Source organism: Macaca nemestrina, chromosome 4 (assembly GCF_043159975.1).
Source record: "Macaca nemestrina isolate mMacNem1 chromosome 4, mMacNem.hap1, whole genome shotgun sequence".
Lineage (NCBI taxonomy): Eukaryota > Metazoa > Chordata > Mammalia > Primates > Cercopithecidae > Macaca > Macaca nemestrina.
In genome coordinates this window covers 128,040,988-128,185,166 of record NC_092128.1, presented here as the reverse complement: position 1 = coordinate 128,185,166, position 144,179 = coordinate 128,040,988, and the positions used below count along the sequence as shown (strand labels likewise).

Genomic DNA, 144,179 nt, shown 5'->3' with positions numbered 1-144,179 from the left:
ATACCCTTTATTTATTTTTCTTGCCTGATTGCCCTGGCTAGAACTTCCAACAGTATGTTGAATAGGAGTGGTGAGAGGGCATCCCTGTCTTGTGCTAGTTTTCAAAGGGAATGCTTCCAGTTTTTGCCCATTCAGTATGATACTCGCTGTGGGTTTGTCATAAATAGCTCTTATTATTTTGAGATATGTTCCATCAATACCTAGTTTATTGAGAGTTTTTAGCATGAAGCGCTGTTGAATTTTGTCGAAAACCTTTTCTGCATCTATTGAGATAATGACGTGGTTTTGTCTTTGGTTCTGTTTATGTGATGCATTAAGTTTTTTTGTGTGTGTATGTTGAACCAGCCTTGCATCCCAGGGATGAAGCCCACTTGATCATGGTGAATAAGCTTTTTGATGTGCTGCTGGATTCGGTTTGCCAGTATTTTATTGAGGATTTTTGCATGGATGTTCAGGGATATTGGTCTAAAATTCTTTTTTGTTGTATCTCTGCCAGGCTTTGGTATCAGGATGATGTTGGCCTCATAAAATGAGTTAGGGTGGATTCCCTCTTTTTCTATTGATTGGAATAGTTTCAGAAGGAATGGTACCAGCTCCTCTTTATACCTCTGGTAGAATTCAGCTGTGAAACTGTCTGGTCCTGGACTTTTATTGGTTGGTAGGCTTTTAATTATAGCCTCAATTTCAGAGTCTGTTATTGGTCTATTTAGGGATTCAACTTCTTACTGGTTTAGTCTTGGGAAGGTGTATGTGTCCAGGAATTTATCCATTTCTTCTATATTTTCTAGTTTATTTGTGTAGAGGTGTTTATAGTATTCTCTGATGGCAGTTTGTATTTCTGTGGGGTCGGTGGTGATATCCCCTTTATCATTTTTCATTCTGTCTATTTGATTCTTCTCTCTTTTCTTCTTTATTAGTCTTTCTAGTGGTCTATCAATTTTGGTGATCTTTTCAAAAAATCAGCTTCTGGATTCATTGATTTTTTGAACCCTTTTTTTGTATCTCTATCTCCTTCAGTTCTGCTTTGATCTTAGCTATTTCTTGCCTTCTGCTAGCTTTTAAATTTGTCTTCTCTTGCTTCCTAGTTCTTTTCATTGTGATGTTAGGGTGTCGATTTTAGATCTTTCCTGCTTCCTCTTGTGAGCATTTAGTGCTACAAATTTCCCTCTACACACTGCTTTAAACGTGTCCCAGAGATTCTGGTACATTGTGTCTTTGTACTCATTGGTTTCAAACAACATATTTATTTCTGCCTTCATTTCATTATGTACCCAGTAGTCATTCAGGAGCAGGTTGTTCAGTTTCCATGTACTTGTGTAGTTTTGAGTGAGTTTCTTAATCCTGAGTTCTAATTTGATTGCACTGTGGTCTGAGAGACAGTTTGTTGTGATTTCTGTTCTTTTACATTTGCTGAGGAGTGCTTTACTTCCAACTGTGTGGTCAATTTTGGAATAAGTGTGATGTGATGCTAAGAAGAATGTCTATTCTATTGATTTGGCTTGGAGAGTTCTGTAGATGTCTATTAGGTCTGCTTGGTGCAGAGCTGAGTTCAATTCCTGGATATCCTTGTTAACCTTCTGTCTTGTTGATCTGTCTAATGTTGACAGTGGGGTGTTAAAGTCTCCCAATATTATTGTGTGGGAGTCTAAGTCTCTTTGTAGGTCTCTAAGGACTTGCTTTATGAATCTGGGTGCTCCTGTTTTGGGTGCATATATATTTAGGATAGTTAGCTCTTCTTATTGCATTGATCCCTTTACCATTATGTAATGGCCTTCTTTGTCTCTTTTGATCTTTGTTGGTTCAAAGTCTGCTTTATCAGACACTAGGATTGCAACCCCTGCTTTTTTTTGCTTTGCATTTGCTTGGTAGATCTTCCTCCATCCCTTTATTTTGAGCCTATGTGCGTCTCCGCATGTGAAATGGGTCTCCTGAATACAGCACACTGATGGGTCTTGACTCTTTATCCAATTTGCCAGTCTGTGTCTTTTAATTGGGGCATTTAGCTAATTTACATTTAAGGTTAATATTGTTAGGTGTGATTTTGATTCTGTCATTATGATGTTAGCTGGTTATTTTGCCTGTTAGTTGATGCAGTTTCTTCCTAGCATCAATGATCTTTACAATTTCACATGTTTTTGCAGTGGCTGGTACCGGTTGTTCCCTTCCATGTTTAGTGCTTCCTTCAGGAGCGCTTGTAAGGCAGGCCTGGTGGTGACAAAATCTCTCAGCATTTGCTTGTCTGTAAAGGATTTTATTTCTTCTTCACTTATGAAGCTTAGTTTGGCTGGATATGAGATTCTGGTTTGAAAATTATTCTCTTTAAGAATGTTGACTATTGGCCCCCACTCTCTCCTGGCTTGTAGAGTTTCTGCCAAGAGATCTGCTGTTAGTCTGACAGGCTTCCCTTTGTGGGTAACCTGACTTTTCTCTCTGGCTGCCCTTAACATTTTTTTCCTTCATTTCAACCTTGGTGAATCTGACAATTATGTGTCTTGGGGTTGCTCTTCTTGAGGAGTATCTTTGTGGCATTCTCTGTATTTCCTGAATTTGAATGTTGGCCTGCCTTACTAGGTTGGGGAAGTTCTCCTGAAGAATATCCTGAAGTGTGTTTTCCAGCTTGGTTCCATTCTCCCCATCACTTTCAGGTATACCAATCAAACGTAGATTTGGTCTTTTCACATAGTCCCATATTTCTTGGAGGCTTTGTTTGTTTCTTTTTACTCTTTTTTTTTTTTGTCTTAACTTCTCTTCTCGCTTCATTTCATTAATTTGATCTTCAGTCACTGATACCCTTTCTTTCACTTGATCAAATCAGCTACTGAAGCTTGTGCATGCGTCACGTAGTACTTGTTCCATGGTTTTCAGCTCCATCAGGTCATTTAAGGTCTTTTCTACACTGTTTATTCTAGTTAGCCATTCATCTAATCTTTTTTCAAGGTTTTTAGCTTCTTTGGGATGGGTTCAAACATCCTCCTTTAGCTCAGAGAAGTTTGTTATTATTGATCTTCTGAAGCCTACTTCTGTCAACTCATCAAAGTCGTTCTCTGTCCAGCTTTGTTCTGTTGCTGGCAAGGATCTGTGTTCCTTCAGAGGAGAAGGGGTGCTCTGGTTTTTAGAATTTTCAGCTTTTCTGCTCTGGTTTCTCCCCATCTTTGTGGTTTTATCTACCTTTGGTCTTTGATGATGGTGACCTACAGATGGGGTTTTGGTATGGTTGTCCTTTTTGTTGATGTGGATGCTATTCCTTTCTGTTTGTTAATTTTCCTTCCAACAGTTAAGTCCCTCAGCTGCAGGTCTGTTGGAGTTTGCTGGAGGTCCACTCCAGACCCTGTTTGCCTGGGTATCATCAGCAGAGACTGCGGAACAGCAAATAATGCAGAACAACAAATATTGCTGCCTAATCCTTCCTCTGGAATCTTCATCTCAGAGGAGCACCTGCTGTATGATGTGTCAATTGGCCCTTACTGGGAGTCGTCTCCCAGTTAGGCTACACAGGGGTCAGGGACCCACTTGAGGAGGCAGTCTGTCCGTTCTCAGAACTCAAACACCATGCTGGAAGAACCACTGCTCTTTGCGGAGCTGTCAGACAGGGATGTTTAAGTGTGCAGAAGTTTCTGCTGCCTTTTGTTCAGCTGTACCCTACCCCCAGAGGTGGAGTCTACAAAGGCAGGCAGGCTTTGTTGAGCTGCAGTGGGCTCTACCCAGTTCGAGCTTCTTGGCCGCTTTGTTTACCTACTCAAACCTTAGCAATGGTGGATGCCCCTCCCACAGCCAGGCTGCCACCTCGCAGTTTGATCTTGGACTACTGCGCTAGCAGTGAGCAAGGCTCCATGGGTGTGGGACCTACTGAGCCAGGCACGGGATATAAACTCTTGGTGTGCCATTTGCTAAGACCATTAGAAAAGCCCAGTATTTAGGTGGCAGTGTCCCGACTTTCCTGATGCAGTCTGTCACGGCTTCCCTTGGCTAGGAAAGAGAATTCCCCCGATGCCTTGCTCTTCCCAGGTGAGGCGATGCCCCACCCTGCTTTGGCTCACCCTCTGTGGGCTGCACCCACTGTCTAACCAGTCCCATTGAGATAAACCAGGCACCTTAGTTGGAAATGCAGAAAGCACCCATCTTCTGCATCAGTCACACTGGGAGCTGCAGACTGGAGCTGTTCCTTTTTGGCCATCTTGGAACTGGGTGTATATCTGTTTTATTAAAGTTTAGTTTAATCATTTGTCCATTTCTTTTCTTTTTCTTTTCTTTTCTTTCTTTTTTGTTTTTGAGATGGAGTTTCGCTCTTGTTAGCCAGGCTGCAGTGCAATGGCACAGTTTTGGCTCATGGCAATCTCTGCCTTCCAGATTCAAACAATTCTTCTGCTTCAGCCTCCTGAGTAGCTGGGATTAGGGATGTGCCACCATGCCCAGCTAATTTTGCATTTTTAGTAGAGATGGGTTTCACCATGTTGGTCAGGCTGGTCTCAAATTCCTGACCTCAGGTGATCTGCCCACTTCAGCCTCTCAGAGTTCTGGGATTACGTGTGAGCCTCTGCACCAGGCTCATTTGTTCATTTCTAAATCAAGTAATTATTAGATTATTAAATCATCAGTTATTGTTGTCTAGTTCTAGGAGTTGTTTATATATTCTCAATATTAAGTCATCACATGTGATTTTCAAATATTGTCACCCATTTCTTGGGTGACACTGTCACTCTATTAAATGTTTTATTTGACTGCAGAAATTTTGAAGTTTAGTCCAGTTAAAGTTTTCTGTTCTCCTATTCGTGGCTCATACATTTGATGGCATGTCTAAGAAAATGGTGCCAAGACCAATGTCATGTCTTTCCACTGTATTTTTTTCTAAGAGTTTCATTAGTTTTTTTTTTTATTAGTCTAAGTATTTTGTTTAAAATATCTTTTGTATATGATGCAATTAAAGTATTCAACTTCATTTTTTCAATGTAGATATCCAGTTTTCAACATTATCTGTTGAAGGGATGATATTTTCTCCATTGTCTGCTCATGGCAACCTTGTGGCAGATTATTTGGTCATGCACAGAAGAGTTCATTGCTGGTCTCCCTATTTTATCATGTCTTTATCTGTCTTTTTGTGAATACCACATACTGTTATTGCAGCTTTTTATTGTGTTTTGAAATTATGGAGCATAATGCCTCTGTGTTTTTCATGTGCGTTTCTCTAGATATAGTTCATAATAAAATTTAAAAATTTTAAACAATATTTCAGGAATAAATATACTTTTGGAATTTTGATACAGATTATATTAAATTTGTTCACCACTATGGGTTATACTGACTTCTTAACAAATTAAGTTGTCACTTAAATATGTTGACCCTTGAGCAAAAATATTAAATTAAATTAAATTATATGACCTTGTGCAAGAATATATTGAAGAATGTGTTTATTTCCACATATTTTTGATTTGCCAGTTTTACTTTTTTCCTTTTCATTTTTATTTAGTTTTGATTAGAAAACATACACTGTATGATTTTGCTTTTCTTAAATTTTTTTTGACACAGCATTTCTCACTCTGTTGCCCAGACTGTAGTGCAGTAACACAATCTTGTCTCACTGCAGCCTCAACCTCTTGGACTCAAGTAATCCTTCCACCATGGCCTCCTGAGTGGCTGGCACTACAGGCCTACCCTACCAAGCCCAGCTAATTTTTTTTTTTTGAAATGGAGTCTTGCTCTGTTCCCCAGGCTGGAGTGCAGTGGTGCAATCTTTGCTCACTGCATCCTCCGCCTCCCAGATTCAAGTGATTTTCCTGCCTCAGCCTCCTGAATAGCTGGGACTACAGGGGCCCACTAACACACCTGGCTTTTTTTTTTTTTTTTTAATTTTTTTTTTTTTTAGTAGAGATGGGGTTTCACCATGTTGGCCAGGATGGTCTCGATCTCTTGACCTTGTGATCCACATGCCTTGGCCTTCCAAAGTGCTGGGATTACAGGCGTGAGCCACCGTGCCCGGCCATGCCCAGCTAATTTTTAATTATTTGTAGAGACAGGGTCTCACCATGTTCCCAAGGCTAGTATCAAACCTCTTGCCCCAAGTGATCCTTCCACCTTGGCCTCCCAAAGTTCTGGGATTACACCTGTGAGCCACTGCACCTGGCTGATCTTTTTAAATTTACTAAGACTCGTGTGTTCTAACAGAATGCACCAGGTGCAAATAAGAATATTGTGTATCCACTTGCTTTTGACTGGAGAGTTCTGTACATGTCTGTTTAGCCTATTTGGTTTGTGATATGGTATAGATGCCCTCCAAATCTCATATTGAAATGTAATCTCCAATGGTGGATGTGGGGCCTAATGAGAGCTGTTTGCATCATGGAGACAAATCCCTCATGAATGACTTGGCACAATCCCCTTGGTAATCATAGAGTTCTCAGTCTGTTAATTCACATGAGAGCTGGTTGCTTAAAGGAACCTGATTACTCCACCTCACACGTGCATCATCTTTCACCATGTGACATGTTTGGTTCTTTTTTGCCTTCCACTATAATTGTGAGCTTTTTCATATCCTCACCAGAAGCAAATACTGGCATATACTTCTTGTACAGTCTACTGAACTGTGAACCAAAGAAATCTTTTTCTTTATAAATTACCCAGTCTCCGGATCACGAGGTCGGGAGATCAAGACCATCGTGGCTAACACGGTGAAACTCCGTCTCTACTAAAAATACAAAAAAATTAGCCGAGCGTGGTGGTAGGCGCCTGTAGTCCCAGCTACTCAGGAGGCTGAGGCAGGAGAATGGTGTGAACCTGGGAGACGGGGCTTGCAGTGAGCCAAGATTGCACCACTGCACTCCAGCCTCGGCGACAGAACAAGACTCTGTCTCAAAAAGATAATAAAAATAAAAATAAAAAAAAAGTTACCCAGTCTAAGGTTATTTTCTATAGCATTGCAAAATGAATTCATACACAATATAATGTTCCTCAGGTTTTCTGTTTTTTAATTGATTTTTTTATTTAAATTTTTAATTTATTATTGAAAGTGAGGTCTTAATGTTTATAATTTTATGTTGCTATTTGATTTCTTGCTTCATTTTTGTAAATATTTGCTTTATACATTTTGAAGCCCTGATGTTATATATGCATATACATATAGATAGACATAATAGTTATAGATTCCTAGTAAATGGACTCATTTTACCATTATATAATATCAGTCTTTGTCTCATGCTAGTAATCAGTCTTTGTCTCATATTAGTAACTAGTAACGTCTCATGCTAGTAATAGCATTTAAGATAATATGGATTATCTTAAATTTTATAAATTAATATATACATTTCTTTTGTGTGTCTATAAAGATTTTTTCTTTGTGCTACATTAGAGATTTTATAAAACCTGTTAATGCTACAACAGTATATTTTAACCTGGTTTAAAAAAATGACTTCAGTTGCATAGAAAAATTTGTCCTCATTATATCTACCCTATGCTTCTATTGATGTTGCTAATTGTATCATTTTATGTTTTATGATTTTTTTATGCTTATATCTTTCAAATTTTAAAGAATAACTAAAAATGTTTTCTGCAGCATCACAATAATACCACGGATTTGTTTTGTGTGTGTATATGCATGTTTCTCAAAAACATGTATTTTATATGATTATATATTTTTTTCGTCTATTATTTTAAGTTGAAAGACCTCTTTTCAGCATTTTATTTAGGGCACATGCGGTGCTTATATGTTTTTCCAGCATTTGTTTATTCTGGAAGATCTTTATTTTTTATTTATTTTATAGTACATTTTTTGCTGGTTACATTATTCTCACAATGAAGATTTTTTCTTCAGCCTTTGACCATTTAACACAGTTCTTTTCTGACCTGCAAGGTTTCTGTTGACAAATTCACTGGTTGTCTCAGAGGACTAGGCTTGTAAATAATACCTCACTTTTATCTTGCAGCTCCCAAGATTATATTCTGGTTTGTGACTTTTGAAACTTTGCTTAAATATGTGTTATGGATCTTTTTATATGTATATATCCTAGTTTGTTTGTTTAGTTTCTTCATTTTTTACATTACTTTTTTCATACTTTAAATTTATTTCAGTTATTCTTTTTTACCTTCACAATTGTCTATTTTTATTATTCCAAGCCTTTTGTTGATATTCTCACTTATCTGATGTCTGGTTTTCCAGTTTTCTCATTGAGCAAAATATGGATTATCTTAAATTTTATAAATTAATATATACATCTTTATTTTTATAGTTGCTTTTGAAAATTTTGTTTTTTTTGATTGGACCATGTTGCCCAAATACTTCGTATACATTATAATCTTTGGTTAAGATTTAGACATTAACATAAAACTGCCTTTCACAATCTTTATAATGCAGCTCTTTTCTGGTATAGCCTGAAACCAATTGTCTTAGGTAGAGGTTTTGGGAGTCTCCCAAATATGTTCTCATGATGTGTCTTGTCTGCAATTTTGTATTTATTTTTCAGTTAGAAGACTTCTTCACATTACTTGTCAATAACTACTTTCTACACCTATTTTCCATCCATGGTACTGCAGTCTTTCTGCTGTTGTAACATTCACTTTTGATCTCAAGACTTAAAGCTGTCATTAAAGGCACCATGTTCTATTGGGGATGAGGAAGGGCTGTGTTGGGTAAATGTAGCTGACTTTTCTTTTCTCTATATATGGCTTTTGACATTGTGCTCACATCGGGCACACACTTACTCTATAAATTTCCACCAAAGGTATTTTGATTACTATGATGTTGTTACATTTATACATCTATGAAGGAATTGTGGCCTGTAGTATTTTGATATGCCATTTTGCTAATGTGCCTTGTATAATTTTATATATTCGATTTGTAAAGTATATTTATCTGAGTCTAGTAAGTGCTGTAACTTGTGATTTTTATGTCTTTCAGTTACATGTTCTCATTTCACCCAAGAACTTCATCCAGAGCAGGGCATAAAAGATTCACTCCAAACAGTAATACCGAGAACATATGGAAAATGTGGACATGAGAATTTACAATTTAAAAAATGCTGTAAAAGTGTGGGTGAGTGTGAGGTGCACAAAGGAGGTTATAATGAAGTTAACCGATGTTTGTCAAATACCCAAAACAAAATATTTCAGACTCATAAATGTGTCAAAGTCTTTGGTAAATTTTCAAATTGCAATAGACATGAAACAAGATGCACTGGAAAGAAACATTTGAAATGTAAAAAATATGGCAAATCATTTTGCATGTTTTCACACCTAAATCAACATCAGATAATTCATACCAGGGAGAAGTCCTACAAATGTGATGAATGTAGCAAATCCTTTAACCCCTCCTCAAACCTTACTGCACATAAAAGAATTCATACTGGAGAGGAACCCTACAGATGTGAGGAATGTGGCAAAGCCTTTAGGTGGCCCTCAAACCTTACTAGACACAAGAGAATTCACACCGGAGAGAAACCCTACACATGTGAAGAATGTGGCCAAGCCTTTAGGTGCTCCTCAACACTTACTAATCACAAGAGAATTCATACTGGAGAAAGACCCTACAAATGTGAAGAATGTGGCAAACAAAGCCTTTAGCTTATCCTCATCCCTCACTGAACACAAGAGAATTCATACTGGAGAGAGACCCTACAAATGTGAAGAATGTGGCAAAGCCTTTAGCGTATCCTCAGCCCTCACTGAACACAAGAGAATTCATACTGGAGAGAAACCCTACACATGTGAAGAATGTGGCAAAGCATTTAGCTGCTCCTCAACCCTTAAGACACATAAGAGAATTCATACTGGAGAGAAACCCTACAAATGTGAACAGTGTGACAAAGCTTTTAAGAGGCATTCAAGTCTTGCTAAACATAAGATAATTCATACTGGAGAGAAACCCTACAAATGTAAATAATGTGGCAAAGTCCAGCCCTCAGGTCTTATAATACAGAAAATAATTTATACTGGAATAAAACATTACAAGTGTAGAGAATATGAGAATATGGACAAGCCTTTAACAAGTTCCAAACCTTAATAGAAAATTAGAGAATTCATATTGGACAAAAATTTTAAATGTGAAAAAATGTAACAAAGCCTTTGACCAACCCTCAAACCTTAATGAACCCAAGAGAATTTATTTTAAAAAAATGTATTTTTTTGAGATGGCATCTCCCTTTGTCACCCAGGCTGGAGTGCAGTGGCACGAAGTCAGCTCACTGCAACCTCTGCCTTCCAGGTTCAAGTGATTCTCCTCCCTCACCCTCATGAGTAGCTGGGATTACAGGCATCTGCCACCACTCTGGCTGATTTTTGTATTTTTAGTAGAGATGGGGTTTCACCATGTTGACCAGGCTAGTCTTGAACTCCTGACCTCAGGTGATCCACCTGCCTCAGCCTCCCAAAACGTAAGAGAATTTATATTGGAGAGACCCTAGAAAGGTTAAAAAAAAAAAAAAAAAGCGACAAAACCTTTAAGCACATCTTAGGCCTTACACAATATCTGTTCATTTGTTCTAGAGAGAAACCCTATAAAAGCAAAGAATGTGGTAACGCTTTTAACTAGTCTTGAACCTTCATTATACATAAGAGAATTAATATTAAAGAGAAACCCTACAATAAGGAATATGGCAATTTCTTTAAAAAGTCCTCAAACCTGAATAACTGTAAGATAATTGATATTGGAGAGAACCCCTGCAATTGTAGAAAAAAATGTGGCAAAGCCTTTAACTGGTTCTCCATCCTTATTTATTAAAAAATTTTATACTGGAGAGAAACTCTACAGATATAAAAATGTGACAGAGCATTTAACCTTATCTCAAACTTTTCTAAAAAATAGAAATCATACTGGTGAGAAACTAGAAATGTGTTAAATGTGGCAAGGCCTCTAAATGGTAGTCACACGTTATGGTAGGTAAGATAATTTATACTGAAGAAAAACTACAAATATGAAATGAACAATGTGGCAAAACTTTTAATAAATTCTGACACCTTATGGCACAAGAAAGCATTTATACTAGAGACAAATTGTAGAAATACAAAGAATGTGAAAAGCCATTAATATCAGCTCACATTTTACTCAATATCAGAAAGTTTATACTTAATAAAAGCATTATAGGTTGTGCGTGTTGGCTCATGCTTGAAACTCCAGCACTTTGAGAGGCCAAGGTCAGTGGATAATGAGTTCAGGAGTTCAAGACCAGTCTGGCCAATATTGTGAAAGCCCATCTCTACTAAAAATACAAAAATTAGCTGGGGGTGGTGGCATGTGCCTGTAATCCCAGCTACTCTGGAGGCTGAGGCAGGAGAATTGCTTGAACCCGGGAGGTGGAGGTTGCAGTGAGCCAAGATAGAGCTGCTACACTGCAACCTGGGTGACAGAGCAAGACTCCATTTCAAAAAAACAAAAAAAAAATTATAAATATGATTACTGTAAAAATACCTTCTTGAAAATATAGCCCTTTAAAGTAAAGACTATTTATTCTGAAGACAAACATATGAACAGAAAGAGGATTGTTGTGTCTTTACTTGCATTACAGATATTGTATGCATTCTATATTAAAGGAAAACCCTGAAGCAGATGCTCAAACTTTGTTGAACATCAGAGAATTTATATTGCAGAGAAAGCCTAAACATGTAATGAATGCGAAAAAACATTTGTTCAAAAACTACAGCTTAGAAAACATCAGTTTATACTAAATATTTTTGCAGATCCAGTAAATGGGGAAAATATATTTAACCAAAAAGTACGTCTATATAAACATTTGAGGATTAACAGTAGAAAGAATGAAGGCACTGAAACTAGACATTATACTAAATCAGAGTGTTGAGTGTAAAAGAGATCCAAAGATAACACTATGTACATTTTAAAGAAGTAGATTTTTTTGGAGATTTATAATTATATTCGAGGTATGCTTTTTCTGTAAAAAAAAAAAAAAAAATACAGATTTTCTGAGAAGCAAATAATATTGTAACTCAAGTCTCAGATTACTTCATGTTGATTCTTTCATCCCATTGTTTGTGAAAGTATTTGATCAATTGTTGCATCAGAGATATAAGAGATTGTTTATCAATTGTACCTTTATGTAATAAAATGCAATAAATTTAAAAAATTTTTAAAGATTATGTGTGAACTTAATTTTTCATTTAACAAAGTTGTTTTTAATGTGTTAAAACTGTTGTGCTTTCAATGAAGTGTTAATTTGCCATAAACATGAATGTGTCTCATCTTAAGGTTCTAAGTAAATGATGGGAACAATATACTATTTGTTAATGTAGGGGAGTAACATCTCTAGTAATCTCTTTTTTGCCAGTGTTTTTTGTTTGCTTGTTTGTTTTGAGACGGAGTCTTGCTCTGTTGCCCAGGCTGGAGTGCAGTGGTGCAATCTCAGCTCACTGCAACCTCCGCTTCCTGGGTCCAAGCAATTCTCCTGTCTCAGCCGGCCAAGTAGCTGGGACTACAGGCATGTGCCACCACACCTGGCTAATTTTTGTATTTTTAGTAGAGATGAGGTTTCACCATGTTGGCCAGGCTGGTCTTGAACTCCTGACCTCAGGTGATCCACCTGCCTCGGCACCCCAAAATGCTGGGATTACGAATGTGAGCTACCATGCCTGGCCCTCCAGTGGTTTTAAACTGGAAAGAAGTTGAAGAATTTTGTTCTCATAGGTGAAATTTGTATTCTTTTGTACCTTATTTAGATTTTTAAAAATTTTTTGTGGGTAGGTAGTGTGCATACACACTTATGGCATATATGAGGTATGTTAACACAGGCATACATTATTTAATTATCACGGCAGAGTATATGAAGTATTCATCACCTCAAGCATGTATTTATACTTTGTATTACAAACACTTCCATTATACAGTTTTAGTTATTTCAGTATGTGCAACTGAATTATTATTAACCATAGGGTCGTTTTATGATCATAAAAATTACATGAATATAATTAATATCCACACATTTCTGAGTCTTGATTAAATATTTTTAAAAATTGGTTTTATATATTTTTTGTACATGTGGCCTCTCTGCTGACCAACAAAGACAGACTTTTCGTTTTTATTTATATAGAGTTACATATACAAATATATTACTCTAAAGATGTACCAGCCAGGTGCAGTGGCTTATGCCTGTAATCTCAGCACTTTGGGAGGCAGAAGTGGGCAGATAATTTGAGGTCAGGAGTTCAAGACCAGCCTGGCCAACATGATGAAACCCCATCGCTACTAAAAATACAAAAGATGATCTGGGCATGATGATGTGTGCCTGTATTCCCAGCTACTAGGAAGGCTTAGGCAGGAGAATTGCTTGAACCTGGGAGGCAGAGGTTGCAGTGAGCCAAAGTGGCACCACTGTACTCCAGCCTGGATGACAGAGTGAGACACCATAAAAAAAAAAAAAAGATATACCTTAAGTATAAAAAAAGTTATATAGCAAGTGAGAGTGTTTGTGTGCAACTTTGTATATGCATTTTCAGAACAGAAAAACAATATTGAAACAAAAAAGATTATTAAGGTGGATAATTAATGAGAAACCTGGAAACCTTAGAGATTCTCAAAATAAATCTATATTCTGTGCCTTACATTGAATTCATTACTGTAAAATCTTATCCCACCCAAATCTTATCTCAAATGATAATCCCCACGTGTCAGTGGAGGTACTTGGTGGGAGGTGATTGGAACAGGGGGGTGATTTCCCCCCATGCTGTTCTCATGATAGTGAGTTCTGAAAAGATCTGATGGTTTTATAAGTGGTGGTTTTTCCTGCTTTCCCTCTCTCCTGCTGCCCAGTGAACAAGGTACTTGCTTCTCCTTTGCCTTCCACCATAATTGTAGGTTTCCTGAGACCTCCCCAGCCATACAGAATTATGAGTAAATTAAACCTCCTTTCTGAATAAATTACCCATTCTCTGGTAGTGTCTTTGAAGTAGTGTGAAAACAGACTAATACAGAAAATTAACACTGGGAGTTTGGGGCACTACTATAAAGATAATTGAAAATGTGGAAGTGACTTTGGAACTGGGTGATAGGCAGAGGTTGAAACAGTTTAGAGAGCTCAGAAAAAGAAAGATGTGGGAAAGTTTGGAACTTCCTAGACACTTGAATGCTTTTGACCAAAATACTAATAGTGATATGGATGATAAAGTCCAGGCTGAGGTGGTCTCAGATGGAGATGAGAAACTTATGTTTAAAATGGAAGCAGAACATAAAAGTTTGGAAAATTTGCAGCCTGACCATTAGGTAGAAAATAAAACCCCATTTTTTGAAAAGAAATTCAAGCCACTGCAGAAATTTGCAACAGTAAAGAGGAGCTGAATGTTAATAGACAAGACAATGGGGAAAATGTCTTTAGATCATGTCAAAGATCTGAGACAGGTCCTTCCATCACAGGCCAGGAGCCCTAGGAGGCAGCAATGATTTCATAGTCGAGGCCCCACTGCTCTATGAAGGCCCCACTGCTCTATGAAGTCTTGGAACTTAGTGCCCTGCATCCCAGCTGCTCCAGATCCAGCTGTGGCTAAAAGGGGCCAAGGTACAGCTTGGGTTATTTCTTCAAAATGGCAGTCCTCAAGCCTTGGTGGCTTCCATGTGTGTTGGGCATGTGAGTGAACATAAGACAAAAGTTGAGTTCTAGGAACCTCTGCCTAGATTTCAGAGGACGTACAAAAATGCCTGGATGTTCAGGCAGAAGTCTTCTACAGGGGCAGAGCCCTCATGGAGAACCTGTAATAGGGCAATGCAGAAGGGAAATGTGGGGTTGGAGCCCTCATGCAGAGTCCCCACTGAAGCTGCCTACTGGAGTTGTGAGAAGTCCACTATACTCCAGACCCCAGAATGACAGATCCACCATGAGCTTGCACTGTGCACCTGGAAAAGCCACAGGTATGCAATTCCAGTCCATGAAGGAGCTGCCCAAGGCCATGAGGGCTTACCCCTTTATCAGCATGGCCCAGATGTGGGACATGGAGTCAAATGAGATCATCTGAGACCTTTCAGATTTAATGACTGCCCCAGTGGAATTCAAGCTTGCATGGGGCCTGTACTTCCTTGGTTTTGGCCAGTTTCCCCATTTGAAAGAGTTTGTCTGATTCCTGTACCCCCACTATATCTTGGAAGTTACTAACTTGCTTTTGATTTACAAGTTCATAGGCAGCAGACACTTGCCTTTTCTCAGGTGAGACTTTGGAGTTAGACTCTTGGATTAATGCTAAAATGAGTTAAGACTTTGGGGGACTGTTGGGAAAGCATGTTTGGTTTTGAAATATAAACAGGGCATGAGATTTGGAAGGGGCCAGGAGCAGAATGACACTCATGGTGTTCTTGTGATACTGAGAGAGTTCTCATGAGATCGGAAGAAGTGGTCATTTTTCCTGCTCTCCTTCACCTAGTGAAAAAGATATCTGCTTCTTCTTCACATTCTGCCATTCTTGTAAGATACCTGCTTCTCCTTCACCTTCTGCCATTCTTGAGGCCTCCCCAGTCATGCTGATCTGTGAGTCAAATTAGCCTCTTTTCTTTATAATTTACCTAATCTTGGGTGTGTCTTTATAGCAGTGTGAGAATGGACTAATAGACACAGTAACTTAATAACAAAGGTATTATTATCCTCAATTTACAAAGAAAGAAACAGAGCCAGAGAGAGAAATAATTTGCTCACAATAGCAGAGCCAAAGTTGCTTTTGTGAGCAGAGCTCACAAAAACATGAGCAACTTTGACTCCAGGGATAATACTCTTGAATACAACAATAAAAGCCCTTTCAAACAGAAAAGAAGTTACCTTTAACATCCATTCTTAAAAATTTAACAAAAATGAAAATGGATACATTTGTATTGTTATATATGTATATATGTGAATGTATATTATAAATAAGAAATACTTCATATAAGACAGAAAAAAATAATTATTTTAATGAATAAAATTGAAAAGCAGGTCAATTAATTATTGTTTGCAGATAATATATGTGTTTACTTAGACAACAAAGGCAACTGAAAGGCTATTTTACAAATCTATTCAGGTGGGTAGGCAAAATTCTCAGATGACCCTCAGGTTCCCACTTCAGTGCACACCTGCTGTGTATCCTTCTCTCTGGAGTGTGAGAAAATGTGTGTGACTGTGGTGGAACATTATTCATGTAATTAGGTTACTAAGGTATTGGCTTCCTGTTTATCATAAGAGAGATTATCTTTATTACACTAAACTTAATCAGACACGTTTTTAAGAAAAAGGATACATCATAGAAAAACACCCCTGTTTCCCTGAAATTAATCAAACTTCTAGGTAAGCCAGGATGTAACCTGCTTATGGTGGGCACATGGCAAGGGATATATTTGTATATTGTCTCTATTTTTGCCTTCAACATGTTGCTTCCAGAAGGAAGAATAGGAGGATCCTACAGCAGAGGAAAAAGAAGGGATCTCATTTATGCAAGAAATAATCACACCTTAAGTGAGACAGCTTAAGAAAAACAGAGACTGGGGGGTTGGGGGTGGGCACCCAAGATGGCCAAATAGGAACAGCTCCAGCCTCCAGCTCCCAGCATAAGCGATGCAGAAGATGGCTGATTTCTGCATTTTCAACTGAGGTACTGGGTTCATCTCACTGGCGTGTGTCGGACAGTCGGTGCTGGTCAGTGGGTGCAGCCCAACCAGCGAGAGCTAAAGCAGGGTGAAACTTTGCCTCACCGGGGAAGTGCAAGGGGGAAGGGAATTCCTTTCTCTAGTCAAGGGAAACTGAGACACACAACACCTGGAAAATTGGGTAACTCCCACCATAATACTGCACTTTACCAAGGGTCTTAGCAAATGGCACACCAGGAGATTATATCCCATGCCTGGCCCGGAGGGTCCCACGCCCACAAAGCCTCCACATTGTTAGCACAGCAGTCTGAGATCTAACTGCAAGGCAGCAGCAAGGCTGGGGGAGGGGCTCCCACCACTGCTGAGGCTTAAGTAGGTAAACAAAGCTTCCAGGAAGTTCCAACTGGGTGGAGCCCATGGCAGTTCAAGGAGGCTGGCCTGCCTCTGTAGACTCCTCCTCTGGGGACAGGGCATAACTAAACAAAAAGCAGCAGAAACCTCATAGGTAAATGTCCCTGTCTGACAGCTTTGAAGAGGGCAGTGGTTCTCCCAGCATGGAGGTTGAGATCTGAGAACAGACAGACTGCCTGCTCAAGTGGGTCTCTGACCCCTAAGTAGCCTAACTGGGAGACATCCCCCACTAGGTGCAGACTGACACCTCACGCCTCACATGGCTGGGTACACCTCTGAGACAAGCCTTCCAGAGCAAGAATCAGACAGTAACATTGCAGTTCAGCAATATTCTATCTTCTGCAGCCTCCCCTGCTGTTACCCAGGCAAACAGGGTCTGGAGTGGACCTCAAGCAAACTCCAACAGACCTACAGCTGACGGTCCTGACTGTTAGAAGGAAAACTAACAAACAGAAGGGACACCCACACCAAAACCCCATCAGTACATCACCATCATTAAAGACCAAAGGCAGATAAAACCACAAAGATGGGGAAAAAGCAGTGCAGAAAAGCTGGAAAGTCAAAAAATCAGAGCTCATCTCCCCCTCCAAAGGAATGCAGCTCATCGCCAACAATGGAACAAAGCTGGATGGAGAATGACTTTCACGAGTTGAGAGAAGAAGACTTCAGTCAATCAAACTTCTCAGAGCTAAAGGAGGAACTACGTACCCAGTGCAAAGAAACTAAAAACCTTGAAAAAAGAATGGATGAATGGATAACTAGAATAATCAATGCAGAGAAGACCATAAAAGAACTGATAGAGATGAAAAGCATGACATGAGAACTACATGACAAATGCACAAGCTTCAGTAACTGACTCGATCGACTGGAAGAAAGAGTATCAGTGATTGAAGATCAAATGAATGAAATGAAGTGAGAAGAGAAGTGTAGAGAAAAAGGAGTAAAAAGAAATGAAAAAAGCCTCCAAGAAATATGGGATTATGTGAAAAGACCAAATCTACGTCTGATTGGTGTGCCCGAAAGTGATGGGGAGATGGAACCAAGTTGGAAAAAACTTGGCAGGATATTCTTCAGGAGAACTTCCCCAACCTAGGAAGGCCGGCCAACATTCAAATTCAGGAAATACAGAGAATGCCACAAAGATACTCCTCGAGAAGAGCAACTCCAAGACACATAATTGTCAGATTCATCAAAGTTGAAATGAAGGAGGAAAAAATGTTAAGTGCAACCAGAGAGAAAGGTAGGGTTACCCACAAAGGGAAGCCCATCAGACTAACAGCAGATCTCTCGGCAGAAACTCTACAAGCCAGAAGAGAGTGGGGGCCAATAGTCAACATTCTTAAAGAAAAGAATTTTCAACCTAGAATCTCATATTCAGCCAAACTAAGTTTCGTAAGTGAAGGAGAAATAAAATCCTTTAAAGACAAGCAAATGCTTAGAAATTTTGTCACCACCAGGCCTGCCCTACAAGAGCTCCTGAAGGAAGCATGAAACATGGAAAGGCACAACCAGTACCAGTCATTAGGAAAACATGTCAAAATGTAAAGACCATCGATGCTAGGAAGAAACTGCATCAACTAACGAGCAAAATAACCAGCTAATATCATAATGACAGGATCAAGTTCACACATAAAAATATTAACCTTAAATGTAAATGGACTAAATGGTTCAATTAAAAGACACAGACTGGCAAATTGGATAAAGAGTCAAGACCCATCAGTTTTCTGTATTCAGGAGACCCATGTCACATGCAGAGACACACATAGGCTCAAAATAAAGGGATGGAGGAAGATCTACCAAGCAAATGCAAAGCAAAAAAAAGCAGGGGTTGCAGTTCTAGTCTCTGATAAAGCAGACTTTGAACCAACAAAGATCAAAAGAGACAAAGAAGGCCATTACATAATGGTAAAGGGATCAATTCAACAAGAAGAGATAACTATCCTAAATATATATGCACCCAATACAGGAGCACCTAGATTCATAAAGCAAGTCCTTAGAGACTTACAAAGAGACTTAGACTCCCACGCAATAGTGATAGGAGACTTTAACACCCCACTGTCAACATTAGACAGATCAACGAGACAGAAAGTTAACAAGCATATCCAGGAATTGAACTCAGCTCTGCACCAAGCAGACCTAATAGACATCTACAGTACTCTCCACCCCAAATCAACAGAATATACATTCCTCTTAGCACCACATCGCACTTATTCCAAAATTGACCACATAGTTGGAAGTAAAGCACTCCTCAGCAAATGTAAAAGAACAGAAATTATAACAAACTGTCTCTCAGATCACAGTGCAATCAAACTAGACCTCAGGACTAAGAAACTCAATCAAAACCGCTCAACTACATGGAAACTGAACAACCTGCTCCTGAATGACTACTGGGTACATAACGAAATGAAGGCAGAAATAAAGATGGTTTCTCTTTGAAACCAATGAGAACAAAGATACGACATACCAGAATCTCTGGGACACATTTAAAGCAGTGTGTAGAGGGAAATGTATAGCACTAAATGCCTATAAGCGAAAGCAGGAAATATCTAAAATTGACACACTAACATCACAATTAAAAGAACTAGAGAAACAATAACAAATACATTCAAAAGCTAGCAGAAGGCACGAAATAACTAAGATCAGAGCAGAACTGAAGGAGATAGAGACACAAAAAAGCCTTCAAAAAAATCAATCAATCCAGGAGCTGGTTTTTTGAAAAGATCAACAAAATTGATAGACCGCTAGCAAGACTAATAAAGAAGAAAAGAGAGAAGAATCAAATAGATGCAATAAAAAATGATAAAGGGGATATCACCACCGACCCCACAGAAATACAAACTGCCATCAGAGAATGCTATAAACACGTCTATGCAAATAAACTAGAAAACCTAGAAGAAATGGATAATTTCCTGGACACTCACACTCTCCCAAGACTAAACCAGGAAGAAGTTGAATCCCTGAATAGACCAATAGCTGACTCTGAAATTGAGGCAATAATTAATAGCCTACCAACCAAAAAAAGTCCAGGACCAGATGGATTCACAGCCAAATTCTACCAGAGGTACAAGGAGGAGCTGGTACCATTCCTTCTGAAACTATTCCAATTCCAATCAATAGAAAAAGAGGGAATCCTCCCTAACTCTATTTACGAGGCCAACATCATCCTGATACCAAAGCCTGACAGAGATACAACAAAAAAGAGAATTTTAGACCAATATCCCTGATGAACATCAATGCAAAATCCTCAATAAAATGCTGGCAAACCAAATCCAGCAGCACATCAAAACGCTTATCCACCATGATCAAGTGGGCTTCATCCCCGGGATGCAAAGCTGGTTCAACATACGCAAATCAATAAATGTAATCCAGCATATAAACAGAACCAAAGACAAAAACCACATGATTATCTCAATAGATGCAGAAAAGGCCTTTGTCAAAATTCAACAGCCCTTCATGCTAAAAACTCTCAATAAATTCGGTATTGATGGAACGTATCTCAAAATCATAAGAGCTATTTATGACAAACCCACAGCCAATATCATACTGGATGGGCAAAAACTGGAAAAATTCCCTTTGAAAACTGGCAAAAGACAGGGATGCCCTCTCTCACCACTCCTATTCAACATAGTGTTGGAAGTTCTGGCTAGGGCAATCAGGCAAGAGAAAGAAATCAAGGGTATTCAGTTAGGAAAAGAAGAAGTCAAATTGTCCCTGTTTGCAGATGACATGATTGTATATTTAGAAAACCCCATTGTCTCAGCCCATAATCTCCTTAAGCTGGTAAGCAACTTCAGCAAAGTCTCAGGATACAAAATCAATGTGCAAAAATCACAAGCATTCTTATACACCAGTAACAGACAGAGAGCCAAATCATGAATGCACTCCCTTTCACAATTGCTTCAAAGAGAATAAAATACCAAGGAATCTAACTTATGAGGGATGTGAAGGACCTCTTCAAGGAGAACTACAAACCACTGCTCAGTGAAATAAAAGAGGACCCAAACACATGGAAGAACACACCATGCTCATGGATAGAAAGAATCAGTATCGTGAAAATGGCCATACTGCCCAAGGTAATTTATAGATTCAATGCCATCCCCATTAAGCTACCAATGACTTTCTTCACAGAATTGGAAAAAACTGCTTTAGAGTTCATATGGAACCAAAAAAGAGCCTGCATTGCCAAGACAATCCTAAGCCAAAAGAACAAAGCTGGAGGCATCACGCTACCTGACTTCAAACTATACTACAAGGCTACAGTAACCAAAACAGCATGGTACTGGTACCAAAACAGAGATATAGACCAATGGAACAGGACAGAACCCTCAGAAATAATACCACACATCTACAGCAATCTGATCTTTGAGAAACCTGACAAAAACAAGAAATGGGGAAAGGATTCCCTATTTAATAAATGGTACTGAGAAAATTGGCTAGCCATAAGTAGAAAGCTGAAACTGGATCCTTTCCTTACTCCTCATATGAAAATTAATTCAAGATGGAGTAGAGACTTAAATGTTAGACCTAAAACCATAAAACCCCTAGAAGAAAACCTAGACAATACCATTCTGGACGTAGGCATGGGCAAGGACTTCATGACTAAAACACCAAAAGCAATGGCAACAAAAGCCAAAATTGACAAATGGGATCTAATTAAACTAAAGAGCTTCTGCACAGCAAAAGAAACTACCATCAGAGTGAACAGGCAACCTACAGAATGGGAGAAAATTTCTGCAATGTACTCATCTGACAAAGGGCTAATATCCAGAACCTACAAAGAACTCAAACAAGTTTACAAGAAAAAAAACAAACAACCCCATCAACAAGTGGGCAAAGGATATGAACAGACACTTCTCAAAAGAAGACATTCATACAGCCAACAGACACATGAAAAAATGCTCATCATCATTCGCCATCAGAGAAATGCAATTCAAAACCACAATGAGATACCATCTCACACCAGTTAGAATGGCAATCATTAAAATGTCAGGAAACAACAGATGCTGGAGAGGATGTGGAGAAATAGGAACACTTTTACACTATTGTTGGGACTGTAAAGTAGTTCAACCATTTTGGAAAACAGTGTGGCGATTCCTCAAGGATCTAGAACTAGAAATATCATTTGACCCAGTCATCCCATTACTGGGGATATACCCAAAGATTATAAGTCATGCTGCTATAAAGACACATGCACACTTATGTTTATTTTGGCACTATCCACAAAAGCAGACTTGGAATCAATCCAAATGTCCATCAGTGACAGACTGGATTAAGAAAATGTGTCACATATACACCATGGAATACTATGCAGCCACAAAAAGGGAGGAGTTCGTGTCCTTTGTAGGGACATGGATGCAGCTGGAAACCTTCATTCTCAGGAAACTATTGCAAGAAGAGAAATCCAAACCCCGCATGTTCTCACTCATAGGTGGGAACTGAACAACGAGATCACTTGGACACAGGAAGGGGAACATCACACACCGAGGCCTATTGTGGGGAGGGGGGATGGGGAAGGGATAGCATTTGGAGATATACCTAATGTAAATGACGAGTTAATGGGTGCAGCACACCAACGTGGCACATGTATATGTATGTAACAAGCCTGCACGTTGTGCACATGTACCCTAGAACTTAAAGTATAATAATAATAAAAAAATGTTGTTGCGTTCATATTCCTGGTGTTTTTTCAAATATTTTTACATCTGTGTTCGTGAGAGATATTGGTCCGTACTTTTACTTTCTGTTGTGATTTTGGTATCTTGGTAATACTGGCCTTGTAGAATGAGTTTGCAGTAATTTCCTCTTCTTTCATATTTTGTAAAGATTTAAGAAGTATTGGTATTAATTCTTCTTTAAATGTTTTCAGATGTTAACAGTAAAGCCATTAGTCCCTGTGCTTCTCTTTGAGAGGAGAGTCTTTATTTCCAGTTTGATCTTGTTAGTAATTATTTGTCTTTTTATGTTTGCTATTTTTTCATGATTTAATCTTGGTAGGTTGCATGTTTCCACAGATTTATCTTTTTTTTTTTTTTCCCAGTTTTTCATTTTATTGACATACAGTTGATCTTAATAGTCTCTTGTGATCCTTTGTATGTCTGTGGTAGCAGTTGTGATTTCTCCCTTTTTATTTCTACTTTTATTTATTTGACTATTCTCTGTTACTGTCTTAGTCTACTAGGAAGTGTTAATCTTATTATTTCAAGAAACCAACTTCATCATTCATATTTTCTATTTTTAATTCTCTATTTTATTTATTTTTACTTTGATTTTTGTTATTTCTTCACTTCTACTACTTTTTGACATTTGTTGCTTCTTATTTTGCTGGTTCTTTGAGATGTAATATTAGGTTATTTATTTGAAATATCTCTTCTTTTCCATGAAGGTGTTTATTGTTATAAACTTTTCTCTTATAATTGCTTTCACTGTATCTCAAAATTTTTTGATATGTGGTATTTTCATTTTCCTTTGTCTCAAGAAACTTAGCAGTTTTCAATTTTTTTCAAAATAAAAATTCATTCGATCTGTAACAAGATCATTGAATCTGCACATTTGCACACAAATTCACATTTAAAAACAGCAGAGCACATCAGTAAGTAAAAACATCTAAGATACAAGTGGAATATCCCAACCACCAGGAAGATTAAGGAAGGAGATGAGACCACTCTATATTCTGCTTCAAATGCCTCAAAATGGTCCCGGAGATTCCAGAGAGCACCTGCTTTAATAAAATGTGAGCACAGAAGTTTTGGGTCGCTTGGGACAAGGGTAACAGTCAGAGGGAGAGTCTTCTGGACTTGTTTTCCATGTTTAGAACAAGTCCTACAAAACAAAGCAGAAAGCAAAAAAAAGAAAAGAAAAAGAAAGAAAGAAAGAAAAGGTACCTTTAGATATGCCAAGCAAAGCAAAATCCAACACAACATGAAAATCAAACATTTTCCTGTGGGCTTGCTGATTGGGAAGCACTTCAGGGCCAGTTACCCAGTATTTTAGTTTGGGTATTAGCTCTGTATGTGTACACAGGACGCTGCCACCAGCATTACTTTGAGGACACAGATGGCAGCACCAGTCAAATGCTTCTTGGAGGATCTTCAAGCTGATTAAGGATGATTCCAGTTTAGAAATCCTGTCCTAGATCTCTGGGGCACTGAGAAAATGAGGTTGGTTTTCTTCTCACAGCAGGAGCGAGGGCCATTCACCTTCCATTTCCAGGCCGGAAAAGTATAGAAGCACCTTGCAATAACACTTTATGGTGTCAAGGGACCCCACACCCTGGGAGAAGGGTTAGGAGTGTGCAGCTTCCTGCTTTGGTGGCAGGCCTTTTCCTAATATGGATGTCAGAGGAGTTGAGGCAGCAAATATGCTTGGGTCTAATACATGCCTTGATCTTTTAGTTTGGAAGGGAAAATAAATTCCAAGATGTTTTTAAGTTGGATTGGTGCTGAAACAACTAAAATTTCATCTTATCCACCATGAAAAAGCAAAACAAAATTAAACAAAATGACACTAGCCATTCACCATTATAACCATCACTATAAGACACACCATCACTGAGGAAATGACAACTATTTCCATAGAGAATGCTGGATGAGAGTGCAGGACACAGATAGAAGTCAGCTTCAGGGTACACTCACTTATTCACAAGGGCTATCCATGATGGCACTGCTCTGCATGAGGACTCACAGGACAGCTAGGGCACTGATGCCTGCAGGACTGCGTGGCCAACAAGATGATGCACATTTAACATTCAAAACTAAACAAAGTACCCACAAATAGTCCAAAGAAGCCTGGGGGCCGTCCGCTTTCCTGAGCAGGTCCCAGGGAAGAACCAACCCCATCCGCATTTGACCCAGTTCTCAGCCCAGAAGGCTGCTTAGGGAAGAAAGGACAGACAGGGCCTTCGTGCTGGCTGACACTCAGGAGGGGCCGGGGCAAGAGAGCAGAGTGAGCACAGGGCCAGGCAGGGGCTGCTGAGGATCCATGGGGGCTCAGGCTGCACAATGGGGCTGCCCCTCCTGGGTTGCAGGCAGCATGCCCTATGGGAGCTGAGAAAGTCCAGTCCTGAGATGGGACAGTGCTGCCCAGGGGTGTGTGACTGGGCCCTGACAGCAGTCTCCCAAAAAGTGACCACATCACCAGGCTCAGTTCCCAGAAGCCTGAGAAGTGCCCAGTACACCGAGGATGCACTTGGACACCAAGGATGCAGTACACCGAGGATGCACTTGGACTCTGACCATCCAGCGTTCACCGGCCTCTCCTGCATATCAGCCACCACCCCTTCCCTTTTCCTCCTTTCTCCATCGTGTCTGAACCAGAGGCTGTGACCCTCTCTCCAGCCACAGTGGCCCTTCTTTTAGCCTTGTCCTGTCAGAGTTCCTGAGCAAGACTCCCCAGATCCATCCACGTACCTGCCTTGTCCACTTGCACTACTGTGCACTGCTGGGGTGGCACCAGAGGCAATGAGGTTGACTGAGGGCCTCACATGTGGCGATCTTGGTCCTTTACCTCATCCCTAGCCTCAGGGGGTTCTTAGGGTTGTCAGCCAGCAGCCCTGGGTTAGAGCACCTCGCTGTCCTCCCTGTTTTTCTCTGACTCAGCCTCGCCCACCTGTCCTCTGTCCATGGTGCTGACCAAACCAGCAGGGAGCAGGTCCCCAGAGGGTGCTGCTGAGTGAGTTTTGGGGACCGACCGAGGCTCCTCTGCTGAGGGGTCCCAGGTGAGTCGCTGTCCCTGGTTCTACGTCATCCGCTGTCCTCTTCAGCACCATCCACTCCACCCCAGGCCGGCTCCATGCAGATGCATCCCCGAGTCACCAGTCTCAGGGTCCTCTGTTGTAGGATGGAGATTACTGTACCTGCTGTACACATTCATGTTTATTGTGTGAAATAAAGTATAGAATCTAAAGTAAATGAGGACTTTGGTTTGCATTTTCCTGATGATTACTGATGTTGAGCACTTGTTAGCCATTTTTATATCTTTTTTAAAAGATAAATGTCTATTCAGGTTCTTTGCTTGTTTTTAAATCAGGTTATTAGATTTTGGTGAGTTGTCTCTCTTTTTTTCTATTCAATTGTGTGGGTTTATTATGTATTTTTATATTAACCCCTTATGGGATATATTGTTAGCAAATATTTTCTCTGAGTTCATAAGCTGCTTTTTAATTTCATTGATTGATTTCTCCTGTGCAGAAGCTTTAGGGTTAGATATACTCCTACTTGTATTTTTGGTTTTTGTTGCTTGTGCTTTTAATGTGCTTTTAATGTCGTATTTAATAAATTATTATCTGAACCAATGTCAAGGAGCTTTTGCCCTATGTATTTTTCTAGGAGTTTTACAGTTTTTGGTTAAATAACAATGGGATATCACCTCCCATCTGTTAGGATGGCTGTCAAAAAAAGGACAAGAGATAACAAGTGTTGGTGATGGTGTGGAGAGAAGGGAACCTTTGTACACTGCTGGTTAGAATGTAAGTTAGTACAGCCATTATGAAAACAGTATGAAGATTCCTGAAAATCTAAAACTAGAACTACCATATGGCTTAGTAGTCCCTCTTGTAAATTATATATCAACAGAAAATGAAATCAGCATGTTGTAGAGATATCTGCACTCCCCTCTTCCCCATGCTCCACCACAGCATCATTCCTAACAGCCAAGTTATGGGACCAAGTTACTGTACATTGATGGACAAGTGGAGAAAAAAATTGTGGGGGAGGTGTTTTTGTGTGTGTGTGTGTGTGTATAATATATTATATAATATAATACTTTTCAGCTTTTAAAAAGGAGAAGATACTGCCATTTGTGATACCATAAATGAACCTGGAGGATATTAAGCTAAGTGAAATAGCTGAGAGAGAGAGAAAAATACTGCATAGTTTATGTTATGTATGAAATCTTTAAAAAGATTAAATACATAGAGACAGGATAGAATGATGACTGGGGGGAAAACAAACACAAGTCAACATTTCAGTTTATAAAATAAATGAATCTGGGGGACTAAAGTACAGTTTAAAGGTTATAGTTACTATTTTTATATGACATACTAGTAATTTTTTAACACGGCAAACTTTAGGTGCTTTGACACCAAAAGGAAACTACATGAGTTCATGCATATGTTAAATTGTTTAATTGCAGTCATCATTGATATGTATATGTATATATATAATTATGACCTCATTAAATTTAAATATTATAAATAGGTAACAAAGAATAAAGTTAATTAGAAATCTGTGTCATTAAACTTGATTTTGCCTAAATGACAAACTGAAACTACCTCCTAAATATTACTATTTGTATATCACATAAACTTCATATATTGGAAATATGTTTGAAGGAAAGGAATTATAAATTTTGATAAACACTAAATGACACAGTAAATGCAAAACAGTAGAAAGAAATGAAAATTGGATTAATCAGAGTGATTAATGCTTAGATATAATTAATGATGCATTAGGTGCAATTTCAAGCCATTTACACGTAGATTTAATACCAAAGAGTTTAATGTGTACGCAGAGAGTAATTAAATTAAAAACTGATACATTTACAATGACATTAATTGATATTAAAATGAACATGGAAATCAACTGTCTGGTATAGAAAAAATAAAGAGTGTTAAGTATTAGAAAGTTTGAAACTTTATTAGAAAGTTAATTCAGTGGAAAAAGGATCAGCATTTTTGAGCACTAAAAAGAGGATGGACATAATTTTCCAATACCAAGAAAATCATTTAATATTGCAAGGTTTTAAACCTAAATTAGTGTCTTTAACTTCACAAAGTCACAAATCCTATAAGCAGTATTTCTTGATCACTGTAAAATGACAATAAAAATTAAAGTATAGCCAACAAGTAATGTGTAGCCACATGCAAATTTCCTTTCAGATTGTTTTATTATTTTTTACTTATTATTATTATGGTGTTGAGATGAAGTCTCACTCTGTCACCCAGGCTGGAGTGCAGTGGCGCAATCTCGGATCACTGCAAGCTCCGCTTCGCGGGTTCATGCCATTCTCCTGCCTCAGCCTCCAGAGTAGCTGGGACTAGATGCCCCCCACCACGCCCAGAGAATTTTTTGTATTTTTAGTGGAGACGGGGTTTCACTGTCTTAGCCACATGGTCTCGATCTCCTGACCTTGTGATCCGCCCGCCTCAGCCTCCCAAAGTGCTGGGATTATAGGCATGAGCCACCGTGCCCAGTCCGTATTTTTAAATTTTATGTGAATTTTTTATTTCAGTAGGTCTTTGGAGAACAGGTAGTGTTTGGTTACAGGGATAAGTTTTTTAGTGGTGATTTCTGAGATGTTGGTGCACCCATCACCTGAGCAGTGTACACTGTACTCAATGAGTAGTCTTTTATCCCTAAAATTGTTTTAAATGACATTTAGATTAAATGGAAAATTCAAACTGAGATGACTTTTACAGCACCAGAGAAATGCTAAAGAGGAAGCTTTGTGACTGAAACCAAAAGACCTGAATTTATATATTTAACTCTGCTAATTAAGATTCTTAATTTTATAGAAAAACAGCAAATCTGCCCACGTGCAGGAGTTATGCATTACAGTGGAGCATGGTCACTTCAGATATTTGTCCAAAACATAAAAATTCTTCCAAGTATTAAGAAAATATTTACACTTCATAGATAATGTTAGTGTATAATACATGGGCATTGAGATGTTTTAAATGAGAAAAATTGCAATTTCTCATGAGGCACTGTTCTACACAAAATATTTTTGTAACATTTTTTACTCATATATGCATGTGGACATTTGATGTTTTAGCACAGAATAACATATTCTCAAAGGTCATTTAATGTAGTAAATTAAAAATCTTTAAAATTTACAAGAATTCTAAAACTGCCCAGCAGAGCTGGTAGAAAAATATGGGAACTTCCCAGGACCAGAAGTGAATCAAGAGGCAAATTCATAGGAGGCACGACAGCAAGAAGTTAGAGCTGCCTGCAGGTACAGCTCTGATTGCAGGGCTGATTACAAAGACTTCAAGCCTGTGAGGATCGTCCACTCTGTCCCTTGGAATAAACAGAGAAAATTACTAACTAGTGCCATCTCAAATGTGAGATCTCTATAATGTAAGAACCAAATTGTAAGTAACGAAGCACACAAAATAAGTTACCCAAAAAAAGGTAAAGAAGAAATTATACATCATATAAACTTCACAGATTGAAAACATATTTAAAATAATTAAGTAACACAAATGGGGAAAGAGAATCAAAATAATTTTGAAAACACATGAAGTTATAAAGCAGGCACGGGGGGCAGTGGCTCATGCCTGTACTCCCAGCACTTCGTGGGGGCCAAGGCAGGAGGATCACTTGAGGCTGGGAGTTTGAGACCAGCCTGGGCAGCAAAGCAAAAGCTGTCTCTACAATAAATAGATATGAAAAATAATCCAGGCACAGTGGTGTGTGCCTGTAGTGTCAGCTACTGGGGAGGTGGAGGTGACAGTGTCTCTTGAGACCAGGAATTTGAGGTTACAGTGAGCTATGACCACCACTGAACTCAAGCCTGGGTGACAGAGAGATTCTGTCTCAAATACACACACGTGCACGCACGCACACACACACTGAGCAGGCATGTTTTATAAAGACTCAAATAGAAATTGAACAACTGAAACTTAAACTTAATATACAATGTATGGTTTAATTATTAAATTAGACCAAGTTAATAACAGGATTAATGAATTAGAATACTGAAATGAATAAATAAAAAACTACAGAAAAACAAAATGATCACAATACAAATGTGATTATACATGTACAAAGAATAAAATGAGATGAAATCAAATACATTGGTTTCACTAGCTTACATACAAGTAACAAATCACACTAATAACAAATATTTATAAATTTCTGAAACTGAATATCAGATAGGAACCCTTAAATGCAGAAGTGTATTGTGATTAAGTGAGCACCAATGAAAAATACTGAACAGAAATAAAAGTCAAACTGCATAACACCAAAGAAAAGAAAAAAATCTTTAAAGCCATGAGAAAGAAAAGACGAGAGAACCAATGAAGGTGAGAGCAAACTCTCCACAGCCTGTGTTCAGCCAGAAAACAGAGAAATAAGTAAGGGTTCTGAGAGAAGTTACTGTTCAACAAATAATTAGATACTTCACTAACATATTTTGAATGAGTAAGGATGCACTAAATAATTTTCAAAAGTAAAAAAAATGAGAAATCTTATTACCAATATGAGGTTATTAAGAATATGCTTCAAAAAGAAAAAATTAAAATGAAGTTCAAGAAATCAAAATGAAATGCAAAAAACTGCAAACATATTGAGCTATGAAATCACAGTGGACAATGAACTAAAGGATCCATCAAGCCTTTGGCAGCATCAGTTTCCAAATGATTTACATAAAATAATGGTGTTTGCAATGAAATAAAATATCAAATCCTCTGATACTTGAATAATTTAACTGATGTTAGAATCTCCTTTTCAGACAAGTACTTGCATAGAAAAAATATACAATACTTCTGTCACATCATTTGCAGAATATCAATTATCTTTTTTTCAGATCTTATTAGCACCAAAGGGCTCACAGTGGCATAGGCACTGGTCACACGCCTCTGGACACCCAGGATGACTGGGTCATACATTGATATCAGGATCGAGTAGGATGAGAGACTCAAATCCATCCAGTACATGACCACAAAGAAACTCACCAACAGCAAGACTGTCTTGGTGGCCCTTTTTTCTGGAGAAACTCTTGGGGAGAGCCTGGTGCTGTGAAGGTGCTGGGATTGCCTCTGATGTTTGCATAAGAGAGTCACCATGTATTCACTTGAGAACAGCATAATTCCCACAAAGGACACATCTCTGGATAATGAAAGAGTAAGAAAAACAAGGTTGCTGATGATGGACTTCCTTGGGGAAATGAGGCAGTATTTATTGAGCATCAGAAAACTGGTGTGAGTCGTATTGGAAGAAACCACAGTGTAGAAGATCATGTAATTACTGCAGGACAAACTGAAGGACCATAAGAAGACAAGAGCATATGAAATGTGATTTGTGAATTTATGTTTAAACCTCATCAACCAGGAGGTGCTGGGGCTGATGGTGACGGCCTAGAGCACACTCAGGAGGCAGGTGATGCCGATGGAGAGGCCCCGCATCACCCTTCTCAGCTAAAAATGCATCTTACACTCAAAGTCATCTTGAAAATGAAGGGACTTAAAAATGTCTCGAGACAGCAAGAACACAATGGTGAGCAGTGTCATGATGTGGATGAGGGCCAAGTGACTGGTGGTCAGGTCAGTGAGCTTAAGATCCAGGAGCTTCATGGTACAAGAGAAAAGGAGGAGGATTTTGATGGAGACTCCAATACCAGCTTGGGCAAAGAAGGCACTTTTGAATTATAATGTAAGTGGAAACTGTTCATTTTAATGGCAAATAGGAAATATTTTATGTACCTGAAAAAAACAACCAATAGAACTTCCATCATCAATGTTACTTACTTCAAATTCAAAATTATCATCATCATTATCATTTTAAATCCATCCATTCATTGTGATTAATGTTGATCATCACATATAAATTCTTAAACATACAGCCTGATCATTATATGATAAACCAAATTAGTAGTATAGTCGAGTGAACATGCACACATGCACAGTCACACCTGTAGAGGGCGCACATTATCTGTACTCCGATAGTACCAAGGACACACTTTTTTTTTTTTTTTTAATACTTTAAGTTCTAGGGTACATGTGCACAACGTGCAGGTTTGTTACATATGTATACAAGTGCCATGTTGGTGTGCTGCACCCATTAACTCGTCATTTACATTAGGTATATCTCCTAATGCTATACTTCCCTCCTCCCCCCTCCACATAATAGGACCCGATGTGTGATGTTCCCCTTCCTGTGTCCAAGTGATCTCATTGCTCAATTCCCACCTATGAGTGAGAACATGCGGTGTTTGGTTTTCTCTTCTTGTGATAGTTTGCTGAGAATGAAGGTTTCCAACTGCATCCATGTCCCTACAAAGGACACAGACTCATCCTTTTTTATGGCTGCATAGTATTCCACGGTGTATATGTGCCACATTTTCTTAATCCAGTCTGTCACTGATGAACATTTGGGTTGATTCCAAGTCTTTGCTATTGTGAATAGTGCTGCAATAAACTTACATGTTCATGTGTCTTTATAGCAGCATGACTTATAATCTTTGGGTATATCCCCAGTAATGGGATGGCTGGGTCAAATGGTATTTCTAGTTCTAGATCCTTAAGGAATCATCACACTGTTTTCCAAAATGGTTGAACTACTTTACAGTCCCAACAATAGTGTAAAAGTGTTCCTATTTCTCCACATCCTCTCCAGCACCTGTTGTTTCCTGACATTTTAATGATTGCCATTCTAACTGGTGTGAGATGGTATCTCATTGTGGTTTTGAATTGCATTTCTCTGATGGCGAGTGATGATGAGCATTTTTTCATGTGTCTGTTGGCTGTATGAATGTCTTCTTTTGAGAAGTGTCTGTTCATATCCTTTGCCCACTTGTTGATGGGGTTGTTTTTTTCTTGCAAACTTGAGTTCTTTGTAGGTTCTGGATATTAGCCCTTTGTCAGATGAGTACATTGCAAAAATTTTCTCCCATTCTGTAGGTTGCCTGTTCACTCTGATGGTAGTTTCTTTTGCTGTGCAGAAGCTCTTTAGTTTAATTAGATCCCATTTGTCAATTTTGGCTTTTGTTGCCATTGCTTTTGGTGTTTTAGTCATGAAGTCTTTGCCCATGCCTATGTCCTGAATGGTATTGCCTTGGTTTTCTTCTAGGGGTTTTATGGTTTTAGGTCTAACATTTAAGTCTCTAATCCATCTTGAATTAATTTTCATATGAGGAGTAAGGAAAGGATCCAGTTTCAGCTTTCTACTTGTGGCTAACCAATTTTCCCAGCACCATTTATTAAATAGGGAATCCTTTCCCCATTTCTTGTTTTTGTCAGGTTTCTCAAAGATCAGATTGCTGTAGATGTGTGGTATTATTTCTGAGGGCTCTGTTGTGTTCCATTGGTCTATATCTCTGTTTTGGTACCAGTACCATGCTGTTTTGGTTACTGTAGCCTTGTAGTATAGTTTGAAGTCAGGTAGCGTGATGCCTCCAGCTTTGTTCTTTTGGCTTAGGATTGCCTTGGCAATGCGGGCTCTTTTTTGGTTCCATGTGAACTCTAAAGCAGTTTTTTCCAATTCTGTGAAGAAAGTCATTGGTAGCATAATGGGGATGGCATTGAATCTATAAATAACCTTGGGCAGTATGGCCATTTTCACGATATTGATTCTTCCTATCCATGAGCATGGTATGTTCTTCCATGTGTTTGGGTCCTCTTTTATTTCACTGAGCAGTGGTTTGTAGTTCTCCTTGAAGAGGTCCTTCACATCCCTTGTAAGTTGGATTCCTAGGTATTTTATTCTCTTTGAAGCTATTGTGAATGGGAGTGCATTCATGATTTGGCTCTCTGTTTGTCTGTTACTGGTGTATAAGAATGCTTGTGATTTTTGCACATTGATTTTGTATCCTGAGACTTTGCTGAAGTTGCTTATCAGCTTAAGGAGATTTTGGGCTGAGACAATGGGGTTTTCTAAATATACAATCATGTCATCTGCAAACAGGGACAATTTGACTTCTTCTTTCCCTAACTGAATACCCTTGATTTCTTCCTCTTGTCTGATTGCCCTAGCCAGAACTTCCAACACTATGTTGAATAGGATTGGTGAGAGAGGGCATTCCTGTCTTGTGCCAGTTTTCAAAGGGAATGTTTCCAGTTTTTGCCCATCCAGTACGATATTGGCTGTGGGTTTGTCATAAATAGCTCTTATTATTTTGAGATACGTTCCATCAATACCGAATTTATTGAGAGTTTTTAGCATGAAGGGCTGTTGAATTTTGTCAAAGGCCTTTTCTGCACCTATTGAGATAATCATGTGGTTTTGGTCTTTGGTTCTGTTTATATACTGGATTACATTTATTGATTTGCGTATGTTGAACCAGCCTTGCATCCTGGGGATGAAGCCCACTTGATCATGGTGGATAAGCTTTTTGATGTGCTGTTGGATTTGGTTTGCCAGCATTTTATTGAGGATTTTGCATAGATGTTCATCAGGGATATTGGTCTAAAATTCTCTTTTTTGTTGTATCTCTGTCAGGCTTTGGTATCAGGATGATGTTGGCCTCGTAAAAAGAGTTAGGGAGGATTCCCTCTTTTTCTATTGATTGGAATAATTTCAGAAGCAATGGTACCAACTCCTCCTTATACCTCTGGTAGAAATCAGCTGTGAATCTGTCTGGTCCTGGACTTTTTTTGGTTGGTAGGCTATTAATTATTGCCTCAATTTCAGAGCCTGGTATTGGTCTATTCAGGGATTCAACTTCTTCCTGGTTTAGTCTTGGGAGAGTGTAAGTGTCCAGTAAATTATGCATTTCTTCTAGGTTTTCTAGTTTATTCATGTAGAGGTGTTTATAGTATTCTCTGATGGTAGTTTATATTTCTGTGGGGTCGGTGGTGATATCCCCTTTATCATTTTTTATTGCATCAATTTGATTCTTCTCTCTTTTCTTCTTTATTAGTCTTGCTAGTGGTCTATCAATTTTGTTCAACTTTTCAAAAAACCAGCTCCTGGATTGATTGATTTTTTTGAAGGCTTTTTTGTGTCTCTATCTCCTTCAATTCTGCTCCGACCTTAGTAATTTCTTGCCTTCTGCTTGCTTTTGAATGTGTTTCCTGTTGCTTCTCTAGTTCTTTTAATTGTGATGTTAGTGTGTCAATTTTAGATATTTCCTGCTTTTGCTTGTGGCTATTTAGTGCTATAAATTTCCCTCTACACACTGCTTTAAATGTGTCCCAGAGATTCTGGTATATTCTATCTTTGTTCTCATTGGTTTCAAAGAGAAACCATCTTTATTTCTGCCTTCATTTCGTTATGTACCCAGTAGTCATTCAGGAGTAGGTTGTTCTGTTTCCATGTAGTTGAGCGGTTTTGATTGAGTTTCTTAGTCCTGAGTTCTAGTTTGATTGCACTGTGGTCTGAGAGATACTTTGTTATAATTTCTTGTCTTTTACATTTGCTGAGGAGTGCTTTACTTCCAACTATGTGGTCAATTTTGGAATAAGTGTGATGTGGTGCTGAGAAGAATGTATATTCTGTTGATTTGGGGTGGAGATTTCTGTAGATGTCTATTAGGTCCGCTTGGTGCAGAGTTGAGTTCAATTCCTGGATATGCTTGTTAACTTTCTGCCTCGTTGATCTGTCTAATGTTGACAGTGGGGTGTTAAAGTCTCCCATTATTATTGTAGGGAGTCTAAGTCTCTTTGTAAGTCTGTAAGGACTTGCTTTATGAATCTAGGTGCTCCTGTATTGGGTGCATATATATTTAGGATAGTTAGCTCTTCCTGATGAATTGATCCCTTTACCATTATGTAATGGCCTTCTTTGTCTCTTTGGATCTTTGATGGTTTAAAGTCTGTTTTATCAGAGACTAGGATTGCAACCCCTGCTTTTTTTTGTTTTCCATTTGCTTGGTAGATCTTCCTCCATCTGTTTATTTTGAGTCTATGTGTGTCTCTGCATGTGAGATGGGTCTCCTGAATACAGAAAACTGATGGGTCTTGACTCTTTATCCAATTTGCCAGTCTTTGTCTTTTAACTGGACCATTTAGTCCACTTACATTTAAGGTTAATATTGTTATGTGTGAACTTGATCCTGTCATTATGTTATTAGATGGTTATTTTGCTCGTTAGTTGATGCAGTTTCTTCCTAGCAGCAATGGACTTTACATTTTGACATGTTTTCGCAATGGCTGGTACTGGTTCTTCCTTTCCATGTTTCATGCTTCCTTCAGGAGCTCTTGTAGGGCAGGCCTGGTGGTGACAAAATCTCTAAGCATTTGCTTGTCTTTAAAGGATTTTATTTCTCCTTCACTTATGAAACTTAGTTTGGCTGGATATGAAATTCTGGGTTGAAAATTCTTTTCTTTAAGAATGTTGACTATTGGCCCCCACTCTCTCCTGGCTTGTAGAGTTTCTGCTGAGAGATCTGCTGTTAGTCTGATGGGCTTCCCTTTGTGGGTAACCCGACCTTTCTTTCTGGCTGCCCTTAACATTTTTTCCTTCATTTCAACTTTGGTGAATCTCACAATTATGTGTCTTGGAGTTGCTCTTCTCGAGGAGTGTCTTTGTGGCGTTCTCTGTATTTCCTGAATTTGAATATTGGCCTGCCTTACTAGATTGGGGAAGTTCTCCTGGATGATATCCTGCAGAGTGTTTTCCAACTTGGTTCCATTTTCCCCGTCACTTTCAGGCACACCAATCAGATGTAGATTTGGTCTTTTCACACAATCTCATATTTCTTGGAGGCTTTGTTCATTTCTTTTTACTCTTTTTTCTCTACACTTCTCTTCTCGCTTCATTTCATTCATTTGTTCTTCAATCGCTGATACTCTTTCTTCCAGTTGATCGAGTTGGTTACTAAAGCTTGTGCATTTGTCACGTAGTTCTCGTGTTATGGTTTTCATCTCTATCAGTTCTTCTAAGGACTTCTCTACATTGATTATTCTAGTTAGCCATTCGTCAAATCTTTTTTCAAGGTTTTTAGTTTCTTTGCACTGGTTACATAGTTCCTCCTTTAGCTCTGAGAAGTTTGATTGACTGAAGCCTTCTCTCAACTCGTCAAAGTCTTTCTCCGTCCAGCTTTGTTCCGTTGCTGGCAATGAGCTGCATTCCTTTGGAAGGGGAGATGTGCTCTGATTTTTTGAATTTCTGGCTTTTCTGCACTGCTTTTTCCCCATCTTTGTGGTTTTATCTGCTTTTGGTCTTTGATGATGGTGACATAGTGATGGTGTTTTGGTGTGGGTGTCCTTTCTGTTTGTTAGTTTTCCTTCTAACAGTCAGGACCATCAGCTGTACGTCTGTTGGAGTTTGCTTGAGGTCCACTCCAGATCCTGTTTGTCTGGGTATCAGCAGCGGAGGCTGCTGAAGATTGAATATTGCTGAACGGTGAGTGTTGCTGTCTGATTCTTGCTCTGGAAGCTTCGTCTCAGGGGTGTACCCTACCGTGTGAGGTGTCGGTCTGCACCTAGTGGGGGATGTCTCCCAGTTAGGCTACTCAGGGGTCAGGGACCCACTTGAGCAGGCAGTCTCCCCGTTCTCAGATCTCAACCTCTGTGCTGGGAGATCCACTGCTCTCTTCAAAGCTGTCAGACAGGGGCATTTACCTCTGCCCAGGTTTCTGCTGTTTTTTGTTTAGTTATGCCCTGTCCCCAGAGGAGGAGTCTACAGAGGCAGGCCAGCCTCCTTGAGTTGTGGTGGGCTCCACCCAATTGGAGTTGGGATCTACTTAAGCCTCAGCAATGGTGGGTGCCCCTCCCCCAGCGTGGCTGCCACCTTGCAGTTAGATCTCAGACTGCTGTGCTAGCAATGAGGGAGGCTCCCTGGATGTGGGACCCTCTGGGCCAGGTGTGGGATATAATCTCCTAGTGTGCAGTTTGCTAAGACCCTTAGTAAAGCACACTATTAGGGTGGGAGTTACCTGATTTTCCAGGTGTTGTGTGCCTCAATTTCCTTTGGCTAGAAAAAGGTATTCCCTTCCCCCTTGTGCTTCCCAGGTGAGGCATGCCTCACCCTGCTTGAGCTCTGGCTGGTCGGGCTGCACCTGTGGACCAGGACCAGCGCCAACTGTCCCACATGCCCCAGTGAGATGAACCTGGTACCTCAGTTGAAAATGCAGAAATCACTCATCTTCTGTGTCGCTCAGGCTGAGAGCTGGAGGCTGGAGCTGTTTCTATTCTGCCATCTTGGGCACGCCCTCAGGACACACTTCTTTAGTAAACATTTAGTTTTCACTTTTTGCATTCCTTTAGTTTTCACCATCCAGAACTGTGACACGTATATAAAAATGAATCATGGGTGTTTGTAGAACTGAACTTAAGTAGATTTTGTGCTAATGGAAAAAGCAATCACCAGAAGTATTTTGGAAAAAAAAATAAGGCATTGAATGGCTGTCATATCACATCACTCTGACATCATGCTGAGTATCACATTCATGCATACAACGTTTCATGTATCCTATAAAAATTATATAAGACACATAGCAGAAGATGTTCTTTTCAGATAGTTTTGTGGTAGCAAAACCAAACAAACAAACCTCCCTATTAGCAATTAGTATAATAGGAGTAAAAGTAATTTTATTAAGGTCATCTACTAAAATCTTCTTAATGCGAAGTATATTGAAAGTCTTGGGAGTGCGCCGGGCTGGCCCCGCGGTGGGGTCGCGCGGGGACTCACACGGGTGGTCTAGGGGACCGAGGCCGGGAGCCCATGGCCCGGGCCGCGACAGCCGAGCAGGGCTGTGTGTCTCCCGCCTAGCCCGCGCGCGGCACGGATGGGCTGCCGCGCGCCTTCCTGCAGAGCCTGCTCACCCTGTTAGACATCCTTGACCACCGGCGGCGCGGCTGCTTGCACCTGCGAGAGATCCAGTCCCGCTGGCAGAGAGCCGAAGCCCAGGGGCTGCCTAGCGGGGTGCTGAAAGGCCTGAGTCAGGTGGCCCCAGCTAGCTGCTACCTTACCTTCCAGCGCTTCGTTGCCGGTCTGCGCACCTAGCTGCTGAGAGCCGATGGCCGCACCCGGGACCCCACGCGCGCCAGGGCCGGGCCCGGAGACCAGCCGCCGCAGCGCCTGCTGTTTGCACCGGCTGTCGATCTGCTGACGGTCCTGGAGAGGAAGCCCCTGTCCCTGGGCGTTCGCGCCGCTCTGACAGGTCCCAGAGGCCCGGCCCGCAGCCTGGAGCAGCTGTACGCCCCCGCCAAGGCGGCGCCCTGCCCAGCAGAGCCCGAGTGGTCCCAGAGCGTGGCGGTGGAACGGAGTCAGGGCGCCGACGCAGGTGCAGCGGCCTGCAGGGTCTTGGAGGCGGATTCAGGGGATGCCCGGCTGCCCCCCCGTGCCCGAGGGGAAGGTCGGAGGCACACCATCACCAGCGGCGTGGACTGCGGCCTGCTGACGCAGATGTAGAAACTGGAGCAGGAGAGGGAGATGCTGCTGCAGGGTTTGGAGATGATGGCGCCGGGCCGCAATTGGTACCAGCAGCAGCTGCAACGACTGCAGGAGTGCCAGTGCCGCCTGGGCCAGAGCAGAGCCAGCGCCGACGTTGGGCTGTGGGGAGCCCTCGCCCACTGGGACGGCTACTGCCCAAAGTAGAGGAGGTGGCCCGGTGGCGGGGGGAGCTGCTGGCTGCGGCCTGGGCCAGCCAGGCCCTGCTCACGTCCTCCTCCGGACCGCCTGCTCTGTCCTGACGTCCACCTTGTCTCCCGGATGGCAGCAGCAGATCATCCTCATGCTGAAGGAGCAGAATCGACTCCTCACCCAGGAGGTGACCGAGAAGAGTGAGTGCATCACGCAGCTGGAGCAGGAGAAGTCGGCGCTCATTAAGCAGCTGTTTGAGGCCGGTGCCCTGAGCCAGCAGGAGGCGAGGTCTCTGTACTCCACCTTCATCTTGCCGGTGTGGACTGAGTGGGCCCCCAGGGCCGGCCTGGCACTCAGCCCTTCGAGGGCGGGCGCCTTGTCGCACCCAACCTCTCTGGCTGGAGACCCCCAGCAGGCCCAGGCAGTCCAGGAGTCGGCGCCTTCCTGTCCGCCTTTCCATCTTTGTTCCCCAGGCCTGTCCCCAGCTGGCCCGGACACCGAGCCCTTGACTCGGTTTTGGCCTCAGGTGCTGACATGGGCTGGGGCTCTCTTGAGTCCGCATAGTCCGCAGCTACTACTGCCGCTGTGAGTGGACAGTGGGGGACCCCTCCACGAGTTACCAGATCTCTGGCTGCCCTGGCTTCCAGCGATGCTGCCTGCCCTGGGGTCCCATCTCCAGGGAAAAGAACTGCTCACTCCAGGCTGCAATTCCGACAAAGGCCAGCAGAGGGCGCCTGGCGGCTCGGTTGCGGCGCTGACACTGCGCCCGAGACCTGCGGGTCCAAGGGCAGCTTCCCCCGACCTCAACCACGGCACCAGGACAAAGTGGCTGTCGCCCGGACGGGAGCAGATGGAGGGGGTGGGGATGACCTCTAGGCAGGGGATGCCCGCCTGGCACGGGAGCCCCAGGGATGGCGGTCGGATTTCAGGTCCCGGCCAAGCCTGAGAGACTCTGGCTGCAGCGGATCGGGGAGCCAGGTGGACTAGAGCTTGGCCTGCGTGTGCCTCCCGCAGACCCCGCGGTGATGGTCTTCCTCATCCTGGCCAGGTGATGGCCTTCCTCATCCTGTGGGACTCAACGTGGCTGCCCCACGTTGAGTGCCACAAAGCAACCTGTGAGCCTGGCTCCCCAGGAGGGCCCTGTCCCCAGGAGGGGCCTCCAGACAGTTCCAGGCACGTCATAGGCAGAGTCTGTCACCCCCCACTCAGGATTCCCAAGGTCTGGGGTCCTGCTCATCCCCCTTTCCTCCCACGCCCAGCCTGAACCCAGGTTTCTTTAGGGAGAGGCCACTTCCCTCAGCCAAGGAAAAGGAGAATCCCCAGGGTACAGGAGGAGGCTGGGGCAGGTCCCCTTTGGTGTCATTCCCTGCCCCCCTGCCCAGGCCCACTCCCGCTGGTTCTGGGATACGCACTGGTGGGGGCCCCATGCTCAGCCCAGCCTGGAGGGCCCCAGTGCCACCAGAGCCAGGGACACGGCAACATCATAGGTGGATTCTGAAGCCCAGGGCCCCTAATGCAGGGTCAGTGTGTGTTGGGCGCAGGGACCCTGATGAGGAGTCAGTGTATGGGGGGGTGCACGGACCCCGATGCAGGGTCAGTGTGTGGGGGGTGCAGGGACCCCTCGTGCCCAGGGCACTTTGGTGCACTGTTCCACAAGGCACCCCTGTCTCAGAGGAGGGGTCCTGGCAGGCAGGGCAGCAACTCCCTTCCGGAACCCAACTCCATGCTAACCTGCCCACAGGAACCCCACAGAGCCGCATTCCCTGCTGCACCCGGGCTGCAGGGGTGTTCTAGGACAGGCCCAAGCCAGCCCAGCGTACAGCTGTCCTCCTACCCTGAGGATGGGAGTGGGCTTTCCAGAGACATAAGGACGCCAGGCCTGGACATCCTGGGTGGGAAAAGGAGCGGGTCCTGAAGGCCTGTGCCCCACAGCCCCAGCACCGGGTGGACTGCAGTGCAGTGGGTGGGCCAGCGGCAGCTGGGGAGAAGCCCCCCATCAGCAGGCTGGGGTCTGCCCACCAGGGCCTCCCCACGTCTGCCTTTGAGGGTGCCTGCCATGCCCTGGGGGATCCTAGCCTCTTTACAGGACTGGAAGCAGAAGACAGAACAGTGTCTGTCCTGGGGTAACTTCATCAAGAAACAGCCCATGTAGAGCTGGACCCCGCAGCTAAAGAGGAAATGTGAGACAGGCTGGCATCTCTGGAAAAACTGCCTCTCAGCCTTGGTGTTCCATGCAAGGTGAAAAAAATATAGGTCCTCCAAGTTTACAGTTTGCAATCAGGCTAGTGCATGGCCCTGCAGACTACGAGGGGAGAATTTAAAGTGGCTCCCGGCTGGCAGGGTCTAGGTGGCTGGCAGAGGCACATGCAGACCCTGCCTGGAGCCCGCCCTAGTGATGCTGGGTCGGTCAGTCTCCTTGCACCATATGAGCAGCATCCCTGGCCTCTATCCACGAGATGCCAGTAGCATGTGCAGGTACATACAAGTGCGTGCACACACAGTTGTGACACTCAGAACTGTCTCAGGATGTCAAAATGTGTCCCTGTGGGCAGAAGTGTCCCTGGTTGAGAATCTGCCCCAGAGGAACACAACCACAGGAGGCCTCAGGATTTTGTGTTGATCAGGTTCCAAGGAAAATGACTATCTCCACCGACCGCGGTGGCTCACACCTGGAATCCCAGCACTTGAGGCCAGGAGTTCGAGACCAGCCTGGGCAACATAGTGAGAAACCCCATCTCTACAGAAAAAGAAAGAAAGAAAGAAAAGAAAATGAGATCTCCCGTTTTAAAATTCATAAACATCACAAGACAACAATACACTATGAGACCCAGCAGAAACAACACGTAGACTGTAGATACAGATACTGGAATTATCAGAGAGAATATAAAAGAACAGTGTTTTATATATCTAAAGAAATAAAAGAGATTTCTGGAAACATGAAAAAAAAAATCTAGTTTTATCAGGTGATCATTCAAACCATCCTTAAGTATTATAAATACACTACAGCATTTCCAAACTTAAGCCGAAAGTGGTATAAATACATCACTCTGAATTAGTGCAGATTTGTAGTGTCTTAAAATGTAAAGATTTGTATAAATGCATAAAACAATTTGTTGTTGTACTAATTTATTAAAATTGAAAATAGTCAAACAAAATTCAAATTCAAATATGATTACATAATTTATTTATTATTATTGTACTTTAAGTTCTAGGGTACATGTGCACAGCATGCAGATTTGTTACATATGTATACATGTGCCATGTTGGTGTGCTGCACCTGTTAACTTGTCATTTACATTAGGTATATCTCCTAATGCTATCCCTCCCCCCTACCCCCACCCTACGACAGGCCCCGGTGTGTGGCATTCCCCACCCTGTGTCCTAGTGTTCTCATTGTTCAATTTTCACCTATGAGTGAGAACACACGGTATTTGGTATTCTTTTCTTTTCTTTTTAACTTTATTAAAATACTGAGTTTTATTTCACATGTATATTTTTGTCTCCCCACCATTTCCATGTCTGACCACCGCTACTACTATGTCCTATCGTAACATTGCATACTTAAAACCAAGCAAAGGGTGGAGTTCCATCTGTAAAAACTAAACAGGCATTTTGGACAACACATTCTTGGCAATGGAACCTGGACAATATTTATCAAACACGGTAGGGAAAGTTCTCACTCTGCATTATAAAAAGGACAGCCAGATATCAACTGTTACAGAAATGAAATAAGACGGAAAATTTTTAACAAATTGTTTAAACTATTTTCTTAAAGAGACTTCCTCCACTGCCAGAGATCTTGAATAGCCTCTTGGTCAGTCATCCAGAAGCAATTCTTCACATATTTGATGAACTTGGCTTCCACTTTGGGAAGAGAACCACTTTTTTCTATACTTGCTTGCATTTTTGCTTTAATGTCTTCTACAGAACTAGGTCCTTTTGGTGTTTTAGGAGTTTTTTCCTGTTTTTTGAGGGATTCTTGTCCTTTTGATCTTGGTGTGATGATGGTTTTGAGTCTTTTCCATTCTGATTTGGCTTTTGTGCATTTTTGGCTGGAGTATCTCATATAGATTTCTTCACTGATGCTTTTTCTTTAGGTTCCTCATCATCAAAATCATCATCATCATCATCATCTTCATCAGCAGCAAGTTTTACTTTTTTCTGTGGAACCTTGCTACCACCTTCAGGGGCAGACCGCTTTCCAGATATACTTAAGAGTTTCATGTCCTCCTCCTCTTCATCTTCTGACTCTGCATCTTCCTCCACAGCTACTAAGTGCTGTCCACTAATATGCCCTGGTCCTGAACCACACTTCAACCTTAAGACCACTGGTGGTGTTATTTCAAAGCCCCCAAGGGAAATCGTTGGCTATACAGACATTTTCAAAGTTGCTAGTGTTACTTTAATTGGACTGCCTTCGTAATTCATTGCCTCTGCTTCAACAATGTGCAATTCATCCTTTGCACCAGCCCCTAAACTGACCGTTCCTAAAGATAACTGGTGCTCATTTTCATAAAAGTGGATAATCTTTGTCGGCCTTTAGTTCACAACCGAAAAGATAGTTCTGGGGCCTCAGGGGGCTCATGTCCACATCCATCGAATCTTCCATCAGGTGGCGGCAGGCACTTAGGTGGGAGAGAAGGCGGACGGAGAGAAAGGAACGCTGCTCCAGAGAACAGCCGTGCAGGACGGAATCACACTAGGGACGGTGTTTGGTTTTCTGTCCTTGCTATAGTTTGCTCAGAATGATGGTTTCTAGCTTGATTACATAATTTCAAATTTTCTTCCACCAATCTATACATTTATATATTCATAATATTAATATTTCATCTGGAAATACCTACTGACTAGTTATAATTCAGTGAGATGTAAGAACAAATCGTGAGAGAATTACAGACATCATCCCACCTGAGTCTTGATCACTAACTGGTAAAGAAGCTGAGAAACAGACGCTTACCCGGCTGAGTCTTGGAGTGAGTCTGTGTATGAATTGTGGTCCCTGAACCATGGTTATAAGGAAGGGATACTGTGAGTTCATCTCCCTCACGCCCATAATTGTCATGTCACCTGTAGAAGCAGGATGGCCCTGGCCCTGGGATTGTTAGAAAAGGGAGCCACCAAGGCAAAAACTAAATGTACCTAATTCCTGAAAAACAGCAGAGTCGCCACAGCTGGGTTCTGAAGTTTATAATGAGTGCGCTCATTTTCTTAGGTAATCTTGCACAGATGAATTGCCTCCTCTTAGTCCTTGTCAACAAAACAGATGTTAAAGAATAACTCTAACTTCAAACTGTCTTTACATTTTCCTGTCAGATCACCAAAAGTTTCCTTACTGAAAAAAAATATATACATACATACAATGGTATGAATGAATATCACAATGTTGTATACAAGAAACCAGATTAAAAAGCATGCATAGTATTTAATTCCATTCATGAAAAAAATCAAAAAGCAAACAAAACTGAGTTTCTGGCTTCAGGTAAGAGTGAAATAGCTTGTTTAACAAGACTCTCACTGGAAAAATTTTACATTTTTGATAAAATATGATATGTAATTATATAGAAATATAATTTATATGTAATACATATGGTATAATACATGGGTGGGTAAGAAGTGAATAAGAATTTCAGCTTTGTCCACTGTAGGGGAGATAGGGTTTGGGATTGGAGTTGAGTTCAAATTAAGTTCTTCTAGAAAAATAATAATACTCCTCAAGAAACACAACAGAATCCAGAGTCTCTATAATTATTTATAGTTTCCAGCACATAATTTTAAAATTCATGAGATGTGTGAAAAAAGCAGGATAATGTAATTCATATACAAGACTAAAACTAAAACAGGCATTAGAAGCTATCTCCAAGGTGTTCAAGGTGTTGTAATAAGATGACAAGAATTGGAAAGCAGCTATTATAAATATGGTCATGGAAGTAAAGAAAAATATTCTCATAATGATTGAGCAGATGTGGGATCTCAGCAGAGAAATGGAAATTAGAAAAGAACCAAATAGAAAGATGATAATAAAAAAGTACTGTTGAGAGGATCAGCTGATTAGAAACAGAAGAAATAAACTTGAAGATGGAGCCCTAGAAATTAACCAATCTAAAGACAACGTTTCAGATGAATGATTGAAGAAAAATGAAAAGAGCCTTACAGATCTGTGAGATGACTGAGTCCTACTAGACAAGGCCTGCCTTTCCAAGTATTGAGTCCACAGTGCAGCTGACCTACTCCTGCCTGAGCATTTCAGCTGTGGCCCGCATTCTTCTGAGAGCCTGGCTCCAGAGGCCAATGGTCCACCCTGGGGCTCCTGCCACAGTCACTATTGCCACTGCTATTGCTGCCACAAGGCCAAGGAGGAAGTGTGGAGACCAGGCACTTTCATGCACCCCAACAGTGGAATCCACCCTGTTTTTGAGGAAGGGAGGTGGCAAGTGGGCCACAACGTTTCACAGCTGCCAGCCTCCACTGCACCCACTGAGGGGGGAGCCTATCCTCCCCAGTAACAGGCCCATCACATAGCCACACTGCCCTTGCCTAGGTGTTTTGGTTTCAGCTGCGCACTCTTCTGAGGCATTGCAACTGCAAAAAACCAGCCCAGTGCAGAGCTGCCTGACATGGAATTCCCTCCCCAGCTGCTGGCAGAGCAGTTGACTCTGATGGAAGGGGTGAGCAGCTCTGCTCTTTAGGGCAGGGCAGGGTCAGGCCATGCCTCTGGCACCAGCTGTCTCAGACCAGCCATTCCCTGACTAGAGTCTAGTGATCTGGGTCTTATCCCAGCTCCACGTTTCACCAACTGTGCGACTTGGATGAGTTTCTTCACCCACCAGCCTTCCCTGTCCAAATGCAGACAGTGGGTATGGGACACAAACAGTGCCAACTGCAAAGAGTGACTGGGCACATCAAATGAGATGGAACAGATAGGAAGAAAAGTGGAGGCCTGGCCCATTTGTTGGTGGAGGTGCTCAAAGCAAGCAGGTCTATAGGTCGCCCACCCATCTGCCCAGGAGCCTCACCTGCCTCAGCACTTATTAGGCACCTGATGTATAGAGATTCTATGGCAGACACCCGACAGAGCCCTTAGTTGTGGCTGCCACATGATTCTCCCATCTTGCTCCCAAAGTGCGGGGATTATAGGCATGAGCCACCACCCAAGCTTAAGTTTTTTTCATTTTTGTTGTTTTTATATGCTTTAATTACTTTCTCTTTTTCTTCTGTGTATTTACTACAGTTTTTTTTTCCTAGTGGTTATCATAAGACTTATGTAAAACATCTTGTATCTTAACAATCTTGTTTAAGATGATGACAATTTAACTTCTATGCATAGAAAAACTTTACAAATTTTCTCCCTTTCATAGATTTTATACTATATACGTCAAACTTTACAACTGTTTATGTTGTGTGTCCATGAGTAAATTATTGTAGTTATTTCATTTTTAATATTTTTATAGATTTTATACTAAAGTTCAAAATGACTTGTGCAAAACCACTACAGTGTTAGAGTGTTCTAAATTTCACTAAGTATTTACATTTTCAGTAACATTTATACTTTAATGTTTTTCATATTATTTACATTCGATCATATCAATACGAAGACTTCCTTTTAGCATTTCTTACAAGACAGGTTGAGGTGTGATAAATTCCCTCACCTTCTTTTTTGTCTCGAAATGTTGGAATGTCTTGACCTCTATTATTTCTAAAGAACAGCCTTGTTGGTTAAACTCTTCTTAATTGTCAGTTTTTTTCCTTCTTTCAGCATTTTGAATATATGTTCTCCCAGTTTTCTTGCAAAGTTTCTGCTGGAAAATCCACTGATACCATTATAAAGATTTCCTTCTATATGAAGAATTTATCTCATGCTGCTTTCAAGATTTGTGCTTTATCTTTGTGTTTTGACGATCATAATGTGTCCAAGGGCAAACTTTATTAGGTTCTTCTTGCTGTAGGTATTTTGAGCTTCAGAAAACTGGATGTTCATATTCTTTTCTAGATTTGGAAAGTTTTAAGATGAAGGGGTAGCCTGCCCCTTCACACCTGTGGGTGTTTCTCATCAGGTGGGACGAGAGATTGAGAAAAGAAATAAAAGACAGAGACAAAGTATAGAGAAAGAAAAGAGGGCCCAGGCGACCGACACTCAAGTTCCCTCAGTATTTATTGATCATTATCTCTACCATCTCTGAGAGGGGAATGTGGCAGGACAATAGGGTAATAGTGGGGAGAGGGTCAGCAGGAAAACATGTGAACAAAGGTCTCTGTGTCATAAATAAGTTTAAGGAGGATGGGTGAGGTGGCTCAAGCCTGTAATCCCAGCACTTTGGGAGGCTGAGATGGGCAGATCGCGAGGTCAGGAGATCGAGACCATCCTGGCTAACATGGTGAAACCCCGTCTCTACTAAAAAAAAAAAAAAAAAGAAAAAAGAAAAAAAACTAGCCAGGCGTGGTGGCGGGTGCCTGTAGTCCCAGTACTCGGGAGGCTGAGGCAGGAGAATGGCATAAACCTGGGAGGCGGAGCTTGCAGTGAGCTGAGATCCGGCCACTGCACTCCGGCCTGGGAACTTGAGTGTGGGTCCCCTGGGCTCTCTTTCCCCTCTCCGAGATGGTAGAGATAATGATCAATAAATACTCCAGCCTGGGTGACAGAGCAAGACTCCGTCTCGAAAATAAATAAATAAATAAATAAAATAAGTTTAAGGAAAGGTGCTGTGCCTTGATGTGCATGCACACAAACATCTGGGTGCAAGAAAGAGCAGTATTGCCGCCAGCATGTCTCACCTCCAGCCTTAAGGTGGTTTTCTCCTATCTCAGTAAATAGAACATAGAATCGGATTTTACACCAAGATATTCTATTTCCAAGAGGAGCAGGAGACAGATGCCTTCCTCTTGTCTCAACTGCAAAGAGGCTTTCTTCTTTCACTCATCCTCCTCAGCACAGATCCTTTATGGTGTCGGGCTGGGGGATGGTCAGGTCTTTCCCTTCCCACGAGGCCATATCTCAGGCTATCACATGAGGAGAAACCTTGGACAATATCTGGCTTTCCTAGGCAGAGGTCCCTGTGGCCTTCTGCAGTGTATTGTGTCTCTGGGTACTTGAGATGAGAGAATGGTGATGACTTTTTACCAAGCATACTGCCTTCAAGCACTGTTTTTAACAAAGCACATCCTGCGCAGTCCTAAATCCATCAAACCTTGAGTCAACACAGCACATGTCTCTGTGGCACAGGGTTGGGGCTAGGGTTATAGATTAACAGCATCTCAAGGCAGAAGAATTTCTCTTAGTACAGAACAAAACGGAGTCTCTTATGTCTACTTTTTTCTACATAGGCACAGTAACAGTATGATCTCTCTTTCCTTTCCCCACATAAGACATTATATATTTAAATCCCTTTTCCTCTTTCTCCCTTTTTCTGAAATTTCTGAAATGTGTACATTTGCTCACTTTATGATTGGTTACTTTTAGATAGCCTGTCTTTGAGTTTGCTGAATTTTTCTTCTTTAGGATTGAGTCTCCTGTTAAACATTTCTATTATATTTTTTTAGTTCTGCTACTGTTTATTTCAGTTCCAATTTCTGTAAAATTTTTTTGACTTGCTCAATCTCTTGATTTAGTGGCACACATAGAATGAATGAATTAGCTCTTAGTTGTGGCATAATTTGTAAGACTGATCTTGCTTATAGAAATAGGATCTTAATACTTCAGTCTCAGAACACTATAAAACCCAAGCCACAGTTTTTCTTTTGAGGATATGGAAAGCATTCCTCATTCAAATCTGATTATGGTTTTACAAAATATGTGCCTCATTTTTATTAGTCATTATCTTCATGCTGGATTCTAATATTCTTTTTGATGTCGATGTGTTCAATGATATAAACTTATATAGAGAAAATTCCTTCCTTCTCAATTTATGAACAAAAATTTTAAAAGCAACATTTTTGATGTGGTAGGAAGACATTTATATGACATACACAGCTACTGCCTTAAACTGGCAAAAATAACAAAAGAAAAAATTGTTATTTATCCTTTAAATAATGAGTCTCTATTTGCTACAAATCTATAAATATTTTAAATATATTTCCTTCTACTGCAATAAAAATTAAGATAACCTTCTGTTTAACAGCTTATGGAGATGTTAATTTTATAAGGAAATAAAAAAGATTGACTTGCCTCCTGAATGTCCAGTGATAAACTGAATTCTAATTTCCCTCCCTCAAGAACATAAAAATGAAGTAAAGTGTATCAAGTATGTAACAAGTTAATATTAAAAATGATTCTTCATATGGTCTTTTGTAATCAATGTAAAAAGAATGTAAAAATGTGTTTTTGCTTGAAGATTTAGTGACTGTCCAAGGAATCACAATTTTTGAGCTTTTCTATCCAGAGAACTATACTATGTGAAAATACTATAATGCCTCATATAAAAAAGCACAGCAATAAAATTCCACATGTGGCTGGGCATGGTGGCTCAAGCCTGTAATCCTAGCACTTTGGGAGGCCAAGAGAGGTGGATCACCTGAGGTCAGGAGTTTGAGATCAATCTGACCAACACGGTGAAACCCCGTCTCTACTAAAAATACAAATATTAGCCAGGCGTGGTGGCAGGTGCCTGTAATCCCAGCTACTCAGGATGCTGAGGCAGGAGGATCGCTTGAACTCGGGAGGTGGAGCTTACAGTGAGCCAAAATTGCGCCACTGCACTCCAGCCTGGGCGACAGAGCCAGACTCTGTTTCAAACAAACAAACAAACAAACAAACAAATTATCTCATTGTTTTGACTTTAGATTATTCTCTATATTAAACATTCTTGTTTAATGTAAACTTTGAAAAATTTAGTGCCTTTGTACTTTATCGTAAAAATTCTCTGATGTTCATTTAGACTTGATTTTTGAATACTTCTTCACATTTATTGCATTTGAAAAGTTTCCCTATGGAAGAATTCTCTATGAATTCTGGTTATTTCTAAGGTTTATATTTTAGATCAAACTCTTTCTACATCCATTACATGTATAGTATTTCTCTAGTATGAATTATCTGATCTTGAGTAAAGTGTGAGCTGTAGTAAAAGGCAAAAGAGCACACAGCACATAGAAAGCAAATCTGTTTTAGTCAATAAGATAAATTAATAATCTGTTTTCTATTTTAAAGAAAGTGTGAGGGATTTTTTTCCAGCTAGTCATCATCCTTTATTTATTTTTATTTATTTTTTTGAGATGGAATTTCACTTTTTTTGCCCAGGCTGGGGTACAATGGCATAATCTCAGCTCACCACAATCTCTGCCTCCCGGATTCAAGTGATTCTCCTGCCTCAGCCTCCCAGGTAGCTGGGATTACAGGCATGCACCACCACACCTGGTTAATTTTGTATTTTTAGTAGATAAGGTGTTTCTCCATGTTGGTCAGGCTGGTCTCAAACTCCCGACCTTAGGTAATCCACCCGTCTTGGCCTCCCAAAGTGCTGGGATTACAGACATGAGCCACCGTGCTTGGCTGTCATCATCCTTTATATAGGCAGATTAGGGATCCCTGGGTGCTAGAAAAGGGGTCTCATGCCCACTTAGATATTCAAGAAGGTTCTGGTTGGGATTCTTTCATTTAACACAGAAATACTAAGCCGTTAACTTTGTGTGGTTACTTTTCTAGAACTTTGGCATAATTTAATGACTATAGCATATAGATCTCCGGGCCTCAATTCTATTCAATGAGTTAGACACTCCTTCAAAGTAGACAGACATCATAGCAGGTCATGTCCACAGAATGTGGGATAAGATGCCCAATGGCCTCTTCTACGTAGGGAGGCACTCTCTGGGATTCTGACCAAGATGACAGATCCTAGGACTAACTGTAAGGTGGGTGGAATTTGAGTTTATAATAAGTGCCTCCTGTCTCCCAAATATACAGGGGACATAGAAAGACCATGGTTGGGAAGAGGCTGAAAGAACCCTGGGCCTCATGCATCTTACGATTCCCATGAGAAGGCTGGGGTCTGGGTGTTCTGCAGAATAAAAGGAGTCAAAGAGAGCTGCAGATGGGCCTCAGGCCTCCTACCAAGGAAAGAGGAGACTGGAGCTCCCAGCCAGCCCTTTACAGACCCATCTCCATTACAGTCACATCCCAGTTCTGCCTGTCCCCCTCTATCCCACATCTGGGGGCCCAGAACTGGAGTTGTGATAAGCAGCCTGCTTCTCATAACCCTCCTTCTGCGGGTGTCATACACAGACCTGGCAGGGAGCGTGCCTGCCGGTAGTCGAGGGCACTAGCTGAAGACGCTAAGGTCCCCTCCCCACCTTGGGCACCTCGGCCTGCGTAATTGTGCTCTGCTTGGCTGCAGCCGCTGTGGCCGACACCTCCCCGGAGCTCCTGGAGAGTGAGGCAAAGAAAGACTCAGCCAGCACAAGGCAAAGGTTCAGAGGGCTGAGGCTTCAAGGACGCGGAACGGGTGCCTGGGTGGAAAGTGGTCTACAGGTGTGAGTGGCACCGTGGGGCCAGTGCCTGGTTTTGCTGCCCCCGCTTCCTGAAGATCGCAGCTGGAGCCACCTGGGCGCAGCATTTGATGTGGCACCTGCAGTGGCAGAAGTGACATCCAACCGTGAGGATGCTGCAGGGAGTCGGCACGGAGATGTCTGTCCCCTCTGTCCCAAGGCCCCAGTTCCTGGCCAGCTTTGGCCAAAGTGAGAGGCTGGACTTTGGAGGGTGGGTATGAGTGCATGAGCTCATGTCCAGCCCCCCAGTGCTGGGCACGACAAGGTGACACCCTTGACATCACCACTGCCCCCACCCTGCTTTCATACCTGGTGGGCTAATAGGGGTGCCCAATGCAAGGAGAAGGGCAGTGGGCAGATGTCCCAGGGCTGCGGGTCCGCTGGCTGTCAGGGACAGGAAGATCGTGGTGGGTCTTCTAGAAGGGTTTGTGGGGCCAGCAGGGGGAAGGGTGAGCTGACCCCAACCTGCAGGGGTACCACGGTCCCAGAGGTGCAGCACCTACAGTCCCCAGCCTAGCCGGGCTAAGCGCTGTGCATGCCACCTGCTCTTTACATGAGCCCCGGGCTCCACGCAGTAAACAGAGAGCAGTGGCCTGGTGGGCGGCTGCCAGGCACCTGCCCCCTTGGGACAGCCAATTCCTAGGGGGACTGAGGCATCCTCATCCCTAGCCTGGCAGCTTTGCAGGAAGGCTGTTGTCTGGTAAGTGGAAGGGGAGGGTTTGGGAGGGCCAATGGCACAGCCAACCTGAGTGATTTCCAAGTGAATGAGCTGGGAGTCCGTCTGCCTCTGGCTGAGGGTTGGGGTGGTGTCTGCCTGGACCTTGGGGGCTCCAGGCTGCCAGCTGCCTGTCCAGGCTCTGATTGCCTCCTCCAGACCTTAGATTCCTCAGCTGTCTGAGAGGACTGATAGGGCATGGTATGGCAGGAGTGTTTCAGGATTGGTCCAGATGATCCCCTGTAATCTCTTATCACTCCCTCCTCTCCCCTCCACTTTTCTGCATCCCAACTCCTTTTTATTTTTTTATATTATTATTATTATTTGCCTATTCCAAGTTTGTCATGAGACTTTGGGAGTGTCTCCGGTGGGGATGTAGGAAAGGTGAAACCCTTACCCTTGGCTTCAGAGTTCCTTCCAGGCACCCCCACTCCCCTTAGACTTTTTTAAAGCACAGACCTGGCACCATGTCCTGTACCTCAGAGAGCTGCAGAGAACTTCATGTGTTTCCAAAACCAGAACATTCTGATGCTGACTCCAGATTCTTATCTCATCCCAAAACCCAAATGCCTCGGGGCAGACAGCTTCAGACAGGAGTGAATTTGATGCTTATTCTCTGGGATTGACCCAAGGCTTACGTAATGGAGCACGCCTGCCCCTGTGTTTTGGGGGAGTCAACAGTAGTGACCCAGAACTCTGAGCACCATTTCCCACTCAGAGTACAGGGAACACAGCCCTCTCCAGGAGGCCGGGCTGGCTGTGGCCTGATGGACATCAGTCCCAAGGCAAGAGACCCAAGGCAAGGAATGTCTGTTGCCCCCGACTTTCACAATGCAGCCATTTAACTGGGTGTGGCAGCCTCTGTGGGTCCTCCAGCCTTCAGAGTGGGATTGTTACCATGTGCCACCAAGCGAAGCTGAAGCACAGGGCCAGTGGGTGGCAAAGTGAGAGGCTCTGGGATTGGGAAATACCACCTTAGACCCAGCATGGCCCGTTCAGGACATAACGCCTCTTGGGATCCAACCATGGGCTGTTCTTTCCATGGAGCACTTTAGTTGTGGTCAGCACCCTGTGGGGTTGGGGATGGAGGCACCAGGAGGAGCAAGTGTTCCGGGATCCACAGGGGGAAGGAGGGGATATTCCCCCTTTGCCTCACCCTGGGCACAAAAGGTTTGTTCTCTGATGTGTGCAGGTATCAGTGTCTGTGTGGGTCTGGGTGGGGTTGCCTCATTTCTTGACCAATAAAGAACCATTCCTAGGTCTCCTGAGAGGCTTATGGGCACTACATGTACCTGGGAGCTGAGTGGGGTATATGAGGGCTCTGCAGTACTCTCCCCTGCTGCCTCCTCTCCAGTGGGAGCCAGGTCATGTGCCCTTAGTGCCCACTCATGCCCAGGCCCACGCTGCCCTTCACTCAGCAGGCCTTTCTCTGACTCCCCCAGCTCAGCTCTTTTTGGGTCTCTTCAGGCCCTTGTGGGTGGTGGGATAGAGTCACAGAAGCTGACAACTCTGCTGCCTGCCTCGGCCTGAAGTCAGAGTCCCTCGCGGGCAGGGTGGGCGGCAGGTCAGGGCTCAGCTTTTGGCTGAGTACGGGGTCCTTTTTCCATGCCACACTGATTGCCTCATTTCTTGACTGGGCAGGGCTGGCCTGGGGGCTGCTCTGTGGCCCCCCCTAGTCTGTGACTGCACCTGATTGAAGGCAGTATTTGTGCAGATGGCTTCACCTGTTGTCACTATCCAGACACTAGAACCAACTGGCTTTTGCTCTTGGGCCGGGGTCTTGGGCTGAGGCTGTCATGATCAGGACGTTCTCTGCCATTTGGGGGCTTCGGGCAGCTCCCAGTGCTGAGTGGTCCCCAAAAGACAACATAGCCAGGACTGAAGGCTGGAATTCAGGACAGGAGTATACCTGACTCTGGGGCTTCCAGAAACCTGGCCCTGAGTTGTGGCCCCTGCAAAAGACAGGCTCCTCTGAGTTCACACCACTGCACTCCAGCCTGGGCGACAGAGCGAGACTCCGTCTTGATGAATAAATAAATAAATAAGACAGGCTCCTGTGGATATTTCAGGGGACAAATGTGGGTCCTTCTGGCTGGCAGGATTCTGATGATCACTGGACAGGTGGGGCTGGCTTAGGTAGGTGAGACACAATTGGGCCTGGCAGAGGAGCCAGGGAATGGTGTGGCCAAAATGGACAGCTGGACCTTTGAATCTAGGCCATACATAGGCAGAATAACAAGAGATGGTGCAACTAGCTCAGGCAGGTCTAGGTCAGGGCGCCTGCCATGTAGGAATATACACCCCTTTCCCAGACCCCAGTCCTAGACCAGCTGCCTGCACTGGGCATTGTCTGGTCTTGACAGAAAGGCCTGGGGGTGATGATCAGCTGGTGTGTCCATGGGTCTCAGGCCTCAGTGGCTCCTTAGGAACTGGGCATTCAGTGGGCAGAGGGAGGGGCCCAGGGACTGGGCAAGGGACAAGTACATCTGCCTATGGGATGTGTTCCCACCCCAGCTTCTCAGTCCTCACTGGGAGAAGCCAGGGCTCCCCGCCTGCTCTGTTTCCAGCTCTGACCCACTCACCTGATGACTCTGATAGCTTCCTCACCCCAGCCTGGGTCCTGCCCTGTTAGATGGGGGTCCCAGGCTTCCTGCAGACGGAAGCCAACCACCAGCCCTACCTTGTGGGCCCACCTGGAACTCTTTACCCCACTGACCAATGAGACCCAACTGGCCAGACCTGATGTCCTATTTGTGTATTGCCCTTTTCCCCGGTGTGTTTTCTGTAATGACTGCTGTGTGGAGCTTCCATATAAGCTGCAGAATAGAGAATGTCCTCTACCCCACAGAGCCCCCACCACTGTCCCACTAGGGCTGGTCGTGCCTTGCTCAACTTGATGTAAATGGCTGCTGCTGGCCTTGTGCAGTGGCTCACAGCTATAATCCTAGAACTTTGGGAGGCCAAGTGGATCACCTGAGGTCAGGAGTTCGAGACCAGCCTGGCCAACATGGCGAAACCCTGTCTCTACTAAAACTATAGAAATTAGGCCAGGTGCAGTGCCTCACCCCTGTAACCCCAGGACTTTGGGAGGCCGAGGCAGGCAGATCATGAGGTTAGGAGTTCGAGACCAGTCTGGCCAACATGGTGAAATCCTGTCTTTACTAAAATTACAAAAGTTAGCCAGGTGTGGTGGAGCACCCCCATAATCCCAGTTACTGGAGAGGCTGAAGCAGGAGAATTGCTTAAACCCAGCAGGTGCAGGTTGTAGTGAGCCAAGATCATGCCACGTCACTCCAGCCTGGGCGACAAAGCAAGACTCTATCTCAAAAAATAAAATAAAATAAAATAAAATAAAATAAAAAATTATTATTATTATTATTATTTTTTTTTTTTTTACAAATGGCTGCTACAGTGTGCACTGTTGAATGTCATCCATCCATGTGGCTGCCTGACCCTATGTCTCCTTCCTTTTTGTTGCTGAGGTCTTTTCTGTTCCCCTGATCTTCCTGGACTGCTCTTGAAGCCAAGATGTAGGGTGGTGTAGACAGGGATCCCTCCTGGGGTAAATCTCAGCTGAGAGGGGCTGGCCTCACCCCCTCCTGTCATTTCCTCCGCTGAGCTTTATTTCTGCCAGATGTCATCAAAGTGCAGCCTGTCCCCACCTGCTCTACTGCCTCCCATGAGCCAAGGATGAATTTTACATTTCCAAATGGTCAAACAAACCAAAAGAAGAATCATACTTTGTGGCATTTTGAAATTGGAGTTTTCAGTGCCCATAAGTAAAGTTCTGTGAGATTGCGGCCACACGCCTTCATTCACAGGTTGTCTGCAGGAGGCTGCTGTCATGCTACAGCTGCAGATTTGAGTCATTGCAATTGACATGGGTTGGGAAAGCTGCAAATATTGGCCCCCAGCCATTTTGAGGAAGAGTTTTTGGACCTTGGTTTGAGAATTGTCTGGTGGGACTCTGGGTTCTAGGTCAGAGTCTTCCCCACTCAGGGCTGCTTTGACCTTCACTGGGGTGTCTGTAAAGTGGGGGTGCCATGTGCCTATTGTGGGGGAGTTAAGCCCCAGAGCATCAAATATTGGGGTGCCTGCCTCATGGTCACCCACCTCACCTGCAGAGGTCCTAGGATCTGATCCCAACCAGCAGGAGCACTTGGTCTTTGGTAACAGAGACACCATGGAGCTAAGTTCCCACCTGCATCGAGGTTGTCCCCTGGGGCTCACTCCCTCGGTCAAGGATGGTACAGGACTGATGTCCTGAATCCCATTCTGGTGGAGCCTCAGACACTACAGGTGCTGAATGAGCTGCTGGCCTGCTGGGATGGGGGCGGCAGCTGGCAGAAATGGTTGTAGCTGCAGGACATTAAGGCAGCTGTGAGGCTACTGGGAGTCACACCTCAGGTCTCACTCCCGGTACTTGCCCAGCTGGAATATTTGTGCCCCAGTGATTACTATGCAACAGGACCTGGCACTGATCGGTGAGCTATGGCCACAGGCTCCCTGCGCTGGCCACAAAAAAGAGTGTTCTCCTTCCCTCTGCTAATTGGCTGGGTCCTCTTCTCTCATTCTCACTTAGCCACTTCATTGCCTGAAAGCAGACCCAAAGATTCTCCTTGGACTGAAAACAGTCATTTTTTTCAGCCACCTGGAGTGGCTACATCTCCTGGAGAACTTTGATTTTCTAGACACAGAGGGAAGGACAGGATACTGACAGGGCCTGGGTGGAAGATGCTGAAGGGGCCTTGTGGGGAAGGGAGGCAGCAGGGGCCCAGCCTCTCGGGGCCTTTCTCTTAAGAAGCTCCCTCTTCTCCTCCAATCCCATGCCACCCCAATCTGTTCTCAGAGTTAGACAGATGAAGCAGCCTTCCTCCAAAGATTGGTCCTGATTTCAGTCCCCTATTCACACCTTTTATTGAGATGGGTCTCCTCTTTCTCTGTGTATCAAACTCTCCCAAAAAACCTAAGATGAAGAGAATGGAGCCAGGCAGTGTGCTGCCCAGGGAATCCTCTAACCCCTGGCCAGTGGATAAACCCCATCCCCACCCCCTCTCATGCTGTACTACCACCAGTGCCACCAGGGTCAGCTTTTGGTATCAGGATGATGAAGGCCTCATTAAGTCCCTCTTTGTCACTTGTTTGGAATAGTTTCAGAAGAAATGGTACCAACTCCTCTTTGTACCTCCGGTAGAATTTGGCTGTCAAAACATCTGGTCCTGGGTCTTTTTTGGTTAGTAGGCTATTTACTACTGCCTTAATTTTAGAACTTGTTTTTGGTTTATTCAAAGATTCAACTTCTTTCAAAAAATATTTCAAAAACAACAGATGAAACTAGCATTTAATAACAGAACAAAAGATCAGTAATTTTTTTCTTTTTGAGCCGGAGTCTCACTCTGTCTCCCAGGCTGGAGTGCAGTGGCACTATCTCAGCTCAACTGCAACCTCTGCCTCCCACATTCAAGTGATTCTCCTGCCTCAGCCTTTTGAGTAGCTGGAATTGCAGTTGTGCACCACTACACCTGGCTAATTTTTGTATTTTTAGTAGAGACAGGGTGTCACCATGTTGGTCAGGCTGGTCTCGAACTCCTGGCCTTGTGATCCACCCGCGTTGGCCTCCCAAAGTGCTCAGATTACAGGCATGAGCCACCGTGCCTGGTCAGGATCAGTAATATTTTAAGCAAAGTCAAAAAAATTACCTCCGTCTTATATTAGTTCACTCCGTGCAGTTATCTCCTGTTCTGCTTGATATTCATGAACATTTCAGCGTCTCCATGAGAGTCCTGACAGTTTTTTCTTTACTCTAATTCCAAGATTTCCAAGTTATCAGAAACCTGCATTTAAGAGCACCTGTCAATGTCCTATAGCTGATTATAAATTACCTTTCAAAGAGGATTAAAACAAGACAACAATGTCTGTGGATGATAAAGAAGTCTTAGGACAGCCACTATTAAAGCCACAATTGACAGGGAGATTTTTGTTAGAGGACATTCTGTATTCTGCAGCTTATATGGAAGCTCCACACAGCAGTCATTACGGAAACACACTGGGAGAAAGGGCAATATACAAATAGGACACCAGGTCTGGCCGGTTGGGTCTCATTGGTCAGTGGGGTAAAGAGGCCCAGGTGGGCCCACAAGGTGGGGCTGGTGCTTGGCTTCCATCTGTAGGAAGCCTGGGACCCCCATCTAACAGAGGAGGACCCAGGCTGGGGTGAGGAAGCTATCAGAGTCAGTAAGTGAGTGAATTACCAATTAACTTTTTATAAGTGCTGGCATATCCGGGTAAAGAATGGGATTGGGTTAGTAGTCCAATTTAGGAGAGTTAGAGTGTCTCCTAAGGCAGATAAAACAAAAGGTCCCCTTTAATAAAAGGCAAGAACACTTGACAAAACTTGTGTTTGAGGCGCAACTTCAAAAGGTTGAGTCTTTCCTAAGATTTAGGGAGTTAGAGGCCCCTCGCAGTAAAGTCCTTCTCAGCTAAGATTAGATTTGGCATTATGGAATGTCAGCCACAATTGTCTTTGTGTTTGTTTGTATGTTTCTTTGTTTGTTTTGAGATGGAGTCTCGCTCTTGTCACCCAGGCTGGAGTCCAATGCGAGGTCTCAGCTCACTGCAACCTCCACCTCCCAGGTTCAAGTGATTCTCCTGCTCGGCCTCCCAAGTAGCTGGGATTACAAGCACACGCCACCACGTCCAGCTACATTTTGTATTTTAGTAGAGATGGGGTTTTCCCATGTTGGTCAGGCTGGGCTCAAACTCCTGACTTCGTGATCCGCCCACTTCAGCCTCCCAAAGTTCTGGGATTACAGGCTTGAGCCACCGCACCCATCCCTGTCTTTGGATTAATCTGCCTTGCACTTTTGCTGATGACTGTGGCTGTCAGAATTAGGCGAGTACAGGATCATGGAACACTTTTTCCTCCCTAAAGTGGGAAACTTGAGAGCTGAAGGGATACATATGTATTTCCCTTTCCTGTCTTTTCTGTTACTCTGGGCCACCATCTTTCCCAGAGACCACATGTTGAAACTTCTGGTCAGAAGTTCCTGAAACAGGCCTGGCAAGGTGGCTCATGCCTCTAATCCCAGCACTTTGGGAGGCCGAGGCACGCACATCACCTGAGGTCAGGAGTTCAAGACCAGCCTGGCCAACATAGTGAAACCTCATTTCTACTAAAAATACAAAAATTAGCCAGGGTGGTGGTAGGCACCTGTAGTCCCAGCTACTCAGGAGGCTGAGGCAGGGAGAACTGCTTGAACCTGGGAGGCAGAGGTTGCAGTGAGCCAAGATCACACCACTGCACTCCAGCATGGGAGACAGAGCAAGACTCCCTCTCAAAGATACAAAGAAACAAAAAGGAAGGCCTTGAAAAAAACAACAACAAAATGGATGAAGTTTCCCTCTTGTTTTATGTTCTTGGGAGCTTGACCTTGTAGCCATGTGGCAATATGTTCTCTTGGTTTCTACCATCCAGCATACAGAAGTTTTTAAATTTGTGTTCTAGTTAACCCTAAAAATGATCTTGAGCAGTTAAAAACCTTTGCAAGCTCAAAATTGGCTGCTGGAGGCTTCTTCTGGGAGACTCCAATGGAGCCTGCTCAGTGCTGTAGCTCAGTAGCTGGGCTTAGCTGTCTCACAGTGGCAGCCCGAGTTCAGGCTTCAATTTCTGGCTTAGGAAATGAGTCCTTTGTGATTTGATATCTGTGTGAGCATTTGTTGATTCTCTTCCCCTCTGTGAATCATCTTGAGCTACTTTTAAAGATTCTAGATTTTGTAAAAACTGCTTGCCACCTTTTTGAAAATACCTTGTACACTTACGGTTAGGTCCATAACCTTTGTTAAAGCTCATTGGTTTCAGGAGGCAGAAGTTGTAGTGAGTTTGGCCACTGCACTCCAGCCTGGGTGGCAGAGGGAGACTCTGTCTCAAAACAAAATCAAAAACAAAAACAAAAACAAAATAGCTTATTGGTTTCACCTGGGAGGTTCTGTTAGTAAAGTTCAAAAGTCAGAAATATTGACACTTTGGCATGGCTTAAGTCAAGTAATTAGAGAATGAAATACATTTTTTGCCAGGCACAGTGGCTCACACCTGTAATGCCAGCCCTTTGGGAGGCCAAGGCGGGCAGATCACGTGAGGTTGAAAGTTTGAGACCAGCCTGACCAATATGGAAAAACCTTGTCTCTACTCAAAATACAAAATTAGCCAGGCATGGTGGCGCATACCTTTTTTTTTTTTTTCTTTTTTTTTTTTGAGACGGAGTCTCGCTGTGTCTCCCAGGCTGGAGTGCAGTGGCGTGATCTCGGCTCACTGCAAGCTCCGCCTCCCGGGTTCACGCCATTCTCCCGCCTCAGCCTCCCAAGTAGCTGAGACTACAGGCGCCCGCCACCACGCCCGGCTAGTTTTTTGTATTTTTAGTAGAGACGGGGTTTCACCATGTTGGCCAGGCTGATCTTGAACTCCTGACCTCAAGTGATCTGCCTGCCTCAGCCTCCCAAAGGGCTGGAATTACAGGCGTGAACCACCATGCCTGGCCCAAAAGTTGGCTTAATTAATTGCAGATATTCAAGCTCTAATAGCAGGAACTCCTTGGAAAAAACAGAGGCGGTGCCACAATAGGCATTTTGGGAAAAACGTCTGTTTTCCTCATGAAACCCCAGGAACTGGAAGTGGATAGATCCCTCTCAAAGTCTAAGGCTCTGTTCCATTTTGCATTCCATTGTCTGATGGTTTTTACTTTCTGGAATATCAGAAATTACTTCAGGCCGGGCGCGGTGGCTCAAGCCTGTAATCCCAGCACTTTGGGAGGCCGAGACGGGTGGATCACGAGCTCAGGAGATCGAGACCATCCTGGCTAACACGGTGAAACCCCGTCTCTACTAAAAAATACAAAAAACTAGCCGGGTGAGTTGGCGGGCACCTGTAGTCCCAGCTACTCGGGAGGCTGAGGCAGGAGAATGGCATAAACCCGGGAGGCAGAGCTTGCAGTGAGCTGAGATCCGGCCACTGCATTCCAGCCTGGGCAACAGAGCGAGACTCCATCTCAAAAAAAAAAAAAAAAAAAAAAAAGAAATTACTTCACATTATGAGAGAACTTAGATGTGTAATAACTAAGTAGGAAATATACATTGAGTGATGGCTAATAGCAGCTATGGGGGGATACTTGGCTTTTTGCAAATTTGAATCAGAGAACTGTGCTCTTGGCTCCCTAGAAGCTATGAAAATGTCCCCTCCCCCTAACTGAGAGATAAGATGCCAATGGGAGATGGGCTAATTTTCTCTTTTTGGGATTCAGGTTCTAGTATAAAAATAGTAGTCTTAATTTGGAGGGATCTGTTTTGCCCTCCAGCTGTACTTACTTACTAGTCTGTAGAAGCTTGGTTTTTGTTTTCCTGGCCCTATTTCTCCGAGGCATCCACCCTGAAGCCAGGGTGGTAATCCAATTAAAAAACTGACAAAGGAAAAATCTTAAAGGTACTTGATCTTCTTCCATCTGTGTATTTATAAGTGTTGTGTGTGCAATAAGAAAGAGCTTTGAATAATTGGTTTAAAAATAATAAGAGCTTAAATCAAATATTTTATCAGAAAAATAGAAACCATCATGTGTTTTACTAAAGTCATGTTTTAATCTACATGACTTTAGTAATCTTTGGGAAATAAAAACAGTTTTACATGCTAGGTATGTAAAAAAAGTAAAATGTGTTTTTGGTAAAAGATTACAAGAAGTCATGGGAATGTGGATTACTTTTGGCCTAAATTATAGAGCTGAAGGTTTAACCAAGTTATGAAAGGTTTGTCAGAAATCAAATCTTGTAAAGGAAATTCTCTGTGTTAACATATTGGCTAAAGTTAAAGGTATATTCAGTTATTTTACAAATTGAACACTGGAATAAAAGAACAGCTGGTTTTCCTTAGAGCACTAATCTGCTTTTTCACAAAAATTATAAAGTGTTATCAAAGGATTACAGGAATCTTACCTTATGATCAAAGTGATTAAGCCTAGATAGATTTGTCTATAAGATTTTATTAAGAATTAGGTTTGACATCAATAGTGCACTAACATAAGGGTGAGATTTAGCAAACTATGAACAAGATTTTCATGTAATATTTTAAAAATGAAAGACTTTTGTCTGCTCTTTTGAATAAACTGGATCAAAAGGAAAGGAAAAAAAAGATTATTTGGAAAGTGAAGTCTTCCCTCTATTAATGAGTAAAGGTTTTTGCCTGTTTAAATTCTTTTTTTTTTTAAGATGGAGTCCTACTCTGTCACCCAGGCTGGAGTGCAGTGGTACGATCTTGGCTCACTGCAACCTACACCTTCCAGGTTTAAGCAATTTTCTGCCTCAGCCTCCTGAGTAGCTGGGATTACAGGCACGTGCCACCATATCCAGCTAATTTTGTATTTTTAGTAGAGACAGTGTTTCACTACCTTGGCCAGGGTGGTCTTGAACTCCTGACCTTGTGATTCCCCAGCCTTGGCCTTCCAAAGTGGTGGGATTACAGGTGTGAACCACTATGCCCGGCCTTAAACTTTTTGAGTTATCATTTTGGTTAATGAGTGGCTTATGACAACCTGGGATTTGATATTTGACAAACTTTAAAAATCAAATTATAAATTATGTATTTTTCTTACCTAAATATCTTTTAGACATTAGATCTCTTAAAGGACAAAAATGACATTTGGCTTGTTTGATATAAAAATCATACGGGAAGAATTCTCAGAAAGCATTGTCAGGCTGGGCACAGTGGCTCACACCAGAAATCCCAGCACTATGGGAGTCTGAGGAGGGTGGATCACCTGAGGTCGGGAGTAAGAGACCAGCCTGGCCAACATGGTGAAACCCTGTCTCTACTAAAAACACACACACACAAAAATAGCCAGGTGTGGTGGCAGGCACCTGTAATCCCAGCTACTCAGGAGGCTGAGGCAGGAGAATCGCTTGAACCCAAGAGGCGGAGGTTGCAGTGAGCGAGCCGATATTGCAGCATTGCACTCCAGTCTGGATAACAAGAGCGAAACTATCTCAAAAACAAAAAAGAAAGCATTGTCAAAGGACAGGGGCCTTCAATTAGTATAAAATTCAATATAAGATTGAATGTAAGATTGCTTCAATCTTATGTTAGTTTACTCTGTGCATTTATGTCCTGTTATGCTTTAGGCAGGGGCCCAGTCTCTTATGGTCTTTCTCTTAAGAGGCTCCCTCCTCTCCTCCAATCCCATGCCACCCCAATCTGTTCTCAGAGTTAGATAGATATAAGCAGCCCTCCTTCAAAGATTGGTTCTTGATTTCAGTCCCCTATTCACATCCTTTATTGAGATAGTTCTCCACTTTCTCTGTGTATCAACCTCTCCCACTAAATCTAAGATGAAAAGAATGGAACCAGGCAGTGTGCTGCCCAGGGAATCCTATAACCCCTGGCCCATGGATAAACTCCATCCCCACCCCCTCTCACTGCACTACCACCAGTGCCACCATGGTCAGGTTTTGGTATCAGGATGATGAAGCCCTCATTAAACGAGTTAGGAGGAGTCCCTGTTTTTCAATTGTTTGGAATAGTTTCAGAAGAAATGGTACCAGCTCCTTTTTGTACCTCTGGCAGAATTTGGCTGTGAAAACATCTGATCCTGGACGTTTTTTGGTTAGCAGGCTATTTATTACTGCCTCAATTTTAGAACTTGTTATTGGTTTATTCAAAGATTCAACTTCTTTCAAAAAAATTTCAAAAACAACAGATAAATCTAGAATTTAATAACAGATGTACCATAGTTCTTAAAGTATAATTTTTTCTCTCTCTCTAGTCTCCCATTTTACTAAAGACAAATCATGGTATGACCAAGTTGCTTTGTTATACTTGGCCTGATTATTTGCATAAAATTCGGCAAGAATAATTATTTTTACATAGGTTTTAAAAATTGGATTTGATGAAACTTTGTTCCATGAAATGAATCTCAGATAAGACTTTTTAAAGCTGAGCCCAGCCATGAGTCTATACCCTCAAATATGAGTTGCATAAATTTCTCTTTTGAGATCACAGGATAACTTGGGGCTCAAGAGCCTGTCAGGAAGTGACATTATTTACTTACCACAGGTTAGGAACCCTGTGCAGGGACTGTGTAGACAAGGTAGAAAGCCAGTTTTCCTAAGGGACCTTTATTGGCTCTATAAGTCAATTTTGATTCCTTAAAGGAAAGTATGCTTTAATTTCTAGTTAAAGCCTTGGCAAAATAATTTCTCCAATTGTGCCCTGGTGCACAAAAAAAACATTCTTTTGCACTTATTCAAATTATATTGCCGTAGTTAAGAATACTCACAAATAGTTTCCAAATTCTGGAGAAAACAGGTAGAGAGAAAAAAATGTGCTCCAAATTTTGTTTACAGAAGTGTATTTTACTCAATTGCTAAAAGCTGTAAATAGCTCAAAATAAAAGTTTCCTGGACCCTGAAAAACACAACAAAGTATCAGTAATGTTTTAAGCAAAGTAATAAAAAAAAAGATTACTTCAGTCTTATATTAGTTTACTCCATGCAGTTATGTCCTGTTCTGCTTGATATTCATGCACATTTCAGCGTCTCCATGAGAGTCCTGAAAGTTTTTTCTTTATTCTAATGCCCAAATTTCCAAATTTATCAGAAATCTGCATTTAAGAGCACCTGTCAACGTCCTATCCCTAATTATAAATCACTTTTCAAATAGGATTAAAACAAGACAACAATTGTCGATGACAAAGAAGTCTTAGGACAGCCACTATTAAAGCCACAATTGACAGGGAGATTTTGGTTACTTCTGTTGCATACAACAATTTTACATAACAATTATTACTATTAATAACATACACTAAGTCATATCAGAATTATAGGAGTTTTCCATTTTTTGAAACACATACCAATAACATACTTATACAAATACAAATAAGGAAAACCAAACACCATTCCATATTTGACAATGCTTTCTTTCTTTTTTTGAGCTAGATTTTCACTCTTGTTGTCCAGACTGCAGTGCAATGCCACAATCTTGGTTCGCTGCAACCTCTGCCTCCTGGGTTCAAGTGATTCTCCTGCCTCAGCCTCCTGAGTAGCTGGGATTACAAGTGCCAGCCACCACACCTGGCAATTTTTTTTCTTTTTTGTATTTTTAGTAGAGACAGGATTTCACCATGTTGGCCAGGCTGGTCTCTAACTCCTAACTCAGGATATCCACCCTCCTTGGCCTCCCAAAGTGCTGTGATTACAGGTATTAACCACTGCACCCAGCCTGACAATACTTTCTGACAATTCTTCCCGTATGATTTTTATACCAAATAAGCCAAATGTCATCTTTGTACTTTAGGGGACCTAATATCTAAAAGAATTTAGGTAAGAAAAACAAATAATTTATAATTTGATTTTATGAAGTTTGTCAAATATCAAATCCCAGGTTACCATAAATCACTCATTAACCAAAATGATAACTCAAAAATTTTAAAAAGACAAAAACCTTTACTCATTAATAGAGGGAAGACTTCACTTTCCAAACAATCTTTTTTTTTCCTTTCCTTTTGCTCCAGTTTATTCAAAAGGGCAGACAAAAATCTTTCATTTTAAAAATATTGCATAAAAATCTTGTTCATGGGAAAAAGCTAAACCTCACCCTTGCATTAGTTGACGTCAAACCTAATTATTAATGAAGCCTTATAGACAAATCTATCCAGTCTTAATCAGTTTGACCGTAAGGTAAGATTCCTATAATCCTTTTATAACACTTCACAATTTTTGTGAAAGAGCAGGTTAGTGCTCTATTCCAGTGTTCAATTTATTTAAAAAACAAAACTGAATACCCCTTTTACTTTAACCAATATATTAACACAGAGAATTTATTTTACAAGATTTAATTCTTTACAAACCTTTCACAACTTGGTTAAAACTTCCGTACTATTTTATCTAACTTAAAACAATCCTTTAACCCTTTAATTTAGACCAAAATAATCCACATTCCCATGATATCTTGTAATCTTTTACCAAAAACACATTTTACTTTTTTTACATACCTAGCATGTAAAACTGTTTTTATTTCCCAATGATTACAAAAGTCATGTAAACTAAAATACACCACGGTTTCTATTTTTCTGATAAAATATTTGATTTAAGCTCTTATTATTTTTATTATTTTTTTATTATTTTTATTATTTTTAAACCAATTAATCAAAGCTCTTTCATATTGTACACAAAACACATGTAAATACACAGATTTATATGTGTTTGTATTTTTAGTAGAGACAGGGTCTCTACTAAAATGCTGGCCAGGCTGGACAGGTCTTCTGGTGGAAGAAGATTAAGCACCTGTGAGATTTTTTATTTGTCAGTTTCTTAATTGGATTACCATCCTGGCTTCAGGGTGGATCCCTAGGAGAAACAGGGCCAGGAAAGCAAAAACCAAGCAGTTTCTATAGCCTAATAAGTAAGCACAGCTGGAAGGCAAAACAGATCCTCCAAAATTAAGACTCCTATTTTTATACTAGACCCTGGATCCCAAGAAGAGGGAATCAGCTCATCTCCCATTGGCGTCTTCCCTCTCAGTGGGGGAAGGGAACATTTCCTTATCTTGTAGGTGGCCAAGAGCACACTTCACTGATTCAAATGTGCAAAACCCGAGTATCCCCCCATAGCTGCCATTATAGCCATTCCTAAATCTATATTTCCTACCTAGTTATTACATATCTAAATGCTCTCATAATGTGAAGTAATTTCTGATATCCTGGAAAGTAAAAACCATCAGATAATGCAATGCAAAATGGAACAGAGCCTTGGACTTTGAGAGGGATCTATCCACTTCCAATTCCTGCGGTTTCAGGAAGAAAACAGACGTTTTTCCCAAAATGCCTATTGTGGCACCTCCTCTGTTTTTTCCAAGGACTTCCAGGTTGTTAGAGCTTGAACATCTGCAATTAATTAAGCCAACTTTTGGGCCAGGCACAGTGGCTCATACCTGTAATCCCAGCACTTTGGGAGGCCAAGGCAGGCAGATCACTTGAGGTCAAGAATTCAAGACCAGCCTGGCCAACATGGTGAAACCCCATCTCTACTAAAAATAGAAAAATTAGCTGAGTGTAGTGGTGGGTGTCTGTAATCCCTGCTACTCAGGAGGCTGAGGCAGGAGAATCGCTTGATCCCAGGAGATGGAAGTTGCAGTGAGCCAAGATTGCGCCACTACACTCCAGCCTGAGTTACAGAACAACACTCCATCTCAAAATAAAATAAAATAAAATAAAATAAAATAAAATAAAATAAAATAAAAATAATAGTTAAGTCAACTTTTAACCATGATGCTCTTTTTAAAAAAAAAAAAATGTATTTAATTCTCTTATTACTTGGCTTTAGCCATGCCACATTGCCCATATTTCTGACTTTTGAACTTTACTAACATAACCTCCCAGGCAAAACCAATAAGTTTTTTTGTTTTTGTTCTTTGTTTTGTTTTGTTTTGTTTTTTGAGACAGAGTCTCCCTCTGTCACCCAGGCTGGAGTGCAGTGGCCAAACTCAGCTCACTGCAATCTCCACCTCCTGAAACCAATAAGCTTTAACTAAGGTTATTAACCTAACCACAAGTGTACAAGGTATTTTCAAAAAGGTGGCAAGCAGTTTTTACAAAATCTAGAATCTTCAAATGTAGCTCAGAGAAAGGAAAATCCAAAATGCTTCTTGGAGGGGAAGAGAACCAACAAATGCTCACACAGATATCAAATCACAAAGGACTCATTTCCTAAGCCAGAAATTGAAGCCTGAACTCGGGCTGCCACTGTGAGACAGCAAAGCCCCGCTACTGAGCTACAGCACTGAGCAGGCTCCATTGGAGTCTCCCAGAAGAAGCCTCCAGCAGCCAATTTTGAGCTTGCAAAGGTTTTCAACTGCTCAAGATCATTTTTAGGGTTAACTGTAACAAAAATTTCAAAATTTCTGTATGCTGGATGGTAGAAACCAAGAAAATATACTGCTACATGGCTACAAGGTCAAGCTCCCAAGAACATAAAACAAGAGGGAAACTTTATCCGTTATTTTGTTGTTATTTGTTTCAGAGACTTCTTTTTCGTTTCTTTTTGTTTGTTTGTTTGTTTGAGACGGAATCTCTCCTTTCTCCCGGGCTGGAGTGCAGTGGCACGATCCGGCTCACTGCATCCTCTGCCTCCGGAGTTCAAGCAATTCTCCCTGCCTCAGCCTCCTGAGTAGCTGAAACTACAGGCACCCACCACCACTCTGGCTAATTTTTATATTTTTAGTGGAGACGAGGTTTCACCATGTTGGCCAGACTAGTCTTGAACTCCTGACCTCAGGTGATCCACCTGCCTAGGCCTCCCAAAGTGCTGGGATTACAGGTGTGAACCTCCATGCCCGGTCTGTTTCAGGGACTTCTGACCAGAAGTTTCAACATGTGATCTCTGGACAACATGGTAACCCATAGTAACAGAAAAGATAAGAAAGAGACAGAGAAAGAGAGAGAGAGAAAAGCAATGCCTATGGTGGAGCAGGAAAGGTGAGGAGCTCAGGAAAGTCAGAGAAAGACCCATGCATTGCAGTGAATCAAAAGTTTAGGTGATCGCTTGTTGGTTGTGAAAGAATCTTTTTCGGCAGTTCCATCTGCTCTCAAGTTTCCCACTTTAGGGAGGAAAAAGCTCCCCATGTTCCACAATCCTGTACTCGCCTAATTCTGTCAGCCACAGCCATTAGCAAAAAGTGCAAGGTAGATTCATCCAAAGACAAGGCCAGGTGCAGTGGCTCATGCCTGTAATCCCAGCACTTTGGGAGGCTGAGGTGGGTGGATCAGCTGAGGTCAGGAGTTTGAGATCAGCCTGGCCAACATTAAATCCCGTCTCTACTAAAAATACAACAATTATCTGGGTGCGGTGGTGGGCGCCTACAATCCCAGCTGCTCAGGAGGCTGAGGCAGGAGAATCGCTTGAACCTGGGAGGCAGAGGTTGCAGTGAGCCAAGATCTCACCATTGCACTCCAGCCTGGGTGACAGGAGTGAGACTCTGTCTCAAAACAAAGAACAAACAAACAAACATAAAACAAAAAAACCCACAAAGGCAACAGTGGTTAACATTCTATAATGCCAGATCTAATCTTAGCTGAGAGGGACTTTACTGAGAGGGGCCTCTAACCCCCTAAATCTTAGGAAAGACTCTAACCTTTCGAAGTTGTGCCTCAAACACAAGTTTTGTCAAGTGTTCTTGCCTTTTATTAAAAGGGACTTTTTATCTTATCTGTCTTAGGAGAAACTCTAACTCCACCCAATCTCATTCTTTACCCGGGTACGCCACCACTTACAAAGTTAGCCAATTAGTGATTCTGTCTGTTTCCTTTGGGTTGGGGGTTTCCTTAGTATCATCGCTTTCTGATTCACTGAAAAGAAGCTTCCAGAAATTGTCCCAATCCAGAACCAAAGAGTGGGTTCTTGGATCTCATACAAGAAATAATTTAGAGCCGGGGTGGTGGCTTCTGCCTGTAACTCCAGCAATTTGGGAGGCAGAGGCAGGAGAATCACTTGAGGTCAGGAGTTCGAGACCAGTCTGGCCAACATGGTGAAACCCCATCTTTACTAAAAATACAAAAATTAGCCGGGCATAGTGGTGCGTGCCTGTAATCCCAGCTAATCCAGAGGTTGAGGCAGGAGAATCTCTTGAACCCAGGAGGCAGAGGTTACAGTGAGCCAAGAGGGCGCCACCACACTGCAGCCTGGGTGACAGAGTGGGACTCTGTCTAAAAGAAAAAAAAAAAAAAGAAAAGAAAGAATTTTGGGTAAGTCTGCAGTGCAAAGCAAAAACAAATTTATTAGGAAAGTAAAGGAATAAAAGAATAGCTACTCCGTAGGCAAAGCAGCAGTGTGGGCCGCTCAACTAAAGATACTTACAATTATTTCTTGATTATTTGCTAACCAAGGGGTGGATTATTAATGAGTTTTACGAGAAAGGGGTGGGCAATTCCCAAAATTGAGTGTTTCTCTTCTTTTTAGACCACGTAAGGTAACTTTCTGATGTTGCCATGGCATTCGTTAACTGTCTTGGCGCTGATGGGAATATCTTTCACATGCTTATACATTATAATTAGCGTGTAACGATCTGTGAGGACAATCAGAGGTCACTTTCATTCCCATCTTGGTTTTGGTGGATTTTTATGGCTTCTTTACTGCCAACTGCTTTATCAGCAAGGTCTTTGTGAACTGCCTCTTGTGCCAATCTGATATTTACCCTGTGACTTAGAATGCCTGACCTCATGGAATAGGAGTCCCGTAGGTCTCAGCCCCATTTTACCCAGCACCTGTTCCAGATGCAGTTGCTCTGGTTCAAATGCCTCTGACATGGCCACAGAGTGCTGGAATGTGGCTGGTCTGAACTGCAATGTGCTGGAAAGGTAAAATACAAGGGTATATTCAAAGATTTAGCTTCAAAAATGTATATGTTTTATTAACCATTATATATTAATCACATATTAAAATAATAATATTTTGGATATATTGGACTGATTAAATTGTTACAATCAATTCTACCTGTTATTCCACCTGTTTCTTTTTTATTTTGAGACAGAGTCGCTCTGTCGCCAGACTGGAGTGCTGTGGTGCGATCTCAGCTCCCTGCATTCTCTGCCTCCCGGGATCAAACAATTCTCCTGTCTCAGCCTCCCTAGTAGCTGGGATTGCAAGTGCCTGTCACCACGTCCAGCTAATTTTTCTATTTTTGGTAGAGCTGGGGTTTTGCCATGTCAGCCAGGCTGGTCTCGAACCCCTGACCTCAGGTCTTTCACCACCTGGGCCTCTCAAGGCACTGAGATTACAGGTGTGAGCCACTGGGCCCGGCCCCACCTTTTTCTTTTTACTTTTTAACATTTGGCTACTAGAAAATTCAAAATTTACATGTAGCTCATATTTTACTGCAGAGGATTGCCTCCTTTGTGAAATCTCAGGCTGCCTGCATGTATTAGTTCATTTTCACACTGCTGTAAACAAATACCTCACACTGCGTAATTTTTTTTAAGTGGTTTAATTGAATCATAGTCCTTCATGACTGAAAAATCCTCAGGAAAATTACAGTCATGACCATGACAGAAGGTGAAGGGAAAGCAAGGCACATCTCACATGGTGGAAAGCGAGAGAGAACCGGGAAGCGGGGGAGGAGGGACATGCCACATTTTTAAACCATCAGGTATCTTGAGAGCTCCCTTACTATCACAAGAACAGCATGAGGATAATCCACCCCAGTGATCCAAGCACCTCCTACCCGGTCCCTGCCCTGACAGGTGGGAATTAAAATTTTTTTTCTTTGAGATGGAGTCTCGCTCTGTCGCCCAGGCTGGAGTGCAATGATACCATCTCAGCTCACTGCAACCTCCACCTCCTGGGTTCAAGCGATTCTCCTGCCACAGGCTACCGAGTAGCTGGGACTACAGGCGCTCGCCGCCACTCCTGGCTAATTTTTGTATTTTTAGTAGAGACAGGGTTTCACCATATTGGCTAGGCCGGTCTGGAACTCCGGAACTCGTGATCCGCCCGCTTCGGCCTCCGGAAGTGCTGGGATTACAGGCGTGAGCCACCGCGCACAGACAGGAATTACAATTTGAAATTAGATTTCGGTGGAGCCACAGAGTCAAACTATATCACTGCAAAGGATCCGCAGCAAGGAAGGTCATAAAATCCGAAATTTTAAAATAGTTGTCATTATATTATTTCAATATATGAATAACTATATTATATATCATTTATAAATGCATATGACGTTACACACAAGGTTAAATGCAAATATCCTCTGGTGTTGGCCTGGCTCAGATCAGGGAAGAAGCCCTGCCTGGAAAGAGTGCAGCTTAGGCTGTTATTTTTGCTTCATTCAGCCCAGTGTCTGATCAAATATTACGCCACTCAGGGCGTGACGGGTGGGGTCTGAAACCTTATCCAATCACGGACCGTATATTAGAAACTGTACAATCAGGCATGCAGCTGGAGAGAACAGGACACCTCCCTAATTTTACCGGTCCTTTTGTGTTTCTCTGTATCCAGAGCTCCAGTTCTCTTCGCTGCTCTGCGTCCTCGCTCCTAGAGGTCAAGCCTCTGTGGCCTTGTGTCCTGCAGGCATCCGCAGATTATGGCTAAAAGACCTGGACCCCCTGGAAGCCGAGAAATGGTGAGTGGTGGGTCTGTCATCGTGAGAGAGGAGTGGGGCCTGGTTGGAACCGGCTGAAAGTGGCTGTAGCGGGACCCAAACTTCCTCGCAGTCAGCTCCAGAGTCTGAGGACCCAAATCTTCCTTGGCCCAGTTCGGCTGTTAGTCTCCTCAAACCGTAAGATGCTGCCTGGGCCAGCGGCTGGGACCCTGGGAGTTCTTTCTCCTCTGCAGTGGCTTTGCGCTGGGCTGGAGTCCTCTCTGGGCAGCTCTGCATTCCCAGCGCCTCATCTCACCCAGATTGTACAGGGATGGGAAAGTCATCAGGGGAGAATCCAGACTCAGGGTGCAGGATTCATAATTGGTAAGAGCTGTAGTCCCTGGGGTCCCTAGTTCCTCATTTTTCCTTTTAGAAGTGTATGGGAGTCACTGTAAAAACATTAGAGAATTTAATCAAAGTGTGATTCAAGAATCATAGAGCGGGCTGGGCGCGGTGACTCACACCTGTAATCCCAGTACTTTGGGAGGTCGAGGCGGGCAGATCACGAGGTCAGGAGTTCGAGACCAGCCTGACCAACATGGTGAAACCACATCTCTACTAAAAATACAAAAATTAGCTGTGTGTGGTGGCACGCGCCTGTAGTCCCAGCTACTTGGTAGTCTGAGACAGGAGAATCGCTTAAACCTGGGAGGCAGTGGTTGCAGTGAGGCGAGATGACCTCACTGCACTCCAGCCTGCACATCACAGCAAGACTCCATCTCAAAAAAAAAAAAAAAAAAAAAAAGAGAATCATAGAGTGCCCAGCTATGGCTTCTGGGTTGTGATCCATGGGAGAGACTTGAAGAAAAGTCTGTTATAAGTTGCATGATGAAGCAAACCAAATTCAATAATTGGTTTGGTACAGTTATTTAGTTTTTTTATTTGTAAGATCCAGGTGAAAATTTATTGGTTATGTCATCAGAGATTCATTGGCAGATTGTGGTTACCTAGGCCCGACTATTTTCTTCAAGATAGTAATTTCCAATAAATGCTTTTTTTTTTGTTTGCTTTGGAGGGGGAGTCTCGCTCAGTCCTCTAGGCTGGAGTGCAGTGGTTCAATCTCACCTCTTTACAACCTCTGCCTCCCGGGTTCAAATGATTGTCCTGCCTCAGCCTCCTGAGTAGCTGGAATTACAGATGTGGGCCACCAGGCCCAACTAATTTTTGTATTTTTAGTAGAGACAGGATTTCACAATGTTGTCCAGGTTGGTCTCGAACTTTTGGCCTCAGATGATCTGCGATCTGCCTGCCTCAGCCTCCCAACGGGCTTGAGTTACAGATGTGAGTCACTGCGCCTAATCGAATTTTTTTTCTTTTACCTTTTATTTTAGGTTCAGGAGTATATGTGCAAGTTTGTTATATAGGTAAAATCATATCGTGAAGTTTTTGTGTACAGATTATTTTATCACTCAGGTACTAAGCATAGTACTGAACAGATTTGTTTTCTGATTTTCTTCATCCTCCGACCCTCCACCGTGAACTGAGCTTCAGTGTCTGTTGTTCTCTTATTTGTGTTCACATGTTCTCATTATTTTGCTCCCACTTACAAGTGAAAACATAAAGTTTTTGATTTTCTGCTCCTGCACTAGTTTTCTAAAAATAAGTCTCCAGCTCCATTGACGTTGCTGCAAAGGACATGATGCTGTTCTTTGTTATAGCTGCATCATATTTCTTGGTGTTTACATACCACATTTTCTTTATCCAGTCTACCATTGAAGACATACAGGTTTATTTCTGGTTTTTGCTATCGTGAATTGTTCTGTAATAAACATATGCATGCATGTGTCTTCATGGTAGAATAACTTACATTTATTGGGTATATTCCCAATTGTGGGACTGGGAATGGTAATTCTGTTTTCAGGTTTTTGAAAAAATGCCAAACTGTTTTTCTCAATGCTTAAATACATTTATACTCTCACAAGCAGCGTATAAGCATTCCATTTCTCCACAACCTCCCAAGCATCTGTTTGAGTTTTTTTTGTTTTGTTTTTATTTGAATTATTTGTTTTTTCTTCATTAGTCTAGTGTTTTATCTATCTTATTGTTTTTACACAGAATCAACTTCCGGTTTCATCAACCTTTTTTGAGGTGGAGTTTTGCTCTTTCACCCAGGCTGGAGTGTATGGCATGATCTCAGCTCACTGTAACCTCCACCTTCCATTTTCAAGCGATTCTCCTGGAATTACAGACATATGCCACCACGCCCAGCTAATTTTTGTATTTTTAGTAGAGACGGGATTTCACCATGTTGGCCAGGCTGATCTCAAACTCCTGACCTCTTGATTTGCCCGCCTTGGCCTCTGAAAGAGCTGGAATTCCAGGAGTGAGCCGCAGCGCACAGCACGTTGAACTTTTTATAGTTATTTAGTTCTCAACCTTCTTCATTTCAGTTTTGATTTTGGTTATGTCTTGACTTTTGCGATCCTTGAAGTTGGTTTGCTCTTTTGAAATTCTTTCAGTTGTAACATTAGATTTTTAAATTGAGATCTTTCTAACTTTTTATTGTGGATATTTAGTGATACACATTTTGTTCTTAACACTGCCTTAGCTGTAACCCTGAGATTCTGGTATGTTGTATTTAATCTCTAATTAGTTTCAAAAATTTTATTTCAGCCTTAATTTCATTATTTACAAAATATCCATTTGGAAGCTGATTATTCAATTTTTATGTAATTGTATCATTCCATATGCTTTTTGTATTGAATTATTAATCTATGTATTTTCTTTTTAAAATTAATGATAGAGAAACATAAGAAGAAATAAAACTGCTGTGCTCTTAATCTAAATGCTGAAAATTATTCAACACTTAGTACCAGCTCCTGGGGTGGTATGAAAATTAAATGGCAAAATGTATTATTCCCAGTAGAGTGTTCTGTGACATGCTCCTGAGCACATAGTACCTGCTTAATAAACATTTTATTAGTACATGTGTACATGTTTCCCAGGTGCAGACTTACTCAGACATTGCTGCCTTCTGTTTTCTCTGTAAACTTAAAAAACCCAACAAAAAATGTAGTATTTCAGGGTGGAGATTGGTTGTCTTTATTTGTACCAGAAGTATTTGTATTGTGACAAATGTGGCGGGTGTAAGGGACTCTTTGCTGTGCCTGCTTTCTCTCGCTAATGCTAATAATGTGTCTGGGAAAGTACAATCAGCATTTACAGGGGACTTGTTGAAAAAGCCCATTCCTGGACCCTTTTGGATCCTGCAGAATCACTTTGCATAAAGCAGGGCCGAGATTATCAAGTAACTTATACACTTGAGGGGTTCAAGATACATTCAGGAGAGTTTAGTTCAAACTTCGCATCTAAGGAAGGCTGCACTGCCTGCCCTGTTTCCGTTTGGTAGGAAGAGGTCAGTGCAGTTCATGCTCCCATTACTGTAAAGAAGATTGTTGGTGTCTGATAGAGGAGGGCAGGGAAAAAGAAACTTATATTTTAATAGTTATGGAGAAGCTCATTGTTCTCCCATTGCTCTTAAATCTTTTCAGTTATAAACAACAAAAATGGGTGAATGTTTTCTTCAAGTCTCGGTCTTTCTGCCCGTGGGTGTGTGTGGTGGTAGCAGGTAAATAGATTGTGCTTTAAAGGCATACTCTCAAGATGCAGTTTTGATATGTCCAGAGCATCTTATCTGAAAATACATTTCAGAGAAAGAGGAGGAAAAGAAAACAATCACTTTTTTTCTCAGGTGAGCGTGTCTCAGATAAAGAGCGGTGTCCCCTCTGCCTTTTGGAATGCCATCTGTTCGGAACTTGCAGATTTTTACTTCTCTGCTTGTGCTGTTGATCCCTAATGAGTTTGTTTCAACTAATTTTTGTGATTTGTATGATAGTCAAGGGGTTCTGAAAAAAAAATATTTTTTTCTATATTCCTTAGCGTTCTATACATTCTCTTCATCTTGGGTTCTTGTATGCCATGCAGAATTCTCACTACAAATTTATGACCTGCAATATTTAAAATGTTCCCATTGTAGCTGTTGAACATGAGAAGGTGTGGATACTCAAGATTTCTACTGGGAAACACAGTTGTCTTCGGATATTAGTGAAAAGTGAAACATGTCATGTTGAGGTTTCATCTGTGTGCTCTATTATTTCCATGCAGAACACGATTTAGAACATGTTCATTTAAACAGAATGGCATTTGTTACCCAGAAAGTTCTGAAAAAACTATTAGGAGATTCTTGCTCTCCAGGGTGCTAAACAAAGACTACTTAAAATTACTATTAAAAATTACACGACAGGGAAGTTTTCTGCACCTTCAACTTTGCATAAAACTGATGTTTCTTTATAATTAAATTTAGGCCAGGCATGGTGGCTCAGGCTTGTAATCTCAGCACTTTGGGAGGCCGAGGCAGGCAGATCACATGAGGTCAGGAGTTCGAGGCCAGCCTGGCCTACCTGATGAAACCCTGTCTCCTCTAAAAAAATACAACAATTAGCCAAGCATGGTGCCATGTGCCTATAATCCCAGCTACTCAGGAGGTTGAGGCAGGAGGATTGCTTGAACTCAGGAGGTGAATGTTGCAGTGACCTGAGATTGCATCACTGCACTCTAGGCTGGGTGACAGAGCAAGACTCTATCTCAGAAAAAAATATATAAATATATATATATATATATTTAAATATATATGTATATATTTAAATACATATATATTTAAATTTAGTTACAATTTACTTTTCTGAGAGGTGAGAAATATCACAGCAGTAATGTTGTGTCCTGTGTGCATCAGCACATAGTAAAAATGTGTCCTAATAAAGTTGATAACAATTTTATTCACTTGCTTCAAGAGCTCTATGACTTTTTATTCCACTGTTGAGTTAATTATTACTCTCTTAATTATTAAGTACACTTAGGAAATTTACTGGCTGAAGTGCATAAACCATCACATTTAATCTGGAAGCTGTCCTTTCTTTTTAGATGACTTTTGCATATATTTGTCTTTTTAAAATGAAGGCTCTTATCTTTATTTACAGGTAAGAGAAACTGGGGAAAACCCAGACTCTGCCTCTTAGAAACATTGGTGAATTTGCTAAAAATTCAGAAATTCAGACTTTATCCCAAACCTCCTGAAATAAAATCTCACAAAATATTTAGTTTATTGCACATATTAAGACTTAAGAGGTACCTTCCAACTCATAATGACTGTTTTATCTGAGAAATATGCACAACTTATTCTGTATGATGTAAATATAGCACTGAAAAAATAGACATGTCCGGCTGGGCGAGGTGGCTCACATCTGCCATCCCAGCACTTTGGGAGGCCGAGGTGAGTGGATCACGTGAGGTCAGGAGTTCAAGACTTGCCTGGCCAACATGGAGAAACCCTGTCTCTACTAAATGTACAAAAATTAGCCAGGCATGATGCCCTGTGCCTGTACTCCCAGCTATTCAGGAGACTGAGGCAGGAGAATCTATTGAACCCAAGAGGCAGAGGTTGCACTGAGCCAAGATCATGCCACTGCACTCCCACCTGGGCAACAGAGTGAGACTCGGTCAAAAAAAGAGGAAGACAAGAAAAAAGAAGGACATGTCCATGTTGATGCCCTTAATTTTATAATTACAGAAAAGTATCAAAGCTACTATGGTATTGTGGATCTTATGCTCTCCTCTCTTCTCAGAGTTAGAGCATACTTCCATGTTAAAAATTCTCTTATTGAACAATTTTAGTCACTCTTATAAGTGAGAACCACTTCTTTTTACTCTCTTTTTTAACTTGAGTCAAATAAAAATCTCTGCTTACGGCCATATGGTAAGTGTGTGTTCATGAGTGGTTTTTTTTGTTTTTGTTTTTGTTTTTTTCAGGGACTGTTGACATACAGAGATATAGCTATAGAATTCTCTCTGGCGGAATGGCAATGCCTGGATCATGCTCAGCGGAATTTATATAGAGATGTGATGTTAGAGAACTACAGAAACCTGGTCTCCCTGGGTAACGAAAACTTCAATACACAATTCCTAATATATTGCCTTTCTCTCTTTTCTAAGATGATTTTGGCAATTTCTGCTTTGCATGAATGAATTTTAGCTCTCCGATTTTAAGAAAATCTTGGGGATTCATTGGTGTAGAACAAATTCTTCACGATGTTTTATCTTGACCTGAACTTTTCCCTTTCCTGAGCTTATGTATCTTTTGCTCTAGGTTAGTGGCAATTCCAAAAACGTCATGACGTAAAATAGCGCTGCCCATGCCTTAGAATTTAGTTGCCACCAACATTTTTTGATTCAGTAGTACTGAGTAGTGAAATTAAGGACTTACAAATTTAAAATATTTTCTAAACGTTTAGAAAGTTCTGTTATGAGCCAATATTAATTTTCTAGAATTTTCTATTATATCCTCTTTACTGAGCATAATACTAGTTTGGTAATTAAAGAATTCAGCAAGATTTATATGACCAGGCTCACACCTGTAATCCCAGCACTTTGGGAGGCCGAGGCGGGCAGATCACGAGGTCAGGAGTTCGAGACTAGGCTGGCCAATATGGTGAAACTCTGTCTCTACTAAAAATACAAAAATTAGCTGGACATGGTGATGCGTGCCTGTAGTCCCAGCTACTCAGGAGGCTGAGGGAGAAGAATTGTTTGCACCTGGGAAGTGGAGGTTGCAGTGAGCTGAGATCGTGCCACTGCATGCCAACCTGAGTGACAGAGTGAGACTCCATTTCAAAAAATAAATAAATAAATAAGATTTATGTTACTTTTTTTTCCTTAATAAAACAGGTATTACTGTCCCTAAGCTAGACTTGATCACCTGTCTGGAGCAAAATAAAGAGCCCCAGAATATGAAGAGAAGTGAGATGGTAGCCAAACACCCAGGTAGGTGAGAGCAAATGAAGAAGATGACACGGATGAGCTGTCCACAAGTCAAGGAGGTAGCCAGTCTTTAAAATGTGATCTGCAGAGCTGTGCTTTGATGGAAAGAGTTTCTGAGAATCTCCAGTCTTTTTTCTTTTTTTTTTTTGCTCACATTGGGACACCTTCTGCCCCATACTGTTAAATTCTCTACGGATTCTACTTTCACTTCAATAATCTTTCTTCAAGTTCACAGTGTGAGCCAAAGTTTTCTTTATGGCTTATCAGGGACTGCACAAACTGACTACTTTGCCATTGCTTTTGGGGACACACTAATATCTGCATATTTTTGAGAAACTCTATGTTAAACCATTAAAAAAAATTTTTTTGCATCATGTCTAAAATGCATGAGAATAGTAATTTCTGTTTCATTGGTGGTTGTCCATTTTTCTGTACATGCCATTCTGTTTTTATTACTATAGCCTTGAAATATACTTTAAAATTTTTTACAAATTTTTTATTTTTTAATTTTTATATATTTATTTATTTATTTAGAGGGTGGGTTATGATACTTGCTGTAGGGCGATATGCAAGCAGAGTACCTCATGTCTTCATTTTACTGTGTTGCATATTTTAGATATAGATTCATAAATGATATTGCTGTATTATATAATAATTTCATTTTTAATTATTTGAAGAACATTCGTGATATTTTTTATGATGGCTGCATCTTTTTTCTCATCAACAACTTACATAGGTTTCAATTTCTTTACATCATCAACATGGTGTTTTTAAAAAAATTATAGTGGCCATCCTAATTGATGTAAGGTAATTTTGTTTTGTATTGTGGTTTTATTTTGCATTTTTCTATAAATTATTAGTTTTGTGCAACCTTTCAAATACTTCTTCCCATTTGTATATCTTTTTATTAAAATTTAGCTTAATCATTTGTCCATTTCTTTTCTTTTCTTTTCTTTTTTTTTTTTTTTTTTTGAGACAGAGTTTTGCTCTTGTTGCCTAAGCTGGAGTGCAATGGGGTGATTTTGGCTCACAGCAACCTCTGCCTCCCAGATTCAAATGATTCTCCTGCCTCAGTCTCCTGAGCAGCTGAGATCAGGGATATGCCACCATGCCCAGCTAATTTTGTATTTTTAGTAGAGGTGGGTTTCGCCGTGTTGGTCAGACTGGTCTAGAATTACTGACCTCAGGTGATCTGCCCACCTCAGCCTCCCAAAGTTCTGGGATTACATGAGTGAGCCACCGTACCCGGTTCATTTGTGCATTTCTAAATCAGGTGATTCAATTATTGTTGTCTACTTCTAGGAGTTGTTTATGTATTTTCAATATTAAGCCTTATCACATGTGATTTTCAAATATTGTCATCTATTTCTTGGATGACACTGTCACTCTATTAAATGTTTTATTTGATCGCAGAAATTTTGAAGTTTAGCCCAGTTAAATTTTTCTGTTCTTCTCTTTGTTGCTCAGGCATTTGATGGCGTATCTAAGAAAATGGTGCCAAGACCAATGTCATGTCTTTCCACTATATTTTTTTCTAAGAGTTTCATTAGTTTTATTTTAGTCTAAGTATTTTGTTTAAAATACTTTTTGTACATGGTGCAATTGAAGCATCCAACTTCATTTTTTCAATGTAGATATCTGGAACATCACACACCAGGGCCTATTGTGGGGAGGGGGAAGGGAGGAGGGATAGCATTTGGAGATATACCTAATGTAAATGAGGAGTTAATGGGTGCAGCACACCAACATGGCACATGTATACATATGTAACAAACCTGCACGTTGTGGACATGTACCCTAGAACTTAAGTATAGTAATAAAAAAAAAAGAAAGAAAGTGAGGTCTTAATGTTTATAATTTTATGTTGTTATTTTATTTCTTGCTACATTTTTATCAATATTTACTTTATGTATTTTGAGGCCCTGATGTTATAGATGCATATACATATAGATAGACATAATAGTTATAGATTCCTAGTAAATGGATTTAGATAATATCAGACTTTGTCTCATGCTAGTAATGGACTCATTTTCTTTTGTGTGTCCATAAAGAGTTTTTCTTTGTGCTACATTGGAGATTTTATAAAACCTCTTAATGTTACAATAGTATATTTTAAACTGGTAAAAAAAAGACTTCAGTTGATTAGAAAAATTTGTCCTCATTATATCTACCCTATACTTCTTATTGATGTTGATAATTATGTCTTTTTTATGTTTTATGATTATTTTTATGCTTACATCTTTCAAATTTTAAAGAATAACTAAAAATGTTTTCTGTACCATCACAATAATACCACAGAAGTTTATTTTTTGTGTATGCATATGTTTTTCAGAAAGTTATGTATTTTCATATTTTTTGTTCCCATTATATTATTTTAAGTGGAAAGACCTCTTTTCAGCATTTTATTTAGGGCACATGCAGTGCTTATATGCTTTTCCGGCATTTGTTTATTCTGGAAGATCTTTATTTTTTATTTATTTTGTAGTATATTTTTGCTGGTTATATTTTCACCATGAATATTTTTTTCAGCACTTTGACCATTTTACACAGTTCTTTTCTAACCGGCAAGGTTTCTGTTGACAAATTCACTGGTTGTCTTGGAGAACTAGGCTTATAAATAATACCTCACTTTTATCTTGCAGCTCCCAAGATTATCTTCTGGTTTGTGACTTTTGAACTTTGCTTAAATATGTGTTATGGATCTTTTTGTGTATATCCTACTTTGTTTGTTTAACTTCTTCATTTTTTACATTACTTTTTTCTTACTTTTAAATTATTTCATTTTCTTTTCTACCTCCACAAATGTTTATTTTTATTATTCCAAGCCTTTTGTTGACATTCTCATTTATCTGATATCTGGTTTTCCATTTTTTCTCATTGAGCAAAATGTGGATTTTCTTAAATTTTAAAAATTAAAATATACATCTTTATTTTTATAGTTGCTGTTTGAAAATTTTGATTTTTTTATTGGACCATGTTGCCCAAATATTTTGTATACATTGTAATCTTTGGTTGAGATTTAGACATTAACATAAAACTACATTTCACAGTCTTTTATAATGCAGCTCTTTCTTGGCATAGCCTGAAGCCAATTGTCTTGAGTAGAGATTCTGGGAGTCTCCCAAACATGTTCTCAGGATGTTGTCTTGTCTGCAATTTTGTATTTATTTTTCAGTTAAAAGACTTCTTCATATTTCTCCTTACTGGTCAGTAACTACTTTCTACACCTATTTTCTGTCCATGGTAGCGCAGTCTTTCTGCTGTTGTAACACTTTTGATCTCAGAAGACTTAAAGCTGTCATTAAAGGCACGATGTTCTTCTATCAGGGATGAGGAAGGGCTGTGTTGGGTAAATGTAGCTGACTTTTCTTTTCACTCTATATGGTTCTTGACATTGTGCTCACATGGTGCACACACTTACTTTATTTATAAATTTCCAACAAAGGTATTTTGATCACTATGATTTTGTTACATTTATATGTCTGTGAAGTAATTATGACCTGTGGTATTTTGATATACTCTTTTGCTAATGTACCTTGAATACTTTTATATATTTGATTTGTGCAGTGTATTTATCTGAGTCTAGTAAGTGAAGTAACTTGTGATTTTTATGTTTTTCAGTTATGTGTTCTCATTTCAACCAAGACCTTCAGCCTGAGCAGGGCATAAAAGATTCACTCCAGAAAGTAGTATCAAGAACATATGGAAAATGTGGACATGAGAATTTACAATTAAAAAAATGTTGTCAAAAAGGGGATGAGTGTGAGGTGCACAAAGGAGGTTATAATGAAGTTAACCAACATTTGTCAAATACCCAAAGCAAAATATTTCAGACTCATAAATGTGTCAAAGTCTTGGATAAATTTTCAAATTCCAATAGACTTAATACAAGGTATACTAGAAAGAAATATTTGAAATGTGAAAAATATGGCAAATCATTTTGCATGCTCTCACACCTAAACCAACATCAGATAATTCATACTACGGAGAAGTCCCACAAATGTGAAGAATGTGACAAATCCTTTAACCACTCCTCAAACCGTACTACACATAAAAGAATTCATACTGGAGAGAAACCCTACAGATGTGAGGAATGTGGCAAGGCCTTTAGCTGGTCCTCAAACCTTACTAGACATAAGAGAATTCATACCGGAGAGAAACCCTACACATGTGAAGAATGTGGCCAAGCCTTTAGGCGCTCCTCAACACTTACTAACCACAAGAGAATTCATACTGGAGAGAGACCCTACACATGTGAAGAATGTGGCAAAGCCTTTAGTGTATCCGCAGCCCTCACTTACCACAAAAGAGTTCATACTGGAGAGAAACCCTACACATGTGAAGAATGTGGCAAAGCCTTTAACTGCTCTTCGACCCTTAAGACACATAAGATAATTCATACTGGAGAGAAACCCTACACATGTGAAGAATGTGGCAAAGCCTTTAGCTGCTCCTCAACCATTAAGGCACATAAGAGAATTCATACTGGAGAGAAACCATACAAATGTGAAGAATGTGACAAAGCTTTTAAGTGGCATTCAAGTCTTGCTAAACATAAGATAATTCATACTGGAGAGAAACTCTACAAATGTGAATAATATGGCAAAGTCCATCCCTCAGGCCTTATAATACATAAAATAATTTATACTAAAAAAAAAACACTACAAGTGTAGGGAATGTGGCCAAGCCTTTATCTAGGTCCAAACCTTAATTGTACATAAGGGAATTCAAATTGTGAAAAATCGTATAAATGTATAAAAATGTAACAAAGCCTTTAACCAACTCTCAAACCATAATGAATCTAAGATAATTTATTTAAAAACAGATGGAGTCTCACTCTGTCACCCAGGCTGGAGTGTAGTGGCATGATCTCAGTTCACTGCAACCTCCACCTCCTAGGTCCAAGTGATTCTTCTGCCTCAGCCTGCCAAGTAGCAGTGACTACAGGCACTTGCCACTATGCCTGGCTAATTTCTGTATTTTTAGTAGAGATAGGGTTTCACCATGTTGGCCAGGCTGGTCTTGAACTCCTGACCTCGCGTGATCCACTCACCTTGGCATCCCAAAGTGCTGGGGTTATAGCCGGGGATCACCACACCTGGCCTGCCAGTGGTTTAAACTGCAAATAAGTTGAAGAATTTTGTTCTCATAAATCAAATTTGTATTCTTTTTTACCCTATTTAGATTTTTTTTTTAAATGTGTGGGTAGATAGTATGCATACACATGCTGAGACCAGTTCAGTTGGGGAGACCCTAACCCAGTGGTACTAGAGGAATTAAAGACACAAACACAGAAATATAGGGGTGTGAAGTGGGAAATCACAGATCTTACAGCCTTCAGAGCTGAGAGCCTCGCATATTTATTAACAGCAAGCCAGTCATTAGCATTGTTTCTATAGATATTAAATTAACTAAAAGTATCCCTTATGGGAAATGAAGGGATCAGCCAAATTAAAGGAATAGGTTGGGCTAGTTAACTGCAGCAGGAGCATGTCCTTAAGGCACAGATTGCTCATGCTACTGTTTGTGGCTTAAGAATGTCTTTAAGCTGTTTTCTGCTCTGGGTGGGCCAGGTGTTCTTTGCCTTCATTCTGGTAAACCCACAACCTTCCAGCATGGGCTTTATGGCCATCATGAACATGTCACAGTGCTGCAGATATTTGATGGCCAGTTTTGGGGCCTGTTTATGGCCAGATTTTATGGGGCTTGTTCCCAACATACACACTTACAGCATATGTGAGACATTTTAATGCAGGCATACACTATTTAATTATCACAAAAGAGTAAATGAGGTATTCCTCACCTCAAGCATGTATTTATTGAACAATCCCATTATACAGTTTTAGTTATTTCAATATGTGCAATTGAATTATTATTAACCACAGGGTCATTTTATGATCATAAAAATTACATAAGTATAATTAATATCAATACATTTCTGAGTCTTTATTAAATTTTTTAAAAACTTGTTTTATATGCATTTTTGTACATGTGGCCTCTCTGCTAACAAACAAAAACAGACTTTTAGTTTTTATTTACATAGAGTTACACATACAAATATATTTCTCTAAAGATATATCAGCCAGGCACAGTGGCTCATGCTGTAATCTCAGCACTTTGGGAGGCTGAGTGGGGCAGATAATTTGAGGTCAGGAGTTCAAGACCAGCCTGATCAAAATGGTGAAACCACATCTTTACTAAAAATACAAAAAATTAGCTGGGTGTGCTGGTGTGTGCCTGTATTTCCAGCTACTAGGGAGGCTGAGGCAGGAGAATCACTTGATCCTGGGAGGCGGAGGTTGCAGTGAGCTGAGATGCCACCACTGCACTACAGCCTGGATGACAGAGCAGGACACTGTTTAAAAAATATATATATATATATACCTTATGTGTAAGAAAGTTATGTAGCAAATGAGTGTGTTTGTGTGTGAGTTTGTATGCATTTTCAGAACAGAAGAACAATATTGAAACAAAAAAGATTATTTTAATAAGGTGGATAATTAACGACAAACCTGGAAACCTCAGAGTTCCTCAAAAAAATAAATCTATATTTTGTGCCTGGTATTGAATTCATTACTGTAAAATCATATCCCACCCAAATCTTATCTCAAATTGTAATCCCCACGTGTCAAGGGAGGGACTTGGTGGGAGGTGATTGGAACATGGGGATAATTTTCCCCCATGCTGTTCTCATGATTGTAAGTGAGTTCTCAAAAGATCTAATGGTTTTATAAGTGGTTTTGTTTTCTGCTCTCTCTCTCTCCTGCTGCCTAGTGAAGAAGGTATTTGCTTCTCCTTTACCTTCCACCGTAATTGCAGGTTTCCTGAGACCTCCCAGCCATGCAGAACCATGAGTAAATTAAACGTCCTTTCTGTATAAATTACCCATTCTCTGATATTATCTTTATAGTGATGTGAAAACAGACTAATACAGAAAATTAATACTGGGAGTTTGGGGCACGGCTATAAAGAGAATTGAAAATGTGGAAGTGACTTTGGAAATGGGTAATAGGCAGAGGTTGAAACAGTTTAGAGAGCTCAGAAAAAGATAGAAAAATGTGGGAAAGTTTGGAACTTCCTAGAGACTTGTTGAATGCTTTTGACCAAAATGTTAATAGTGATATAGATGATAATGTCCAGGCTGAGGTCATCTCAGATGGAGATGAGAAACTTATGTTTAAAGTGGAAGCAGAACATAAAAGTTTGGAAAGTTTGCAGCCTGATCATGAGGTGGAATATAAAACCCCATTTTTTGGAAAGAAATTCAAGCCACTGCAGAAATTTGCAAAAGTAAAGAAAAGCCAAATGTTGACAGCCAAGACAATGGGGAAAATGTCTTCAGGTCATGTCAAAGATCTGAGGCAGGTCCTTCCATCACAGGCCAGGAGCCCTAGGAGGAAACAATGGTTTCATGGTCAAGGCCCAGGGCCCCATTACTCTATGAAGCCTTGGGACTTGGTGCCCTGCATCCCAGCCCCTCCAGATACAGCTGTGGCTAAAAGGGGCCAACATACAGCTTGGGTTATTTCTTCAGAAAGTGCAATCCTCAAGCCTTGGTGGCTTCCATGTGGTGTTGGGCATGCGAGTGCACGTAAGACAAGAGTTGAGCTCTAGGAACCTTTGCCTAGATTTCAGAGGCTGGATAAAAATACCTGGATGTTCAGGCAGAAGTCTTCCACAGGGGCAGAGCCCTCATGGAGAACCTGTAATAGGGCAATGCAGAAGGGAAATGTGGGGTTGGAGCCCTCATGCAGAGTCCCCACTGAAGTTGCCTACTAGAGTTGTGAGAAGTCTACTATACTATAGACCCCAGAATGACAGATCCCCCATGAGCTTGCACTGTGCACCTGGAAAAGCCACAGGCACTCAATTCCAGTCCATGAAGGAGCTGCCCAAAGCCATGAGGGTCCACCCTTTGCATCAGCATGGCCCACATGTGAGACATGGAGTCAAATGAGAACATCTCAGAGCTTTAAGACTTAATAACTGCCCCGTTGGAATTCAAACTTGCATGGGGCCTGTAGCTCTTTGGTTTTGGCCATTTTCTCCCATTTGAAATGGCAGAATTTATCTAATGCCTGTAACCCCATTGTATCTGGGACGTGTCTAACTTGCTTTTGATTTACAGGCTCATAGGTACTTGCCTTGCCTCAGATGAGACTTTGGAGTTAGACTTTTGGGTTAATGCTAATTAAGTTAAGACTTTGAGGGATTCTTGGGAAAGCATGTTTGGTAAAAAGGGCATGAAATTTGGAAGGGGCCATGGATGGAATGATACTCATGGTGTTCTCATGATAATGAATGAGTTCTCATGAGATCGGATGGTTTTTTAAGTGGTCATTATTCCTGCTCTTCTTCACTTAGTGAAAAAGATACCTGCTTCTCCTTCACCTTCTGCCATTATTGTAAGGTTCCCAGCCATGCTGAACTGTGAGTCAAATTAACCTCTTTTCTTTAAAATTTACCTAGTCTTGGGTGTGTCCTTATAGCAGTGTGAGAATGGACTAACAGACACAGTTACTTAATAACAAAGGTATCATTATTATCTTTAATTTACAAAGAAAGAAATCTATTCAGGTGGGTAGGCAAAATTCTCAGGTGACCCTCAGGTTCCCACTTCAGTGCACACCTGCTGTGTATCCTTTTCTCTTTAGTGTGACAAAATGTGTGACTGCGTTGGGACATTATTCATGTAATTATGTTACTAATGTATTGGCTTCCTGTTTATCATAACAGAGATTATCTTGAGTAGACTAAACTTAATCAGAGGTGTTTTTAACAGAAAGAGCACATCGTGGAAAAACACCCCTGCTTCCCCGAAATTAATCAAACTTCTTGGTAAGCGATGCTGTAAGCTGTTTATCGTGGTCACATGGCAAGGTATATATTTGTATATTGTCTCCATTTCTGCCTTCAACATGTTGCTTTCAGTAGAGAGAATAGGAGGATCACATGGCAGAGGAAAAAGAAGGGATCTCATTAATGCAAGAAATAATCACCCCTCATCTGGGACAGCTTAAGAAAAACAGAGACCAGAACATGACCACATCAATGGGAAACAAAGGCAACTTGGTTGAAAGGGTTCACTGGCATTATGAAGCAATGTCTACACAGCCGAAGTAAATGATCAGCCTCTGGGATACCAATAGTCTACCAACACGGCTGAATTCATTCTCATTCTGATTAAGTTAGCATTCTGCACCATTCTGGTAACTCGGTTTTACATAATTCATGACAAAAATACCATCAGGGTGTGGTGGCTCACGCCTGTTATCCCAGCACTTTGGGAGGCGAGGCGGGTGGATCACCTGAAATTGTGAGTTCGAGACCAGACATACCAACATGGAAAAACCCCATCTCTACTAAAAATACAAAATTAACAGGGCATGGTGGCGCATGCCTGTAATCCCAGCTAGTCAAGAGGCTGAGGCAGGAGAATCGCTGGGAGAACCCGGGAGGCAGAGGTTGCGATGAGCTGAGATCGTGCCATTGCACTCCATCTTGGGCAACGAGAGTGAAGCTCCATCTCCCTCCCACCAAAAAAAAAGGAAAAGAAAAATACCATGTAGACCAGTGAGTACTATCCTAGAATTGAACTTATCATGAAAAAGCATAGCCAATTCTTTAATTTCAACATTGGAAAATGTTGAAAAAGTAATGAATTCATTAATAATAATCTGACTTTCTAATTTTAGAGTATTCTACCATTCTGTAATACAATATTGACCTTTGATCACCTTAACATGAATATTTCTTGAATACGTATATTTTTATGTAGTTTCTCTTTTAGATTAAGACACTTAGAGCAAACAATTAGAGAAAACATTTGAAATAAAATAAAAGTCATCAGATCCACTTCTTTAAATGGCTTGGCATAATTGGCTCTTTGAAAGACGCAAAGACAAGATTTTGGCTTAGCCCAATTATTAAGTCCTTGACCTTTGAAATTTAATATCCTGGCTAAAAAACTAGGAGGGAATATTTTTTAGGTGGCTGCCTAGAGTGTCCAAGGCAATATGAGAAGAATTTTAAAAATTAAGCAAGAAAATGCATACTACATACACACATTACTCTTCTCTGCTTTGCTTTAACATTGAAAGATTGGAAATTGCAAATCTAGTCCCTCAATTTAGGGAAAATTAACAAAAGATTCATGCTTCAGCTGTGCAAGTTATTGTATGAAACTTATAGGTAACAGATGACTTTATCTGCAAAAAACAAAATCGTATGACTAGATTCAGTAACTATCTAGCCATGCGAATGATAGATCAATTAGGTTAAGATCCTAACAGGTGCATGTAGAAAGCATTTATGTGCAATCTCTCTATTGTCTTTGTCCAGGTATGAGAGTTATTACCTTACCCCTGTTTTGGGACCAGGTATATGTCCCGTTTGAAATCTGGGCAATATTATGACCCTCCCCCAAACACCTTTTTCTGTCTCCTTACAGAGATACCAATTTTTCCTGAATGACTCAGGGTGAATACTGGGAACTGAGAATGCTCAGTGTTCAGAGTTGATTACCCGGAACAGAGTTAACACATCTCTTCGATATTATGAAGACATTTTATGAATCTTACTCTGCCTCAGAAAGGCATTTTTTTTTTCTTGAGACGGAGTTTCCCTCTTGTTGCCCAGGCTGGAGTGCAATGGCACTATCTTGGCTCTACTCAACTCTGCCTCCTGGGTTCAAGCCAGTCTCCTGCCTCAGCCTCCCCAGTAGTATATGAAAGAGATCTGTTTCATATAATGTAAATATACTTAAAAGTACTAAACATAGAGCTTAAGTATATAACTTTAAAATGTTTAAGATGGTAATTATATGTTTTTAATCACAAATATTTACATCTTTCAAAAAATAGTTACATTTATAAAAAATTACTTCAAATAACAATTGTTTTTCTCACACAATAACATATATTCACACAATAAATAGATGGTAATTTTAGACTGTCTTTCTGATTACTCATCCAGACAATAAAACACTGACAACCACCCGAGAAAAGAAATAAACAAGATAATTAATAAACAAAATGGGACAATATTTACACAGGCAAATATCACATAAGTAACTTTTATAGGCAATAGAAATGTCTGACTTGTGGAGCTGGGCACGGTGGCTCACGCCTGGAATCCCAGCACGTTGGGAGGTCGAGGAGGGCAGATCACGAAGTCAGGCATTCGAGACCAGCCTGGCCAGCATGATGAAACCCCGTCTTTACTAAAAATACAAAAAATTAGTCGGGCGTGGTGGTGCGCGCCTGTAGTCCCAGCTACTCAGGAGGCTGAGGCAGAATCTTGAACCGGGGAGGCAGAGTTTGCAGTGAGCCTGGCACCTGCCACTACACTCCAGCCTGGGCGACAGAGTGAGACTCCATCTCAAAAAAAAGAAAAAAGAAATATCTAACTTATACTTGTTTTTAAAAATTTTCCCCAAGTGAAACCCAGTGATTTATATTTGAGTTAAACACCACATTTTTTTTTAGATGGAAGTTCACTCTTGTTGCCCAGGCTGGAGAGCAATGGCATGATCTTGGCTCACCGCAACTTCCGCCTCCCAGGTTCAAATGATTCTCCTGCCTCAGTCTTCCAAGTAGCTGGGATTACAGGCTTGTGCCACCATGCCTGGCTAATTTCGTATTTTTAGTAAAGATGGGGTTTCTCCATGTTGGTCAGGCTGGTCTCGAACTCCTGACCTCAGGTGATCCACCTGCCTCGGCCTCCCAAAGTGCTGGAGTTACAGGTGTGAGCCACCTCGCCCGGCCCTCTTAAACACCACATTTTTATAAATAATTCAGAGTGAAAAATTACCATCCAAATCATAAATGTAAGGTTAAAACCAAAATACAATTAAATAATCAAAAGGAACCTATATGAAAAAACCATGAAGTAAAATGGAGTTAAAAACAAAAATAAAACATGTTGAAATACTGAATATTACCATAGATGTATCAGAATATAATTTTTTAAATAACTACGGTTTTCAAATGTGACTATGAACTTATGAAAATCTGGCATTTTAAATTATTGGCATGCAATGTATAGCGGTAAATTTTCACAAAAAATATATTAGAAGAATTAGTAAAAGTCTAATGAAAATAGAACCTTTTTTTTTTTTTTTGAGACAGAGTTTTGCTCTGTTGCCCAAGCTGAAGGGCAGTGGCATTATCTCGGCTCACTGCAATTTCTGCCTCCCGGGTTTAAGCGATTCTCCTGCCTCAGCCTCCCAAGTAGCTGGGACTACAGGCGCATGCCACCCTGGGACTACAGGTGCATGCCACCATGCCCAGCTAATTTTTGTATTTTTAGTAGAAACGGGGTTTCGCCATGTTGGCCAGGATGGTTTCGATCTCATGACCTTGTGATCCGCCTGCCTCAGCCTCCCAAAGTGCTGGAATTACAGGCGTGAGCCACCAGCTCATGTGAGCCACCAGCTCATGTGAGCCACCGTGCCCAGTTGAAAATGGAACCTTTTAATTAATAAGTATTTAAAAGATACTAGGTAAAGTTATTTCTGTTATTAATATATTCTTGCTGTTACACAAATTATAAGATCTATAATATAGCCATATGAACACAAGAAAATAATATAGCAAAGCAAAAACAGTATTTTTTATAATACTGTGAGATTAATTATATATAAAATAAATATTGGAATTAAATTGTATCATTATTTAGGTACAGGTGGAGAAAAATGAGTAAAATACTAATGATGCCTGTAATGGTGGTGCATGAATTACTTTTAACTCAGGGATAAAAGATACGAGGCAAAAGTATTAAAAATACAGATAGCTTAAACAATTTATTATGAAATGCACAATATAAAAAATGTAGTGTAATAAAAATCATGTATTGAAGAGAGTAACATTGTTGAGTCTTTCTATACATCAAAGTTGAATTGTTATTATCATAAGCTAGACTCTCCTGAATGGGCCCGGCTTTCAGAGAAGATTTTCACCCATCGCTGGGCCAGTCATATAGGTGATGTGTCTCTCCTCTGTTGCCTAGACCCTGCCCAAGTAAGAATTGTGTTGTATCACTTACCCAGCACCCAGCTGATATGACTCCCATGTCTGGTTCCTGCCCACAGGTGAAATTGTGACATATACATGGTCACAGCTCAAAGGTGAGATGATGACTCTCATACTTAGATCCAGCTAAGAGAACAGATTTTGACTCTGATATCTAGACTTGGGACAGCAGTCCTGGGTCTCCTACTTAAATAAAGGACATAGTGTATTACGATACTGAGGCATATTGTATGAAGCCCGCATGTGATACAGTGTCGTAACAGGACCCAGAACAAAGGTGAGATTGTGACTGTCATGCACATCCAGCTGATAGAATTGTCACCCTCACACATAGACAGTGCTCACTGGTGAGGTCCTAAATCTCACATGCAAACTCAATCCAGACTTGGAATTGTGACTGTCATATGTAGATGCAGCTACAGGTGAGATAGTGACTGATTTTTTTTTTTTTTTTTGAAACGGAGTCTCGCTCTGTCCTCCAGGCTGGAGTGCAGTGGCCAGATCTCAGCTCACTGCAAACTCCGCCTCCCGGGTTTACGCCATTCCCCTGCCTCAGCCTCCCGAGTAGCTGGGACTACAAGCGCCTGCCACCTCGCCCGGCTAGTTTTTTGTATTTTTTAGTAGAGACGGGGTTTCACCGTGTTAGCCAGGATGGTCTCGATCTCCTGACCTCGTGATCCGCCCGTCTCGGCCTCCCAAAGTGCTGGGATTACAGGCTTGAGCCACCGTGCCCAGCCTGATAGTGACTGATTTTTGAACCCAGCTCACAGGAATAGCAATGGAACTCATACCTGGACCCAGTCAATAGCAGAAATTCACAATCCGGGACATTTTCCAGCTAAAGGTATAGAGTCAACACCTCTTGTGGGTTGAGTTCAACTATGCAAGTCAATCACAACAGTGGACTAAATCAGTGCATGAGAGCCCAAATCTCACCAACAGACTGTGTTTTGATAGGGGAAGCACATCCCCCAGGTGTTCTGAATCCTGGACTTGGTGTTATCATCTCATCTGTTGATTGGATTGATGTATAAGATTCACAGTTCCAACTCCATTGGCTCTTGGTGTGTGATTCAGAACCTCAACAGTGGGTTCTGTTAATGTGGAAGGATGATAATCCTTACTTTTGTCTGAGTTTGCATACAACAGCCACAATTTTCCCTGTGTGCTGGGCTCTGTTATGGCACTCTTTACAGCACTTGAGGGCTTCATACAATGTGCATGGAAATCATAGTTCTCTGTGACTATACTGCAATTTGAAGACCCAGGACCTTAGTTTTTGCCTTAAGACTAACTACAAGAGTCAATATATCTCCAGATGAGTCATCAGTCCACCCGTAAGCTGTGCCCATGTGTGTTTCCCAATTCCAACTGTGGAGAGAGACCAGGCACAAGGGTTGCATCACCTGGGTGCTGGCCAGAGATATGTCACAATTGCCACTTTGGGCAGGGTCAAAATCTCCTGAGTGCAGAGACAATTCAGGAGGGTCACATCACCTATGTGCTCGGCCAGCAATATGTCACAATGCCCTCTGTGGGCAAGGCCAAGCAGGACAGTTACATTACCTAGAAGCTGGAGCCAGTGCTATGTCACAATGCCTCTTGGGGGCAGGGATCAGGCAGGAAAGAAGAGTCACATCACTTAGCTGATGGGTCTAGAGATATTTCACAATGTTCACAATGCCTTCTGTAATAAGAACCCAGGAAAAATAGTTGTATCATTTGGGTTGGAGTCACTTCACTTTGATGATTGGCCCAAAGATATATTGCAATTTCTCCTGAGAACAGGGCTCATGCAGAAGAGGAACACCTGGATGCTTGGCCCAGTGGCACTACCATCCCTTATGTAGAAAGGGCAGAGGTAGCAAAAGAAAGTCACATTACCTAGCTGTATATCACAATCATTTGGTTAGCAGAGCACAGGCAATAGAGGAGAGTCATATTCCAAACTGGTGAGCTCAGTGACATGTCAAAATCCTTAATGGAGGCAGAACATAAGTAAGAAAGTAGAGCCACATCATATAGGTGATGGGCCCAGAGACATGTCACTATGTCCGCTGTGGGCAGAGCCCAGGTTGGAGAGTGACATTCACCTAGGGGCCTGGTTCAGGTATATTTCAGAATCTGAACTCCCAATTGTTGGCTAGGCTTCCACAGAACAGAAAAATCAATCAGCTGCTGGGTAAAAGTATATGTTACACCTGCAGGAAGGTCTGTGAATAAGATTCATAATCCCACACATTTCAGGGTTCAGCTGTAAGAGTCAACACCTTCTGTGAGTTGTGTCCAAGTATGAGAGACTGAATCTCAATCATGGACAAAATCCACGAAGGAGAGCCTCCGCTCCACCTGTGAACAGCGTCTCAGTAGGGCAGCCACATGCTCACAGTTTTGCTGAATCTTGGTTTGAGAGTCACTCTCCTAACTGTGGACCAGATCCACATAGAAGAGTCACAATGTCATCTTTCAACTTCCTTCAGATGTAAAATTCAGAACCGTATTAGTGAGCTGTGGTTATGTGAGAGGATGACAATCCTTATTGTTGGCTGGGTGTACGTAGCAGGGTAACAATCTCACCTGTGCGCTAGGCCCTGTTATTACACTCTTTGTACCACAGAGAGTTCCATAGGGTATGTGTGAGTCTGCTCAGAAACTTTAGTGGTGATATAATCCCATGATACTGCCCATGGCCTTAATTAGGCCCAGGCACAAGAGTCAATGCTTCTCTTACTGGCTGGGCTCAAGTATGAAAGTTATCACCTTGCCTGTAAGCTGGGTTCAGAAATGAGTCACCATCTTATCTGTGGCTGGATCTACACGCAATAGGCACAATTCCAACTCTAGACTCTGCCTACAACTGAGATTCAGGATCTCACCATTGGTCTCTGTCCGTGTGTGAGGGTGACAATCCTGTCAGCTGGGTGTGCACAGGAGAGGAGTAATCTTATCTCTGTGTTAAGCCCTGCTATGACACTCTGTGTACAGCCTGAGGGCTTTATATGATATCTGTTAGTGTCATAATCTTCTGTGTACTTTGTACAAGTAGGAGACCCTGGGCATACCCATTGTTCTAAGCCCAGTCACAAGAGGCAAAATCTCTCTATTGTCTTGGTCCAGGTATGAGAGTTATTACCTTACCTGTGTTTTGAGCCCAGATATATCACAATTTGAACTCTGGGCAGGAACCAGGAAGAAAAATCACATCACCTAGGTGCTGAGTACAGCAATATATTAAAATCCTCCATAGTACAGGGCTCGCCCTGGCAGGAGAGTCACATCACCTAAGTGCTTGGCCCAGGTGTATGTAACAATCCCATCTGATGCATGCTGGGCCCACACATGAGAGTCATATTACTCAGATATTAGACAAAGGTATATGTCACAATCACACCTTTGGTAAAATCCAGACATGAGATTCACAATCCAGCACATATCTCAGCTCCAGGTATGAGAGTCAACATCTCCCGTGAGTTGGGTTCAAATACACGAGTCACATTCTACACAGCATTTGGTTTGTGCATGACAGCCCCAATCACACCTGCACACTGTGTCTTGGTAGAAAAATCACAGCCTATTAGGTGTGTTTAATCCTGGTGTGAGTCACCATCCAGCCTGCGGACTGCATTCACATACAAGGGTCACAGTTCGAACTTTTGACTATCTCTGGTTATGAATTCAGAACCTCAACAGTGGGCTGTGTTTGTGTGGTAGTTTAACAATCCTTACAGTCACCTGGGTGTACATATGAGGGTCAGGTCACAATCATAGCTGTGTGCTGGGCTCTGTTATGACACCCTGTATACCACTGGAGAGCTTTATATGATATGCATGAAAGTTGCAATCAGCTCTGAGACCTTCATTCTGGTATGGACCCATGATCTTACCTGATTTTCTATTTTGAGGTACAAGAGTCAACTTTTTTGTTGGCTAAGTCCAGGTATGAGAGTCATCACCATGCCTGTGAGCTGAGTCCAAACATAGGTCACAATCCCACCTGCGAGAACTGACCAGGTAGGAGGGTCGCATCACCTGGGAGCTGGACCAGGAATTTGTACCCATTGTTCCAAGCCTAGGTACAAGAGTCAAAATCTCTCTATTGTCTTTGTCTAGGTATGAGAGTTATTACCTTACCTGTGTTTTGGGACCAGGTATATGTCCCATTTGAATTCTGGGCAGGAACCAGGAAGAAAAATCACATCATCTAGGTGTCCCCTGCGGGAGAGGTCCAGGTAGGAGAGTAACATCTTGGTGCTGAGCGAAGTGAAATGTTCCAGTGCCTGCTGTGGACAGGGTCCAGGCAGGGGAGTAGAGTCACATCACCTAGAGGCTGAGTTCAGCAACATGTAAAAATATCCCCTTAGGGATATTTGCATGACTCATGCATGAGTGTCACATCACCCAGGTGCTTGGTCCAGGCATATGTCACAATCCCTCCTGAAGGCAGCACTTGGGCACAAAAGGAGAATTACACCATCTAAGGGATGGGCCCAGAGATGTCACAATGCCTCTGTGTGAAGAGCTTAGGCAGGAGAGTCACATCACATGGATACAGTGCCCAAGGATATTTACAATCCCCACTGGGACAGGGCCCAGGGAAAAAGACATGGGCCACATCCCCAGGTGCTTGGTTCAGTGATATATTACAATCCCCTTTGAGGATACCACCAAGGCATGAGTTACATAACCTAGGTGCCTGTGCCAGGTATATGTCACAATTCTATTTGTAGAATTAGCCCAGGCTAAAGAGGCAAATCACTCAGATGCTAGGAGAAGGTATATGTCAAAATCACACCTGTGGGTGTGGACAAGAAAACATGTTACACCACCTAGTGCTGAAGCAGGGATATGGGAAATGTATCTCTGTTGGCAGGGCCTAGGCAGAAGAATAACAATTCTTGGATGCTGGGCCCAGTGATATGTCAAAATTACTTTTGTGGGCTGGGCCTAGGTAAAAAGGAGGGTCATGTGGCCTAAGTACTGGGCCCAGGGATATGTCACAATTCTCCTTGTAGGGAGGGCCCAGTTAGGACAGTCATAGCACTTGGGTGCTGAGCTTAGAAATATGTCACGCCAGGCGTGATGGCTCATGCCTGTATTCCCAGCACTTTGGGAGGCTGAGGTAGGTGGATCATTTGAGCTCAGTACTGGGGAACCCACCCCCAATATTTCAATGTAGGTTCTTTCTATTTTCCGTAAGTGTCGGCCAGCTGAGAAATAAAGAGAGACAGTATAAAGAGAGGAATTTTACAGCTGGGCTGCTGGGGGTGACATCACATATTGGTAGGACCGTGATGCCCCCTGAGTCTCAAAACAAGCAAGTTTTATTAAGGGTTTCAAAAGGTGAGGAGGTGTAAGAACAGTGAACAGGTACAAAGATCACATGCTTCAAAGGGCAAAATGCAGAACTACTAATGAGGGTCTAACAAAGATCACATGCTTCTGAGGGAACAGGACAAGGGCAAAATCAGAAATACTGATAAGGGTCCAACAAAGATCACAAGGCAAAGGGCAAAGGCAGAACTACTGATAAGGGTCCAACAAAGATCATAAGACAAAGGACAAAAGCAGAACTACTGATAGGGGTTTATGTTCAGTGGTGCACATATTGTCTTGATAAACATCTGAAATAACAAAAAACAGGTTTCAAGAGCAGGGAACTGGTCTGACCACAAATTTACCAGGGTGGAGTTTTTTCCCACCCTAGTAAGGCTGAGGGTACTACAGGAGGACAGGGCGTAGCTCAGTCCTTAACCACATAAGACAGACATTCCCAGAGCGGACGTTTATAGACCTACCCCCAAGAATGCATTCCTTTCCCAGGGTATTAATATTAATATTCCTTGCCAGGAAAAGAATTTAGCGATATTTCTCCTACTTGCACGTCCATTTATAGGCTCTCTGCAAGAAGAAAAATATGGGTCTTTTTGCCTGACCCCATAGGCAGTCAGACCTTATGGTTGTCTTCCCTTGTTTCTTAAAAATCGCTGTTATTCTGTTCTTTTTCAAGGTGCAGTGATTTCATATTGTTCAAACACATGTTTTACAATCAATTTTTACAGTTAACACAATTATCACTGTGGTCCTGAGGTGACGTACATCCTCAGCTTGCGAAGATAACAGGATTAAGAGATTAAAGACAGGCATAAGAAATTATTTGGGAACTGATAAATGTCCATATTAAAATGAAATCTTCACAATTTATGTTCCTCTGTCACGGCTCCAGTTGGTCCATCTGTTCAGGGTCCCTGACTTCCTGCAACAGGTCAGGAGTTCGAGACTAGCTTGCCCAACATGGTGAAACCCTGTCTCTACTAAAAATACAAAAAATTATCTTGGCATGGTGGTGCATGCCTGTAGTCCCAGCTACTTAGGAGGCTGAGGCAAGAGAATCACTATAACCTTCGAGGTGAAGGTTGCAGTGAGCCAAGATCGCACCATTACACTCTAGCCTGGGCGACAGAGTAAGACTCTGTCCTGGGGGGGGGGGGTGGGAAGCAAAAGAAATATGTCAGAATGCCCTTTTTTGACAGATCCCAGATGAGAGAGTCTCATCACCTGATTGTTGGAGCCACTGATATGTCACAATTATCCATGTGGGCAGGGCCCAGGAAGAAAAATGAAAGTCATATCACCTGAGTGCTGAACCCATTGATATGTCAGAAGTCTCGCTGTAGGCAGGCCCCATGTAGAAGTGGAGAATCACATCTCTTAGGTGCTGGGTGCAGTGTAATGTCACTATCTTTCTGAGAGCAGTGCCCAGGCACATGAGTCACACCTCTTTGGTTCTTGGCCCAGGTATATGTCACAATTTTATTTGTGAACTGCGCCATCTGGAGAGTCAAATTACTCACACGTTGGACGAAGTTATATGTCACAATAACACTGGGAAAGGTCCAGTGATAAGTCCCACCATCCTGCACATGTCTTGATTCCAGATAAAAGATTCGTCATTGTGCTTATAATTGGGTCCCAGGTGTATGGCACAATACAACCTGTGGGGATGGAGAGGACAGAAAAGACACATCACCTGGGTGCTGGTCCAGAAATACATCACAATCCCCCTTGCAGGTGGGACCCTGGCAAAAGAATCATATCACCTGACTGATGGGCCCAGTGAGATATCAAAATCCCCCCTGTAGGCAGAGCTTAGGCAGGAAAGGGGACTCACTTCACCTAAGTAATTAGCCTAGACATGTGTCACAGTGGCCCCCATGGGCACGGCCAAGGCAGGAGAGTGACATCACCTTGGTCATGGGCTCAGCAATGGGTCACAATCTCTCCAGTGGGCAGGAACCAGGTAAGAGAGGGGAATCACATCACCTAGGTGCTGGGCTAAGTGATACGTTCCACTGCTTCTTGTAGGAAGAACTCAGGAGGGTCACATTACCTGGGTGCAGTACCCAGCTAAACGTCACAATGCACTCTAAGCGCAGAGCCAAGGCAGTAGAATGAAGTCACATCATCTATGTAATGAACCCAGAAATAAGTCACAATGCTCTTTGTAGGCAGGGAGCAGGCAGGGGAGTCACAGCACCTGGGTGACTGCTGGTCGCAATGAAATGTAAAAACGCCCTTGGCAGGCAGAGCCCAGAAAGGAGTTTCACATTACTTAGGTGACTGGTGCAGGTATATGTCACAATTTTATCTGTGGGCTGGGCCTAGGAAAGAGTCAAATCACTCAGGTTCTGGGCAAAGGTATATTTCCCAATCACACACTTGAGAATGTATAGAAATGAGTTTCACAGTTTCACACAAGTCCTGGCTTCATGTGTGAGAGGCAACCCCTCCTGTGAGTGGGGTTCAAGCAAAGGAGTTACAGTCTCAACAATGCACAAATCCGTGCATAAGAGCCCCAGTCTCACCTGCAGATTGTGTTCTGATAGGGAACTCACAGCCTCACAGGTCTGCTGGACCATGGTTCGACAGCCACCAAACCAGCTGGAAACCAGATCCACATGTGAGAGTGACAATTCCAACTTGCAACTGTTTTTATGTGTGAGATTAAATGCCTCATTCATAGGCTCTATTTATGTGTGAGAATGAAGATCCTGTCGGCTGGGTCTGCATACAAGAGTCACAATCTCACCTGTTAGCTAGGCCCTGTTATAAACTCTCTCTATCACTCTAGGGCTTTCTATGATAGTCCTGATGGTTGTAATGTTCTGTGAAATTTGTACAAGTAGGAGACCCGGGACATTACCTGTGGCCTAAGCCTGGCTACACAAGTCAAAATATCTCCCACTGGCTGTGTCCAGGTAAGAGAGTCATCATTGTGCCTGTGATCTGGACCCAGGTATGTGCCACAATTTCACCTGCCAGCAAGAACAAAATAGTAGAGTCACATCACCTGGGTGCTAGACCCAGTGATATGTCATGATGCCCACTGTAGGCAGGGCACAGGCAGGGGAGTCACATCATCCGAGTTCTTGGTTCAGCAGTATTTCACAATCCCTTCTGTAAGTAGGGGCCAGAGAGTAAGAAGAGTCACATTACCTAGCTGCTGAGCCTGGCAATGTCACAATGCTCCCTGTTAGCGGGACCCAGGAAAAAGCACACAGTCACATCACACAGCTGATTGGCCCATGATTCGTCACAATCTTCACCGGTGGCAGGGCATGTGAAGGAAAGGAGAGTCACATTACCTAGGTGATGGATCCAGCCAAATGTCATGAACTTGCCTGTCAGCAGGATCCATGCAGGACAGGAGAGTCACATTACTTAGGTTATAGGCCCACAGGTATTTCACAATTTCTAATGAGACCAGGGTCCTGGAATGAGAGAAAAGTTATACCATTTCTGTGAGGTGTCCAGAAGTATGTCACAGTGACCCTTTTGGGCTTGCCCACACAGGAGATGGGAGTCACATCGCCTTGGTAATAAACCCAGAGTCATGTCACAATTTTTCCTGAAGGCAGGGCCAAGGCAGGAGAGTCACATCACCTACGTTCTTGGCCCAGCAATATGTCACAATCCCTTCTAAAAGCACAAGCAGCAAAGAAGAGTCACATAACTTAAGTACTGGGCCCAGCAATATGCCACAATTCTCAATGGAGGCCAAGATGAGGCAAGACAGTAGAGTCACATCACATAGGTGGTAAGTCCAAAGATATGTCACAATGCACCCTGTGGTAAGGCCCAGGCTGGAGAGTTACATCACCTAGGTACTTGATCCAAGTATATGTCACAGTCCCAACTATTGGCTGGGCCCAAGCAAATTAGTAAAATAAATTAGGTGCTGTGTGAAAGTATATGCCACAATCACACCTGCGGGAAAGCCCAGGAATAAAATTCAGAATTCTACATATTTCCCAGCTTCGGGTCTGAGAGTCATCACCTTTGGTGAGTTGCATCCAAATACACAAGACACAGTCTTAACACTGGACAGGATCCGTGCACAAGAGCTCCATCTCCAGCTGCAAACGGTGTCCCCATAAGTAGGCATAGCCTCACTAGGGTGCAGAAACTTGGTCTCAGAGTCACTATTTTACCTGTTGACCAGATGCATGTATGTGAGTCACACTTTCAACTTTTCATAGCCTCTGGGTGTGAGATTCAGAACCTCAACAGTGAGCTGTGTCTATATGGGAGAGTGACTATGCTTATTACTGGCTGGGTATCCCCATGAGATTCGCAATTTCTTCTCTGTTTTTGGTTCTGTTATGACACTCTTTGTACCATCTGAGATCTTCACACAACATGCTTGAGAGTGGAATTCTGCTCTGAGAACTTTATGTTTCTATGGATCCAAGATCTTACCCATTACCCTAAGCCCAGGCAGAAGTCAACATAATTCTCTTGTCTGGGTCCAGATATAAGAGTCATCACCATGTTTGTGAGCTGGGTCCAGAAATGAGTCACAATCTTACTTGTGGTCAGATCCACATATGACAGTCACAATTTGGACTGTGAACTGTGTCCACAAGGCAAAGTCAGGACCTCACTAATGGGATCTGTCCCTGTGTGTGGGTGACAATTCTTACTGTCAGCTGGCTGTGCATGTGAGAATAAGTCTGAACTTTGTATTGGGCTGTGTGGACACTCTCTGTACCACCATAGGGCATTATACTGTACACATGAGTGTTGTGATTTTTTGTGACCTTTGTAAAACCCAGAACCATACCCATTTTCCCAAGTGTAACAATGAGACTCAATGTCTCTTCTATTAGCTTGGTCCAAATATAAAAGACAACACTGTGCCTTTGAGTTAGTCGAGAAATGACTTCCTCTTCCACCTGTGGCCAAATCCACACACGACAGTCATGATTCCAAGTGTGGTCTGCAACCATATGTGATATTTATAACCTCACCAGTGGGCTGTGTCTAGGTTTAAGAGTGATAATCCCATTGTTGGCTGGATGTGCCTATGAGAGTCTCAATCTCACCTGCGTGTTGGACTGCATTGTGACACAGCTCATAAAACTCATGGACTCTATAAAATATTTGTGTCATAATTTCCCATGACATTTTATAAGAAAAGCCAGACCCTTACCTGTGTCCCTAAGTCTAGCCAGGAGAGTAAAAAATCTGTTGTATTGGCTGGGTCTACGCATGAGAGTCATCATCATGTCCGCTAACTGGGCCTGGGTATATGTAACAATTTCACTTCAGAGTGTGGATCAGGTGAAACAGTCATATCATCTGAATTTGGGGCCAGGGATATGTCAACATTCTCCTTGTGTGCAGTGCCATGGCAAGAAAGCCATATCACCTGAACGCTGGGCTTAGTGATATGTTACAATGCATGCTGTGAACATAAGAGGATACTCAGATCACTTAAATGTTGGGTCCAGAAATGTCACAATGCCCACCCTAGGCATGGCCCAGGCAGGAGGGTAACATCATTTGGGTGCAGGATCCAGCGATATATTACAATTCTTACTGGAAGCAGGACCCAGGCAGAAGGGAAGAGTCACATCACCTAGGGGTGGGTCTAAAAATATACTATGATTTCCCCTGTGGGCCACTTTCAGGCAGAAAAAGATGGTAACACAACCCAGGTGATAGGCCCAGAGATATGTCCAAATTTCCCCTAAGAAAAGGGCCAAGACAGACGAGTAATATCACCAAAGTGTGTGGCCCAAATATGTGTCACTGTCTTGTGTATTTTATCCAGGCAAAATTATCAAATCTCATGAGCTGGGCAAAGGTATATGTCACAATCACACCTGCAGGAATGTCCAGAGATTAGATTCGCAATCTCACATTGGTCCCAACACCAAGTATGGGAGTAAACACTTGTGAGTTGGGTACAAGTTTGCAAGTCAGAATCTCAGTGGTTAACTGGACTCCTGCATGAGAGCCCCAAGACCCTTGCAGACTTTTTCCTGGTAGAATAGGAACAGCCTCACACGTGTGCTGAATATTTGAGAGTCATCATCTTTTTTTGTGGAACAAATTCACATGTAAGAGTCACAGTTCCAACTTTTGACTCTCTCTGAGTGTAAAATTCAGAACCTCAGCAGTGACTGGGCTGTGTCCATGTGGCAAAGTGACAACCCTCACTGTTGGCTGTGCCTATGAGAGTCCCAATCCCACCTGCGTGCTGAGCCCTGTTATGACACTCTCTGTGCCACTCAGGAACTTTATAAAATATGCACGAGTAGGCCGGGCGCGGTGGCTCAAGCCTGTAATCCCAGCACTTTGGGAGGCCGAGACGGGCGGATCACGAGGTCAGGAGATCGAGACCATCCTGGCTAACATGGTGAAACGCCGTCTCTACTAAAACATACAAAAAACTAGCCGGGCGAGGTGGCGGGCGCCTGTAGTCCCAGCTACGCGGGAGGCTGAGCCAGAAGAATGTCGTGAACCTGGGAGGCGGAGCTTGCAGTGAGCTGAGATCCGGCCACTGCACTCTAGCCTGGGTGACAAAGCAAGACTCCGTCTCAAAAAAAAAAAAAAGAAAAAAAGAAAAAAATATGCACGAGTGTTGTAATCTCTGACCTTTCTACAAGTAAAAGACCCAGTAAATAGCCTATTTCCATAAGCCTATTAAGAAGAATCAAAACCTTTTCTATTGTCTTGGTCCAGGTAAGACAGTCATCATTATGCCTGTGAGTTGGGCTGAGGTATATGTCACAATCTCACATACGGTCAGGGACCACGCAGAAGTTCACAACACCTGGGTGCTAGGCTAGGAATATGCCAATATTTCCCCTGTGAACAGGGCCCAGGAGGAGAGTTACATCAACTGGGATCTTGGTTCCGTGATATGTAACGATTTCTTTTGTAGGCGTAGCCTGGGCAGGAAAGGAGAGTCACATCACATAGGTTCTGGGCACAGCAATATGTCTCAATGTCCCCTTTAATTGTGGCTTAGGCCAGGGAGCAGAGTCATGTCACCTAGTTTATGGGCTTAGTAATATGTCACAATTTTCAGTGGGGCTCGGCCCAGCCGGGAGCGTAGAGTCACATCTCCCAGAGATCTGTCACCATGCCTTCTATAAGTTGGGCCTAGAAAGAAGGAAAGAGTCACATCACCAGGTGATTGGCCCAGAGATAGGAAACAATTTCTCCTCAAGGCAGGGTCCAGGCAGGAGCATCACATCACCTATGTAGCCCAAGTATATGTCACAATTTCAACTATAGGCTGGGCCCAGGCAAAAAAGTAAAAGCAATCAGATGCTAGGCAAAGGTATATGTCACAATCGCACTTGCACAAAGATCCAGAAATAAAATTTCTAATCCTGCACATGTCCCAGCTGAAGGTATGGGAGTCAACACCTCCTGTGAGTTGAGTCTACGCATGCAATTCGCAATCTCAACAGTAGACAGGTCCATACATAAGAGCCTCAACTCCACCTGCACACAGTGTCTTAGTAGGGCAGACACCCGAGCAGGAGTGCTGAAGTTTTGTCCAAGAGCTGAGGCAAGAGAATCACGATCCCGGGAGGTGGAGGTTGCAGTGAGCAGAGATGGTGCCACTGCACTTCATCCTGGGTGACAGAGTGAATCTCCCAGGTGTGAGACTGAGAACCTCAAGAGTGGGCTGTATGCATGCGTTGAGGGTGAAATCTTAATTACTGGCTGGGTGTGCCTATGGGAGTCACAATTTCACTTGTGCACTGGCCTGTGACAACATCTTTGTACCACCCAAGGTCTTTATAAAATATGCATGAGCGTCCTAATAGTCTGTGACCTCTCTATATGTAGAATATCCAGGAGCATACCTGTTGTAATAAGCCTAACTATGAGTAAAAATCTCCCTTATTGGCTGGGTCCTTGTACAACAGTTATCGTCATGCCTGTGAGCTGGACCTACATATATGTTGCAATCCCATCAGTGGGCAGGAACCAGGTAGGTGGGTCATGTTACCTTGGTTCTTGGCCAGGGATTTGTCACAATACCCACCGTAGGCAGAATGCAGGCAGGCGAGTGACATCATGTGGGTGCTTGGCCCAGTGATATGTCTTAGTCTTTTCTGTAGACGACGCCCAGGCAGAAAGGGAAAGTCATATTATCTGGGTGCTGGGCCCAGTGATTGTCACAATCCCCTTTGTAATCAGGGCCCAAGCAGGAGAGAAGAGTCATATCACCTAGATAATGGGCCTGGTGACGTGTCACAATCTTCACTTGGGGTAGGGCAAAAAGGGGAGAGTCACATTACCCCTGTGATGCGCTCAGAAATCGTTTCACTGCTGCCTGTGGACAGGTCCTAGGGAACAGAAGTAAGTCACATTCCTAAGTGATTAATCCAAAGGTATGTCACAATACACCTTAAGGGCAGGGCCCAATAAACAGAGTCATAGGCCGGGCGTGCTTGTTCACCCCTGTAGTCCTGGCACTTTGGGATGATAAGGCAGGCAGATTGCCTGAGGTCAGGAGTTCGAGACCAGCTGGCCAATATGGTAAAAACACCGTGTCTACTAAAAATACAAAAATTAGATGGGAGTGGTGGTGTGTGCCTGTAATCCCAGGTACTTGGGAGGCTGAGGCAAGAGAATCACTTGAATCTGGGAGGAGGTTGTGGTGAGCCAAGATTGCCCCACTGTCCCACTCCAGCTTGGGTGACAAAGTCAGACTCTGTGTCAAAACAAGCAAAAAAGAAAAGAAAGAAAGAAAGAAAGAGAGAGAGAGAGAGAGAAAGGAAGGAAGGAAGGAAGGAAGGAAGGAAGGAAGGAAGGAAGGAAGGAAGGAAGGAAGGAAGGAAGGAAGGAAGGAAGGAAGGAAGAAAAGAAAGAGTCATAGACCAGCTTGGGCAACACAGGGAGACCTCGTCGTTAAGAAAAATTTAAAAATTAGCTGGGCGTGGAGGCATGCTCTTGTAGTCCTGGCTATTGGGAGGCTGAGGTGGGAGGATCACTTGAGTCTGGGAGGTTGAGGCAGCAGTGAGCTAAGACGGCACCACTGCACTCCAGCCTGGATGACAGAGTGAGACTCTGTCTCAAGAAAAACAAAACAAAAAACAAAAAAACCTTTTTCCTCTCAGTTAGGATATGGTTTCCATCCTCCTAGTCGCCCTTTCAGGTCATTGCTTCCCTGTAACCTGCTTGGGGCATGCTCTTCCCCCAGCCTCGGTGTTCCTGTGTGGTCCTGGGTACTTCCATTCATTCCATCCGTAACAGGGGAAAGTGGAGCAAGGAAACCACCTTCACCTTCCTTCCCATCGCAAGACAAAGACTTGGGAGTAGGGTGGTCTTGATTTAAGGATTTAATCTGGTAGATCCTTACAGGCAGTGACAGCAAAGCCTTAGCCAAATCATCAGAAGTGTGAAAGATCTACTCTGGCGGCGGGGAAAATGGAATCCCTGTACACAAGAAAATGGAGACACAGGGCTGACTTGTGAGAAACAGGGACAAGGTAAGGCACTGAGAGAAGGGACACTGGAAGAGAGAGAAGAAACAGAGTCAAGGATGAAGGAGCTCTGAGAAGTGAGATGCTCAGTGCTACTGGAAAGAGGATGGAGGGGTGGCTCAAACCCTCATTAGAATCCACTGCTGCTCCCACCAACACCACAGCAATGGGTGTTCCAAGAATAGAACAGGGCTGAGTTCCAGATCTGGGCTGTTGTTGGGACATAACAGGGACCCTTCATGGGGACAGCAAGAAGGTTCACTGACTGACCCAATTCAGAGGGCCTTCAAAATCACTATGACCATCAGAATGCCCTAGGAGATCAAAGAAATAACGGAGTGGGTGTGAGATCTTTAACAAATGTGTGCACTCAAACCGTGCAAAAGGCAAATCTCCCAGGGAAATCAGAATTCAGAGCCCACCTCTAGAGAGCTTCCTCTGCCAGCAGCAGAGGAAGAAGTCAGAGATTCAGAGTAGGCAGGAGATGCAATGCACTTTTGCTGACTTTGAAGATGGAGGGAACAAATCGAGTAAAATGTGGGGAAACATCTACTTACAGAGAGTGGGTCCTAGCTAGCAGCGAGCAAGGGAACAAGGATCCCAGTCCTACAGCCATGAGGAATTGGAAATTGGCAACAACCAGAATGGGTGTAGAAGTGGGTTCTTCCCAGCACGTCTAAATGAGAGCCCAGTCTGTCTGATACACTGACTTTAGCGTTGTGAAAACCAAAGCAGAGAGCCCAGCGGAGTCTTCTGGACTCTGAACCATAACTTCTACAGAACCATGAGCTAGTAAATGGGTGTGTTCTAAGCCACCACATTTGTGGGGACTTGTTATGGAGCAATAGAAGACTAATATACCTCTCATGCCCTGCCCAGTGGTGACCTCAGCAGCACCTTGTAGGTCTAGGGGACTCATGTAATATACTCTTTTTTTTGAGACAGAGTCTCACTATCACGCAGGCTGGAGTGGCATGGCACAATCTCAGCTCCCTGAAACCTACCTCCAGGGCTCAAGCAATTCATGGGCCTCAGCCTCTCGAGTAGCTGGGACTACAGGCATGTGCCACCATGCCCGGCTAATTTTTGTATTTTTTCTAGAGACAGGGTTTCACCATGTTGACCAGGCTGGTCTTGAACTCCTGACCTCAGGTGATCCACCCACTTCAGCCTCCCAAAGTACTGGAATTACAGGTTTAAGCCACTGAACCCGGCCTTATCAACTTTTTAAATTATAATTTAATAAAACTAGAAATCAATAGCCAAATAAAAATTTAAAAACTCAGAAGTATGTAGACAGTAAACAACATATTCCTGAACAACCCATGGGTCAAACAGAAAAACCAAAGGGAAATCAGAAAGCATGTTGACAAAAAAAGAAAATAGAAACAACATACAGTAACTCCTGGGATAAAAAAAAAAAGACAAACCCACGAAACAGTTCTAAAACACAAATTTATAGTGCTATAGTTCTATATCAAGAAAAAGTAAAAGATGTCCAATAAAAAACATAACTTTAATCCACAAAATGCTTGAAAAAGAACAACTAAATAATCCCAATGTTAGCATTAAAAAAAAAAAAAAAAAAGGCCGGGCTAGGTGGCTCATGCCTGTAATCCCAGCACTTTGAAAGGCCGAGGTGGGTGGATCACCTAAGGTCAGGAGATCAAGATCAGGCTGGCCAAAATGGTGAAACCCCGTCTCTACTAAAACTACAAAAATTAGCCGGGCCTGGTGGCACGAGCCTGTAATTCCAGCTACTCAGGAGGCTGAGGCAGAAACATCGCTGGAACCTAAGAGGCGGAGGTTGCCATAAGCTGAAATCACACCACTGCACTCCAGCCTGGGCGACAAGAGTGAAACTCCATTGAAAGAAAGAAAGAATGAAAGAAAGGAAGGAAGGAAGGAAGGAAGGAAGGAAGGAAGGAAGGAAGGAAGGAAGGAAGGAAGGAAGGAAGGAAGGAAATAGAAAAAGGAATAAAAATTAGAGCAGAGATAGATTTCATAAATACTTAAAAGACACAAAAAAGATAAGCAGAGAAAGAATTTACATATAAAAGGTATCTAAGTCAAAAAAAATTTTTTTTTAAAAAGAAGAGCTGGGCACGGTGCCTCACTCCTGTAATCCCAACACTGTGGGAGGCCAAGGCGGGCAGATCATGAGGTCAGGAGTTTGAGACCAGCTTGACCAACATGGTGAAACCCTGTCTCTACTAAAAATACAAAAATTAGCCAGATGTGGTGGCTCACGCCTGTAATCCCAGTTACTACGGAGGCTGAGGCACAATTGCTTGAACTCAGTAGGCGGAAGTTGCAGTGAGCTGAGATTGAGCCATTGCACTCCAGCCTGGGCAACAGGACGAGACTCAGTCCAAAAAAAAAAAGTAAATTCTTTTTTTAATTTTTAAGTTGAATGATTGTCTTATTTTTATTTTGTATTTATGCTGACAATAAGCAGGTCCAAAAAATTTATCCTGAACTCATCGTCATTTGATTTCCAGTAGGGTTTGTATTTACACACACCAGAGGTGTTGTTTTGAGTTTGTGAAAGAGCGTTTCTGGGGGAAAAAAAAAAAGGTAGAATAAGAGAACCTGATATAAAAAGTCTATGAGGGCTGGGCACAGTGCCTCACTCCTGTAATCCAGCACTTTGTGGAGGCTGAGGTGGGTGGATCACCTGAGGTCGGGAGTTTGAGACCATCCTGGCCAAAATGGTGAAACCCTGCCTCTACTAAAAATACAAAAATTCGTTAGGTGTGGTCGCATGCACTCGTAATTCCAGCTGCTCGGGAGGCTGAAGCAGAAGCATCCCTCAAACCCAGGAGGCAGAGGTTACTGTGAGCCAAGATCCTGCCACTGCACTCCAGCCTGGGTGACAAGAGTGAAACTCAGTCTAAGGTAAGAAAGAAAGAGAGAAAGAGAGAAAGGAAGGAGGAAGGAAGGGAAGAAAGAAAAAAAAAGATAGAGAAAGAGAAACAAGAGAAAGAAAGAAGAGAGAGAAAGAAAGAAAAAGAGAGAAAAGAAAGAAAGAAAGAAAAAGAAAGAAAGAAAGAAAGAAAGAAAGAAAGAAAGAAAGAAAGAAAGAAAGAAAGAAAGAGAAAAGGAAGGAAGGAAGGAAGAAAGAAAGAAAGAGAAAGAAAGAAAGAAAGAAAGAAAAAGAAAGAAAGAAAGAAAGAAAAGAAAAGAAAAGAAAAGAAAGAAAGACAGACCTATGGGTAGGGAACAGTACACGGTTGGTGAAATGACTGGTTAGGGCTACGGAGACTGGTCCAGGCAAGATAGCTAGGACTTATAAATGTGTGTGTGCAGGCAGATGGGAGGGATGGATGACCCAGAATCCTAGGCTAGTGTAGAAAACAGGTCACTGGTGCAGATTCAAGATCTGGTCATAAAAAGAAACCATGAGTGCTCTGGGAACTTACGTAGCCTATAGGCAGAAAACTCTAGAAGCAGAAGTTCTCTCAGCACAATTTCTGAGGGTGGAGTCTTGTCATGGGAGGAGTGTGGCTACATCACTGCCCAATGTGCGTGGGCGTGAGTGTGCAGAAATCACTTTCTAGCAGCGAGGTGGGGAGAGGAGTCTGCCCTCTGCACCGCTTTCCTTTGAGTTCTCAGTTCCCTCTGAGATGTCCCGGATGAGACATGGAATCACAGGACAATTCACAGCACAGCAGCTTGTGTGCTGAAGAGTAGAGTCTCCCTTCCCCAAAAGACTCACAGTCTCCTTCCAGCCAAGGCTTCAGTGATGTCTTTCTTTTTAGACCAAATATATGGCATTTGCTGACACCAGCCAACTCCTCAACACCAACTGGGTGTTCAACAACTCAATTCTGACAGAATCCAGAGTCACCACAGACCTGACCACTTGAGGACTCAGTTCCTCAATACACTCTCCAATGCACACGCCAGTGACAGGCACCATAGGCCCATCTATGCCTATAAGCAGCTATCTATAAATTATGGGCTGTTTTAAACTTCTCCCTGAAGTTTAATAATTTGATAAAACTAATCATAAATTTGATAAAACTCTCAAATTTAATAATTGATAGAACTTTACCAGGTTATTATAAATAATATAATTCAGAAAATGCCAACTGGAAAAAAAATGTATAGGGCACAGAAAAATGGGAGAGAAAGACAGGGTGGGTAGTGAGTTCTGGCAAATAGCTACAATGAAGAAAACTCTCTAATAGTTTGTGTTCTGTAAGAACAACTTACTGCAAAGAAAGATCCTTCGCATTATGACTGAGATGATATGCCTTCTTTTAGATATCACAGATTCACAGACTCCACATTACCATTGTTCTTCACACACAATTAATTTTGTCTTCAGGGTTCACAAGAAAATACCTGTTAAGCAAACTTTGCTTAAGTTTCTGTCTTTCCCCCAGAGCCCGGACTCTGCTCCACCTCCAGTCTGAGCAAACATACAACCCCTCTTCACGTCCCTTCCGAGAACAGGCTGACTTCAGGGTGCAACATTCTCTATTGCGTTGATTTTGCCACCCTCCATTCTGCCCTCCTCTCCCACCTTCTTTCTAATCTTGCTTGTTCCTCCATATGAATGACAGCCCTTTTCAGCCTAACTTTTGAGACATATGCAGATATTATGTTTGGTGCTTCCCCCATTGCAACACTATTAATTTTATTTGAAACAGAGTCTCACTCTGTCACCCAGGCTGGAGTGCAGTGGTGTGATCTCGGCTCACTGCAACCTGTGCCTCCAGGGTTCAAGCGATTCTCCTGCCTTCACCTCCCGAGTAGCTGGGATTACAGGTGCCCACCACCACACCTAGCTAATTTTTGTATTCTTAGTAGAAAGAGGGTTTCACCATGTTGACCAGACTGTTCCTGAACACCTGACCTCAAGTGATCCACCTGCCTTGGCCTCCCAAAGTGCTGGGATTACAGGCATGAGCCACTGTGCCTGGCCACAACCTTACTTTAGAATAAAGTTACTTCATACTTACATATAAATTTATTTTATTTGACGGTATCTAAAAACAGCCCCAAAACAATAACAATTACATCCTGACAGAGGACATCACAACCCTCCTCCCATCTCAACTCCCACTGCCCCTGCCCGTGCATCCCCACAGCTGAGATGGTGACATATACTTTGACCCAGCTTACAGGCATTACACATAGGCCCAGCCAATGAGAGAGATTTTGACTCTCACAGATAGGCCGAGGGCCATGAATAAGGTCCTGGGTCTTCTACTTGTGTGAAGATCACAGAGGATTATGACACCCATGCATACTGAATAAACCCTGTGGGGGGTACAGAGATTCTCATAACAGGGCCCAGAACACAGGTGAGATTGAGAATCCTGTATGAGCACACAGCCACAAGTAGAAATTGTCACATGTCCAAGTGTACGTAGCTCATGATTGAGGTTCTGAATCTCATACCCAGGGGCAGTCAAGAGTTGGAATTTTGACTCTCATATACAGGTCCAGTCCACAGGTGAAGTGAGGGCCCTCTAACCAGGATTCAGCACACCACTGAGGTTGTGACACCCCTACTGGGAGACAGCTTGGAGAAGGGATTGGGGCTCTCATGAGAGGATGCAATCCACTGTTGAGATTGTGACTCATGTACATGGACCTAAGTCTCAGGAGTTGTTGACTCTTACACCTGGAGTGGGGAAATGTGGGTAATTGGGAGTCCCATTCCTGGGCCTTCCTGCAGGTGTCATTGTGACATGCACTTCTACCTTGAACCTTAGTAATTTGATAGTCCTTCTGTGCTCAAGACACAGATATCTTGTGACTCATACCTGGGCCAAGCCCCTAGGTGATGTGACTATTTTGTCTGGCCACTTCCTTCAAAGGAATTGTAATATATCTCTTTACTGAGCACCTAAGTGATGTAAATCTTCTCTCCTGCCTGGACCCTGCCCACAGGTAAGGGTATGACATATCGCCAAGCCTAGCACTTACTGACGTGACTGTCCTATCTTGTTTGGGCCCTGCCCTGAAGAAGCATTGTGACATTACTGGCCTAAGTGAAAAGCTAATTTGAGTCTTCTGCCTGGGACATGTGCACCGGGGGGTTGTGAAATATCTCTTGGCTTATCAGCGTGATGATGTGTTCTCCTCTCTTGCCTGGAACCTTTTTACAGTTGGGATCACAACATATTGCTGGGCCCAGCACCGGGTGATGTTATTCTTCTCCCAGGGCCCAGCTCACAAGTGGCATTGTGGCATCTCTCTAGGCCCATCGCCTAGGTGATGTGACTCTGCTCCTCTAACTGGACACTTTCCACAAAAGGAATCGTGACATATAGCTGGACCCAGCTCCCTGGTCATGGAACTGTACTGTGTTGGCCCTGTGCAAAGGGGGCATTGTGATATATTGCTTGGCCAAACAGCTAGGTGATACGACTCTCCTGAATGGGCCCGGCTCTCAGAGAAGAGTTTCACCCATCACTGGGCCAGTCATATAGGTGATGTGTCTCTCCTCTGTTGCCTGGACTCTTCCCAAAGTAAGAATTGTGACATATCACTTACCCAGCACCCAGGTGATATGACTCTCAGTTCCTGCCCACAGGTGAAATTGTGACATATACATGGTCACAGCTCAAAGGTGAGATGATGACTGTCATACTTGGATCCAGCTAAGAGAATAGGTTTTGACTCTGGTATCTAGGCTTAGGGCAACAGGCAAGGTCCTGGGTCTCCTACTTAAATAAAGGAAATAGTGTATTACAATACTGAGGCATATTGTATGAAGCCAGCATGTGATACAGTGTTACAACAGGACCCAGAACAAAGGTGAGATTGTGACTGTCATATGCCCATCCAGCTGATAGAATTGTTACCCTCACACATAGACAGTGCTCACTGGTGAGGTCCTAAATCTCACAAGCAAACGCAATCCAGGCTTGGAATTGTGACTGTCATATGTAGATGCAGCCACAGGTGAGATAGTGACTCATTTTTTAACCCAGCTCACACGCACAGCAATGAAACGCATACCTGGACCCAGTCAATAGCAGAAATTCACAATCCGGGACATTTTCCAGTTAAAGGTATAAGAGTCAACACCTTTTGTAGGTTGAGTTCAACTATGCAAGTCAATCACAACAGTGGACTAAATCAGTGCATGAGAGCCCAAATCTCACCAACAGACAGTGTTTTGATAGGGGAAGCACATCCCCCAGGTGTTCTGAATCCTGGATTTGGTGTTACCATCTCATCTGTCAATTGGATTGATGCATGAGATTCACAGTTCCAACTCCATTGGCTCTTGGTGTGTGATTCAGAACCTCAACAGTGGGTTCTGTTAACATGGAAGGGTGATAATCCTTACTTTTGTCTGAGTTTGCATACAACAGCCACAATTTTCCCTGTGTGCTGGGCCCTGTTATGGCACTCTTTACAGCACTTGAGGGCTTCATACAATGTGCATGCAAGTCATAATACTCTGTGACCATCCTACAACCTGAAGACCCAGGACCTTAGTTTTTGCCCTAAGGCTAACTGCAAGAGTCAAAATATCTTCAGGTATGAGTCATCAGTCCACTTGTAAGCTGTGCCCATGTGTGTTTCCCAATTCCAACTGTGGAGAGAGACCAGGCCCAAGGGTTGCATCACTTGGGTGCTGGCCAGAGATATGTCACAGTTGCCACTTGGAGCAGGGTCAAAATCTCACCTTAGTGCAGGGGCAAATCAGGAGTGTCATATCACCCAGGTGCTGGACCCAGCGGTATGTCACAATGCTCCCTGTGGGCACGGCCAAGTCAGGACTCTTACATCACCTGGAAGCTGGGCCCAGTGATGCGTCACAATGCCTCTTGGGGGCAGGGTTCCGGTAGGAAAGAAGAGTCACATCACCTAGGTGATGGGTCTAGAGATATGTCACAATGCCTTCTGTAATAAGAACCCAGGAAAAAGAGTTACATCATTTGGGTTAAAGGTCCAGTGATATGTCACAATCCCAACTAAGGGCAAGACCCAGGCAGAAAAAGAGAGTCACTTCACTTTGATGATTGGCCCTAAGATATATTGTAATTTCTCCTGAGGACAGGGCTCGTGCAGAAGAGGAACATAAATTTTGTGCATGGCCCAGGTATATGTTATAATAGAGTAAAATTAATCAGATGCTGGGAAAAGGTATATGTCAGAATCACACCAGCAGAAAAGTTTAAGGATAAGATTTAAAACCCCACAAATGTGCTGGCTTCATTTATGACAGTCAACATATCTCGGGATATGTGTTTAAGTAATTGAGTCACAATCTCAACAGTGCACTGGCTCTGTGCATGAGAGCCCGAACCCCACTTATAGACAGTGTCCCAGTAGGGGAGTCACAGCCTCACAGGGGCGCTGAATCTTTGTGTGAGAGTCACCGCCCTACCTGTGGACTGCGTTCACGTATGAGAGTCACAATTCCAACTTTTGACTGCCTCTGAGTGTGAGATTCAGGATGTTTTACGAAGGCTGTGTTCATGTGACAGGGTGCCAATTCTTACTATTAGCCAGGTGTGCAAATGAGAGTCAGAGTCTCACCTGTTTGCCGGTCCCTGTTATGACACTGTCTGTACCACCTGCGGGTTTTCTATGGCACATGTGAGACTCACAATCTGCTTTGAGACCTTTGTGCTTGCCCAGGCATTTGTTACAATCCCAAATGTAGGATCACGCCCATTGCCCTAAGCCCAGGCATGAGAGTCAACATCTCTCTAGTTTTTAGGTCCAGGTAAGGGAGCCATCTTTGTTCCTATAATCTGGTTACAGAAATTGGTCAACATCCCTCCTGCGGCTCAGTCCACATGTGACAGGCATGATCCAACTGTGGACTGTGTGTGTCAGTGAGATTCAGGAAATATTTTGCTCTCTCCATGCGTAAAGGTGACAATTTTAACAGTCAGCTGAGTGTGCATACAATACTCACAACCTCAGTGTTGTGCTGGGTCCTATTATAACACTCTCTGTCTCATCTGAGGGCTTTACACAATATGCTTGTGCGTTGTAATCACCTGTGATTTTTTTTTTTAAGTAGAAAAGCCAGAATTTTATTTTTTGGCCTAAACCCAGCTATGAGAGTCAACACCTCTCCTATGAGCAGGGTCTGAGTACAAGAGTCATCACTGGGCCTGTAAGCTGGGTCCAGCTATGACTCACCACCTGACCTTTGGCCACATCCACATTGCATGGTCAATATTCTAACTGTGTGTTGTGTCCTCATATGAGAGTCAGGACCTCAACAGTAAGTTTTGTCAGTGTGTGAGGGAGACAATTTTAATTGTCAGCTGGGTGTGCCTATAAGAGTCACAATTTGGCCGGGCACGGTGGCTCAAGCCTGTAATCCCAGCACTTTGGGAGGCCGAGACGGGTGGATCACGAGGTCAGGAGATCGAGACCATCCTGGCTAACATGGTGAAACCCCGTCTCTACTAAAAATACAAAAAACTAGCCGGGTGAGGTGGTGGGCGCCTGTAGTCCCAGCTACTCGGGAGGCTGAGGCAGGAGAATGGCTTAACCCGGGAGGCGGAGCTTGCAGTGAGCTGAGATCCGGCCACTGCACTCCAGCCTGGGCGACAGAGTGAGACTCCGTCTCAAAAAAAAAAAAAAAAAATAAGTCACAATTTTACCTCTGTGCTGGACCCCGAGATGACACTCTTTAGATCACCAAAAGACTTTATAGAATATGCATGAGGGTGATATATTGTGTGATCTTTCTACATATAGAAGGCCCAGATCATTACCTGTTTTTCTAAGCCTAGCTAGAAGAGTTAAAATCTCTTCTACTGGATGGGTTCACATATGTGAGTCTTCATTATACCTGTGAGCTGGGCCTAATGTGTGACCATCCCACCCGTGGGCAAAGACTAGGAGGTCAACTAGGTGCTGGGCCAGCAATATGTCAATATTTTTACTATGGGCAGGGTCCTGGCAATAAAAGTCACATCTCCTGGGTGCTAGGAAAAGCAATATGTCACAATTCACCTTGTAAATATGTCCCAGGTAGAAGACAGTCACACCATCTAGGTGATGGGCCCAGTGATATGTAACCATTTCTCCTGTAAACAGATTCAAGGCAAAAAAAGAGTCACTTAACAAAGGTGATGGGCCTAAAGATATTTCACGGTAACCCCTGTGGACTGGCCCAGGCAGAAAGGGAGAGTCACATCGCCTAAGTGATTGGCTCAGAAATATGTCACAACACCCCGGGAGGGCAAAGCCCAGCAGGAAAGTCACATTATCTAGTCGCTCACCCTAAGTATATTTCACAATCTAAACTGTAGTTGGGGCCTAGGCAAAAGAGAAAAATCAGTCAGATACTGAGTGAAGGTATATATCACAATCACGTCTGTGAAAAGTTCCAGAGATAAAATTTACAATCTCTCACATGCCCAACTTCAGGATCAGAGTGAATACCTCCTGTGAGTTGCACCCAAAATGCATATTGTGGCACCTCCTCTGTTTTTACCAAGGACTTCCAGGCTGTTAGAGCTTGACTATCTGCAGTTAATTAAGTTGACTTTGGGGCCAGACACGGTGGCTCAAGCCTGTAATCCCAGCACTTTGGAAGTCCAAGGCGGGCAGATCATGAGGTCAGGAGTTTGAGGACAGCCTGACCAATACGGTGAAACCTGGTCTCTACTAAAAATGCAAAAATTAGCCAGGTGTGGTGGTGGGCACCTGCAATCTCAGCTACTTGGGAGGCTGAGGCAGGAAAATTGCTTGATCCTGGTAGGCAGAGGTTGCAGTGAGCCAAGATTGCGCCACTGCACTCCAGCCTGAGTGACAGAGCAAGACTCCATCTCAAAAAAAAAAAAAAATAATAATAATAATAATAATAATAATTAAGCTCTTTTTAAAAAAAATTATTTAATTCTCTAATTACTTGATCTTAGCCATGCCAAACTGCCAATATTTCTGACTTTTGAACTTTACTGACATAACCTCCCAGGTCAAATCAAAAGGTTGTATTTTTGTTTGTTTGTTTGTTTGTTTATTTTGTGGTGGATTCTCTCTATGTCTCCCAGGCTGGAGTGCTGCGGCCAAACAAGGCTCACTGCAACCTCAGCCTCCTGAAACCAGTAAGCTTTAACTACGGTTGTGAACCTAACCACAGGTGTACAAGGTATTTTCAAAAGATGGCAAGCAGTTTTTACAAAATCTAGAATCTTCAAAGGTAGCTCAGAGAAAGGAAAATTCAGGATGGTTCGTGAAGGGAAAGAGAATCAGTAAATATTCACGCAGATATCAAATCACAAAGGACTCATTTCCTAAGCCAGAAATTGAACCCTGAACTTAGGCTGCCCCTGTGACACAGCAAAGCCCAGCTACTGAGCTACAGCACTGAGCAGGCTCCATTGGCCTCTCCCAGAAGAAGCCTCCAGCAGTCAAAAGGTTGTTTACTGCTCAAGATCACTTTTATGGATAACTATAACATAAATTTCAAATTTTCTATATGCTGGATGGTAGAAACAAAGAGAAAATACTGCCACACGGCTACAAGGTCAAGCTCCCAATAAAATAAAACAAGAGGAAACTTCATCCATTTTGTTGTTGTTTGTTACAGGGACTTCTTTTTTGTTTCTTTGTTTTTTAGCTTTTTGAGATGGAGTCTCACTCTGTCTCCCAGGCGGGAGTGCAGTGGCACGATCTCAGCTTACTGCAACCTCTGCTTCCCAAGTTCAAGCAATTCTTCCTGCCTCAGCCTCCTGAGTAGCTGGGACTACAGGCACCCGCCACCACCCTGGCTAATTTTTGTATTTTTAGTAGAGACAAGGTTTTGCCATGTTGGCAGGCTGGTCTTGAACCCCTGACTTCAAGTGATCCACCTGCCTCGGCCTCTCAAGGTGCTAGTATTACAAGAGTGAGTCACCATGCCCGGCCTGTTTCAGGGACTTCTGACCAGAAGTTCCAACATGTGATCTTTGAGGAAGATGGTGGCCCAGAGTAACAGAAAGGATAGGAGAGAGAGGGGCGGGGAGAGAGAAAGACAGCATTGCTTATGGTAGGACAGGAAAGTTGAGGAGCTCAGGAAAGCTAGAGAAAGACCCACGCATTGAATCAAAAGTTTAGGTGATCGCTTGTTGGTTGTGAAAGAATGTTTTTCACAGTCCCATCTGCTCTCAAGTTTCCCACTTTAGGGAGGAAAAAGCTCCACATGTTCCATGATCCTGTACTCGCCAATTCTGTCAGCCACAGCCATCAGGAAAAAATGCAAGGCAGATTAATCCAAAGACAAGGCCGGGCACGGTGGCTCATGCGTGTAATCGCAGCACTTTGGGAGGCCGACGTGGGTGGATTGGCTGAGGTCAGGAGTTCAAGACCGTCCTGAACAACATGGTGAAACCTTGTCTTTACTAAAAGTACAAAAATTATCTGGGTGTGGTGATGGGTGCCTGTAATCCCAGCTACTCAGGAGGCTGAGGCAGGAGAATCACTTGAATCTGGGAGGTGGAGGTTGCAGTGAGCCAAGATCTCGCCATTGCACTCCAGCCTATGCAACAAGAACGAGACTCCGTCTCAAAATAAGCAAACAAACACAAAGACAACAGTGGTTAACATTCCATAATGCCAAATCTAATCTTAGCTGAGAGGGACTTCACTGAGAGGGGCCTCTAACCCCCTAAATCTTAGGAAAGACTGTAAGCTTTTGAAGGTGCGTCTCAAACACAAGTTTCGTCAAGTGTTCTTGCCTTTTATTAAACGGGATCTTTTATCTTAATTGTCTTAGGAGACACTCTAACTCCCCTAAATTGGGCTACTAACCCAATCCCATTCCATACCCGGGTACGCCACCACTTACAAAAAGGTAGCCAAATGATGATTCTGTCTATTTCCTTTAGGTTGGGGGTTTCCTTAGTATCATCCCTTTGTGATTCACTGAAAAGAAGATTCCAGAAATGGTCCCAATCCAGAACCAAAGAGTGGGTTATTGGATCTCGTACAAGAAAGAATGCAGAGCTGGGGGTGGTGGCTCATGCCTATAACCCCAGCACTTGGGAGGCTAAGGCGGGTGGATCACTTGAGGTCAGGAGCTTGAGACCAGTCTGGCCAACATGGTGAAACCCCAACTCTACTAAAAATACAAAAATTAGCTGGGCATGGTGGTGCGCGTCTGAAATCCCAGCTCCTCCAGAGGCTGAGGCAGGAGAATCTCTTGAACCCAGGAGGCAGAGGTTGCAGTGAGACGAGATGGCGCCACTGCACTCCCGCCTGGGCGACTGAGCAGGACTCTGTCAAAAGATAGAAAAGAAAAAGAGAGAGAGAGAAAAAGGAAGGAAGGAAGGAAGGAAGGAAGGAAGGAAGGAAGGAAGGAAGGAAGGAAGGAAGGAAGGAAGGAAGGAAGGAAGGAAGGAAGGAAATTTTGGGCGAGTCTACAGTGCAAAGCAAAAGCAAACTTATTAGGAAAGTAAAGGTATAAAAGAATAGCTACTCCTAGACATAGCAGCAGTGTGGGCTGCTCAATTAAAAATACTTAGTTATTTCTTGATTATATGCTAAACAACGGGTGGATTATTCATGAGTTTTGAAGAAAGGGATGTGCAATTCCCAGAACTAAGTATTTCTCTTCTTTTTAGACCATATACGGTAACTTTCTGATGTCGCCACGGCATTCATTAACTGTCATAGCACTGATGGGAATGTCTTTCGCATGCTAATGCGTTATAATTAACATGTAATGATCCGTGAGGACAATCAGAGGTCACTTTCATTCCCATCTTGGTTTTGGTGGATTTTTGTGGCTTCTCTACTGCAAACTGTTTTATCAGCAAGGTCTTTGTGAACTGCATCTTGTGCCAATCTCCTATTTATCCTGTGACTTAGAATGCCTGAACTCATGGAAAAGGGAGTCCTGTAGGTCTCAGTCCCACTTTACCCAGCACCTATTCCAGATGCAGTTGCAACGCCTCTGACATGGCCACAGAGTGCTGGAATGGGGCTGGTCTGAACTGCAATGTGCTGGAAAGGTAAAATACAAGGTTACATTGGAAGATTTAGCTTTAAAAATGTATATGCTTTATTAACCATTACATACTAATCACATATTAAAATAATATTTTGGATATATTGGGCTGATTAAATTGTTACAATCAATTCCACCTGTTATTCCACCTGTTTCTTTCTTTTTTATTTTGAGACAGAGTTGCTCTGTCACCAGGCCATAGTGCGGTGGCACAATCTCGGCTCACTGCAACCTCTGCCTCCTGGGTTCAGGCAATCCTCCTGCCTCGGCCTCCTGAGTAGCTGGGATTACAAGTGTCTGTCACCACGCGCGGCTAATTTTTGTATTTTTAGTAGAGATGGGGTTTTGCCATGTTAGCCAGGCTGATCTCGAATTCCTGATCTCAGGTGGTCCACCACCTCGTCTTCTGAACATGCAGAGATTACAACCGTGAGCCACTGAGCCCAGCTCTACCATTTTTATTTTCTTTTTAATATTTGGCTACTAGAAAATTCAAAATTTACATGTAGCTCATATTTTACTGCAGAGGATTGCCTCCTTTGTGAAATCTCAGGCTGCCTGCATGTATTAGTTCATTTTCACACTGCTATAAACAAATACCTCAGACTGAGTAATTTTTTTAAAGTGATTTAATTTAGTCATAGTTCTACATATCTGAGGAATCCTCAGGAAAATTACAATCATGACCATGACAGAAGGTGAAGGGAAAGCAAGGCACATCTTACTTGGTGGAAAAAGAGAGAACCGGGGATGGGGGCATGTGTGCGGGGGGAGATGCCACATTTTAAAGCCATCAGGTATCTTGAGAGCTCCCTTACTATCACAAGAACAGCATGAGGATAATCCCCCCTAATGATCCAATCACTTCCCACCTGGTCTCTGCCCTGACATGTGGAAAACACAATTTATTTTATTTATTTATTTATTTATTTATTTATTTATTTATTTATTTATTTTCGAGACCGAGTCTTGCTCTTTCACCCAGGCTGCAGTGCAGTGGCACGATCTCGGTTCACTGCGAGCTCCACCCCCCGGGTTCAAGCGATTTTTCTGCCCCAGCCTCCTGAGTAGCTGGGACTACAGACGCCCGCAAACCACCCTGGCTAAGTTTTGTATTTTTAGTACAGACGAGGTTTCACCATATTGGCCAGGCTGGTCTTTAACTCCTGACCTCGTAATCCACCAGCCTCGGGCTCCCAAAGTGCTGGGATTACAGGCCTGAGCCACCACGCCTTGCCATGAATTACAATTTGAGATGAGATCTGGGTGGAGCCACAGAGCCAAACCATGTCACTGCAAAGGATCCGCAGTAAGGAAGGTCATAAAATCTGAAATTTTAAAAAAATTGTCATTTTTTTTAGCTTATGAATAACTATATTATATATCATTTACAAATGCATATTACGTTTTACAGAAGGTTAAATGCAAATGTCTTCTAGGGTTGGCCTGTCTCAGATCAGGGAAGAAGCCTTGGCTGTAAAGGTTGCAGTCTAACCTGTTATTTTTTGCTTGGTTTAGCCCAGTGTCTGATCACATTTTTCGTCACTCAGGGCATGAAGGGTGGGTCCTGAAACCTTATCCAATCAGGAGCAATGGATTAGAAATTGTCCAATCAGGCATGCAGCGGGAGAGAACAGGACGCTTCCGTAATTTTCCGGGTCGTTTGCGTTTCTCTGCGTCCAGAGCTCCAGTTCTTCTCCTTACTGCTCTGCTTCCTCCGCTCCTAGAGTCCAAGCCACTGTGGCCTTGTGTCCTGCAGGTATTCGCAGATTTATGGCTAAAAGACCGGGACACCCTGGAAACCGAGAAATGGTGAGTGGTGGGTCTGTCATCGTGAGAGAGGGCTGGGGGCTGGTTGGAACCGGCTGAAAGTGGCTGTAGCAGGACCCAAACTTCCTCGCAGTCAGCTCTGGAGTCTCAGGACCCAAATCCTCCTTGGCCCAGGTGGGCTCTTAGTCTCCTCCAGACATAATATGGTGCCTGGGCCAGCGGCTGGGACCCTGGGAGTTTTGTCTTTTTCCTCTGCAGTGGCTTTGCCCTGGGCTGGAGCCCTCTCTGGGCGGCTCCGCACTCCCAGCGCCTCATCTCACCCAGATTGTGCATGGGTGGGAAAGTCATCAGGGCAGAGTCCTGACTCAGGGTGTGGGATTCATAAGTGGAAAAAGTTGTGGTCCCTGAGGTCCCTAGTTCCTCATTTCCTTTTAGAAATGTATGGGAATCACTGTAAAAATATTAGACAATTTGATCAAAATGTGATTCAAGAATCATAGAGCGCCCAGCTATGGTTTGTGGGTTGTGGTCCATGGGAGAGGCTTGATAAGTTGCATGATGAAGCAAACCAAATTCAGTAACTGCTTTGGTAAAGTTATGTAGTTTCCTTATTTGTAAGATCCAGGTGAAAATTTCTTGGTTATGTCATCACAGATTAATTAGCAGTCTGTGGTTGACTAGGCCTGAATTTTTTTCTTCAATGTAATAATTTCCAAGAAATGCATTTTTTTTTTTGTGAGGGAGTCTCGCTTTGTTGCCCTTGCTGGAGTGCAGTGGCGCAATCTCGGTTCACTGCAACCTCTGTCTGCCGGGTTCAATTATTGTCGCTCCTCAGGCTTCCGAGTAGCTGGGATTACGGGTGCCCGCCACCGTGCCCGGCTAATTTTTGTGTTTTCAGTGGAGACGGGGTTTTACCATGTTGGCCAGGGTGGTCTCGAGCTCCTGACCTGAAATGATGTACCCTTCTTGGCCTCCCAAAGTGCTGGGATTACAGGCGTGAGCCACCGCCCCGGCCACAGAGATACATTTGAGTTAGATTTTTGTTTTTTTAAGTGAGAGCCGAGAAAAGTCAATCCACCTTGGTCCAATTGCCTGCTGTTTAAATATTTGCCTGTGGAAAGCCACAGGAAACTGGCTTTCCCTTGCTGTTATTTTTATTTATTTATTTATTTTGAGGCAGAGTCGCTTTGTCACTCAGGCTGCAGTGCAGTGGTGAGATCTCAGTTCACTGCAACCTCCATCTCCTGGGTTGAAGTGATTTTCCTGCCTCAGCCTCTCGAGTAGCTGGGATTAAAGGCACCGGCCACCACGCCCGGCTACTTTTTGTATTTTTAGTAAAGATAGAGTTTTGCCATGTTGGCCAGGCTGGTCTCAAACTCCTGGCCTCAAGTGATCTGCCCGCCTTCGCCTCAAAGTGCTAGGATTACAGGAATAGGCTATTGCAGGCAGCCTGCATTTTTCAACTGTGCCTTTTTCTTTCTTTCTTTCTCTCTCTCTCTCTCTCTCTCTCTCTCTCTCTTTCTTTCTTTCTTTCTTTCTTTTTTTTAAGACGGAGCCTCATTCTGTCACCCAGGCTGGAGTGCAGTGACTCCATCTTGCCTCATTACAACCTCCGCCTCCCTGGTTCAAGTAATTATCCTGCCTCAGCCTCCTGAGTAACGAGGATTACAGGCCCACACCCAGCTACTTTTTGTATTTTTAGTAGAGATGGGGTTTCGCCATGTTGGCCAGGCTGGTCTCAAATGCCTGACCTTAGATGATCCGCCTGCTTGGCCTCCCAAGTGCTGGGATTACAGGCGTGAGCCACGACGCTGGGCCTCAACTGTGTCTTAAACAAGGTCTTGAGTCAATTTCCCTGTTCTCACAGACTAACTGGCCTGCAGTAAAATATTAAATTTCCAGTTCCATCTGACATTCCAAAATGCCAACTTTTCTAACTCACATTATTACCTATTTGTCCTTCCTTGTATGTTTCAGACACAGTACTTACACTAATTATTTTTTTTAAAAGTCATTGGATGACACTTAAAAAGTGCCATTCAATGCTTTGTAAAAAAAAGTTTGCCATTTATAAATATTTCACATAAGAAGAAAGCAGAGGTCGTGTGCTATATACCCCATCTTTCCCAACTTTTTTTTTTTTTTTTTTGTCTTATACATCTTTTCCATTTCACTGTTTCTTGGTTGCATGTTTTATAGTAAACCGGTTAACATAAGTACAGGATTTTGCAGAATTCTGTGAGTATCTTTATCAAATTATTGAACTTGAGGGACATTATGGGAGTCCCCAGTTTATAGACAGTAGCTGAGAAGCATAGATGGGTCCCTGGGATTTGTGACAGGCGTGTGCAGTGAGGGCGATATGGTGACACTGAGCTCTGAATTATGGTCCGTGGCGACTCTGGGTGGCATCAGGATGGAAATGTTAGACAAAAAGTTGGTGTTAAAAAATTGCTTGGTGCCAGCCTGGCCAACATGGTGAAACCCCATCTCTACTAAAAATACAAAAATTAGCCGAGCGTGGTGACAGGTGCCTGTAATCCCAGGTGTCAGAAAAGAGATATTACAGAGGCTTGGCCTGGAGGGGGACTCTGGGCATCTGGTAAGGGGAGGCTCTGTTCTCCTGCACACAGGCTGTCACACTGCACATTGTCTTGTGATTCTAGGTCTCCTCTCAGGGTGAAAAAAACTAAAAACTTAGAGAAAAGGAACTGTGATAACTGACCTCCTTTCAGAGCTGCCACCACGTGATTCTCACCCATTCACAGACAGACCCACTAGACATTGATGCGTCCACACCCCTCCCAGGACTAGGCACCACCCTCAAGAATTCTACCACAGCGCTTTTGTTTTTAGTGCTTCTTGCCAAAATCCAACCAAAGTGCCTACAAGTTTCCTGGCATATCCTCAACCCCAGAAACTGAATCTGCAGTAGCACCTGTTTCCTCCACTAATGTAGGGGTCCGTACCACTTGATCATGGTCTAATCTGCCTGCATGGACACAGGACTAAATCAGAGTATAGCCCCACATGGACCACTGTCTGTAGCATAAGCCAGTCCTACCACTGACCTTGCACTCTTTCCCACTCACAAATTTTTTTTTTTTTTTTTTTTTTTTTAGACGGAGTCTTGCTCTGTCACCCAGGCTGGAGTGCAGTGGTGTGATCTTGGCTTGCTGCCACCTCCACCTCCCAGGTTCGAGAGACTCTCCTGCCTCCCTCCTGAGTAGCTGGAATTATAGGTGCGTGCCACCACGCCCGGCTAATTTTTGTATTTTTAATAGAGACAGGGTTTCACCATGTTGGCCAGGTTGGTCTCGAACTCCTGGCCTCAGGTGATCTGCCTGCCTCAGCCTCCCAAAGGGTTGGGATTATGGGTGTGAGCCACTGCGCCCGGCCAAATTTTTTTTCTTTTACCTTTTATTTTGGGTTCAAGAGTATATGTGCAAGTTATATAGGTAAAATCATATCATGAAGTTTTTGTGTACAGATTCTTTTATCACTCAGGACCTAAGCATAGTACCCAACAGATTTTTTTTTTCTGATTTTCTTCATCCTCTGACCCTTCACCCTGTACTGGGCCTCAGTGTCTGTTCTCTTATTTGTGTCCACGTTTTCTCATTATTTTGCTCCCACTTATAAGTGACAACATACAGTATTTGATTCTCTATTCCTGCACTAGTTTTCTAAAAATAACGGTCTCCTGCTCCATTCATGTTGCTGCAACGGACATCATGATGTTCTTTCTTATAGCTGCATCATATTTCATGGTGTGTACATACCACGTTTTCTTTATCCAGTCTACCACTGAAGACATACAGGTTTATGTCTTGCTTTTTGTAAATAGTGCTGTAATAAACATATGCATGCATGTGTCTTTATGGTAGAATAACTTACATTCATTGGTAATATTCCCAGTTGTGGCATTGCTGGGTCAAATGGTAATTCTGTTTTCAGGTTACTGAAAAATTGCCAAACTGTTTTTCTCAATGGTTAAACAAATTTATACGCTCACCAGCAGGATATAAGCATTCCATTCTTCCATAACCTCACAAGCATCTGTTGTTTTTGGACTTTTTAGTCTGATTGTGTTTATATGAATTATTTCTTTTTTCTTCATTAATCTAATGTTTTATCTATCATTAATTTTTTCATAGAATCAACTTCTGGTTTCGTTGAACTTTTTTTTTGAGACAGAGTTTCACTCTTTCGCCCCTGAAATGCAGTGGGCGTAATCTCGGCTCACTGCAAACTCCGCCTTCTGGTTTCAAGCAATTCTCCTGCCTCAGCCTCCTGAGTAGGTGGGATTGCAGGTGCCCGCCATCATGCCCAGCTAATATTTGTATTTCTAGTAGAGACGGGATTTCACCATGTTGGCCAGGCTGGTCTCAAACTCCTGACATCATGATCTGCCCATCTCGACCTCCCAAAGTTCTGGGATTATAGGTGTGTGCCACTGTGCCTGGCCCATTAAACTTTTTATGGTTATTTATGTCTCACCTTCTACATTTCAGCTATCATTTTGGTTATTTCTTGTCTTTTGCTAGCTTTGAAGTTAGTTTGCTCTTACTTTTGGAATTCTTTCAATTATGACGTTAGATTTGTAAATTGAGATCTTTCTAACTCTTTGATGTGGATGTGTAGTGTTATACATTTTGTTCTTAACACTGCCTTAGCTGTGACCCAGAGCTTCTGGTATGTTGTATTTCAGCTCTAATTAGTTCCAAAACTTTTTTTATTTCTGCCTTAATTTCATTATTTACAAAATAGCCATTTGGAAGTTGATTATTCAATTCTTATGTAATTGTATCATTTCGGATGTTTTTTATATTGATTTATTGTTCTATACATTTTCTTTTAAAAATTAATGATAGAGACACATAGGAAATAAAACTGCTGTGCTCTTAATCTAAATGCTAAAAATTATTCAACACTTAGTAGCAACTCCCAGAGTACTATGAAAATTAAATCACATTATGTGCTATTCCCCGTAGTGTTCTGTGACATGCTCCTGAGCACATAGTACCTGCTTAATAACCGTTTTATTAGTACATGTGTACACATTTCCCAAGTGCAGACTTACTCAGACATTGCTGCCTTCTGTTTTCTCTGTAAACTGAAAAAAGCCAACAAAAAATATAATATTTCAGGGTGGAGATTGGTTGTCTTTATTTGTATCACAAGTATGTGTATTGTGACAGACGTGGCGGGTGTAAGGGACTCTTTGCTGTGCCTGCTTTCTCTCACTAATGCTAATAATGTGTCTGGGAAAGCACAATCAGCATTTACAGGGGACTTGTTGAAAAAGCCCATTCCTGGACCCTTTTGGATCCTGCAGAATCACTTTGCATAAAGCAGGGCCGAGATTACCAAGTGATTTATAAACTTGAGGGGTTCAAGATACATTCAGGAGAGTTTAGTTCAACCTTTGCATCTGAGGAAGGCTGCACTGCCTGCCCTGTTTCCGTTTGGTAGGAAGAGGTCAGTGCAGTTCATGCTGCCATTATGTAAAGAAATTTGCTGATGTCCGATACAGGAGGGCAGGGAAAAAGAAACTTATACTTTAATAGTTATGGAGAAGCTCGTTGTTCTGTCATTGCTCTTAAATCTTTTCAGTTATACGCAACAAAAATGGGTGAGTGTTTTCAGCAAGTCTCAGTCTTTCTGCCCGTGGATGTGTGTGGTGGTAGCAGGTGAATAGATTGTGCTTTAAAGGCGTATTCTCAAGATGCAGATTTGATATGTCGAGAGCATCTTATCTGAAAATACATTTCAGAGAAAGAGGAGGAAAAGGAAAAAATCACTTTTTCTCAGGTGAGCATGTCTCAGATCAAGAGCAGTGTCTGGGCCAGGCGTGGTGGTTTACACCTGTAATCCCAACACTTAGGGAGGCTGAGATGGGTGGATCACAAGGTCAGGAGTTTGAGAACAGCCTGACCAACATGGTGAAAATCCGTCTCTATTAAAAATACAAAAATTAGCTGGGCATGGTAGTGCACACCTGTAATCTCAGCTACTCAGGAGGCTAAGGCAGGAGAATTGCTTGAACCCAGGAGGTGGAGGTTGCAGTGAGCCAAGATCGCACCACTGCACTCCAGCCTGGTTGACAGAGCAAGACTCTGTCTAAAAAAAAAAAAAAAAAAAAAAAAAGCAGTGTCCACTCTGCCTTTTGGAATGCCATGTGTTCAGAACTTGCAGATGTTTACTTCTCTGCTTGTGTTGTTTATACCTAATGAATTTGTTTCAATTATTTTTTGCTATTTTTATGATAGTCTAGGGGTTCTGAAAAAAATTTTTTTTCTGTATAGCATAGCCTTCTCTTTTTGTTGTTTTGTTTTGTTTTGTTTGTTTGAGTTTTCACTCTTGTGCCCCAGGCTGGAGTGCAATGGCACAATCTCAGCCCACTGCAACCTCCTCCACCTTGCGGGTTCAAGTGATTCTCCTGCCTCAGCCTCTCTATTAGCTGGGATTACAGGTGCTCACCACCACGCCCAGCTAATTTTTGTATTTTTAGTAGAGACAGGGTTTCACCATGTTGGCCAGGCTGGTCTCAAACTCCTGACCTCAGGCAATCCGCCCACCTCAGCCCCACAAAGTGCTGGGATTACAGGCACCAGCCACCGTGCCCGGCCATACGAAGCCTTCTAGGTATTTTCTTCATCTTGGATTCTTGTATGCCATGCAGAATTCTCACCACAAATTTATGACCTGCAATATTTAAAATGTTCCCATCGTAGCTGTTGAACATGAGAAGGTGTAAATACTCAATATTTCTATTGGGGAAACACAGTTGTCTTTGGATATTAATGAAAAGTGAAACATGTCTTGTTGAAGTTTCATCTGTGTGCTCTATTAGTTCCATGCAGAATAGGATTTAGAAAATGCTTACATAAACAGGATGGCATTTATTATCCAGAAAGTTCTGAAAAAACTATTAGGAGATACTTGCTTTCTAGGCTGCTAAAGAAAGGCTACTTAATGTTACTATTAAAAATTATAGAACAGGGAAGTTGTCTGTATCTTCAACTTTGCATAAAACTGATGTTTCTTTATAATTAAAATGGGCCAGGTGCAGTGGCTCATGCTAGTAATCCCAGCACTTTGGGAGGCCAAGGTGGGTGGATCACCTGAGGTTAGGAGTTCAAGACAAGCCTGGCCAACATGGAGAAACCCTGTCTCTACTAAAAATACAAAAATTAGCCATGCATGGTGGCACACACCTGTAATCCCAGCTACTTGAGAGGCTGAGGCAGGAGAATCACTTGAACCCAGGAGGCATAGTTTTCAGTGAGCCAAGATCAAGCCACTGCACTCCAGCCTGGGCAACAGAGCGAGACTTGGTCTCCAAAAAGAAAAAAAGAAAAAAGAAAAGGAAAAAATAGACATGTCCATATTGATGCTCTTAATTTAATAATTTATCGTCCAGAAAATTATACCTACAGTGGTATTGTGGATTGTCTGCTATCCTCTTTTCTCAGAGTTAGAGAATACTTCAGTGTTAAAAATTATCATTGAATAATTTTAGTCACTCTTATAAGTGAGAAACACTTCTTTTTACTCTTGAGTCAAATTAAAATCTCTGCCTATGGCCATGTGGTGAGTGTTTGTGTGTTCATGAGTGTTTTTTGTTGTTTCTGTTTTTTTTTTCAGGGACTGTTGACATTCAGAGACATAGCTATAGAATTCTCTCTGGAGGAATGGCAATGCCTGGATCGTGCTCAGCGGAATTTATATAGAGATGTGATGTTAGAGAACTACAGAAACCTGGTCTCCCTGGGTGAGGATAACTTCGATACACAATTCCTAATATATTTCCTTTCTCTCTTTTCTAAGATGATTTTGGTAATTTCTGCTTTGCATGAATGAATTTTAGCTCTCCGATTTTAAGAAAATCTTGGGGATTCATTGGTGTAGAACAAATTCTTCAAGACGTTTTATTTTGACCTGAACTTTTCCCTTTACTGAGCTTATGTATCTTTCGCTCTAGGTTAGTGGCAATTCCAAAAATGTTGTGGCGTAAAAGAGCGTTGCCCATGCCTCAGAATTCAGTTGCCACCACCAGTTTTTGATTCAGCAATACTGAGTAGTGAAATTAAGGACCTACACATTTAAAATATTTTCTAAATAGTTAAAAAGTTCTATTATGACCAATATTAATTTTCTAGAATTTTCTAGTATATCCTCTTTACTAAGCATAATACTAATTTGGTAATTAAAGAATTCAGCAAGATTTATCTTACTTTTTTTTTCTTAATAAATCAGGTATTGCTGTCTCTAAGCCAGACTTGATCGCCTGTCTGGAGCAAAATAAAGAGCCTCGGAATATAAAGAGAAATGAGATGGTATCCAAACACCCAGGTAAGTGAGAGTGAATGAAGCAGATGACACAGATGAGAGATACACAAATCAAGGAGGAAGCCAGTCCTTAAAATGTGGTTTGGGGAGATGTGCTTCTATGGAAAGAGATTCTGAGAAGCCTGAGTCATTTTTTACTTTTGCTCTCAGATAGTGATACCTTCTGCCCCAGGCTTTTAAATTCTCTACGGATTCTACTTTCACTTCAGAAATCTTTCTTCAGGTTCAGCCAAAGTTTTCTTTGTGGCTTATCAGGGACTGCATAAACTGCTTTTCCATTGCTTTTGGAGTACACTAATATCTGCATATTTTTGAGAAACTCTGTTAAACCATTAAAAATTTTTTTGTGTCATGTCTAAAATGTGTGAGAATAGTAGTTTCTGTTTCATTTGTGGTTGTCTATTTTTCTGCACACGCCATTCCGTTTTCATTACTATAGACTTGAAATATAGTTTAAAGTTTTTTATAATTTATTTTTAAATTTTTATCCATGTATTTATTTATTTATTTAGAGGTTGGGTTATGAGACTTACTGTGGGGGGATATGCAAGCAGGATACCTCTTATGTCTTCATTTTACTGTGTTGCATATTTTAGATATAGATTCATGAATAGAATTGCTGTGTTGTATAATTTCATTTAGAATTATTCGAAGAACATTCATGATACTTTTTATGATAGTTGCATCTTTTTTCTCATCAACAACTTGAATAGGTTTCAATTTCTTTACATCATCTACATAGTTGGTGTTTTTGAAAAAATTTATAGTGGCCATTCTAATTGATATAAGGTAATTTTGTTTTGTATTGTGATTTTGTTTTGCATTTTTCTATAAATTATTAATTTTGTGCAACCTTTCAAATAGTTATCCCCATTTGTGTAACTTTTTTTATTAAAATTTAGTTTAATCATTTGTCCATTTCTTTCTTTCTTTCTTTTTTTTTTTTTTTGAGACTGAATTTCACTCTTGTTGCCCAGGCTGCAGTGCAGTGGTGCAATTTTGGCTCAGGGCAACCTCTGCCTCCCTGGTTCAAACGATTCTCCTGCCTCAGCCTCCTGAGTAACTGGGATTATAAGAATGTGCCACCATGCCCGGCTAATTTTGTGTTTTTAGTAGAGATGGGGTTTTGCCATGTTGGTCAGGTTGGTCTCAAACTCCTAGCCTCAGGTGATCTGCCCACCTTGGCCTCCCAAAGTTCTGGGATTACAAGAATGAGCCACCATGCCCAGCTTGCTTGACCATTTCTAAATCAAGTAATTCAGTTATCGTTGTCTACTTCTAGGTGTTGTTTATAAATTCTCAATATTAAGTTTTATCACATGTGATTTTCAAATATTGTCACCCATTTCGTGGGTGGCACTGTCACTCTATTAAATGTGTTATTTGATTACAGAAATTTTGAAGTTTAGTCCAGTTAAATTTGTGTGTTCTTCTCTTTGTTGCTCATTCATTTGATGGCATGTCTAAGAAAATGGTGCCAAGACCAATGTCATGTCTTTCCACTATATTTTTTTCTAAGAATTTCATTAGTTTTTTTTCAGTCTAAGTATTTTGTTTAAAATATTTTTTGTATATGATGCAATTAAAGCATCCAAGTTTATTTCGTCAATATAGATATCCAGTTTTCAACATTATCTGTTGAAGGGATGATATTTTCTCCATTGTCTGCTGATGGCAACTTTGTGGCAGATTATTTGGTCATGCACAGAAGAGTTCATTGCTGGTCTCCCTATTTTGTTCTGTCATGTCTTTATCTGTCTTTGTGTGGATACCACAGTTATTGTTATTGTTGCTTTTTATTATGTTTTAAAATTAAGAAGTATAATGCCTCTGTTTTTCATGTTTCTCTAGATATAGTTCAAAATAAATTTTAAAAATTTTAAACAATATTTCAGGAATAAATATACTTTTGGAATTTTGATACAGATTATATTAAATTTGTTAACCACTGTGAGTTATATTGACAACTAAGTTGTCACTTAACTATTTTGACCCTCAAGCAAAAATATTAAATTAAGTTAAATTATTTGACCTGTGCAAGAATACATTGAAGAGTGTGTTTATTTCCATATATTTTTTATTTGCCTATTTTACCTTTTTTCTTTTTGGCTTTATTCAGTTTTGGTTAGAAAAAAATAGGCTGTATGATTTTGCTCTTCTTAAATTTTTTTTTACACAGGGTTTCTTACTCTGTTGCCCAGACTCTAATGCAGTAGCACTATCTTGGCTCACTGCAGCCTAAACCTCTTGGACTCAAGTAATCCTTCCACCTTGGCCTCCTGAGTGACTGACACTACAGACCTACCCCACCATGCCCAGCTAATTTTTAATTATTTGTAGAGACAGGGTCTCACCATGTTCCCAAGGCTGGTATCAAGCTTCTTGCCCCAAGTGATCCTTCCACCTTGGCCTCCCGAAGTACTGAGATTACACCTGTGAGCCACTGCACCTGGCTCATCTTTTGAAATTTACTAAGACCTATGTATTCTAACGGAATATACCAGGTGCAAATAAGAATATTGTGTACCCACTTGCTTTTGACTGGAGAGTTCTGTACGTGTCTGTTTAGCCTAGTTGATTTTATAATATGGTGTAGATGTTTGTGCCCTCCAAATCTCATGTTGAAATGTAATCTCCAGTGTTGGATGTGGGGCCTAATGAGAGGTGTTTGCATCATGGAGACAAATCCCTCATGAATGACTTGGCACAATCCCCTTGGTAATCATAGAGGGCTCCCTCTATTAATTCACATGAGAGCTGGTTGCTTAAAGGAACCTGGCTCCTCCACCTCACACTCGCATCATCTTTCACCATGTGGCATGTTTGCCTTCCACTATAATTGTAAGCTTCCTCATATCCTCACCAGAAGCAGATGCTGGCATATACATCTTTTTTGCCTTCCACTATAATTGTAAGCTTCCTCATATCCTCACCAGAAGCAGATGCTGGCATATACATCTTGTACAGTCTACTCAACTGTGAACCAAAGAAGTCTTTTTCTTTATAAATTACTCAGTCTCAGTTTATTTTCTATAGTAATGCAAAATGAATTCATACACAATATAATGTTCTTCAGGTTTTCTGTTTTTTTAATCGATTTTTTATTTCAATTTTTTATTTATTATTGAAAGTGAGGTCTTAATGTTTATAATTTTATGTTGCTATTTTGTTTCTTGCTTCATTTCTATCAATATTTGCTTTATATATTTTGAAGCCCTGATCTTATATATGCATGTACATATAGATAGACATAATAGTTATAGATTCCTAGTAAATTGACTCATTTTACCATTATGTAATATCAGTCTTTGTTTCATGTTAGTAATTCATTCATTTTCTTTTGTGTGTCTATAAAGATTTTTTCTTTGTGCTACATTGGAGATTTTATAACACCTCTAAATGTTACCACAGTATTTTTTAAACTGGTAAAAAAAAATGACTTCAGTTGCATAGAAAAATTTGTCCTCATTTTATCTACCCTATACATCTTATTGATGTTGATAATTATATCTTTTTATGTTTTATGATTATTTTTATACTTGTATCTTTCAAATTTTAAAGAATAACTAAAAATGTTTTCTGCATGATCACGATAATGCTGCAGAATTTTATTTTTTGTATATGCATATGTTTTTCAAAAAGTTATATATTTTCATACAATTATGTATTTTTTTCATCATGTTATTTTAAGTGGAAGACCTCTTTTCAGCATTTTATTTAGGGCACATGCAGTGCTTATATGCTTTTCCAGCATGTGTTTATTCTGGAAGATCTTTATTTTTTCTTTATTTTGTAGTACATTTTTGCTGTGTTTATTATTCTCACCATGAAGATTTTTTTTTCAGTACTTTAACCATTGTACACAGTTCTTTATTGACCTGCAAGATTTCTATTGTCAAATGTTTCAGAGAACTATGCTTATAAATAATACCTCATTTTTATCTTATAGCTCCCAAGATTGTCTTCTGGTTAGCGACTTTTGAAACTTTGCTTAAAGATGTATGATGGATCTTTTTGTGTATGTCCTAGTTTGTTTGTTTAGCTTCTTCATTTCTTACATTATTTTTTTCTTTTAAATTTTTTCAGTTATTCTTTTTTAATTCCATGATTGTTTTGTTTTTATTATTCCAAGCTTATTGTTGATATTCTTATTTTTCTGATTTTATTTAGGTGTCTGGTTTTCCATTTTTCTCACTGAGCATATTTTAAAATTTATTTTAAATTTAAAATATATTTTAAAAATTAATATATGCCTCTTTATTTTTATAGTTGCTTTTTCAAAAAAATTTTTTTTTATTAGACCATGTTGTCCTCATGTTTTGTATACATTGTAATCTTTGGTTGAGATTTAAACATTAACATAAAACTACCTTTCATGATCTTTATAATGCAGCTCTTTCCTGGCATAGCCTGAAACCAATTATCTTGGCTAGAGATTCACAGAGTCTCTCAAACATGTTTTCAGGATGTGTCTTGTCTGCAATTTTGCATTTATTTTTCAGTTAAAAGACTTCTCCATGTTTCCTCTTACCAGTAGGTAGCTACTTTCTACACCTGCTTTCTGCCCATGGACTGCAGTCTTTCTGCTGTTGTAACATTCACTTTTGATCCCAAAAGACTTAAAGGTGTCATTTCAAAAGTATACCACCATTTCATTCAGCACTTTCTATCATGGAAGACAGAAAGGCCCCTGTAAGCCAAAAGTAAAGATATAGGTCCCAGTATTTTTCTGGTCTTTTATAATAAAAAAACAGTTTGCTCCTAAAGACACCATATTCTTCTACTAGGGATGAGGAAGGGCTGTGTTGGGTGAATGTCGCAGACTTCTCTTTATATATGGCTCTTGGCATTGTGCCCACCTGATGCACACACTTTATTTATAAATTTCCAGCAAAGGTATTTTGATCACTGTGGTTTTGTTACATTTATAAACCTATGAAGGAATTGTGGCCTGTGGTAATTTGATATGCCATTTTGCTAATGTACCTTGTATAATTTTATGATTTGTAAAGTATATGTATCTGAGTCTAGTAAGTGAAGTAACTTGTGATTTTTATGTCTTTCAGTTACATGTTCTCATTTCACCCAAGACCTTCAGCCAGAGCTGGGCATAAAAGATTCACTTCAAAAAGTAATACCGAGAATATATGGAAAATGTGAACATGAGAATTTACAAGTAAAAAAATGTAAAACCATGGGTGAGTGTGAGGTGCAAGAAGGAGGTTATAATGAAGTTAACCAATGTTTGTCAACTACCCAAAACAAAATATTTCAGACTCATAAATGTGTCAAAGTCTTCAGTAAATTTTCAAATTCCAATAGACATAAGACAAGACATAGTGGAAAGAAACATTTGAAATGTAAAAAATATGTCAAATCATTTTGTATGGTTTCACACCTAAATCAACATCAGATAATTCATACTATGGAGAAGTCCTACAAATGTGAAGAATGTGGCAAACCCTTTACCTGCTCATCAACCCTTACTAAACATAAAAGAATTCATACTGGAGAGAAACCCTACAGATGTGAGGAATGTGGCAAAGCTTTTACCTGGTCCTCAACCCTTACTAAACATAAGAGAATTCATACTGGAGAGAAACCCTACACATGTGAAGAATGTGGCAAAGCCTTTAGCCGCTCCTCAACACTTACGAACCACAAGAGAATTCATACTGGAGAGAAACCTTACACATGTGAAGAATGTGGCAAAGCCTTTAGCTTATCCTCATCGCTCACTTACCACAAGAGAATTCATACTGGAGAGAAACCCTACACGTGTGAAGAATGTGGCAAAGCCTTTAACTGCCTCTCAACCCTTAAGAAACATGAGATAATTCATACCGGAGAGAAACTCTACAAATGTAAAGAATGTGGGAAAGCCTTTGCCTTCTCCTCAACTCTTAATGCTCATAAGAGGATTCATACTGGAGAGAAACCCTACAAATGTGAAGAATGTGACAAAGCTTTTAAGTGGTCCTCAAGTCTTGCTAATCATAAGAGTATGCATACTGGAGAGAAACCCTACAAATGTGAGTAACGTGATAAAGTCCAGCCCTCAGGCCTTATAATACATAAAATAACTAAAAAAAATCACTACAAGTGTGGAGAATGTGGCCAAGCCTTTAACCAGTTCCAAGCCTTTATTGTACATAAGATAATTCATATTGAACAAAAGTCTTATAAATGTAAAAAAGTAATAAAGCCTTTAACCAGCCCTCAAACCTTAAGGAACCCAAGAGAATTTATTTAAACAAAAATTTTTTGAGATGAAGTCTCACTTTGTCACCCATGCTGGAGTGCAGTGACATGATCTCAGCTCACTGCAACCTCTGCCTCTTGGGTTCAAGCAATTCTCCTGCCTCAGCCTCCTGAGTTGCTGGGATTACAGGTGCATGCAACCACACTGGCTGATTTTGTATTTTTAGGGATTTTACCGTGTTGGCCAGGTTGGTCTTGAACTCCTGACTTCAGGTGATCTACCTGCCTCTCAGCTTCCCAAAGCCTAAGAGAGTATATTAGACTCTACAAAGGTAAAAAATGTGGCAAAACCTTTAAGCACATCTCAGGCCTTACACAGTATCAGATTATTCATTCTAGAGAGAAACCCTACAAAAACAAAGAATGTGGTTAAAAGCTTTAGCTTTTAACTAATCTTGAACCCTTATTATACATTAAGAGAATTAATATTGAAGAGAAACCCTACAATAAGGAATATAGAAATGTCTTTTAAAAGTCCTCAAACATTTGTTTGAATAAATGTAAGATAATTGATATTGGAGACAACCCCTACAATTGTTAAAAAAAAAAAAATTGTGGCAAAGCATTTAACAGGTTCTCCATCCTTATTAATTAAAAAAGTTTATACTGGAGAGAAACTCTACATACATAAAAAATATAACAGAGCATTTAACCACACCTCAAACTTTTCTAAAAAAGAGAAATCATACTGGTGAGAAACTCCAGAAATGTGTTAAATGTGGCAAGGCCTTTAAATGGTAGTCACACGTTTATGGTAGGTAGGATAATTTATACTGAAGAAAACCCCTACAAATATGGAGAATGTGGCAAAACTTTTAACAAATACTCACCTTATGGCACAAGAAAGCATTTATACTAGAGAAAAATTGTACAAAGAGAATGTGAAAAGCCATTAATATCTGTTCATATCTTACTCAATATCAGAAAGTTTATACTTAATAAAAGCATTATAACCCAGGTGTGGTGGCTTATGACTATAATCCCAGCACTTTGGGAGGCCAAGGCAGGCGGATCACAAGGTCAGGAGTTCAAGACCAACCTGGCCAACATGGTGAAACCCCATCTCTACTAAAAATAGAAAAATTAGCAGGACGTGGTAGCATGCACCTGTAATCTCAGCTACTTAGGAAGCTGGGGCAGGAGAATTACTCGAACCCAGGGTGTAGAGGTTGCAGTGAGCCGAGATCGCACCACTGTACTCCAGCCTGGGCAACAGAGCAAGACTCCATCTCAAAAAAAAAGTATTATAAATGTGATTACTATAAAAAGACCTTCAGAAAATTTAGGCCTTTAAAGACTATCTGAAGACAAACATTTCAAACATAAAGAGGATTATAGTACCTTTACTTGTAATACAGATTTTATTGTACACATTTTATATTACAGGAAAACCCTGAAGCAGATGCTCAAACTTTAATGAACATCAGAGGATTTATATTTGAGAGAAAGTCTAAAAATGTAATGAATGTGAAAGAACATTTGTTTGAAAACTATAGCTTAGGCCGGGCGCGGTGGCTCAAGCCTGTAATCCCAGCACTTTGGGAGGCCGAGGTGGGCGGATCACAAGGTCAGGAGATCGAGACCACAGTGAAACCCCGTCTCTACTAAAAATACAAAAAATTAGCCGGGCGCGGTGGCGGGCGCCTGTAGTCCCAGCTACTCAGGAGGCTGAGGCAGGAGAATGGCGTGAACCCAGGAGGCAGAGCTTGCAGTGAGCCGAGATCGCGCCACTGCACTCCAGCCTGGGCAACAGCGTGAGACTCCGTCTCAAAAAAAAAAAAAAAAAAGAAAACTATAGCTTAGAAAACACCAGTTTCTACTAGAAAATATTTTTGCATATGTAGCAAATGGGGAAAATATATTTAATCAAAAATTAAGTCTGTATAAACATTTGAGGATTCACAGTAGAAAGAATGAAGGCACTGAAACTTCAGACATTATATTAAATCAGAGTGTTGAGTGTAAAAGAGATCCGAAGATATCACTATGTACATTTTAAAGAAGTAGATTTTTTTGGAGATTTATAATTACATTCGAGGAATGCTGCTTTTTCTGTAAAAAAAATTATAGATTTTCTAAGAAGCAAATAATAATGTAACTCAAGTCTCAAGTTACTTCACGTTGATTCCTTCTTCCCATTGTTTGTGAAAGTATTTGATCAATTGCATCAGAGGTATGAGAGGTTGTTTTCTATAGGTGTCCATTCTTCATGAACTTTCCTATGAAAGAGTAAGGACATTAGGCTGTAAGATGCATAATGAAAAATCTAAATGGAGAGGCTCTTTGTGGCTGACTTATAACATTGTTTTAGTGATGTATAAGGTGGGTGTTCACAGTAATATTCTGAATTCTAGTGAGAGGAAACTCTTTGAATGTTAGTAGTATTTTATCAATTGTACCTTTATGTAATACAATGCAATAAATTTAAAATTTTTTTAAAGATTATGTGTGAACCTAATTTTTTCATTAAACATAATTGTTTTTAATGTGTTAAGACTATTGTGCTTTGAAAGAAGTGTTAATTTGCCATCAACTTTAACATGTCCAATCTTACTTAAGGTTCTAGGTAAAAGATGGTAACAATATAGTATTTGTTAATGTAGGGGAATGACATCTCTAGTAATCTCTTTTTTGCCAGTGTGTGTGTGTGTGTGTGTATTTGTTTTGGAGCGGAGTCTTGCTCTGTCACCCAGGCTGGAGTGCAGCAGCGAAATCTCGGCTCACTGCAACCTCCACCTCCTGGGTCCAAGCGATTCTCCTGCCTCAGCCTCCCAAGTAGCTGGGACTACAGGCACGTGCCACCAAACTTGGCTAATTTTTGTATTTTTAGTAGAGATGGAGTTTCACCATGTTGGCCAGGCTAGTCTCGAACTCCAGACCTTAGGTGATCCACTTGCCTTGGCATCCCAAAATGCTGGGATATAGGTGTGAGCCACCACGCCTTGCCTGCCAGTGGTTTTAAACTGCAAATAAGTTGAAGAATTTTGTTCCCATAGGTCAAATTTGTATTCTTTTTTATCTTATTTAAATTTTTTAAAAATTTTTGTGGGTAGTGTGCATACACACTTATGGCATATATGAGATATTTTAACACAGACATACAATATTTAATTATCACAGCAGAGTAAATGAGGTATTTATCACCTCGAGCATGTACTTTTCCTTTGTATTACAAACAATCCCATTATACACTTTTAGTTATTTCAGTATGTGCAATTGAATTATTATTAGCCATAGGGTCATTTTCTGATCATAAAAATTTCATGAGTATAATTAATATCCATACATTTCTGAGTCATGATTAAATTTTTTTTTTTTTGAGACGGAGTCTCGATCTATCGCCCAGGCTGGAGTGCAGTGGCCGGATCTCAGCTCACTGCAAGCTCGGCCTCCCGGGTTTACCCCATTCTCCTGCGTCAGCCTCCGGAGTAGCTGGGACTACAGGCACCCGCCACCTCGCCCGGCTAGTTTTTTGTATTTTTTTTTTTTTTAGTAGAGACGGGGTTTCACCTTGTTATCCAGGATGGTCTCGATCTCCTGACCTCGTGATCCACCCGTCTCAGCCTCCCAAAGTGCTGGGATTACAGGCTTGAGCCACCGCGCCCGGCCATGATTAAATATTTTTTTTTGTTTTATATATTTTTTTACATGTGGCCTCTCTGCTGACAAACAAAAACAGACTTAGTTTTTATCTACATAGTTACATATACAAATGTATTACTCTAAAGATACACCAGCTGGGTGCAGTGGCTCATGCCTGTAATCCTAGCACTTTGGGAGGCCAAGGTGGGTGGGTCATTTGAGGTCAGGAGTTCAAGACAAGCCTGGCCAACATGGTAAAACCCCATCTCTTCTAAAAATACAAAAAATTAACTGGCCATGGTCATGTGTGCCTGTAGTCCCAGCTACCCGGGAAGCTGAAGCAGGAGAATCGCTTGAACCCGGGAGGCAGAGGTTGCCGTGAGCTAAGATGGCACCATTGAACTCCAGCCTGGGTGACAAAGTGAGACACCATCTAAAAAAATTAAATAAATAAAAAGATATACCTTAAGTGTAAGAAAGTTATATAGCAAATGAGTGTGTTTGTGTGTGAGTCTGTATGCATTTTCAGAAGAAAAGAACAATATTGAAACAAAAAAGATCATTTTAATAAGGTGGATAATTAACTAGAAACCTAGAAACCTCAGATATTCTGAAAGAAAAAAAAGCTATATCCTGTGCCCTGTATTGAATTCATAACTTTAAGATCTTATACACCCAAATCTTATCTCAAATTGTAATTGCCGCGTGTCAAGGGAGGGACTTGGTGGGAGGTAGTTGGAACGTGGGGGAAATTTTCCCCCATGCTGTTCTCATGATAGTGAGTTCTCAAAAGATCTTTTGGTTTTATAAGTGGTGGTTTTTTCTGCTCTCCTTCTCTCTTGCTGCCTAGTGAGGAAGGTACTTGCTTCTCCTTTGCCTTCCACCATAATTGTAGGTTTCCTTAGACCCTAACCAACCATGCAGAATTGTGAGTAAATTAAGCCTCCTTTCTTTATAAATTACCCATTCTCTGGTAGTATCTTTAATAGTAGTGTGAAAACAGACTAATATAGAAAATTAATACTGGGAGTTTGGGGCACTGTTATAAAGATAATTGAAAATATGGAAGTGGACTTTGGAACTGGGTAATAGGCAGACATTGAAACAGTTTAGAGAGCTCAGACAAAGACAGAAGATGTGGGAAAGTTTGGAACTTCCTAGAGACTTGTAAATGCTTTTGACCAAAATGCTAATAGTGATATGAATGATAAAGTCCAGGTTGACGTGGTCTCAGATGGAGATAAGAAACTTATGTTTAAAATGGAAGCAGAATATAAAAATTTGGAAAATTTGCAGCCTGACCATGAGGTAGAAAATAAAACCCCATTTTTTGGAAAGAAATTCAAACCACTGCAGAAATTTGCAAAAGTAAAGAGGAGCTCAAAGTTAATAGTCAAGACAATGGGGAAAATGTCTTCAGGTCATGTCAAAGATCTGAGGCAGGTCCTTCCATCACAGACCAGGAGCCCTAGGAGGAAACAATGGTTTCATGGTCAAGGCCCAGGACCCCACTGCTCTATGAAGCCTCAGAACTTGGTGCCCTGCATCCCAGCTACTCCAGATCCAGCTGTGGCTAAAAGGGGCCAAGGGACAGCTTGGGTTATTTCTTCAGAAAGGGCAATCCTTAAGCCTTGGTGGCTTCCATGTGGTGTTGGGCATGCGAGTACACATAAGACAAGCATTGAGCTCTGGGAACCTTTGCCTAGATTTCAGAGGATGTATAAAAATGCCTGGATGTTCAGGCAGAAGTCTTCTACAGGGGCAGAGCCCTCATGGAGAACCTGTAATAGGGCAATGCAGAGGGGAAATGTGGGGTTGCAGCCCTCCTGCAGAGTCCCCACTGAAGTTGCCTGCTAGAGTTGTGAGAAGGCCACTACACTCCAGACCCCAGAATGACAGAACCCCCATGAGCTTGCACTGTGCACCTGGAAAAGCCACAGGCACTCAATTCCAGTCCATGAAGGAGCTGCCCAAGGCCATGAGGGCCCACCCTTTGCATCAGCGTGGCCCAGATGTGGGACATGAAGTCAAATGAGATCATCTCAGAGTTTTAAGACTTAAAGACTTCCCCGCTGGAGTTCAAACTTGCATGAGGCCTGTAGCGTTTTGGTTTTGGTAAATTTCTCCCATTTGAAATGGAAAAATTTATCTAATGCCTGTACCCCCATTGTATCTTGGAAGTAACTAACTTGCTTTTGAGTTACAGGCTCAGTTACAAGGTAGTAGGGACTTGCCTTGTCTCAGATAAGACTTTGGACTTACACTTTTGGGTTAATGCTAAAATGAGTTAAGACTTTGGGGAACTGTTGGGAAAGCATGTTTGGTTTTGAAATATAAAAAGGGCATGAGATTTGGAAGTGGCCAGGAGCAGAATGATACCCATGGTGTTTTCATGATAGTGAGTGAGTTCTCATGAGATTGGATGGTTTTATAAGTGGTAATTTTTCTGCTCTCCCTCTCTACTGCCACCTAGTAAAGGAGATACCTGCTTCTCCTTCAACTTCTGCCATTATTGTAAGGTTCTTGAGGCCTCCCCAGCCATGTGGAACTGTGAATCAATTAAACTTCCTTTCATTATAAATTTTCCAGTCGTGGGTAGCATATTTATAGCAGTGTAAAAAGAGACTGATGCACAAATATAAGATAGGGCTATCTGTGTACTAGATGCTTCATCATTAGCCATAGTTATTCCTGCTTGAGTTTCTTTGTAACTCTCAATCACAGATGGAGAATATTCATGGTGAAAATATAACATTGATTCTGCATGTGCAGAGGACATCTGTTCTTAGGCTGCAAAAGGGCCTCTTTGAATTTAAATAAAAATTCTGTTTTTTAAATTTTCTGATTATCTTTTGTTCTTTTGTTTTGTGACTTTTTATGTTTATCCCAATGATGTATCCATCACAGCCCTTCCCATTTTTTTCTGTGTTGTGGCTACAGTTTTCTCACTGTTCTCTCTGTGCCACATCATTTCACACAGTACTTTGTAGGTTCTGATGAGAAAATTGGAATTTTTTAATATGGTGAAAAACTGTGTTAAACTTGGGAGTTTGAACTTATTTATAGCTTCTCAATGTAACTTCCAGATAAGTTAATTCAGATAAGAGGCATACACTGTCCACAGGTGAGACAATTAAATCAGGTAGCACTATTCGTCTTTGTAAAAAAATTTTTT

The 144,179-nt window shown here is 41.8% G+C and overlaps 3 protein-coding genes and 2 pseudogenes across 4 annotated transcripts in view; 4 read left to right on the top strand and 1 right to left on the bottom strand.

The window, feature by feature from the left end:
• Positions 1–9,865, top strand: part of LOC105495943 (zinc finger protein 722-like) — an 18,484-nt gene extending 8,619 nt beyond the window's left edge. The window contains 2 exon segments of the mRNA XM_024797334.2: positions 8,885–9,534; positions 9,536–9,865. Of these exon segments, the coding sequence (XP_024653102.2) occupies positions 8,885–9,534; positions 9,536–9,865 (980 nt within the window).
• A 28,394-nt stretch (positions 9,866–38,259) lies between these two features.
• Positions 38,260–39,709, top strand: LOC105495944 (suppressor APC domain-containing protein 2 pseudogene; annotated as a pseudogene).
• A 2,954-nt stretch (positions 39,710–42,663) lies between these two features.
• LOC105495919 (nucleophosmin pseudogene) lies at positions 42,664–43,744 on the bottom strand (annotated as a pseudogene).
• A 28,666-nt stretch (positions 43,745–72,410) lies between these two features.
• LOC105495945 (putative zinc finger protein 735) lies at positions 72,411–83,878 on the top strand. 2 transcript variants are annotated; one of them, XM_071095241.1, is made up of 5 exons: positions 72,411–72,449; positions 78,273–78,399; positions 79,188–79,283; positions 82,902–83,666; positions 83,751–83,878. In XM_071095241.1, exons 1-5 carry the CDS (start codon positions 72,411–72,413, stop codon positions 83,876–83,878), a joined length of 1,155 nt encoding a protein of 384 aa, XP_070951342.1. The 2 variants fall into 2 exon arrangements, with proteins under 2 accessions (XP_070951342.1, XP_024653101.2); XM_024797333.2 differs by having other exon boundaries at positions 82,902–83,878.
• A 31,148-nt stretch (positions 83,879–115,026) lies between these two features.
• Positions 115,027–137,396, top strand: LOC105495922 (zinc finger protein 679). The gene is made up of 5 exons (XM_011765845.3): positions 115,027–115,177; positions 122,764–122,848; positions 130,457–130,583; positions 131,069–131,164; positions 136,228–137,396. The coding sequence occupies exons 2-5, from the start codon at positions 122,810–122,812 to the stop codon at positions 137,199–137,201; spliced, it is 1,236 nt and encodes a 411-aa protein (XP_011764147.3). The 5' UTR covers positions 115,027–115,177; positions 122,764–122,809; the 3' UTR covers positions 137,202–137,396.
• The last annotated feature ends 6,783 nt before the right edge of the window (positions 137,397–144,179 follow it).

Excerpts from the sequence above, each read along its gene's own strand:
- LOC105495922 (XM_011765845.3), top strand. The coding sequence starts at position 122,810 with ATGGCTAAAAGACCGGGACACCCTGGAAACCGAGAAATG. Across the intron at positions 122,849-130,456 it reads ACCCTGGAAACCGAGAAATG|GGACTGTTGACATTCAGAGA; the intron begins GTGAGTGGTGGG and ends TTTTTTTTTCAG. Across the intron at positions 130,584-131,068 it reads CAGAAACCTGGTCTCCCTGG|GTATTGCTGTCTCTAAGCCA; the intron begins GTGAGGATAACT and ends TTAATAAATCAG.
- LOC105495945 (XM_024797333.2), top strand. The coding sequence starts at position 72,411 with ATGGCTAAAAGACCTGGACCCCCTGGAAGCCGAGAAATG. Across the intron at positions 72,450-78,272 it reads CCCCTGGAAGCCGAGAAATG|GGACTGTTGACATACAGAGA; the intron begins GTGAGTGGTGGG and ends TGTTTTTTTCAG. Across the intron at positions 79,284-82,901 it reads GATGGTAGCCAAACACCCAG|TTATGTGTTCTCATTTCAAC; the intron begins GTAGGTGAGAGC and ends TATGTTTTTCAG.